Source organism: Acinonyx jubatus, chromosome B4, assembly GCF_027475565.1.
Source record: "Acinonyx jubatus isolate Ajub_Pintada_27869175 chromosome B4, VMU_Ajub_asm_v1.0, whole genome shotgun sequence".
NCBI lineage: Eukaryota > Metazoa > Chordata > Mammalia > Carnivora > Felidae > Acinonyx > Acinonyx jubatus.
The window spans coordinates 43,085,090-43,215,500 of NC_069387.1; the positions used below are offsets into that span (position 1 = coordinate 43,085,090).

A 130,411-nucleotide genomic window follows, 5' to 3' on the forward strand; every position below is an offset into this window, starting at 1 on the left:
ACTCATGAACTGCGAGATCAGGACCTAAGCCGAAGTCGGACGCTCAACCGACTCAGCCACTCAGGCGCCCTTGATTTTCTAATATCATTAAACTTTTCCCCATTTTTAAAAATCCGTTTCTCTTTAGATTCTACTAGCTAGGCTAGTTCCTCAAGTTTTTCCTCCACTCTTCATAGAATCTCCTTTCCTGAATTTATTATAACTTTAATTTCCAAGCATTCTTTCTTATTCTTTAAATGTCCTCTTTTCAGTTTGCTCTTCTTACTTATGTAATGAAAGTTTTTTGCCCTACTTCCCCCACCAAATATATTAATTATAAGAATATTTAGAATTTTTCTTGTTGTTTGCCATCAACTTTTACATGAATGGTATCTGATATGTGCTTGCTTTGGCCTCTTTATGTTTGTTTGTTTGTTTGTTTGTTTTGGAGGGGGGAGGGGCAGAGAGAGAAGAGAGAGAATCCCAATCAGGCTTCATGCCCAGCATGGACTCCCATGCAGGATTCAATTTCACAACTGTGAGATCACGATCTGAGCTGAAATCAAGAGTCAGGTGCTTACCGTACTGAGCCATCTAGCTGCCCCTTGTTCTCTGTTCTTTTAAGGGACTTTCCTAAATATCTAGTGTCCCATAAGTGCCTATTAATATGTGAGGGTGAGATACTAAATAAACACTAGAACATTATGTATCTGGAACCTGCGGACATCCTTATGGATGTTAAGGCAGAGACTGTTCATGTCTTCTTATTCTCAATAGGTCTTTTGTATTCGTCACTTTTCTCAGAGAGCAATTCTTCTTTAGGCTGAGTGAAATAACTCAGAAAGAGTAAGACAAATACGATAGGATCTCATTTCTGTGTGGAATCTTTAAAGGAACAACAGGAAGAAGAACTCATGGATATAGAGAAGAGATTGGTGGTTGCTTTAAGTGAAGGGTTAGAATGGGCGTAGTGGGTGAAGGTGGTCAAAAGATACAAACTTCCAGTTATGAAATAAATAAGTCCTGGCAATGTAATTTATATCCTAGTGACTAGAGTCAATAATCCTGTATTGTGTACTTGAAAGTTGCTAAGATAGTAGAGCTGAAAAATTCTCATCACAAGAAAAAAAAGCTTATCGCTACGTGTGGTAAGAGATGTCAACTAGACATTGCGATGATTTCACAGTATATACACATATCAAGTCATTATCTTGTACACCTAATGCTAATATAATGTTATCTGTCAATTATACCTCAATTAAAAAAACAAAGAAAAGAACAATTCTCTGGTTTTCAGCCTGGTTGTGTTAAGCCTGCATCTTAAGGATCTTGAAACTAATGAAAGAGTCTCTGATCTTATTATTCATAATTGCAGTTAATTTCTCTCTTTTTAATAAAATACCTCCTCCTTTAGCCTTTCCTAAAGACTCCCAACCTGAATTCAGATTTCTTTTTGGTTCAGTCATTCCAGGCAACAAACTTCCAATCTCCTGCAGATATATCAGATTGGAGTTTGGTTGTTCAAGGTGGAAAGGAGCTCAAAAGACTGAAACGTTTCTTATGTGTATTTTCAACTAATACTCCAGTTTTCCCCCTACGGTATTTGTTTTCTATTTCTGACCAACAAATTACCATAAACTTAGTGGTTTAAAATAATTTCACTTATTTATTATCTCATTTTGCTTATGCCAGGAGTCTAGGCATGGCTTAGGCGGGTCCTATGCTTCAACCTCTCACAAGGCTGCAATTCAAGTGTTGCTTGAGGCTGTGGTCTTATCTGAGGCTCAACTGTGGATCTACTTCCAACCTCTTGTGTTGGCAACATTCAGTTCCTTGTAGGCTGTCAGACTAGAACCTCCATTTCTCATTGACCATAGCTTTCAATTTCTCGCCACAAAGACTTTTGCAACATGGTATCTTGCTTTCTCAAAGCCAGCAATAAAAAGAGTCTCCTCCAGCAAGACAGGCATTAACAATCTTATGTAACATTATTATATTTCATGTATTTTTCCTTTATTTTATGGGTAGAAGCAAGTCATGGTTCCCACCCACACTTATGGAGAGGGGATCGCACAAGGGCACAAAGACCACAACAGAGAGATTGTGGGGCTATCCTACAGTCTGCCCACCACATCCAACTTTAGAGGTGCATAGTCTCTCTAATTTCATAGCATTCAGAGTTCTATGGCTTAAGTCACTTGACATATTCTAAAATGTATAAATATTTATCTTTTGTGTTCATTTCCTCCTAATTCTTTCCAGTCCATTATTTGTTTTTGAATGAATGTTGTTTTAATGGAGTTTTTGAACAAAGCAGAAACAAATACAGCTGTTCAATATTATGAATACACCTGAAAGTCCCCTACTGAATTTTTAAGTAACCTTTGTTCAGCAATTAAAAACAAAAATCCAAAAAAAACCCAAAAAAAAACAAAAACAACAAGAACAACAAAAATCCATGATATCTTAAGAATAACATAGACACATTACACTTAATGCTTCATTTAGTTTTATTAAAGGGCAAATAACTTACGATGTTAACTAATTAGGTTTGAATCCTATATGATATCTATATAATATTATAAATTTATATAAGTATAAATACAGACCTTAAATTATATATATATAGGTGGTATGCATATGCATATACACCAAAACATTTTCTATTCAGGGAAACATTGGGTTTATTTGTACTGATAGATGAATTTTCAAAAAATGGTATATAAAGTTTATAGTATTTGTATGAAATTTGCACAATTTTAAGGTAAACATATTCGCAGAAAGGGAGTAACCTAAATTTACATGAAACCTACAAAATTGATGATTTTATTAGCAAAGAGCTAACATTTATTAAGATTATTATATAATTCAGATATTAACTTACTTAAACCTCCCAGTATCACAAGAAATATAAGAGCTAGGTACTTTGACTATCCCTATTTACTGATGAGGCACACAAGGCAATTTACCCAAAGTACACAGAAATGTGAAACCAGGCTATTTGACATCAAAGCCTATACATTCAATAACTAAACTTAACTGCTTCTCTGAAACTAGAAGCTGAGATTGAATATGGTGTTCTCCCTATAAGAAGTCGATTTTCTAGTGAGTGAGACAAACCATTCACTAACAATTAATATATAAAGCAAAAGAATTCTGCCACAGAGTATGCACAAAGTTCTACTGCCACCTAGAAATACACCAGAAAGGAACTGACACTCACAAGCAGGGGTGAATTTTGAAAGAAAAGAACCTTTCATTTTCTTAGGAAACAAAGCTAATGAAGAAGTGCCCTAGTCACGCTGCAACGCACCATCAAATATTTTCAGGATATGCAGCCTTTTGTGTTAGGATGGTTTTCCCTGCCACTCCAGACTTTTTAAAACACTTCGTAAAAGCGGAATCACGCAATTTGGAGTCTTTTGTGTCCAGCTTCTTTGATCATCGGTTTTTTGGATACATATTTGTGTCGCTGCCGGTGTGATAAATACAGTGCTTTATGGTATAGATGCACCACAATGTATCTATTTTCCAGTCGAGGGACACCTGTGTTGTTTCCAGTTCAGGGCTAGTATGGATAAAACTGCTCTGAAATTTTTGTATCTTTCGTTGGATGCACATACACGTTTATTTGTGTCAGCAGATGAATGGAATTAATGGGTCATAAGGCATCCCATTGGTAGAGACTGCCAACCAAGATAGTAGCTGTCAGTTTAATCTCCCTCCACAAGTGCAGTGGGCGCTTGAACAACACAGGTGTTAGGGGGACAGACAACCCTACAGAGTTGAAAAATCTGTGTACAACTTTTGAACGCCCAGAAACGTAACTCCCAATATCTTACTCTTGACAGAAAGCCTTACCAATAACATAGACGATCAATTAACATATATTTTATGTGTTATATGTATTATATACTGTATTCTTTTTTTTGTCTATTTGGGAGAGAGAGAGAGAGAGTGTGTGTGTGTGTATGCGAGTGGAGGCAGAGTAGGAGAGAGGGCATCTCAAACAGGCCCCAAGTTCAGCATAGAGGCAGACGTGGGGCTCAATTCCACGACCCTGGGATCATACGCTGAGCCGAAATCAAGAGTCGGTCACTCAACTGACTGAGCTGCGCTGGCGCCTCTATACTGTATTCTTACAGTAAAGCAACACAGACCAGAAAATATTATTAAGAAAACCAAAAGGAAGGAAATACATTTATAATATTGTACTATACTTATTGACAAAAAATCTGTGTGTAAGTGGACCCACACAGTGGACACCCATGTTGTTTAGAGGTCAACTGTACATGAGTTCCAACTGATACAAATTCTCACTAATGCCTGGTAGTCTCTGTTTTTGATTCTTTTTCTAAAAAAAAATTGACATTGTAGTTGGTCTTACAATAACTCCTTTTAGTTTTAATTTCTATTCGATGACGATTTTGATAAGCGTATTTGCCATTTCAGTGTGTGTGTGTGTGTGTGTGTACGCGCGCGCAATGACCTTTCAAGTCTTTTTGCCCATTCAAAAATGTGCGTGTTTTTCCTTCTTGCTGATTTCTCGACTCTTCATCTACAAATCTTTCAGTCTTAGCTGAGGGAGTCTGTGTGCCTGTCGAGACGCATCTTCGACACTCGGGCAGGCAGGTTACAACTTTTCTCAGCCTTCCCTTCCTGTTTGTGCAGACTCTCAAGGTCAGTCAGAGGTGAAAGCTTAGCCCCCCACCCCCGCCCCTCCAGGCCATTCCTGGGCATGCGTCCGATCCTGGCCTCATGTGTATCACCTTTCAGGGTCCCAGGAATATGTTCAAAGCCCACTTCTCAAAGTCCGCTACAGGTGTTCAAAGCCCACATGCAGCAAAACAAGTATCAAAACTCTACTAATGAACAAAATTTTCGCTTGGATGTTTTGGTCAGCTTTTCATGCCCATTGTTATTATTGTTGCCACTGGAAGCAAAACAATTGCCACTGAAGTTCTGAACAAACACCTGCAGGAAATGGGGAAGGACTAGACGGTTTTGACGAACTCTCGTTTGAAGATGACTAGGCAAGCTTTCGCAGTAGGTGTAACCTTGAGGAAAAGGAGCTGTTTTGTCGGTAGGGGGCCCTAAGTGATTGTGGTTGCCATAAACTTTAACAGCAGTGACCCGTGACGTTCAGCGTGACACATTCTCAATGGCTATGTCCCAAAGTATCAGACGGCCTGGGTATGAATCCTCGATCTAAAATTTTAAGGCCTTGGACAAAGTACTCTCTATGTAACTCGGTTTCCTTATATACAAAATAAGACATTAATAACACCTAAGGCACGGGGCTGTTGGGAAGATTAAATGAATTAATTGTATGGTAAGCGTTTAGTCTCTGGCTGATAGAAGCACGATGTAATGTTGGTTATAATTATTGCTATGTTTTTATTATCCTTATTAATCATCATATCGTCATTTGATACAAACGTTCCTTACTTTTATATTTTTGGGTGCTTTGCATAATGCAGGGAGCGAGTATTGGCACATTTAGCAAAGTAGTAGGGTTTGAAGGCTGTACCACGTGGATGCAGCAAAATGTGACTCTTGGAGAAGCAGGCAACAGCAATTAAGGGTGAGAGGTATTAAGCAACAAGTAACTTTTTGAGCACTGAGTCTGAGAATTTCTCAGAAGATTTCTTAAAAGCAGGAGGAGACTTCCACTACTTTCGTTTGGTTATTCAAAAGAAACATGGTGATTTCCTCACTAGGTAATACCGATCCTTTCTCCACAAAGGAAAACGTGTCGAGCCAGCAAAATATTCTAAACATATTAACGGCATCAGTGAGATAGCAAATTAGTAAGTAACCCCAGGCAAGTCCAAAAGAAAGTTAAAACCCAGAAAGAAGAGCTGCCTTTCCTGTACAAGATTCTCAAAGACAGAATCAGAGCAGCAGAAGAGGGTTTGGGGCAGTCTAAGAGCTTGGGCAGGGGAAGGGAGATTGAAAAATCAGTATATCTGGTTGGTTCACCAGAAAGCTACACCCCAGGACAAGATTGTCTCGCCTGGATACCACGGACATTTTGAATCAGATTATTCTTTGTTGTCGGGAGCTGTTCAGGGCCTTGTGTAGTTTGGAAGCGTCTCTTACTTCTCCCTTCTAGAGGCCAGTATCAAGCTTTCCCCGGCATTGACTGCCCGCCATGTTGGACAACCAAAAGTACCTCTAAACACTGCGCTAGGAGTAAGGCTGAGGAAGAGTGGCTGGTCTTTGAAGGAGATGAAGGTCAACTTCAAACTTTTCAGTCACTAAAATTGAAGGGAAATGATGCCAGATTGCCAGTGTTGAGGAAGGAGAAATTTCCTTTTCTTCCCCACCCCCAGGGTTCTTCTAGCTAGTGAGGAATTAAATTGATATGAGATAGATTAACAGGAGGAAAAAAAAAGACACAAGTTTTATAACATGTCTGTGGAGACTCAGTTATGACATTGAGATGCAAAGAAATGACCAAGGCAGACAATGTTTACACATTTTAGAAAAGAGACAATAGGAATTGACTGGATAAAGAAAACATAGGGACACCTGGATAACTGGGTCAGTTAAGTGTCTAACTTTTGATTTCAGCTTGAGTCATGATCTCACCGTCATGGGATCCAGCCCCCTGATGGGCTCCATCCACACTGGGCATGGAGCCTGCTTGGGATTCTCTCTCTCTCTCTCTCTCTCTCTCTCTCTCTTGCTCACGTGCTCTCTCTCAAAAGAAGAAGAAGAAGAAAAAGAAGAAGAAGAAGAAGAAGAAGAAGAAGAAGAAGAAGAAAACAGGTGTTTGGGAGCTTTTTTTTTTAATATGAAATGTATTGTCAAATTGGTTTCCATACAACATCCAGTGTTCATCCCAACAGGTGCCCTCCTCAATGCCCATCACCCACCCTCCCCTACCTTCCACCCCCCATCAACCCTCAGTTTATTCTCAGTTTTTAAGAGTCTCTTATGGCTTGGCTCCCTCCCTCTCTCTTTTTTTCCTTCCCCTCCCCCATGGTCTTCTCTTAAGTTTCTCAGGATCCACATAAGAGTGAAAACATATGGTGTCTCTCTTTCTCTGTATGACTTATTTCACTTAGCGTAACACTCTCCAGTTCCATCCACGTTGCTACAAAAGGCCAGATTTCATTCTTTCTCATTGCCAAGTAGTATTCCATTGAGCTTGAATTAGTAGCTTTAATTCTATGTGGAATTTGGGCTGAGGTCATAGATTACAGTAAAAGAGTAATGAGAGGTTTTTTTCTACAAATTTCTCAACTTCAAAGTCTCTGTCTTTGGTGATAAGGAGGTCTTTTTCCTTCCTATTATGGGGAGGGCATTTTTTTCACATGGGGGATTTATTTCCTGCTTTCAGGGGGACAAGGGAGGGTCTGAGTGTCCTCGCGTTGGTTGTTTTCCAAATAGCTTCAATTGAAAACAATCAATATGCCATTGTGGCACATTTGGGATGGCCTGCCCTGGGCCCCTCCAGTTTCCAGCTTCCCTGGAAACTTCCACACTACAAGCTGATCTGGTGACTGTGGAGAGAGAAATGGAATTAGTAAATGCATGGTAAGAGATCTGCAGAGAGTAGAAAGAACATAGGTTAGAATGAAGTTGACAGGGGCGCCTGTCAGGAGCACCCACAGGAGCCTGGGTGACTCAGTCAATTAAGCATCACTCTTGATTTTGGCTCAGGTCATGATCCCAGGGTCATGGGAGGGAGTCCCATGTCTGGCTCCACACTGGGTATCGAACCTGCTTGAGATTCTCTTTCTGTCTCTCCCCTGCTTGTGCTCTCTCTCTCTCTCTTTCTCTCTCTCTCTGAAAAAAAAAAAAAAGACTGAGGATGAATAAACAGAAAAGAACAAATCAGAGCCCATTTCCCACATCTCATTAAGCCAGTCCAAGCTCCAGAAATAGATCAGGTCTATAGAATACCTGTACTTCTTTTGTCTGACAAAAAAATTTTAATTCTTTCTTTTAACAGATTTAAATTAGATATTATTTGTCCTGCTTTGTTTACAGAGAAGCAACATTTTTCACTGATGATGGCATAAGCTCCTCTTTGCACGACGGCATTGGAGTACCATAGAGGCTGAGCTGTTAACTTCTGAGTATTTATTTATTTTTTTTTAATATGAAATTTATTGTCAAATTGGTTTCCATACAACACCCAGTGCTCATCCCAACAGGTGCCCTCCTCAATGCCCATCACCCACTTTCCCCTAACTTCTGAGTATTTGTAAAGTTCACTTTGTGGTATTGAACTCTGGTTCCATGACCATGGAGAGACTTAGGATTGCTTTTCTGACTGATTATCTCCCAAATTTGACGAATGGGACCTTTAGTGCTGAATAGAATTTGGAATTGTGATATACTAATGGATTTTCTATGATTTCTTGAGGGACGCATTTATGTAGCACAATTTTAGGAACAAAGGAGCACAGGTTTGTAATTTGGCAGGCAGTTAGCTGGAGTGCTTACTCACAGAAAGGAACAGGTATCCAAGATCACATCGTCCTGACCACATAGTTAGGAACCCCATTTATGCTTTGTTGCTGCATAAGATAAGGAGATTTTTATGGACAAGATTAAGTTGAAATTTTGAAAGTCTGGGACATCTCATGACCTCTGCCACAGATAATGTTCACATCCACATGTCTCCATTTCTCCTGTGAGAGCAGAACAGGTTGAGAAACAGCCGACATAAGAAGCCTGTACTTACCAATCACAACATTATTTAAATAGGAGTAATGGGGTTCAGAACAAGTCTCTCCAAAATGTGCCACGTGGGCAAGCAGACTGTTGCAAGCTGAAGTCAATCAAGACCCAGCAGACTCAAGAATACCTTTACCTCTCCCTTAAACTATCTAAAAAATATTTAGATACGGGACCTGGCTCAGAAAGAGAGCCATTAACAAGAGATAACATTTTTACGTGAATGACTTATTTGCATGGCAGGTCAAATGTCTGTTTATCAAACATCTCTGTTCTTCTCTTTGGTCTGTGAATTATTCTTCTTCCCTTTGAAGCCCCAGGCCTTAGCTTAAGATGACATAGAAGTCTCCATTGTCCAGCTTGTCCTTGGGTCTTACATTTTTATGGGGTCCCTGCACATTTGCAATTAAATTAGTTTTTCTCCTGTTACTTTGTCTAACGTTAATTTGATTGCCAAGGAGGTTAGAAGGGTAGAAAGAAATTCTTTCTCCTCGTCCACAGTAAAAAACAGAAAACAACCCAAATATCAATCAATACTGCCTATTCATACAGGAAACAACATATAAGAATGAAAAGTAATTAACAACAGGTACACCTAACAGCGTGGATCAAACTCACCCATGTGATGTTGGCTATGAGTTTGAGCTTGAGATATACTGAGGGAAACTAGACACAGCGGAACACTTACCATTTCATTCCATTCATACAAAGGTCAAAAACAAACTGCAAACATCAATTTTAGAAGTTATGAAAACAGGTATCTCTGTATTTCTGGGGGAGGTGAAAGGGGTAGAGACGAAAAAAAGGCAAGAAAGTGTCATTTGGTGCTAGCAATGTTCTGCTTTTTGATTTGGGTAGAGTTTTCATGGATATTTGTTCTGTAAAAAATTGTTAAACCTACATTTATGTGTTGTACCCTTGTCTGTATGTTGGTTACAAGTTATTAAATATATTTCATTAATATTAATTAATACAGTATTGTGTTCATTGCAAGCTATTAAACACGTATAACATGTATAAAATAAGATATTAATATTCACTATAGTAGTATATTATATTATTAATATCACATTTATATAATATTCATTATATTAATATTGATAATTAGTCATATTATATAATAAGAAAAATGTGACTTTCAGGTTTCAAAAACTAGACATTTTGAAGTATGTTTTGGTAATATAGACTTTGGTAGTAGAGGCTTTAGCATATACAAAGTACTTTAGCATATTTGCACATATTACATAATAAATAAACATTAAAAAGTTTTTAAAAAGTGAGTTCTTTGGAGAAATGTCTATTTAAGTCTTTTGCCCATTTTTAAATCAGGTTATCACTATTATTATCTTTTTGCTATGAATTAAAAACAATTCTTTTATATTTTGCATATAACACTTTATCCAGATGTATGTTTTCCAAAGATTTTTTTCTCATTCAATAGGTTACCTTTTCAATTTTTTTTTAAGTTTATTTATTTTTGAGAGAGACAGACAGCATGAGTGGGGGAGGGGCAGAGAGAGAGGGAGAGGGAGAGAATCCCAAGCAGGCTCTGCACCATCCACACAGAGCCGACGTGGGGCTTGAACCCACGAACCGTGAGATCACGATCTGAGCCAAAACCGAGTCAGACGCTGAACCAACTGAGCCGCCCAGATTCCCCAGTTACGTTTTTATTCTGCCATTCCCTCTGCTCCGCAGAAGCTTTTAGTTTGATGTAATCCTACTTATCTATTTTTGCTTTTGCTGCCTGTGCTTTTGGTGTCATTCAAGAAATCATTGTGGAGACCCAAGTCAAGAAGACTTTCCCTTATTTTTTTTTCTGGGATTTATTTTCACGTCTTTAATCCATTTTGACTCAATTTTTATGTATGGTGACGTCAGGTAAGGATCCAATTTCGTTCTTGTAGATGTGGATATCCAGGTTTTTCAACACCATTTATTCAAAAGGCTATTCTTTCTCTACTGTGTTTTCTTGATACCCTTGTCAAAGATCAAATGACTCTATATGCATGCTTCCCCCCATCCCCCGGGCTCTCTAGTTCCACTGATCTCTATGTCAGTGTTTATGCCAGTACCATACTGTTTTGATTACTGTAGCTTTGTAATATATTTTATTATTTAAAAAAATTTTTTTTCTTAATGTTTTTATTTATTTTTGAGACAGAGAGAGACAGAGCATGAGCAGGGAAGGGGCAGAGAGAGGGGGAGACACAGAATCGGAAGCAGGCTCCAGGCTCTGAGCCATCAGCACAGAGCCCAATGCGGGGCTCAAACTCATAGACTGCGAGATCATGACCTGAGCCAAAGTTGGACGCTCAACTGACTGAGCCACCCAGGCGCCCTGTAATATATTTTAAAATGAGGACGTATGAAGCCTCTAGCTTTGTTCTTGCTCATGATTGCTTTGCCCATTTGGGGGTCTTTTGTGGTTCCATCTGAATTTTAGGATTGTTTTTTCTTCTATTTCTATACACTATATCTTTGGGATTTTGATAGGGGTTGCACTGAATTTGTAGATTGCTCTGAGTGATATGGCCTTTTAATAGTATTAACTCTTCTAATCCGTGGACACAGAATGTCTTTCCAGCTATTTGTATCTGCTCTAATTTCTTTTATTAATGTGTTCACCGTGTAAGTCATTCACTTTTTTGGTTAGGCTTATTTCTAAGATTTTTAAAATTCTTTTTGGAGCTATTGAAATGGGATTGTTAATTTCCTAGTGTTTGTTGTTGGCGTATAGAAATGCAAGTGATGTTGTATTTTGATTTTGTAACCTGCAACTCTACTGACTTTGTTAAAAGGTTAGATTTCATGCTGTGATTTTTTAAATGTTTATTTATTTATTTTGAGAGAGAGAGAGAGAGAGGGGGGAAAAATGAGTGGGGAGAGGGGCATAGAGGGAGCAAGGAAGAATCCTGAGCAGTCTCTGTGCTCTCAGCGCAGAGCCTGATGCGGAGCTCAAACCCATGAACAGGGAGATCATGACCTGAGCCGAAACCAAGAGTCAGAGGCTTAACCAACTGAGCCATCCAGACGCCCCTCATGTTGTGAGTTTGAAACACAAACAAGCAAACAAAATCCAAGAGAACAACTTTGGGAGGTGATGGATATGTTTATCACCTGGATTGTGGTGATGGTAACATGAGCATATATGTACATGTGACCAAAGTCACCAAATTGTACATATTAATTATGTGCCATTTTCTTGCATACGAATCATACCTCAAATAAATCTAGAAAACAAAACAAACTAAAACAAAGCTACACATTAGGTAGTGTTATTTGTGGTGTAGATCATCTCCTTGGTCTGCACTGTGGGGCAGAAACTAGATGCAATGTCTTTATAATGAAATACGTAAAGCTGATTATACTACCCACGACACTTAAACTGTGTTTAAACTGCGTTTAAAAAGAAAAACAAACCTGCAGTTTCTCTCCCGTTAAATACATCTTCTGAGCCAAGAAACAACACAACAAAACAAAAGTGCAGTGACTTTGCCCCGCCACTAGGTGACACTGCACCATGCCGTGCCCATAAGAGTGGGGGAACTTGAGTTAAATTAGGATAGAGGAGATTCTTGAAGCAACCTTATTATTATTTTTTTTTCTTTATTGAGGTATAGTTGAGGGATGCCTGGGTGGTTCAGCCAGTTGAGCGTCCAACTTAAGCTCAGGTCATGATCTCCCGGTTCGTGGGTTCGAGCCCCACGTCGGGCTCTGCACTGACAGCACAGAGTCTGCTTGGGAGTTTCTGTTTCCCTCTCTCTCTCTGCCCCTCCCCGACTTGTTCTCTCTCTCTCTCTCCCTCTTTCTCTCTCTCAAAAACTAATACTAAAAAAAGTATAGTTGACACAGTGTTGCATTAGTTTCAGGTGTACAACAGGGTTATTTCACAAGTCGATCCATTATGCTAGGGTCGTCACAAGTGTAGCTACCATCTGTCACCATACAGGGCTATTGTAGTATCATTGACTATAGTCCCTGTGCTTGCTTTGCCTTTCATGCCCAGACTTATCCATTCCATAACTGGAAGCCTGTATCTCCCACGCTCCTTCACCCATTTTCCTCATCCCCTCATTCCCATCCCCTCTGGCAACTATTAGTTTATTCTCTGTATTTATGGGACTGTTTCAAAACAAACTCATTTTTTAAAAATATTTATTTTTGAGAGAGAGAGAGAGGAGGAGGAGGGATAGAGACGGGGTGGGGGGAGAGGACCCAAAGGGGGCTCTGCGCTGACAACAGGAGCCTGATGCAAGGCTCAAACTCAGGAACCACGAAATTATGACCTGAGCCGGATGCTCAGCCAACGAAGCCATCCAGGCACCGCAAACAAACTCATTATTAAATTTTTTTTAATGTTTATGTATTTTTGACAGAAAGAGAGAGAAAGAGAGAGAAGGAGAGAAAGGCAGAGCCCAAGGGGGGAAAGGGCAGAGAGCGAGGGAGGCACAGAATACGCAGCAGGCTCCAGGCTCCGAGCAGTCAGCACAGAGTTCAACATGGGGCTTGAACTCGTGAACGGTGAGATCATGACTTGAGCCGAAGTTGGATGCTTAACCGACTGAGCCACTCAGGTGCCCCCAAATTCATTTTTAATATTGGTAATTGGTCACTAGGAAATAGAGTCATACTTCAAATAGTAAAATTGCTACTTTAATGGTACTACATTAAGGCTTATTAACATAAATTTCTCTTACAGAATATCTTGAAACTCTGAAGAAACAAAGAAGAAAACAAATGTTATCTATACTCCTATTACTCAGGGAAAACCATTGTCTTCACCTTTGTAGTTTTCTCTCTTTAAGATATAGAAACACAAAATGTGTGTATTTCTATTTAACATTTAACAGGATAAAATTTTACTGGATATATATTTTACCTGGCTTAACAATAATACTTTGCACATTCCCCCATATACCTAAACATTCTTTTTTATTATTATTTTTCATTGTTGTCATATTATTTCATCATGTAGTAGAATCATATTTACTTAACTAAATCTTTAATTCTGGACCATTAAGTGGTTTCTAATTTATCATTATTAAAAATAGCTCTTTGATAAACATTTTGTGGTTATACCTTGAACACCAGAGATTATTCCTTTAAAGTCTTCTCTCTTCCCCCCCAAAACGGTCACATCAAAAGAAACATGGAATCTTTTTAGGGTTTTTGATAAGTGTTTTAAAAACTGCATTCCAAAGGTTAAACTATACCAATGTGTATGATCATCAGCAATCTTTCCAATCATATATATTCCAACATTTTCTCTAGAATTTTATTAGCATAGATTTTCATGTGTTAAAATCTAGTCAAATTTATGAAAACTGAGAGCAAGCTTAGAAAGATCATTTCTATATTAGAATTATAAAAATGTTGAATCAGTTCAATACTGACTATTGGATCCAGCATTTCAATGGCATTCTATCATTTTCAAAGTAGTTGTCATTTTATTGAGTCCCTATATTTATGTGAAATAAACAGGTGAACTGTTATTCCTTTTTCCAGAGGAGGGAATTGAAATTGTGTTGCAAACGCCAAATAAAACACAGATAATTGGTAGGTACCTTCAGCACGCATTAACATAATTATCCAAGGTGAATATAGCCTGCAAATTCAACATTTTAAAAATTACGTAAAAGCTTGAACACGGGAGCAAATCGAGTATATATATCAGCTCAGGTCATGACCTCGCGGTCCTTGAGTTCAAGCCCCAAGTTGGGGTCTGTGTTGACAGCTCGGAGCCTGGAGCCCGCTTCAGATTCTGTGTCTCCCTCTCTCTCTGCCCCTCCCCTGCTCATGCTCTGTCTCTCTCCGTCTCAAAAATAAATAAATAAATAAATAAATAAATACATACATACATATTAAAAATTAAAAAAAATGCTATAGAAATAAACATATTATGTAGAAATGCTGCTCTATGTCAATACTGGACCTTTAATGACATAGAGTTCCCATTTATAACAATCATCATTCAAAGTTAATACATCCTGGGGGTTCACTTTGAGGCAGGGACTCTTCTAAGTTCGTTTCCATGTATTAACTAATTTAATTTCTACCCAATTGTAAGTAAGTTTCTGACTAGTGCTAACTAAAACAGCTGGACAACTGGTGACGGTGCAGGGCGGAGGCGAAACAGTCAATACTTGTCCTGTGCTTTGGCCTTTAGCTACACTTTCCGCCAACACATTTCATAACACATAAATCACAAGACATTGTTTTCTTTTCTTTTCTTTTTTAACTTTTTTTTAACTTAACTTTTTTTTTTTTTTTTTTTTTTTTTGAGACAGAGAGAGACAGAGCATGAACGGGGGAGGGGCAGAGAGAGAGGGAGACACAGAATCGGAAGCAGGCTCCAGGCTCTGAGCCATCAGCCCAGAGCCCGACGCGGGGCTCGAACTCACCAACCGTGAGATTGTGACCTGAGCTGAAGTCTGACGATTAACCGACTGAGCCACCCAGGCGCCCCAAGACATTGTTTTCTAAGGTGACTCAAGAGTGCTTTGTTATTATTAACGATAGGATATTAGAGTTTGAAAGCCATTTGTTTTATTTTGCAGCTGTGGGAACTGAAGGACACTGAAATTAAGGAACCTCTATTTTTTTTTTATCACTATAGGCAGTATCTGGAACCCACATTTCTTTTCAATATGGCATTCTAGTGATAACAGTTTAGAGATATCAGAATGGCATTCAGAGAAGCCTTCAGAGAAGAACATGATGAAATACATTGCAGCTTTCGGAGAAGCATATTGTGGAACGCATTCATCAAACAATTTTGAAGCTAACAGAATTTTTCTTGACTCGAGTATCTCGTAGAGATTAACATAGCGCCTTGTTTCTACTTTATGGATTATTTTGTGTAAATGACTAAAATACAGAGCATCAGTTATGAGGGCCAATTATACTTTTATTGGAGAGAAGATGAGCTTTATTTATTTAAAAATTTTTTTTAATGTTTATTTTTGAGAGAGAGAGAGAGAGAGACAGAGCATGAACAGAGGAGGGGCAGAGAGAGAGAGAGGGAGACACAGAATCAGAAGCAGGCTCCAGGCTCTGAGCTGTCAGCACGGGGCCTGAGAGAAGATGAGCTTTATAGATAGGCCCTTGCAAAATAACTCTAGATGTCTCCTAATTTCTCTATGTCTCTTTAGTATGAGGGTGATGAATAATAACAGAAAGGAAGAAAATAACAGAGTCAAAAATTTAAATGACTTACATTCCTCTCAAGTCAATTTGAATGTTCACTGCACATCTGCTCTACAGAAAAATAAATAGAGCCCTTTTGGAAGCACATATGAAAACAATTCAAAAAGTACAAACTGGGGGCGCGTGGGTGGCTTAGTCGGTTGAGCATCTGACTCCGGCTCAGGTCATGATCTCGCGCTCTGTGAGTTCGAGCCCACGTCGGGCTCTGTGCTGACAGCTCAGAGCCTGGAGCCTGCTTCGGATTCCGTGTCTCCCTCTCTCTCTCTACCCGTCCCCGGCTCACGCTCTGTCTCTCTCTGTCTTAAAAATAAATGTTAAAAAAAATTCCAAAAACCAAAAGTACAAACTGTGCTATAAAGCTAAGTTTTTACTGTAGATAAGTTTAAAAAATGTTCTAGTGTTCTGTTTTCTGATACTATGACATATATTAGTGCATTCTGAAGGAATGAACACTTCTTAGAAACCGTTTTGTTGATTCTACCTTTATTTTAACTTACACAAAATCAGCTTATAATGGCAGTGAATACAAAAGACAAAGAAACACTATTGCACTCAGAAAATACTTCATATGAAGCATTGCACATGGGAGAATTGATTAGGAAAGGTACAAATTTATAGTCAGATAAGACTTGACTATTCCACGTTTGAAGAATACAGACTTTTTCCCGATAGAAATTTCCCACATCACATATTGCACATTTTCCAACACTTTCATCTGCTTCGCAAATATCCGTTATGGTCTTTGCGTTTGTCTGTGTCTCTGTAAAATGCTACATGTAAGATTTTTAAGACAATGAAGTATGTACCATTGGAAAAGATGAGTTACGTAGAACTAAAAAAAAAAAAAAAACAAGAACAAAAACCAACAAACCATATAAATACATGGCTATCCCACTCTTTTGCCAGGAAGATGACAAAGTAACTTGGCAAACTTCTCTATAAAGAGAAAAATATTATGAAGCTTCGTTTCATAAGCATTTGTCCACTTAGAAATGTTCTCTGATTTTTTTTCAAAAAATGCATTTAGACTAAATGTCTGCACTACCGGTTAACATTTCTTATGTTGACATTTGGTTTTTAATACCACCAGTTAACATCTTCAAATAGTGCAAATATGAGGAGCACACTCAGTTTCGGCAGTCATCCAACAATAAATAATAACTCTAAGCCTAGTTATTTTACTATTTCTGAATTTTAAAATATAAAGTGCATCCATAAGGCTTAAAGTCATTCTCATTTTTGCGCATAATGAATGATCAGGCAACCTGTGCCTTTTTCAGCTCATGGCTGGATAACCTGGAATTTCTTTTCCTTTTTTTCCATAGTCTCATTTGGAAGAAGGTTTCCAAAATAATACGAAGGTTTTTTTTTTTTTCCCCCAAAGTCTTTATGGAAAATTTCTGGCCATAAAGCAGCATCCATCAACACAAATTTCCTCGAGTTCCAAGTCACCATAGTCAACAAGCAAATATGTTTCCTCATTATTTGAAGGGCTTACTACATATCCAGTATAAATTCTTTTCACATTCTGTGCTGATGACCCCTGTGCTATTCAGAAATGCACAGTTCTCAGATCCCGTAAGGTTGAACCTGGCAAACAATAAAGAAAGTCAGCATTATTTTCAGTTCATTATTTCCATTCAGTTACAGGAGAATGAACTTTGTGAGGGTGGTCTGTGATTTTTTTTTTTCGCTTGGTAGGACCTCATGAAGCATGTCAGCTGGTCAAACTGACCATAAACTAACTTGTAAAGACAGTAGATAGGGACTGGAAGGAAGACGATGTGGAGGGTAGAAACAGAGCAGAGAGTAAGAGTTCCATTCCTTCGGTTGGCATACCACCAGAGGAGTGATTCTTGGTTGTTTCTGAGTTAGGTTTATGGCCCCTAAAGCCCATCTGCATGTATAGTCCCATAGGACACATATGAAGAATTCCTTTTCTAGAGACTTAAATTTATTCTCCATATCAGTAATTATCATAAAACTATTTAGATAGCTAGAGATTTTTTCAATTCTGAGTTTTCAGATGAAAAGATTAACATTAAACATATAAAATGTCCTTTAAACTTTAAAATGTACATTAATTACAGGTAGTAAAATTAGGCAATATCTTTCATTCTGAGGCAAGTTTTCTCTTAGGTCCACAGAGGCTTCTAATTCGTGATTAGAAATATTGTTCTTTACCTCTGTGGTGATGAGAATTGGGAGAGGGTAAAAGGGAATTATTTTCTAAAAAAAAAAGAAAAAAGAAAAACTCCAGCTTATCAGGACAATATATATACGAGATTGGAAATGTTGGATTTTTTTTCTTTTTGTAGCATTGTAATTATTTCTGGAAAATTTCTGAGTCTGTTACCCACACTGAAATTTGCTGAGATAAACATACTAGAAGCATTTATTGTATGATTTCCAAGTAGATAAAAAGACAAAAGTGGCAATATTAAAACCGTTCTTTGAAGAATTTGAAAAAGTGTAAGCGTACAAAACAGACTGGTAAAGCTCTGCTCATAAAGGGCACAACCTTTGTATACAACAGTGATTTGAAAGGAAAATGGCTTCCCTGAGCTGCCATTCTGGGGAGGATGAAGAGACATCTTAAAACTTACCTGTTATTGAATACTTTGCCATCTGACCATTTCCATGTCCGGCCATCTTCATTTTTCAGCCCAATCCAATGTTCGGCTCTACCCACGTATCGTTTTAAAAAGTTCTTGAAGAAAGCACAAAGAAGGCATATGTTAAACAACCCCTCTGGTAAGTATGTAATAAATTCCATTTCTCAAAAGCTGTAATTCAAGGCACGATGGCTAAGCTGCTCACGTATTAGCTCTGTTTGGGACCAGCTCGTTTGAACTTTTGGCCATTGAAGCTAAATAATCGAATCAAATTTACAAGGTTAAACGGAACCCTGATTATGACCTCAGACTGATCTCATGCTTTTCTGTAACTAAATTTCCCTACAAGGGAGATAGGTACAATGTCTTCAAAGAAATCACAGATTTTCTCTATCGAAAAATAGCAAATATTTAGGAAATTGTTTTTGAATCTTACCATGTCCTCTTCAGAATCAACGAAGGCAAGAGTAGCCCTGTGTTCAGAGCAAAAGTTTTGTGCTGACTTCCAGTCCTTTGTTACAGTGGAAATAAAGTAGCATTTCCTCCGGTATGCAAGCCAATCATCTGAGCATGAAGAAACAGGGCTATTTGATGGCACTGGGTGTGCCATCACACCCAGTGAACATTGTCCTGGACAGTTGTATTGGCCAACTGTGAACAGGAAAATGGTTTGTTTTAGTAATAAAAGAAACTAGCTGACAATGACAAGGATGAGAGGCAAGAAGTGAATTCTGAGAAGAGCAAGAAGGCAGGTTCTCACTTTATCTAATTTCCTGTTGTGCCTAACTACCACTGTCAGGATGCAAGAAATAAGAGGGTGTCCCTTGGGCCATAATCTCCGAAAGTGGTACGAAAATAGAAAAATCCTGCCAGTAGTCTTTGGACTAAAAAGGGTAAAGGGCATTATAAATTCCAGTGCAGCCAACGAAACACTAAATTGGGAGATGGAGAGAATAATTTGTAGGGAAATAATTCAGAATACAGAAAGAACTATGGCTGGGGACGTTTCATAAAATTGTAAGATTTCATGTTTGTAAAAGGCAAATATGTCTTGGTATTGCTATGTTTTGAATACCATATCCCAATTAATTCTTTGGGAGCTTCTAGATATATATATATTTTTAATTATGCATAAGCACCCTTCTGTGGCCCTTGAGATAAAAAACAAAAGACTGGTCAATTCCTGATTAATCTATGGCTTAGATATTATTTTTTTCTATCAAAAATGAATGTGAAGCCCACATTTTCCCCCTAATTAAATGTCTATTTAGTTAGACTCTAAATCAGTCCCTTTCACTTCAGATTTAAAAATCTGCTCAAGTGTAATCTTCTCCCACAATAATTTTTAACTTCTTTTTTTTCCTTCCCTTCCCCCATCCCACAATAATTTTTAAGTCATAGACACCTTTAATACTTCTAAAGACGTTCTAGACAACTGAGAAAGCGTTGCATTGATTATCTAAAGAATATGGAATTATATTTGGGATGTTCAAAGAAATCAGCCATGTATAAAAAATGGGGGTGATTCTAAAAAAGAGAGAGAGAGAGACCATTTCTAGATTCCAAAGTATGAGAGTCCCCCCCTCTTTTTTTCCTTCATGTGAGACCATATCCTCCTCTGTGAGGGTTCTGGGGCTAGAGTTGGGCATGTTACACATTTCACTTTCTGTACAATGGCAGCTAACAATTCCTGACCCTCCCCTTGCCTAAAGGCTTTACTGTTAAGATTAAACCAAAGGCTTTTAGATTAAGTTCCATGCAAAAGCAAACAAATAAAACAAAAATGATGCTTTTAAAAAAAAATGGGGGTGATTCTAAATTAATCAGAATTTCAGATTAATTAGTGCCAGTAATCCCTGTTGATTTCAGCTGGACAGGAATGCTAACAGCAGAATGAATTCATGAAGTACAGACCCACCTGATAAAGCGATGAGAGCAATGATTAAACAAGTGATAAAGACCACATTCAATACAGCACATGGGATAGGAACTTGAAGGGACCCTTCATGCTGTGTTGCAAACTGAGGGCTGGCGGTGGTACCTGCAGGGAGAAAGTTCATGATGAATTCAGGTCAACTGTAGAAGAAAGGGACATTTGATATTCTCCTGAGGCATTTGCATTTCAATACCTCCTTATCTTCTTAGATGGAATTTATAAGTTAATTTCCCCCCAATTTTGAGTGACTTTGGACAGTTTATTTTTGGCTAGAAATGAACCGATCCAGGGATAATGATGAGATCATAAAATATCTGCCTAATATGTGCACTTAGTAGCTACAAAAATTCCAAGTTTATGATAATTTTATTGTTTGAATCACAAGAACATTTATTAAATATCTGATTACCCTAGGAGACATATAAAAAGGAGATCCTAAGCATAATCCCTTAACCTCTCTGTAGTTCCTGTTTAAGAAAGTTGACTTAAATGCAATAAATATGGATGATGAATAAAAAATATTGAATTGATATATAAATATCTACAACCACCATGACTGAAAATTAAAAAAAAAAAAGACTGGTGGTACTTTTTGGTGAAGTCAGTACATACGTGAAGCAATGGAAATTTTCATATATTACTGATGGGGGAGTAAAATGAAAAGATAATTTGGAAAACTGTTTTTCATACAATGAAATATATACCTATCCTCTGATTCAGAATTTCACTTGTACAAAACAAGAATGCTCATAGCAGCTTTATCCTTAACAGCCAAATCTTAGAAAGAATCCACATATCCATCAACAGGAATATGGATAAACAAGGTATGGCATATCTGAATTCTACTCAGCAGAAAACAAAACACAAAAACAAAAAAAAACCCCACAAAAACAAACAAACAAAAAAACCTCATCAATGCAATAAAATGTATTGGTCTCAAAAAATGTCGAGTGAAAAAAATGCAGCTACAACTATATACTATAGATTTCCATTTATATGACATTCAAGGCTATAAACTATAGATTTCTGTTTATATGACACTCAAGGATAGCTGAACGAAGTCAGACCAAGAAAGACAAACACCATATGATTTCACTTATAGGTGGAGTCTAAAAAACAAAGCAAGTGAAGGAACAAATAGAAAGCAGAATCGGACCCATAAATACAGAGAACCAAATGAAGATTGCCAGAGGGGAGGAGAATGGGGGTAAGGGCAAAATGGGTGAAGGAGAGTGGGAGATACAGGCTTCCAGCGATGGAATGGATAATTCACAGGAATGAAAGGCACAGCATAGGAAATATAATCCGTGGTAGTGTAAGAAAGAGCATGGTGTGACAGAGAGTCCTACATTATGGTGAGCATAGCAGAACATAAAGGGGTGTGGAATTACTATGTTGTACACCTGAAAATAATGTAACATTATGTGTTACCTATACTCAAAAAAAAAAAAGTTGAATTAAACTATGGTAACAGAAATCAGAAAAGTAATTGCTTTTATGTGTGTAGGAAAAGTAATTTGGCTGGAAAGAAACACAGGGGAACTTTCTAGGGTGAAATTTCAAATCTTGATTGGAGTTGTTATGGAACTCATTAAATGGCATACTTTTGATTTGTGCATCTGTGGCATGTAAATTATGCCTCAATTAAAATGATATTTGAGGGGCGCCTGGGTGGCGCAGTCGGTTAAGCATCCGACTTCAGCCAGGTCACGATCTCGCGGTCTGTGAGTTCGAGCCCCGCGTCAGGCTCTGGGCTGATGGCTCAGAGCCTGGAGCCTGTTTCCGATTCTGTGTCTCCCTCTCTCTCTGCCCCTCCCTCGTTCATGCTCTGTCTCTCTCTGTCCCAAAAAAAATAAATAAAAAAAAAACGTTGAAAAAAAAAATAAAATGATATTTGAGTGAAGAGCAAAATATTTGAATTTTTCAAGAGAAGTTAGTAGAGGAAACATAACAATATTATACAGCAAATGTTAGGTAGAAGTTGATTTTTTTCATGTACCTTCTGTATAAGGCTGAAACGAAGCAAAAATTTGATTTGATTTCACCAATAAGAAATAATTTTGTGGAATATAAACATGATGTGAATGATGATTCTTAGTTTAAAAAAAACTATAAGAATATCTGCTTTAGAATATAAATAAGTAATCAAGAACGGAGAGAAGAAGATTTTGTGACCAGTGATTGAATTTGATTTTTGCTAGGATGACCCCTCAGGGTTTCTAAAATTTGGCCTCACAAGAGATACGTAGCTCCCTATTAGGTTCTCAAAAACTGAAACGTAAAATGGCCACTTGAATGATACTAGAAATTACCATACAAAATAGCATCGAATGCAAACATATCATGTTTTTCTGTATGCTATGATTTCCATAATTAAAAGCATACTAAAAGAGGACATATCTTGAGATTCTTGTATTTCTTTTCCTAAAAAACATTTCTCCGAAGTGAAACTGAGCACAGAGGTGTGTTTTCTTTCATTGTTCACTGGTTATCAACATCAGCTTTTGCTTCTGGGGATTGTTCTTTCCCAGCATAGGTCTGCATTGGGGTTTTGCAAGAGAAGCTTTTACTTCACTCTTCTCTAGCTCTATTTCTCTCAGCTTCTCAAAGCAAATCTTCCTTTTTTTTTTTTTTTTAACCAGCATACAACTATCACCGGAAGCAGCCCTTGGTAGATAGGGTAGCAAGTTCAGAACTGTCTGTCTAGTTTCACTTCTCCCCATGTGAGAGTCAATCATGCTGTTTAGACTCAATGCAGCAAGAGCTGTGGTTCCTCAGCAAACACTAACTCATCCGCGTAGCTCCCGGACTCAGAGCCAGCCTCGCTCAGTCTATTGGCTTATCCACAGGCAAACGGTGGAGGTGATTCTTAGACTGTATGTTTCTCCATTAGTGAGGGCTATTGTTACTCACTGTTTGATTTATCACCTAGGCAACAAAACACTCCCCTTACAGGATACTTCCGCTCTGATTATGGGCCCTGTTCATTAATGAAGAAATTGAAGCTAAATGCACAATTAAATACCAAGTCATCCAAAGGTGATGCCCAATGATGGCTTATAGTAATAAAGCAACTACAAGGGCAGCATAAACTAAACACTCAATAGAAAATTGGAGAACTTGGGAAAAGTGGCAGATTCCTGAATTAGGTCCTTCGTTGTTCAACTATGATCTCTACTTACTGGGTGATTTTATTATTATATACGTTATTTCTTTTCAGCAGCTCAACTGGGCCATAACATTATGGTTACCTAGCTACCAGGAATCTTTGCGGCTTGCACTTCTTATGCACACTCGATTGCTTGTACTTAGTAAAAGATGGGTTCATCAAAAGCGATTGGTGTCTTCCTAACATAAACCAGTCTAGCAGACACAGGCTCAGAAAACAATCCCACTCTCCAGACCGTTCAGCTCTGCTGTTCATGTTATAACGCACCCCTTTATTACCAGGTAACTTTGCTTGAAAGTAAGTTTGGGGGGCACCTCATTAATTGGAGAGGAAGAAGGCTAAATTAAAAAAAAAAACAAACAAGCCTCACAGAAACACATTATAAGAAAAAAAAAAGGTAACATTCTGGTAACAGGAAAGAGAAGAAAAGTCTGTGGACAGAATAGGCAAAGAGGAGGGGAAAAAGTAAATAGCTAAGATAATCACATTTTGATGTATTTAGATGAAAAACAGAAGAAAGGAAGAACCATGTGTGACTCATGTCGAATCTGAAGCCAGTGATTAGAGGGTGAAGCAGAATGATGAAATAGAGGAAGAGTTCTATGAAGGGTGCAGAAGCAGAAGATTGCCCTTTCAAGAACTTTTCGTGACCTTCTCCTAAGAAACTACCACCGGGCCCGGTAAATGCGTCCGTCTATCCTCTCAAAGTTTGGAAACCTTCATTGCCAGCAACTGGAGGGTGCTGTCACGAGAATACAACGAAGCAAACAGCAAGCCTACAAAGACACAGGTGAAGACAACGGAGGATGTAATTGTTCATGTGGAAGGCCAAGAAAAGTTTTGTAAAGAGAGGCTGTGCTTCCTGAAGTGTCTACAGATGGATACGGAAAAAGGATGGGGAAGGCACTGGGCCAGTGAGCTTTCCAGGTGAATCTGAAGAACTGATAAGGCGTACATTGAAACAAAGGAACAGACCTTTGAAGGCCTTCTGCAATCCAACGTTGTGGTCTCCTCTCATGTTTCAGGTAGATAGAGAAATAATTACTTGTTCCCGTATTGTCCTTTTCCTGGACTGAAGCAAAATGTAACCAAGTTTCTCTAAAGACAAAGGCTCATTTTTTAAAGTACTGTAATATATAAGCTAGCTAGGCAGATGATAGATGATCGGTAGATAGACAGATAGATGTATGTGTGTGTGAGGGACAGAGAGGGAAAAGAAGTTTTGTTACAAGGATATAACAAATAAGGTCTGACTTACTTTGTGGTCCTCTCTCCGGATGCAAGGAGCTGTTCTCTGTTATGGAACAATCTTCAGAATTCATCTTTGCTCTGGTCAAGATTCCCTGGCTAATCCCAGGCCAAGCCAACTACAGCAAAAGTCTTCGCTAGACCTCTTGTCCTGTCTCTGAGTCTGTGAGGTATCTCAGCGTTTATATTCAGTTGTATTGTCTCCACCCCCTTCCTCTTGCCACCTATAAACCACTCGACTACATCACTTCTCTTTAATTTATGCTCCAGCGGCCCAGACAATTCACACCGTGTTGTGGTGGTGAGCTGCGGGTTTTCCCTGCTGTCTGAAATGTGCTTTCTCACAACTATAGGTGTAGCATGAAGCGACAAGCGGGATTTTTCCGGCATCTGAGACATCCTTCTTTAAGTTTGTAAAAAACACAGATAGTTTAGGAGACGGTGTATTTAAGTAAAGAGCGAACGGTTAAGGCTTCTTATCTTTGAGGTGGAAATAATTTGGAAAGTAATATTTCCCCTAGATTCGGATTCATTTAGTTAATGAACAACTAATATTTATTGAACATGCACTCTGACCCTGACACTGATTGGGGCTAGAGGGGTCATTGTTAAGTAAGAATTTTAAGATCTCTCTCCTCATGAATCTCTCTCCACTCTGGAAGAATTTTACTTAGGAAGCTACAAATCGGCTGTCAGAAGGGTATCATTCACGTCTTCCCTAGGGACTAGTTCTTCTACGTTACCATTTCGTACATGCTTGCTTTTAATTCAAGAAATAGAAACCTTGTGGTCTGGAACTTCCGATAGTCTAAAATTGTTTGTCTTAAATTACCTGTTTCATTTATCTCCTGTTAATTTTTTGCCACATTTTACTGTCATCTAGATTGCCCTTATTCCCCCTAGTATCTTATTCTTCTCTAATTTTCTCCTCTTTTACATGATTATTTTTCATGTATTTCTGAGGTGTCAGACATCTGGAGTATGATTGTCATAAATTTTAGGTATTTTATTTTTGAGAAGGAGAGAGAAAGCACGAGTGAGGGAGGGGCAGAGAGAGAGAGAGAGGGAAAGAGAGAGAATCTCAAGGAGGCTCTGTGCTGTCATCATGGACCCCGTGGTCCCCGAGATTATGACCTGAGCTGAAATCAAGAGTCAGAGGCTTAACCGATTGAGCTGCCCAGGCTCCCCGAGGAGTATGATTATTATAAAAAATATATTGCCATGGCATCTAATACCATCGAAGCTATTAAGATCGACACAAAATGAAGCCAGAATGTCTGTGCGTGGTGACTTAAAGAGGGGATCAGAATATCACTCTTGTTACCCATCTTGCTGCCACAATTTTTGTCATTAGTACCTCTTCTTTAAAGACAATCTGGTTTCAAAAGAAAGGCTTCGTGAAAGTATTATGCTTAGATGGGTTGGCAATTCTCATCGACTGTGGCTAAGTTAGGCCATTGTATTTATTTGTTAACCTAAGACATTAAGAGTTACGCGTTGGTCTTAAGGGTTCTCTTTGCTTCCACTCTCGGTCCATTTCCTGGTGTGTTTTCCACACGACAGCAAGAAGCGTTGTTTAAAATTAAGTCCTATCACTTAGTTGAGATGTTCATCTCCTCCCCACTCCTACCCGCAAAGCCTTCTTATCAAAATCAGCGTAAAAATCCAAAGACCTTCTTATAGTTGAGAAGGTCTCTGATCTAGCCCTTGGCTACCTCTCCTGCCATTTTCCCTATTAGTCACTGTCCTCTCCAACTGTAACCTCTGCTATACCACAAAAATGTCAAGCATACTCCCACTTCAGAATTTGTGCATTTTCTCTGAAAGGTTCTTCTTCCATCTGCTTGCATGTGTCTCTCTTCCTTTAACTCATTTCATTTATTATTCAACTGTGATCTGCCCAGAAAGGTCTTCAATGTGCTTTCTATATGTACAATAGAACCTCACGCTCTATGCCGCCGTATACCTTTATCTTTCTTTATATCACGTGGTGACAGCTGACATTATATCATTGTTTATCATCTACTTTCCTTTCTAGACTAAGTAAGCTGCTTGGGGGCAATAACTTTTTCTGGCTTACCCCCTCTGTGGCTCTAACACCTGACATGACAACTGGAACCTAGTATGTGCTTAGTACACAGAGTTGTTGAGTGCATGAATAAATAAATATGAACTAATGAAAGAATATGTATAAAAGCCATAAAAGTTCCACGGGCGCCTGAGTGGCTCAGTCGATTGAGCGTCCGACGCCAGCTCAGGTCACGATCCCACGGTTTGTGAGTTCCAGCCCCATATCGGGCTCGCTTGAGCTCTCTTTCTCTCAAAAGTAGAATACACATTAAAGAAATGCAAAAGTTCCAGAATACAGAGTGCCACTCAGGGAGGTGTGGGGGGTTGTAGACCACCACTGGGTAGCAAGGACACCCTTGAATATTACAGATGAGGGATGGAGGAGGCAAGTTGGGTATTTAAGGGAAACATCTGCTGCATTCACTAATTTCTTTGTGTTAAAACAACTTAGATCCTCTGTTTATTCTCCTAAAGTTGGGAGACCTGGGTTAATGTCCACACCTTGGCACTGACTATACACATTGTATCATGAAGAATGTATGGGGTCGAGGCAGTATAGGGAAAGCAAGAGGGACTTAATTCCTGTGAAACTCCTGGTCTGGGCCAAGGGTTGAAAGTTTCCATACTCTTAGAGACAAATACCTACTTCTGGGAAAGCAAACAAATGAGAGATAACAGCTGTTAGGGAGTAATGGTAGTCTGGGCAAAATTAGAAATAACAATTTAAAACCTGCTTGCACAAGGATTTCTATTTTTCGGGAGCCCTGAAAGGAGGTGGACCATGGAGAAAGTCAGCCTGTGATTGTCTCATGTCCGTTGAAAAGTAAAGACCACAAGATAATGACGGTAGGACTGAAGGATGCTTCCGCACTCCCAGCGCCTCACTCTTTGGAAGAGTACCTCTGTCTTTAAGCCTTGCACGCTGCCCCTTCGGGGAGCAGCATTCCTCTTTCTTGTTGGCTCCCTTGTATGCAAGCTATCTCTGATAAACTCCTGCTGTCTTCTTTCTCTTGAGTTCAGTGTTCATATCTATGACGTTCTTACTCAAGAACCTGGTCTTGGGGCTCGGGTGACGGGATAATATAACAGTTATAAATCTACAACAGTATTTGAACCCTTCTAAGTCTGTGGGGTATGATGGGGGGGGAGAAAGCAAATATTCTTACACACACTAATAATCCTTGCCATGTGTGTTTCCCACCTACAAAGCGATTTCTAGCAGTTCGTTGGGCAACCACAGAAATCCTGGTCCACTTTTACCACTTACTAACGTGCCTTTTCCCCTCTGATGACTCCCACGTAAGTGTGAAAATCAATTTTCTTAGTGGAACGCCGTTTTTGAAATTTGAATATTCCAGAAAAGTTAGGTTGGTTAGCATTATTTTTAAAAAGTACAGATTTTACAGTCAAATAATCATCTCCCGCGATTTTCTCTCCTACTCCCTATAGGTCAGTTATGGTGACCTTCTTTGTGTTCCTTGAGAAGAGCTAAACTTATTTTGGTTTTATGGAGTGTGTTCTTGCCCTTGTTCTCTCAGATTTTCCATGGTTAACACTTTCTTCTTGTTTATGTTACCTCACATGTCACCTTCTCAGCAAGACCTTCCCCAACCCCTTGTAGAGTTTACCTTCCATTGGCCACAATATTACCTCACTCTCTTCTTTTATAAAATCTTTTCTCAGGGGTGCCTGGGTGGCTCAGTCAGTTATAAGACTTCAGTTCAGGTCATGATCTCACAGTTCATGAGTTTGAGAGCCCCACATCAGGCTCTGTGTTGACAGCTCGGAGTCTGGAGCCTGCTTGGGATTCTGTGTCTCTCTCTGTCTCTCTGTCCTTCCCCCACTCAAGCTCTGGCTCTCTCAAAAATAACTAAAAACAGTTAAAAAGAAGAAGAATGGTATAAAATATATGCTCATCTGAAATTTTGTAGTTCATTTATATATATATATACATATATATATATATAAAACGAATACACATATAAATGAATAAATAAATAATGTAAATGTATATATATCTAGTTTTGAAAATTCACTGTTATTATTCATTTCCCTTTTTAGAAAATAGCATCTTTAAGAGCAGGGGCATGGTTGACTTTTTCAACAATGAATCTCTAGTATAAAACGGCACCTAGAACATAGAAAGAGTTCAAAATACTTATTGGGCAGACGCACGACAGAATGTGTGCGAATATCGGCTCAAGCATTTGCTAACTGCACGGCTTTGGGAAAGTGCACAACTCCACTGAGCTTTGGCTTTGTTATCTGTAGATTTAAAGTACTAACATCCAACTTACACGGTTTGGCGAGGAAAGAAAATTATAAACTAAAAACATCAGTGTTCTCGTATGGGGTTTGGGATATATTAGGCATTGAATGATGTATGAAGGAATCACTTTGATAGAAGTCCTAAAAGGGGAGAGTTTTTCATTTGCGGCAAGAGACAAAGCTGAGAAGTCGCAGCATTCTTGCTGATGGGATGCAACGTGGCTCTTGTCTGTCTAGGATACAGACAGGAAGCTGCCTTCTCTTACTTCCATCTCAGAAAGCGCTCATAATATGGAGATGCTTGCCTGTGTGCTCGAGGTTTCTTGCTTCTTCAGCTGTAGTCAAGTGAATGGATGCTATATGTATATATTTAGATACGCTTACATTTATAAACACATGCATATATATATGTGACATCTACTATAGATGTTATATTTATGTAACGCATCTATAAATAGGCCATTGGACAGAGAAAAGAAATGATAACCAGAGATCTTATTTTCAGAAAATAAATATCTGGGGGCACCTGGGTGGCTCAGTTGGTTACAAATAAATAAATAACTGAACTTAAGAAGGAAGAAAAAGATTATCTGTAAACCTTATAACCATGATCAAGACCTGTGTTATTTCTTTTCTGGAGTCATTTCACCTCTGTCTTTATGGGAGCAGCCCAAGTATTCTGTTGAATTCAGCACTTAGTATATAGGTGACAGCAGACGGCCTCTGCAAACATGAAAAACAGTCAGATTACTGAGAACGGATGTCATCAGTGGGCCTTCTAGGTTATTTACTGGACCTCCTGCTAGGCAAGTCCTTTATAATAACCTGAACTTCACTACAAAATTAATATTGTCCCACTAATCCTCCTCTGCTTCCACAGTCCTTGTTTTTTGAGTGTAAGAAATCTCCCTTAGATTTGAGGAAGCAATCAACCTAAATGTATGCAAAAGAGTGAAAGAACAGTGAATAGGGTTTGCCCTGAAGGTCTGGTTGACACTTGTCCTGATGTAATTATTAAAAGTGTGCCATCTCAGGGTGCCTGGGTGGCACAGCTGGTTGAGTGTTCACTCTTTTTTTTTTTTTAATTTTTTTTTAACGTGTATTTATTTTGAGACAGAGAGAGACAGAACATGAACGGGGGAGGGTCAGAGAGAGAGGGAGACACAGAATCCGAAACAGGCTCCAGGCTCTGAGCTGTCAGCACAGAGCCCGACGCGGGGCTCGAACTCAAGGACCGTGAGATCATGACCTGAGCCGAAGTCGGACGCTTAACCGACAAAGCCACCCAGGTGCCCCGAGTGTTCACTCTTGATTGAAGCTCAGGTCATGACCTCATGGTTCATGGGATCGAGTCCCCCACCAGGCTCTGTGCTGCCAGTGCGAAGCCTTCTTGGGATTCTCTCTCTCCCTCTGTCTCTGCCCCTACTCTGCTCTCTCTCTCTCTATCTCTCTGTGTGTGTCTCAAAATAAATAAATAAACATTTAAAAAGGCATGCCATTTCACTTGCAAGAGGGTCTTGCTAGACATAATAGATTACATGCTCATATTGCTAATCAGTATTTGGTAAATCCAAGAAAGGCACCTCTGTATGTGGCATTGCAGGAAAGAAGACAAAGCAAAGTGTAGAGGGTCAGGATGAAGTGTGGGAGAGATTCTGGGGTCAGGTTTTTCAGTTACCCCTTACTCATCTAAATATGGAAGCCAGCTTCCTGTGTGGTCAGCCCCGAGGGATTCAACTCTCTAAAGCAAAGCATCGCATAGGAAACTAAAGCAACCAAACTAGCACAACTAAACGTTGTTCAACCTCCTCGTAAAATACACGTAACGGTGTATCCAAAGCTTTCAACTCGCTCAGAGATGCTGTATGTCTTATTTCATACATAACACGTCGAAGGCAGAGATGGTCGTTAATATTTCATAGACTGGGGCTTAGAGAAAGGAGTGCCTGGGCAAAGTTGGAAGAAGCCACTCAGGACACCAAGAGTCAGAGCAGCAGAGCCTCTGTCGTGTTTGACCTTATATGAAGAATCCGGGGCAAGGTCCCCAACAGGAAATGAAGTAATGTGAGCTAGATGCAAAGTGATGCAGAGAAGACAGGATATACAGTCCTTATCAGACAGCAGCTCAGCAGGATGCTTTTGGTAGCACATGGTCACAGAGACCGCAAACTTCCGACCTAAGACAATTTCCGGAGACAGAGTGTTCATCCTTTTTCTTCCTTGTCTTCTTCTTCTTCTTCTTCTTCTTTTTTTTTTTTGTCTGAAACATTTTTTTTTTCTTTCAATGGATGAATTAGGTTTCTGAATGGCTTTTAATCTTCTCAGGAATCAAAAACTTCAGTTTTTACTGTTTGGTCTCAAATTCGTATAAATTACGCTAATTGGTAACATTTATTTTTAAGTCACAGATGTGTGTGTGCCTTCTGATTGCTTACTCTACAGTCAACGCAGGTAACCGTGAGTAAGTGGGGGAATTTCCCGTTCTAAACACTTTCCAACCTTCTGCTCTTCTCTTTGAGTTTACTCTTTGAACTTTCTACCTCTCTTCTCTGGTGGAATAACTCCTAAAAGCCAGAAATGAGTTGGTTTGGAAAGTATGAGCTGTTGTGTTTCTTCATCCTGACTTGAGAGAGTGAAGGTAAAATACGGAGTTCACGTATACATAAACCTGGACTATGAAAAATCTGACACTTTTTGAAAGGAAAAGATGTAAAAGAACTATAACAAAGATGAGATCTAGTGCTTCACCATCCCTCCGGACTTTACAGAAATTAATCCCAGGCTTCTTACATGTAGCAAACATTTAGGGGGAATATTCTCAAAGACGATGGTGTGGAAACACCAAATGTAACGTGTAGAAATTTTAGGCAGCCCAGGGCCTGAGTCACTGAGTGATTTAAAATGTATCCATTTGCCTTTGAATCTTGATAGATGCATAAGGAATTTGAACAGAACTGCTTATCCTTCCTCCTATGGCTCTATTTGCACGTACTTATGTACTGAGAGAAGAGCCTCCAGGTAGAAGACGCTCAGGGATTATTACATTCTTCTGCCCAATCAATTTGAAGTTTAAATGCATTAAAATATTTCTGAGGCACTTGGATGACTCCGTCCATCGAGCATCCAACTCTTGATTTCTGCTCCAGGCAAGATCCCAGGGTTGTGGGATCGGGCCCTGTGTTGGGCTCTAGGCCGAACATGGATCCTGCTTAAGATTCTCTCTCCCTTTCTCTCCTACTCTCTCTTTTTCTGCTCCTCTCCTCCACTTGTGCTCTCTCTCTCTCTCTCTCTCTATATATATATATATAAAGTAATTTTTTTTTAAAGTTGAAATATTTGTGATGAATTGGATTGGTCTTTACTGAGGCAACATCTTAGGAAAGGAAAATGGAGCCCCTAAAAGGGAATTTGCCAAGGGTAGGAGAAGTCAAGGCAGATGCAAAAAATCATAATAGTGTATTACAAATAATTTAAGGCCAGCCTAGTTGACAATTTAAGTAAAATGGACACCTCCCAGACAAACACCTCTTCCAAACTTGGAGCAAGAAGATATTTTTACCTTGGCATACTTCTGTAACTATTAAATAAATTCAATCCATAACTAAATACATCCTTTTGGGAAATAAATAAATCATGAAAACAAAACCAACAAAAACTCCATGCCCAGATAATTTTGTGTTCCAATTTACCAAACACATATGAAAGAAAGAAGTTACAAATTCTTCCAAAGAAGATAAAAAGATCAAATCAGGAAAACACTAATCAAAACCTGGCCAGTCAATCTTACTCATGAAGAGAGATGAATAATTTTAAAAAATAAGCTTAGAAAACTGAACTCAAGATATGTAAAAAATAATATACCACAAGAATATTGGTTTTATCCCAGGAAAACAATGCTAGTTTTTCATTCAAAAATCAATCAACTGAATTTACCATATTAACAAATCAAAAGGAAAAAAACTAACTCAAAAAATAGAAAATCAAGTATTTGAAAAATTTAACCACGGGACGCCTGGGTGGCTCCAGTCAGTTAAGCGTCCGACTTTGGCTCAGGTCATGATCTTGCAGTTTGCGAGTTCAAGCCCCACATCAGGGTCTGTGCTGACAGCTCAGAGCCTGGAGCCTGCTTCAGATTCTCTCTCTCTCTCTCTCTCTCTCTCTCTCTCTCTCTCACTCACTCTCTCTGCCCCTTCCCCTGTTTACACTTTGTCTCTCTCTTAAAAATAAATAAACATTAAAAATATATTTAAAAAAGGAAATTTTAACCATACATTTGTGATTGATGCCTATAATATACTAAGAATTATATGAGCTTCCTTAATGTATAGATTAGAGAGGAATGATACTTATAAATCTCATACTAAAGGATAAATAATTGAGAAGCCCTCCTGTGAAATCAGAAATGAGACATGATACAGTAATGCAGTAATAATAAATAAATATATATAACAAACGTAAAAATTGAAGAGTCAAACATTTTTAATTAGTTTTCTAAAATGTTGAGATAGCTTTAGATTCAAATGCAGTTGTAAGCTTTAACCAATTCATACCAATAGCAACATTTTGAAAAACTATAATATAATATCACAACCAAGACACCAAACGTAGTTGGACACCAAATGTAGTTAAGATATAGCACAAATCCATTACCTTATGATTTTTTTGTTTGTTTTTGGTTGTACTTTTGGAGGCAAATGCATTTCCTTCCTGCCTCTCCCTTATTTCTATCTGCCCTTGCCCTTGTCCATACGCCCTGGCAACCATTAACCTATTCTTTATCTCTATGTTTTTGTCATTCTAAGAATGTGATAGGAATGAAATCATATGGTACGTAACATTTGGGGGCCGGCCTTTTTTTTTTTTTTTTTTTGCTCCGCATAATTCTCTGTGAATTGATCCAAGTAGTTGCAAGCATCAATAGTTTCTTCTTTATTGCTAAATAGTATTTCATGGTATGGATGTACCACAGACTAACCATTCACTCTTTGAAAGACAGTTGATGTGTTTTCAGTTTGGGGACTGTTAGGAATAAAATTGTTGCTATGAACATTTGTGTATACAGCCTTGTATGAAGTTAAGGTTTCATTACTCTGGAATAAATGTCCAGAAATGCAATTAATGGATGGTTTGGTAGTTGCGTGTTGGCTTATTAAGAAACTCTCCAACTCTTTTACCGTGGCTGCACCATTTTATGTTCCCATTAGCACTGCGTTTTACATTTCCATTAGCCATACTGATAGGTATGCGATGACATCTCATTGTGACTTTAATTTGTATTTCCCTAATGGCTAAGGATGTTGAACATCTTTTCAAGTGCTTAGTTGTCACCTGTATGTCTTCTGCAATGAAATGTCTGTGTCTTTTGCCCAAACTCATTAGATTGTTTGAAACGTGTTTACAAATAGAGTAAAACCTTGGATTGCGAGTAGCTTGCTCTGCGAGTGTTCTGCAAGATGAGCAAACATTTCTAATAAATTTTAACTTGATAAACAAGCCATATCTTGCAACGTGAGTAGCACGGGATGCCGAATGTCACGTGCTCACAACCGAGCCACTGATTCTTCTCTCTCTCTCTCTCTCTCTCTCTCTCTCTCTCTTCAGGATTGTGGGTGATCCTCTCCCAGGCTTGGATGCTCAGTCAGGCTATGGTGTGTGCCAGAAATCAGTGATATTTCAGAACGTTGGAAGGTGACCCCAACCGGAACTCGTGTATTTTTTGTCACTTCAAAGCACCTATGGACAGTCCTTTGCTTTTCCATACAAGACTAAGCTTAGGAATGTTTTGTTTCATTCGAGGTCAGGCTGCCTGCAGATATAGACCCTTTCCTCTGCTGCCTTATTGCCAGGTACATTAAATACAGTATATGACAAGAGTTTATTAATACTGTACTGGGGTCAACATCCGTATAAGTTCATACAATGGCCCCCATACAGAAAAAGGTTGAAAAGAAAGGCAGTAAGAAAAAGGATATGATTATGGTGGAGGTTAAAAAGGATATCAGCAAGAAGTATGAATGAGGTACGCAAGTGGCCGAAATGGCAAGATTTCATAAGGAGTCTACGTCTGCATCTTGTCTGCACATGAGGAGGAGAAAAAGGCAGAAGACACCCTCACTTCAACTGACATTAGGGAGATGTGTCAAATGTGGGAAACAGTGCAAAATTTTGTAGACAAGCACCGCCTGAATAAAGATGTAGCAGTGCAAGTGATGAATCAGTTTAACGACAATGCAGCGTCACAGTTCCGCAAAATCCTCAAAAGGAGGCAAAAGCAAGTGTCGTTGAATAGGTTCTTGTTAAAGTTGCATGACAAGAAAAAAATTCCCTTGAGCCAATAGATAGCAGTGATTCTATGAGTGATAATGAAAATTGTCCCACACGGTAACCCTCCTCCCTTGTCACGAAGGCTCACACCAGCCACCAAGGTTTTCAAAGGTAAGTGCAGTTAACTTGTTTATTTTTCTTTATATTTTGTATTTCCTTTATTATTTTGTATTCTATTCCAGTCTCACAATCATTTTTACATAAATATTTTTGGGTTGTGGAATGGATCATCTGAGTTTCTACTATTTCTTACGGGGAAATCTGCTTTGATATACAAGCGCTTCAGGTTACAAGCACGTTTCTGGAGCCAATTATGCTCACAAACCAGTTTTAACACCCTTACTTCCACTCTGCAGTTTGCCTTTTCATATTCTTCATGGAGTCTTTTACAGAGCAAAAGTTTTAATTGCCATTTTTATTGAATGTGTATTATTTTTCTGATTTCAGTTTCATTAATTTTTAAATTAAAAAAAAATTTTTTTTAGAAAGAGAGAGAAGAGTGCAAGTGGGGAGAGGGGAAGAATAAGACAGAGTAGAAGGAGAGAGAGAGAAAGAGAGAGAGAGAGAGAGAGAGAGAGAGAGAATCCCAAGCAGGCTCCATGCTCAATGTGGAGTCCTATGTGGAGCTTGATTCTACAACCCTGGGACCATGACCTGAGCTGAAAGAACGAGTCAAATGGTCAACTGAATGAGCCACCCAGGCACCCCTCAATGTCATTAAATTTTAATCTTACATTTATTATGTCCTTCCTTCTGTTTGCTGTGGGTTTATGTTGCTCTTCTTTTTCTATTTCTTGAGATAGAAGTTTAGGTCATTGATTTTACTCTCTCTGTTTTATAATAAAAGCACTTAGTGCTATAAATCCCCCTCTTACCACTGCCTTAGCTGCATCCCACAGAGACAGATAGATTGTATTTATTCAGTCCAATATCTTTTCCCATTTTCTTTTTCTATTTGATCCAGGGATGATTTGGAAATATGTTGTTTCATTTATAAGTACCTGGAGGTTTTCTTATCTTTCCATTATCAGCTTCTAGTTTGATTCCATTGAGGTAAGAGCAAATTCTGTACTGTTTCCATACTTTTCAATTTACTGAAGTTTGTTTACTTGCCCAGGATATAGTGTACCTTGATATATGTTTATCAGGCTTTTGAAAAGGAAGTATATTCTGGTCTTGTTAGGTTAAGTATTATACAAGTGTCTATTAGGTCTTGTTGGTTGATGGGTGGTGTTGAGTGTTTCTATATTATCATTCACTATATGTTTAGTTATTCTACCAATTATTGAAAAAGAAGTGTTAATATCTTCTACTATGATTGCAGATATGCTTTTGTCTCCTTTCATGCCTGCAAATTTTGCTTCACGTATTTCACAGCTCTGTTTTTGTAACATTTATATTTAAGATTGCTATGTCTTCTTGGTAAATTACTTTTATCACTAACTTATTTCTGGCAATAATTTTTTCAACTCAGAAGGCTATTTTACCTGTTATTAAATAGCTGCCCTTGCTTTCTTTTTATTAACACTTTTCTTTTTCTCTCAACCTAGGTGTAACATTATAACTAAAAATAATTAGCTTTTCTCAGCATATTTGTGTCACAGTTTTTAAAAAAAAATTTTTTTAACATTTATTCATTTTTGAGAGTGAGAGAGACAGAGCATGAGCGGGAGAGGGGCAAAGAGACAGGGAGACACAGAATCTGAAAGAGGTTCCAGGCTCTGAACTGTCAGCACAGGGCCCGACGCGGGGCTTGAACTCACGGAGTGAGTCACGGAGTGCGAGATCATGACCTGAGCTGAAGATCAAGACCTGAGCTGGGTGACTGAACAACCCAGGTGCCCCATTTGTGTCATAGTTTTTAATCCACTCTGTCAATCTCTATTTTCTAAGTGTTTAGACCATATACATTTAGTGTAGTTGCTGATATGTTAGGGCTTTGTCACTTTATTTTTTGATATGTGTTTGTTCCCTGTTTTATGTTTCTCTGTTTTCTTTTTCTTGTCTTTTTGTAGATGACTTAAACATTCTTTTTAGAATTGCCTTTTGGTTTCTCTATAATATTTTTGAATGCATGTGTTTTTTAGTGATTTCTCAAAGTATTATATGCACAATTTACCACAATCTACTGGTGTTGATATACCAGTTTGAGTAAAGTGTAGAAAACGTACCTCCCTTTATTTCTCTTTGTCCTCCCCTAATCAAATATAATTTAAAAATATTCCCTCTAAATATATTTAGTACCACATCAACCAGCAAGTGATTTGGAAAACACAAGATGGGAAGTCAAGTCTATTGCATTTATCCATATTTTTTTCTTGTGTTCTTTCTTCCTGCCTTATGATCAAATGTTCCTTCTTGAAGTGTTACCTTTCTATTTAGAGAACTTCCTTTAACTATTATTCCTTTAATTCTTCTTTCCTTATTCTACTTATTTAGGATAGGTCTGTGGGTGACATATTCAAAGTTTACCTTTAACAGAGAATGTCTAGATTTCCCTTTCTGTCCTGAAGGATATTTTCATTAGGTATAGGATTCTGAATTTTCTGTCCTTTATTTCAGCACTTGGAAAATATAATGGTAGCCCTATATCCTGTCATTCAAGTTTTCTTCCTTATGGGTAGGGTTTTGTTTCTGTCTCATTGCTTTCAAAATCTGTTTTTGTATTAATTTTTAGAAATTTGACTATGATATGTCTTGCTGTGAATTTCTTTGTATTTGCCCTTTTTTAGGGTTTGCCCAGTTTCCTGGATATGAAAGTTTCTATCTTTTGCCAAATTTGAGATTTCAACCTTTAATTTTTAGAATACATTTTTAGCTCTACCCGTTTTCCTCTCCTTCTGGAACTCTAGTGATATGGATGCTACACCATTTGTTATGGCCCAACAGATCTCTAAAGCTTTCCCCCCTGCCCCTGGTCTATTTTCTCTCTGTTGTTCAGTTTAATTTCTCTTTTTCTGTCTTTAAGTTCACTGATTTTTTTTCCTCTGTCCTTTGCATTCTGCTGTTGATCCTATTTATTCATTTAAACAAAGCTTTTTTTTTTTGGTTATTGTAATATTGAGTTCTAAAATTTTCATTTACTTCTTCTTTATATCTTATTTACTGAGACATTCCATTTATTCATTTGTTTCAGATGTGTCCATAATCACTGGATGAAGATTTTGTACGGTGGTTACCTTAAATTTCTTGTCAGATAATTCTAGTACCTAACAACTTTAAGATTATTCTCTCTTATCATAGTGATTGTAGCTATTGTCTTTTCTCATGCAAAAATCAATAGGCAAAAATCTGTTGCATTTCTCTACACTGATAATGAATTATCAGAAAGAGAAATTAAGAAAACAATCCTATGTACAATCGTATCAAAAATAATGAAATACCTAAAGAATAAATATAACCGCAGAGGTAAAAAGCTTATATATTGAAAACTACAAGAAAAAAATCTGTACATTGAAAACTACTAAGCATTAATGAAAGAAATTAAAGAAATCTTGAATAAACGGAAAGATATTTTATAGCCATGGATCAGAAGAATTAATAACGTGAAAATGTCTTTACCACGTAAAGCAATCTACAGTTTCAATGCAATTCCTATCAAGTTACAGACGTTTTTCCCAGGAATAGAACAAACTATCCTAAAATATGTGTGAAACCACAAAAGACCTTGAATAGCCAAAGCAATCTTTAGAAAAACAACAAACAAGTTTTTGGCCACTTCATTTAAGTTGTTGACTTTGTTGGTTTATTATATGATTATATGCTTTTATTATCCTTTTAATGTTGACATAATAGGTAGTAATAGTTGTTTCCCTCAGGATACTGATGATTTCTGTTCTCTCTTCATTTCTCTCTCTCTCTGTTTTTTTTTTTTTTATTACTCTTATTAGTCTAACTAATTGCCCATCTTTAAAAAAATAAATAGGTCTTTATATTGTCAATTTTCTGTTTTCTGTTTTGCTGATTTGTACTTTTTATTATTTCCATATTTCTACACACTTAGAGTTAAATTTGCTTTTATTTTTCTAGCTCATTAAGGTAGTACTTTTGGTCATTGATTATAGAATTATTTTCTTCCTTTATAATCATACGCAAAGAAGAGACTGGCAAGCTGTGGCCTGTGGGCCAAATTCCGTCTCATACCTCGTTTAATAAATGAAGTTTTATTGAAATACTGTTATGCCCTCTTTTTACATATTATCTATGGCTGCTTTTGAGCTAGAAAGGCAAATCTGAATTTTTGTGACAAAGATTATATGTTCTTCAAAATTTAAAATATTTACTATCTGGCTTTTTATACCAAAAAGTTTGTGGATGTTTGATTTAAAATTAGAAATTTGCCTCTAAAAATTAATATTTATTTATTTATATTTTTTAAAGTTTATTTTGAGAGGGAGAGAGAGAATATGAGCAGGGGAGGGGCAGTGAGAGAGGAAGAGGAGAGAATTACAAACAAGCTCTGCAATTCCAGCACAGAGCCTAACATGGTCTCAAACTCATGAACTGTGAGATCATGACCTGAGCTGAAATCCAGAGCCAGAAATTTAACCAACTGAGCCACCCAGCTGCCCCACCTCTAAAAATTGCTTTAAATCCATCTCCCCAATTTTAATGAAAACTATTTTTTAACTGCTTTATGACGCAGAAGAAAGTTGTTAAATTTGCAAATATGGGTTTTTCACTTTGCAGGGGAGATACCGAGACTTGTTTATTGCCCAACATATGACATATCTTGGTGAATGTGCCATGTGCATTAAAAAATAATGAGTGTTCTGGGGTGCCTGGGTGTCTCAGTAGGTTGAACGCCCAGCTTCAGCTCAGGTCATCATCTCACCCCTGGAGAGTTCAAGCCCCGCGGAGAGTTCTGTGCTGACAGCTCAGAGCCTGGAGCCTGCTTCAGATTCTATGTCTCCCTGTGTCTCTGCTTCTCCCCCACTAGCACTCTGTGTGTGTGTCTCTCTCTCTCTCAAAAATAAATAAACATAGAAAGAAAGAAAGAAAGAAAGAAAGAAAGAAAGAAAGAAAAAAGAAAGAAGGAAGGAAAGAAAGAAAGAAAGAAAAGAAAGAAAGAAAGAAGAAAGAAAGAAAGAAAGAAAGAAAGAAAGAAAGAAAGAAAGAGTGTTCTGAAATTGTTAGATGCATGGTTCTATAATTATCAGATCAAGGTGGCTGATAGTTTTGTTCAAATCTCCAATGTTTTATTGATGTTTTGACTAGCTGTTCTATCAATTATTGATAGAAGGAAAGTTGAAATTATTTGTGAAGATTATTGAATTGTCTATGTTATTAAGCTCATTCATATTTAAAGTATGTAAACATGTTCTGCACATGCCAATTTCAGGGACCAGCCTGGGTATTTTATGATGCTTATACATAGATTATGAAAAAGCATTTTCTGGCTTTCTCCTTTCTGGGATTCTCTTCTTCTCCTCCTCCTCCTCCTCCTCCTCCTCCTTCTTCTTCTTCTTTCTTCTTCTTCTTCCTTCTCTCTCTCTCTCTCTCTCTCTCTCATAGCCACAGTTGTTTTGATTCCTTTCTGTGGCAATCATAAAAGTGGGCCTTTCAAATCTTCATCTTTAGTCATTTGATGACATCATATTTTCCCCTCTGAAATTTATCATCACATTTATACCAAAGCCACACTTCTCACAGGCTTCTCTCAGCCAATGAATGAGTTTAGAGAGATACTGAAAGACGTGCATTCCCTGGAGATGTGGAATTTCTCTGAGAGACAACTTTGCTTTGAAGAATTCTGGTCAGGGTTGACTTGCTGTTTCATTTTTGTTTTTGTTTTTTTGTGTTTTATTTTTTTGAACTATACTACAGTCTTTAGCTTTTTTCCACTCAACTTTCCTTCCTTCTTTTCTTTACATGGTAGAATATAATGACCCTACTGTCTTTCCCTGGATCTTTCCTGTTTGTCTTTACCTGCATTTTCCCTAACAAACCTATTACGTGTCTAGTTTTTCCTTAGAATTTGCTTCTACGAATTTGTTAGCCAAACTAACATACTTTCCCTGGATCTTCTAATCAGAAAAATTCTATAATTTCTATTAAGATTATCACCCATACCGGACAATCTGCTGCATGCCCGGAGACAAAACCATAATAACATTGAGAAACTCATCTTCATGTTAATATCTTCTCCAAGCTGTGATTTATTTCCACAGTATGATCGCCACTAATTACTCTAATAGATACTTAGCCTTTTTTTTTAAATTTAGTACAGTTCATATAATTTAATGAGCAAAAGTATGGGTCTGTATGTGTGGGAGGTGGATTGGGTAACACTAACATAATGGAAGCAGAAATGTCTAAATATTCAACCTATCACTTCTTAGACATTGAGATTCCTCTTTAGGATGGTTTTGTGTCTATTTACCCTTCATCTTTAATATCTCTGAACTTACATTCCAAGAAAAACAAAGGTGACTTTAGTTGTAAGAAACAACAAAAACTATGTGTCCATTGACTAAAACAATTAAGAATCAGTGTCTCCTGAAACAAGATAGTCAGAGGTAAGGTTTTGGTATTAAATACAATCATCTGGATGTATATAACAGGGAATTTGACCCAAGATGTCTTAAACATTATCTGGAGGTAGATTCAGAGAGGGTAATTTCAGTAGTTCAAGTATTAAGAGCAGTCTACCTGTTTTGGTATTTTTGTGGATTAGGTTGAATTATTTTCACTAATGGTCACAAGATGGCTGTATCTGTTCCAAGGATCACATACACACATAAAGGCAACCAGTGGAGAGGAGGAGTGTATATTCTATAATATGTGATCTTTTGCGTATGCTGTTGGATAAAGTGTGAGTGGCCTGTCAATGAGAGATTACAAGGATTTATAAGCATTTCTGTTTTCCTGTCTGATCAAATTCTCATACCACTCAGGTTGTTGTTAATACCACAGCCTTTGAAATAACCTTCTTTTCCACGTCTTCCTGTTTCACACTCTTCTTCCTGATTGGAGACACCTCACATTCTAGTTCTTAGCATATTTCCCCTTGAGCTATTTACACAGATACCGGAACCTTTAGTGATCTCAAAGTTCTAGACTAGATGCTATATGTGTCTGAGAAAGTTTACTTAGATAATCTGCCCAATTCCTCTTTATTAAGGGTTGTCACATCTGAATAATTATCAAGGTATTCTAGCTGTCCCTCGTTTATATTACTTACAATGGAAATAATTGTAACTATAATATAAGGTAGTTGCAAAAGTTTAATGAGTCACTATGTGTGAAACAGTTAAAATAGTGCATGACTGAAAGTTGGTAAACAAATGTTAGCTTTTACAGATCACTGGTTTTCATAACCCAATTGCTGGCAAAGAATTGATGTTACCATGACTATTGAGACCAATTGGGATTCATCTCCTCAGTTAAATGATTGTATTTACTGATCCTTGAAATGCCTTGGCCACATGGAAGAGAGTGAATGCCTGAACAGACTCTTAATTCATATTAGAAAAGTAACAGGGAGCAATTGCCTTCTGGGTAGAAAATCATTATGACCTGCAACAATTATTAAAAAAGATTTGCTAAAAAGAAATCTTTGTTAGTGATCTTCAGATTCAAGCTCTGGAACTTTATGTCCCTAGCTTACATTGATCTTAGTCTCCTAACAGGAAATTGAAAACCACAGCAGGTAACTTGAAAAAAAAAAGAATTAAGTGCTATTGTCCAACACCATAGAGGTTTTCTACGATATAGAATTTTAAGAAGTGCGTGGGGAGTAGCAAGATCAGATAAAAAGGAAACAAAATAGATCCGGTGCACATCAGTGGCAAAAACTTGAAATGAAGAGGCTAAACATATCTTGTGATGTGTGTGGTAAAATCCTGGGTTAGAAATCAAAAATAGATGCGATGTGAAGATTGACTGCTCATGATGTATAAACTTTGGGAAATAGTTCTATTCCAATAATTCATTTATTCATTCACTTATTTAACAAATATTTAATGGACAGCCACTCTATGCCCAACACCGACATAGGTACTGGAGCCACAGAACTGGACAAAACAACCATGATATCTGTGCTTTTAAGGAATGTGCAGTCTAGCAAGGACACCAGACCGTTAGCAATTTAGTCTTTTTTCTTTTCTCTTGGTCATTCTAGCTAAAGGTTTAACATTTTGTTGATCACAAAACAAAAACAAAAACAAAAACAAAAAAACACAAAAAAGCGACCAAATCTGTGGTATTACTGATTTTCTATACTGATTGTTTATTCTCTATTTTTCTCTCAAATTTTTTATTCCCTTGCCTCTTCTTATTTTAGGTTTAGTTTGCTCCTTTATTTCTAGTTTGTTAAGGTAGAAACCTAGGTGGTTGATTGGATTTCCTATTTTATTTAAAAAAAAAAATTTTTTTAACGTTTATTTATTTTTGAGACAGAGAGAGACAGAACATGAACAGGGAGGCGGGTCAGAGAGAGAGGGAGACACAGAATCTGAAACAGGCTCCAGGCTTTGAGCCATCAGCACAGAGCCTGAAGCGGGGCTTGAACTCATGAACCACGAGATCATGGCCTGTGCCGAAGTCGGACACTTAACCGACTGAGCCACCCAGGCGCCCCTGGATTTCCTATTTTAAATTATAGGCTATATGGCAATACATTTTCCTTTAGGAAATTCTTTCATTGCACCCTATAAGGGTTTTTTTTTTCCTTTTGATGTTGTATGTTTATTTTTGTACATATTACGGTATTTTCTAACGCATCACGTGGTTTCTTCTTTGACCCATTGTTATTTAGGAATGTGTTGTTTAGTTTATACGTATTTATGAATTTTCCAAATTTCCTTCTGTTATTAATTGCTAATTTCATCCCATTATGGTCAGACAACATACTTTATATGACTCTAGTCATTTTAAATCAATTAAGACTTGTCTTAATATGTTTTGACCTAACATATGGTCAATATGGAGAATATGTCCCCTTGAAAATAATTCTTGTCATTAAGTGAAACGTTCTATGGATGTTTGTTAAATCTAACTGGCTTATAGTGTTGTTTAAATCTTCCACCGTCTGGTTGTTATTCTGTTTAGTCTTATTTATTACAGAAATTGAGACACTGAAATCTCCAATTTTTGTCACTGAATTAATATTTTACTGAAACATAATTGACATACAATATGATATTAGTTTCAGGAATATATCATGATTTGATATTTGTAAATATTGCAAAATGATCACCACTATACATCTAGTTAACATTTATCACCACCACACAATTATTAGTTTTCTTATGATGAGAACATTTAAGATTCACTCTCTTAGCAACTTTCTTTTTTTTTTTTTAATTTTTTTTAACGTTTATTTATTTTTGAGACAGAGAAAGACACAGCATGAACGGGGGAGGGGCAGAGAGAGAGGGAGACACAGAATCGGAAGCAGGCTCCAGGCTCTGAGCCATCAGCCCAGAGCCCGACGCGGGGCTCGAACTCGCGGACCGCGAGATCGTGACCTGAGCTGAAGTCAGACGCTTAACTGACTGAGCCACCCAGGCGCCCCTCTTAGCAACTTTCAAATGCACAATATAGTACTATTAATTAATCCAGCTACATTTAACGTAATAATTGGTTTGTTAGGGTTTAGGTCTCCTATTTTGCTATTTGTTTTCTATGTGTCTCAGATCTTATCGTACCTCTGCTTTCCATCACTGTCTTCTTTTGCGTTAAACAGATGTTTTCTAGTGTGCAATTTAATTATTTTGATTCACTTTACTGTGCATTTTCCAAGTAATTCTCTTAGTGGTTGCCCTGGGGCTTATTATTCACATCCTGACTAATGACAATCCAGTTCCAGTTAATAAAAACTTACTTTCAATAGGATCCATAAACTTTCTCTTACATAGCTCTGGTCCCTGTCCCTCCCTTTGTAATATTGTCATACAAGTTACATCGTTATGCATTACACATCTGCACAAATTTACAAATTATACGTATATACAAATCTTTCGTTTCATGCAGTTGTCCTTTAAATCAGATAGGAGAAAATAGAATTATAATAAAAATATATTTATGCCCTGCCTTTTATATTTATCTATATAGTTACCTTTACCAATGGTCTTAATTTTTTTTCATGTGAATTCAAATTGCTATCTAGTGTTTTTCATTTTAGCCTGAAGGACTCTCTTCAGCATCCTTGTGTGGCAAGTCTGAAAGTAACCAATTCTCTTACTTTCTATTTATCCGGCAATGTCTTCCTCCTCTCCTTTATTTTTGAATGATAGTTTTTATGGATATCAAATTCTTGCTTGAAATTTCTTTTAGCACTTTGGATTTTGAATATGTCACACACTGTTTTTCTGGCCACGTGTTTTCTCTTCCTTTTTTATTTCTTTTTTAATTTTTTTAATGTTTATTCATTTTTGAGAGACAAAGAGAGACAGAGGGCGAGCAGGGGAGAGGCAGAGAGAGAGGGAAACACAGAATCTGAAGCAGGCTCCAGATTCTGAGCTGTCAGCACAGAGCCCGACATGGGGCTAGAACCCACGAACTGCAAGATCATGACCTGAGCCGAAGTCGGACACTTAACCGACTGAAGCACCCAGGCACCCCTGGCCTCCATGTTTTCTAGTGAGAAACCAGCTAATCAACATTCTTTTATTTCTTTAAATATGTTTGCTTTTGTCCTTTGAAAATATTTAAAACATCTGATCTAAAGTGTTTGCCCTTAATCTCTGCTTTCACAGAGCCTTAAGTTTAGTCAGATGGAAGAATTTAGGGTCTTCTCGGGTCTTTCTTGGGTGTCTTCACAACCCTACACATGTGTACAGAATTCTATGTTTTTAGCAATATGTTTGACCTTTCCAAGACCCTCTATACCCCAAATTTCACTCATAACTTTTTGTCAATCTTTCCTTTGCCCTAACTCTTACTGCCACCTCAGGCAGCAACAATGTTCAGCAACTGGGTTCAATGGTTTTTGACAAATGCCCCTGGAGAATATCTGGTTTCACTAAGCAAGCTCTGTTTGATGATTGCAAGTCAAATAAAGACATGCCCTATAGGCAGGAATTTCCAGAAAAATGCCTGATAGTTCAAAGAATGACTACCCTGAAAGTTTTCTTTTGAGGACTTCCAAATTCTTCCTGTCCCCTCTGGTTCCTGTTAGGCTACTATTTTCCCCAGCTATTGGAGTTGAAAGACTGTTGGTTTTCAAGATTACTGTGAGGCTGAGAAGAAAGAGATGGGAAAAGAACAAATCAAAACACCCCAAATATCGCTGTTCTTTATGAGATTCATCTATTTCCTTGAGTAAATTATTTTAGATTTTTGTCACTCTTTGGTTAATTCCCAGCATCTTGAAAACATTGGTATTGGTAACAAATTTTGTTATTGGTCTTGTTGATTTTGTGAGGGGATAGCTTTCTGTAGGTCTCAATGCCACCCTCCCTGCTGATATCTGGCCAGACAAATTAAACAAATAATTATGATAAAATATGCTTAGTATTTTGATAGGAAAAAATTTTAAAAAGCTATAGAAGCATATATTGGGGAATGTGCTTTAGTATCAATGTAGCTCTATGAAAAAATTAACATTAATATGAAAAGTAAAAAAAATGAGCAGAAAGCTTCCAGGTGAATAAGGCAGGAGAAAACCTTTGTATTATCATTATTAAAAAAAATTATTTATTTATTTTTGAGAGAGAAAACGTGTAAGTGGGGAGGAGCAGGGAGAGAGAGAGAGAGGGAGAGAAAATCGCAAGTATGCTCCACACTGTTAGTGCAGACCCCAATGTGGGACTCAAACCCACAAACCGTGAGATCATGACCTGAGCTGAAGTTGGACACTTAACTGACCAAGCCACCCAGGCATCCTAAAAACTTTTTAGATAGGGGCAGCTGGTACAAGTCTCATAGATGAGAGGAAGGATGGTCCAGTCAAGGAACTGACAAAAATTCAGGAAGCTGGATGAGAGCAGGACCCAAGAGTGAAGCAAGAAACAAAGAACCAAATAAATACTGCTAAATCTGGAATCATTCTAACCGTAGTGGGAAGTCTCTAACATGCTATAAACCGGTGACTGAGATCAGATATTCATTTTTAGAAGTATCATTCGGGCAGGCTAACTAATACAGTGTGGTTGGAGTGAGCTGTTACCATAGAGAGATTATTATATTCAAGACTAGTGCAGTGGCAGTAGAAATGAAGGAATGCCATGGAATTAAAGACCTGTTGATAAAAGTAGTCTGATAGATTGGATGAGAGAATTTAAGGAGAGAAGGTACAGAGTCAGAGTCAGGAGTCATCCCCATGTTTTGATTCACAGGGCAGTATTCCTTAAATAGAGTCGAGAATGAAGGTTCAACAAGGACTTTAATAGATATTTGGAAATAGACATCTTACTAAAGTCATACCTTTCTGTACTCACTCTAAATGTACATGGACTAAATGCTCCAAACAAAAATGATAATACGGTAGCAGAATTGATAAGAAAACAGGATTCATCTGTACACTACTTACAAGAGAGTCATTTTAGACCTAAAGACACCTGAAGATTGAAAGTAAGGGGATGGAGAAACACCTATCATGCTAGTGGTCATCCAAAGAAAGCTGGAGTAACCATACGTATATCAGACTAACTAGATTTTCAAACAAAGACTGTAACAAGAGATGAAGAAGGGCATTGTATCATAATTAAGAGGTCTATCCACCAAGAAGATCTAACAGTTGTAAATATTTATGCCCCCTAGGTGGAATACCCAAATATATAAATCAATTAATCGCAAACATAAAGAAACTCACTGATAATAATATCATTATAGTAGGGGACTTCAACACCCCCCTTGCAGCAAAGGACAGATCATCTAAGCAGAAAATCAACACGGAAACAAGGGCTTTGAAGGACACACTGGACCAGATGGACTTAACAGATATATTCAGAACATTTGATCTAAAGCAGCAGAATACACATTCTTCTCAAGTGCACATGGAATGTTCTCCATAACAGATCACATACTGGGTCAAAAATCAGCCCTCAACAAGTATAAAAAGATTGAGATAATATCTTGCACGCTTTCAGACCACAACACTATGAAACTCAAAATCAACCACGAGAAAAAATGTCGAAAGACCAGGAATACTTGGATATTAAAGAACATCCTACTAAAGAATGAATGGGTTAAGCAAGAAGTTAGGAAATTTAAAAGTACATAGAAAGCCAATGAAAATGAAAACACGACAGCCCAAAACCTCTGGGATATCACAAAGGTGGTCATAAGAGGGAAGTATATAGCAATCCAGGCCTTTCTAAAGAAAGAAGTAAGGTCTCAAATACACAACCTAACTTTACACCTAAAAGAGCTGGAAAAAGAACAGCAAAAAAAAGCTCAAAACTGGCAAAAGAAGGCAAATAATGAAGATTAGAGAAGAAATCAGTGATAGAGAAATAAAAAAAACCCAGTAGAACAGATCAATGAAACTAGGAGCTGGTTCTTTGAAAGAATTAATAAAATGGATAAACCGCTAGCCAGACTGATCAAAAAGTAGAAGGAAAGGACCCAGATAAATAAAACCATAAATGAAAGAGGAGATCACAACCAACACTGCAGAAGTACATACAAAAATAATAATATGAACAATGATATGCCAACAAATTGGGCAATCTGGAAGAAATGTACAAAATCCTAGAAACATATAAACTATCAAAATGGAAACAGGAAGTAATCGAAAATTTGAACAGACCCGTAACCAGTAAAGAAATTGAATCAGTAGTCACAAATCTCCCTAGAAACAAGAGTCCAGGGCTGGATGGCTTTCCAGGGGAATTCTACCAAACATTTATAGAAGAGTTAACACCTATTCTTTTGAGGCTGTTCCAAAAAATAGAAATGGAAGGAAAACTTCCAAACTCATTCTAAGAGTCCAGCATTACCTTGATTCCAAAACCAGACAAAAAAGGAGAAACCACTAAACCACTAAAAAGGAGAACTACAGACAGATTTCCCTGATGAACAGGGACACAAAATTTCTCTACAAGATACCAGCCAAGTGGATCCAACAATACATTAAAAGAATTATTCACCATGATCAAATGGGATTTATTCATGGGATGCAGAACTGGTTCAATATCTGCAAATCAAACAATGTGATACATCACATCGATAAAAGAAAGGGTAAGAATAGCATGATCCTCTCAATAGATGCAGAAAAAGCATTTGACAAAATACAGCGTTCGTTCCTGATAAAAACCCTCAAGAAAGTAGGGATAGAAGGACCATAACTTAACATCATAAAGGTTATATACAAAAGACCCACAGCTAATATCATCATTGGCGAAAACCTGAGAGCTTTCCCCCTAAAGTCAGGAACATGACAGGGATGTCCACTGTTATTCAACATAGTGTTGGAAGTCCTAGCCTCAGCAATCAGACAACAAAAAGAAGTAAAGTCATCCAAATTGGCAAGGAGGAAGTCAAACTTTCACTATTTGTGGACGACATGATACTCTACATGGAAAACCCAAAAGACTCCACCAAAACACCGCTAGAATTGTTACATGACTTCAGCAAAGTTGCAGGGTACAAAATCAATGTACAGAAGTTGGTTGCATTTCTATACATCAGTAATGAAGCAGCAGAAAGAGAAATCAAGGAATCGGTCCCATTTACAGTTGCACCAAAAACTATAAAATACTAGGAATAAACCTAACCAAAGAGGTGAAAAATCTATACACTGAAATCTACAGAAAGCTTGTGAAAGAAATTGAAGAAGACACAAAGAAATGGAAAAACATTCCATGCTCATGGGTTGGAAAAAAAAAATATTGTTAAAATGTTGATACTACCCAAAGTAATCTACATATTCAACGCAATCCCTATCAAAATAACACCAGAATTTTTCACAGAGCTAGAACAAACAATCCAAAAATTTGTATGGAACCACAAAACCCCCAAATAGCCAAATAATGTTGAAAAAGAAAACGAAAGCTGGAGGCATCACAATTCTGGACTTTAGGACATATTACAAAGCTGTAATCATCAAGACAGTATAGACAGTATGGTACTGACACAGAAACAGAGGCATAGAATAGATCAAGGGAACAGAAGAGAAAACCCAGAAACGGATCCACATACATATGGCTAACTAATCTTTGACAAAGCAGGAAAAAATATCCAGTTGAAAAAAGACATTGTCTTCAGCAAATGGTGTTGGGAGAAACTGGACAGCAACATGCAGAAGAATGAACCTGGGCTACTTTCTTACACCATACACAAAAATAAACTCAAAATGGATGAAAGACCTAAACATAATACAGGAAGCCATCAAAATCCTAGAGGAGAAAAGAGGCAACAACCTCTTTGACCTCAGCCATAGAAACTTCTTAGACATGTCTCCTGCGGCAATGGAAACAAAAACAAAAATGAACTACCGGGACCTCATCAAGATAAAATCTTCTGCACAGCAAAGGAAATGATCAGCAGAACTAAAAGGCAACAGAATGGGAGAAGATATTCACAAATGACATACGTGATAAAGGGTTAGTATCAAAAATCTATAAATAACTTAATCGAGCTGGTGTAATCACTCTGGAAAACAGTATGGAGGTTCCTCAGAAAATTGAAAATACAACTACCCTATGACCCAGCAATTGTGCTACTAGGTATTTATCCAAAGGATATAAAAATGCTAATTGAAAGGGGCACAGGCTCCCCAATGTTTATAGCAGCCCTATATTGACAATAGTCAAAGTATGGAAAGAGCCCAAATGTCCATCAACAGGTGAATAGATGAAGAAGAAGTCACACACACACACACACACACACACACACACACACACACACAGGAATATTACTCAGCCATGAAAAAGAATGAAATCTTGCCATTTGTAACAACATGGATGGAACTAGAGTGTATTACGCTAAGCGAAATAAGACAGAGAAAGACACATATGATTTAACTCATATATAGAATTTAAGAAACAAAACAAGAATGTATGGGAAAGGAAGCAAAAATAATATAAAAACAGAGAGGGAGACAAAAGGTAACAGACTCTTAAATACAGAAAACAAACTGAGGGTTGCTCATGGGGTGTTGGTGGGTGGGTGGGCTAAATGGTTGATGGGCGTGAAGGAGGACCCTTGTTGGGTTGAGCACTGAATATTATATGCAAGTGATGAATCACTGAATTGTACTCTTGACAATTATTATGACACTATATATGAAATCATTATTACACTATGTTTGCTAACTAACTTGGATTTTAATTAAAAAAAGAAAAGAAAAGAAAAGGAAAGGGCAAGGGCCTGTCTTCTCTAACTTCTGGTTTAGAAAGTGACTTTTCATCCGCAGTGAATGCAGTGGTGTATTTTCATTCTGGACTGAGGCACTCATTCCCTCCGCCGCCCAGGAGTTGGCAACTGAAGGCTTTAGCTGAACCTCTGTGGTATGACTTTCAGTCAAAGGGCCCCACCTTCTCAAAGTCATACCCTCTTTCAGGACCGACTGAAGTGAATGACTGGTTCATGTGAGACTACAGACACTTGGACCTCCCGCCTTATGCCGGGACAAATTGAAAGGGGCCTCTCGGCTCCAGAGTTCCCTGTGGTGCCCGCTAAAGCTTTTGTTGGGACTGAATCACAGTTCAAAGGTTTCCTCTGCCCAGACAGAGGTTTTGATTTTGAAACACCTCCCTAATTAACACCCTGCATGCACACCCCTATCTGAGAGTGTGGCTCTTGAGGAACATTACCTACAACACAATCAGAAGAAATAGCAGGAACATATCCTCGCAAAAAAGTAGAGTTTCATCCTTGATCTATTAATTTTTTGAATGATGCATGCAATCTTTACTCCTTAGGAGCTAGTACTACAAAGGAATGAGCAAATGTAGAATTTTTCTGCAGCCTCTATCTTGACAACAGCCACTTTTCCAACTCCCTCCTTGACTGTGACATTTTGGAGGGATAATTATAACGAATATTTTGGCTCTTCAGTAAACACATGGAAATGAATCTTTTGCATGAAACCTATCATATTTGCAGAAGCCACAAAAATTACTCCTACGAAAGGAAAGCGAAAATGGTTCTATTTACTGAGATCAGAGTGTGTAGGTTCATATTTCATCTTATCAGCAGTTGCATTTGCCCATTTTTAAGTAGTCACTTTAACCAGGGGAACGGTATACTCTGGCTGACAACCTCCTAAGACCATATTATGTGAGCCAAAGATTTTTACAAAGACACAGAAAGGAAGAGGCTATGAAGACATAATTTATCAGTATGACTATCATAGCTGAGACTATTTTCATTGACCACATGAGTGATTGATTAAAATGGTAGGTGTACCGAATTGAATGTGATTGAATGGTAACGTCAAGGAGCACCCAGTATCCACCAGTACAACAGAGCAGATCCAATATTAATTTAACGAATAAAATAGGAAGCATCTTTATTTGTCCAGGCTTTCAACTCCGAAGCACTAGTGTCCTAAGCTTCTCAATAAAAAACAGACAAGTAAGAACCGTAAGCGGAAAAGACGAGTGCCATGATTCCCGCCCTGGAGGTCTACAGTCTAATTTTAGATTATAAGCCTCATATAGAAATCATTTTACCTGTAAAAACGTAATTGTAAAATGATATAATTACACAATATGGTAAAAGGGAGAGATCTAATAATAAGCTTGCTAGGGAACCGCAGGATAAACTAGTTGTACATAATGGATTTAACAATCTTAGTTTCAATGTTGAAACAGTTTTTCAACCGGCCAGATTTTAGGAAAGCCTACCTTTCTCTTTTCATTAAAGTCTTAGAATTCATTTGCAGCTAAGTAAGGATGTAACGCCCCACATCTGTTTCCTTTACACGTTTCTTTTGATTTGACCACAAAAACTACGTAATTTATGGGAAGTCAATTTAACTTACTTACTTAGAAACAAGAAGTTACAAAATTTCAGGGGTATTTTTTAGGGGTACTGGAAGTTTATAACTTTATTTTGGGTTTAAGAAAAATAATTATTTAATTAAGTTCATGGTTTATGGCTTTTTTTTTTTTTTTGGAGGGAGAGAGAGAGGGTGTGAAAATAATTATTTAATTAAGGTCATAGTTTATAACTTATTTTTTGGGGGAGGGAGAGAGAGAGGGTGCGAGTGAATGAGGGGCAGAGAGAGAGAGAGAAGAGAGAAGTGGGGATCACCCAAAGCAGGGCTCATGCTCACCCAAGCTCACCCAATGTGGGACTCACACTCACCAATGGTGAGACCATGACCTGAGCTAAAGTCAGATGCTTAACAACTGAGCCACCCAGGTGCCCTGTTCTTACTAGTATAAGAGAACCCTGATACAAAATGTATGTCAAACTAGCAAATAACTGAATCAATTTTAAAGAAGATAAAAAATGAGAACATTACCAAAGAGTATACATATAGAACCCCATGTACCTTAAAATTCAGCGGAGTAAAAAATTTCAAGTGGACTGGGATTGCAAAATTCTTTTTGTGACAGCAGGATCGCCTGTGCATCATGTCAGTAGTGAAATCAGTGTCTCCTGTCATAGCTATGTGACTTGACTAATATCATGTGGCTACTCCTTTGCAATTAAATCCACTTTTCCGTTATACTATAGCCAAATAGCACCTGAATAGATCCATTTAGTTGAGGCATAGCGTAAAAACATGTTGAAATGTTTCATTGTGAAGAGATATACAATTCTGAACAAGTTTTTATCGCATTCCAACTTACACTGTATCTGTCAGCAAATGACCCTCATGTTGCCAAACCAATGACTGATTCTCTGTTCTTATCTGCTTAACCCATCGGCAGGTGATGACCTTGTAGATTTTCTCTTTCTCTTCCTTCCTCCCTTACCCATCTCTCTCTAGACTCTCCTTCTCCCCCCAACCCCATCTCTTTCTTCCTCTCCCTCATTTTCCTCTATTTGGCTTGCATAAAACTTTCCAAGTCACTGACAATCCCTTCTATTTCTTCTTCAGAACTTTTTCTACCTTCTTTCATTTTCTTATATCCACTCTCTACATCGACCTCTTAGGTGACCCCATCTAGCCCCTTGGCATTAATATTATCCATGGTCTTACAACCTATATTTTTTTAGCCATGATCTCTTTGCTACATTCCATACTTATCTATCAACTGTATATTCACCCTCTCTGCTTCAATGTCAGATAGACACCATGAACTTAAAATGTTCAAAACTAATCTTGAAATTTTGCCTTTCGTACCAAATTATTCTCTAGTTTTTCATAGCTCAATGGTATTTTCATCCTAGTAACGGAGCCTAAAAAATACTCAGTCATTCCTGTCTCTTTTCCTTTTCTTTTTTTAAAAACTAATTATTTATTTTGAGAGAGAGAGAGAGAGAGAGAGTGAACAAGAGGGAGCAAGTGAGGGGCGAGAAAGAGGGAGAGAGAGAATCCCAAGCAAGCTCCACACTGCCAGCACAGAGCCTGATACAGGGCTCGACCTCACAGACCATGAGATCATGACCTGAGCCTAAATCAGGAGCCAGATGCTTAACTGACTGAGCCACCGAGGCTCTCTGCTCCTCTTTTCTTTTTCGTAAACTCTACATTGAACCTATCTATGAGTTTTTGGGTCCTTCTTCCATACATACAGAATCCATCCGCAGTTCTGTCACTGCACTGTCACTCTGGCCTGTCACTGTAATAAGGTTTTAATTGGGATATTTCTGTTTCTGCCCTTGCAGAAATTGCAAAGCAATTCCTTATTTTTGTACCTTTTTTTATGCTCTATTTTTCTTCAGGGCACTTGCTCACCATCCGAATTGCTTTGAATTTTTTTTTTTTTTTTTTTACTTTATTTCATTCTTATTGCCACCTCCCGCCATTTGGATGTAAGCAGCATGACATTAACAGTTTTGTTATATCCACTGGAACGTTGACGGGCAGACGGTTGGCGTTCAAACAGTATTTGTTGAGTTAATGAATAAATCAATGTGTGTGTAGGGTAGGAAGCGACGAAGCGAGTCTATCGCAGTGGTCCTACTAGAAAAACCGTTCATAAAGGACTTCCTTGAATCGTGCGGGAGATTTCTTCCAGGCTTTGCATTTGGACTACAGGAGTGCCCAGGAAAGAATCAGGCACTTCTGAGGTAGTGTGCAGATACCAACGCCAAGAAATAATACGCAGAGCCTTATAACTTTGGGGCACCAAGAATTCTTTGGGTTGTACCCTGCTTTGAAAGGTACATGACATGGTAGTTCTCAAAAGCTTCATTTCCAATGGTTCATTTATATACCCAGCTTGAGCTTGCTGAAAAGTCTCCTGCTCTTCCCCTCCCCCCCCCGGCCCAGACAGATGGAATTGGTAGTATCTTGGGAGGGAGTCTAGCCTGAACAATCAAAATGTTTCTTAGAGTTTGTATCGTATTGATTGCTCTGGCATCGGTTAACCACCAAACATTTATCATGATTTAAATTTGCATTCTCAAGACTTTCCATGTCTTGTCCAAAAGAGAATCATGGAGAGTCACGGAACAGTGGTATATAGACCACGAGATACTGTGAAGATGAATCCATTGGACTTTACGTGGCTTTTAGGCAGATCTACCTGACCCAAACTGTTGTCTTCACATCCCATCTGATCATTCAAAAATTTAAAATTCAGCTGAAACCCAGATGGTGATTGTTTTTTAGTTTATGAAAACCTGACTCCACCGCTGTTAATCTTCCCATGTGAAATTTGTGTAAAAGTTCTTGGTTTCATATTGACTTTCTTGGGTGGTTTTTTTTTTTTTTTTAATTAGTCATATTTGTAACTATAATAAGTGGTTTTCTATGTGATCTGATTTGACAGTGGAGGATTTATGTAGATTGCTCTTTACCTAAGCCTGCATCGAAATTTCACACTCACTGGTGAGATTTCTTTTGTTAATTTCCTCCAATAAGTATTTCCATATATATAAGTAGTCCAGAATTATATCTCAATTCACTGGGTTAGTCCTAATTTTTATATCTTTTTAAACAAACAAACAAGCAAAGAATAGACTAACCCCAGGATACTGAATAAATTAAAACTAGACATAGGTTTGTTTAATTTTTTCACTGCTCCTTCGATCTCAGTTCAAAACAATATAAAACATTCAAATAGTATCTGGACTGGCTGGTTTCAGACCTCGGCTAATAAATTTTCTTTCTTCTTTTGCAAAAATGTTCCACCACACTTTTTGGGTTCGTGGAACTAAATGCTTCAGTTTACAATTAGGCCACTGTTTCAAAAAGCAGGGGGTGGGGAGTGGGTGGGGCAAGTAATCAGTCTTTTGACTATTATATCATGAGCAAAAGTCATCTACTGTAATGAGATGAGCTCTCATGCTAACTTCATTATTTAACTTGAGCTGTGTTAAAAGTTCATGTTCCATTGTTTTCTCGGTAGAATATGACACAGGAAGTCAACATCAGTTAGGACAATGACTTCTCAGAAAAATTTTTAAAATTATATATTTTTATTTATTGCAACTTTTGACATGTTACTTTTTAACAAGAGTTTACACAGATTTTAGTGTGTCTTACTTTGAACACATAATTCAGTAGTTCCATTTTTTAATCCTTATGGAAAGAAAGAATATTAATTAGTTTTACAGGATTGTTAGAGCCTCAGGGCCTGTTGAAGGGTATTTGACATAGAGTGTCCAAAGCAGGTTGGCATTGAGAGTATTTCATCTTGAACTTTTGTAAGTTGTTTCTACTCAGTATTCTCAAGAAGAAATACCTTTAGAAAGCAATAAAATTTGTTTATTTGTGGCATATATATTTCTCATGTAATAAATTTGAAAAAAAGAAACACTAATTTCATTACTGGTTACAGAGAAGTTGTCTTCATTAATGAAATTACCAATCAATAGCATAGATGTTTACTATTTTTCGATGTTACTATTCTCATAACTTGAAATGCATATTCAGATATCTCATGCAGTATTTACTAATACAGAAAACTCCTAAACTTAAATTACTTTAATTTTAATAATTTACGTTTTTGGTTGGGGAAGTTATTCCTAAAAAACTAAATTTTATTTATTTATTTTTTAAAATTTATTTATTTATTTATTTATTTATTTATTTATTTATTTATTTATTTTCAGAGAGACAAAGAGAGAGCATGAAGGAGAGGGAAAGAGAGAGAGGGAAAGAGAGAACCCCAAGCAGGCTCCGCACTGTCAGTGCAGAGCCCATGGGGGGCTCAAACCCACAAACCATGATATCATGATCTGAGCCAAAATTAGGAGTTGGAGGCTAGACCCCCGGAGCTACCCAGGTGCCTCCTAAAAACTGCATTTTAAAAGAATGATTGATGATCCAACAGTGCCGACTTGGTGGACCATGTGGCGGTCCTGAGAGCAACGACCAACAGATCAGTAGAGGTAATTATTAACTACTAAGCAAGCATCACTTGACTGATTGTTTTTTGTATGCCTTAAAAGTTAATTGGATGAATTCGGAAGCCACGAGGCAGTGAGTGAGCACACACTCATGATTCTGTGTTCTGAATGGTTGCCTAGGCGTTGAGATCCCCAGAGGAATGGCTAACTCTCCAAGAGGCTGCTCTCAGGCTTTCTTTTTCTGTATCCCCCAGGGATTCTCACTGGTCGCCCCCGTTCCGCTTGCCGACTGGTGCCCCCTAGTGGTTGTGTGAGGCTTTAAACAAGATCGGCTACTCTGGGAGCATGAGATCTGTGTGGAGAGCAGGTGCAGGCCTCTGGCGTCGGTCTTTTTGCAAACAGCCTCCTTCCCGCACGCCCCCCCTCCCCTGAACACCGTCACCAAATCCCACTTTCCCATCCAGTCGTTCGCCAAACAGTTATTAGGCACAAGCGAGTAGGCCCGTGACTGATGGCTGCTGGAAATACAAACATAAAAATTACGGACTTTTTCCTGTTTCACGTGTTTTATAAATTATTATGTCTGCAAAAAAAAAAAAAAAACCAAAACCGGAGAGATTAGCTCAGCATAAATTCTGTTACTGACCTTTGGTATTTACTTTCTCAATTATTGGTTATTACTCTTAATTATTGTACTTTTGAGACCTGGAACATTCTAGATATAGATATTAAATTGACGCCGAGCAAATGAATGAATGCATGTATGGTAGAAACTGTTTTAGAGAAAACAGCCTTTAATATTCAGAATACAGCTACCTGCTCCGGCTATTCAGAGTTTATTGACCAAGAGGAAAGACTTGGATATGCAAGCAAAAACAAGGAAAAGAGAACTTCACAATTTCTTTTCTTTTCTTTAAAATTTTTAATGTTTATTTTTGAAAGAGAGAGGGACAGACAGTGAGGGGGTGGGGGCAGAGAGAGAAGGGGACACAGAATCTGAAGGAGGCTCCAGGCTCTGAGCCATCAGCACAGAGCCGGACGCGGAGCTGGAACTCACAGACAGCAAGATTGTGACCCCAGCTGAAGCCGGGTGCTCAACCGACTGAGCCACCCAGGCGCATCTCATTTTCTAAAATATGTCTTCTTTTGATTTTATGTGAGTGCTCAATCAGATGGTTTCAATATATTTTTAAAAATAATTTGCACTTTTGTATGATGTAAAGTGTTTCAAAGATGATATCATCCATTGCATTTGATTGCATAATATCTACTGTTTCTGGACACATACAAGTACTACAGGGTCTTTCTTCATTTTGGAAGTCACTGTTTACATTAAAAAAAAAGGCCTGATTTAAGCAAGTATCTGGTTTGTAGAGCAGTGTGTTTGTGGCTGTGGAGGTCTCTGATGAAGGTTTAAGAGGGCGTAATATCAGTTGTATTACCTGTGACTGTAGGGAAAGCTAGTGTGGAGGGAAAGACCAAATCTGAGGCCTCTGAGTTCTAGCCTCAAATTATCACCATTTGTGGGCTATCTTGGGAAAATAACACAATCTCTCTTATATCCCTTTTCTTCATTTTCAAAATGAGGCAACAATCTAAGCTGACCCAAAAGTGTGATTGTAAATTCGAATGATATCATGCATATGGAACACATTTAAAAATCACTTCACATTAGGGGTGCCTGTGTGGTGCCATCAGGGTAAGCGTCCAACTCTCCATTTGGGCTCAGGTCACGATCTCACGGTTCCTGAGTTCGAGCCCCACGTCGGGCTCTGCACTGACGGTGCAGAACCTGCTTGGGATTCTCTCTCTCTCTCTCTCTCTCTCTCTCTCTCTCTCTCTCTCCCTCTAGTTCTACCCCTCCCCGCACCCCCCCCCACTGTCTCTGTAAAAATAAGCAAATGTAAAAAATCAGAAAATCTTTTTAAGTGTATTTATTTTGAGAAAGAGAGAGCACAAGTAGGGGAGGGGCAGAGAGAGAAGAAGAGAGAGAATCCCAAGCAGGCTCGATGCTGTCAGCACAGAGCCTGACAAGGGACTTGATCCCACAAACTGAGATCATGACCTCAGCTGAAATCAAGAGTCAGATACTCAACCAACTCTTGAGCCCTTAAGACACTTTTGCCGGTGATGTCCTTAGATAAATGCTATCAAGAAAGTAAAACAATAACGGAATTACTCGGGTTTGTATTGGCAAGGAAGATCTGGAGGAAATGATGCTTAAGGTGACATCTTGCTTATATTAATACAAATTAAATAGGCACATAGAATAAATATGGGTGCATCCATCAGTGGATACATGGACTTTTACAGTACAGTTAATGGATGTCTTTGAGTTCGATGGTAACAAAATCTTTGATTTGATTCCTGTAAAAGAAAAGGTCAGTAGGAAACCTTATGGCATAATGTGGTTCTCTGCATGAGTCACTTCCTTACAGAAGTATACACCAAGGTTTTGGAAATAAAGAAATAAAAGCTACAGGAAATCAGGAAGTAGCTTCTTCCTGCATATTTTAGCTGTGAAATACCGTACTAAGGTATTTAAGGAATTTTATAAATCAAAATGTTGTTTTATTATAGATTCTTTTGAATATTTAATGAAATAGTTCAGTTGAAAATAGTTCAATATTTTGCATTTGCATAGACTTTCTCATTCAAGTATCGCTAACATACAGGGTGTACTCATTTCAGGTGTACGATATAATGATGCAACCATCGGATACATTTTTCAGTGTTCGTCAAGATAAATGCACTCTTTTTAAAACATTTTTTTAAAACATTTATTCATTTTTGAGAGACAGAGAGAGACACAGAGCATGAGTGGGGAGAGAGGGAGACACAGAATCTGAAACAGGCTCCGGGCTCTGAGCTGTCAGCACAGAGCCCAACACGGGGCTTGAACTCACAGACTATGAGATCATGACCCGAGGTGAAGTTGGACACTTACCCAACTGAGCCACCCAGGCGCCCCATGATAAATGCACTCTTAATCTTGTTTATTTATTCCACCCGTTACCTCCCCTACCTCCCCTCCTTTTTTCACATATAGATACCCAGATGTACTACAATCATTTGTTAAAGTGTCAGTCCTTCCTCCACTGATCTACAGAGCCACCTTTGTTGTATGTTGTCTGTGTATCTGTGCACCTGTTTCTGGGATCTTTTTCTCTTTTGTTGGTCTGTCATCCTCACACAAATACTACATGGCTTTAATTCATATAGCTTTCCAGTAAATTTGATATCTGGTATGAAAAATAGATTGTTATAACTGTAAAATATTTTATGTAAACCTCTAGCCACAACCAAAACCAAATATGTATAGAAGTTAAACACACACAAAGAGAAAGAAATCAGAGCATACCAGTGCAAAAAATCAAAAAAACACGAAGGCAGACATCAGAGAAAAATACGGAGAAAAGAATAAGACTAACAGAAAAGAACAAAATGGCCACAGTAGGTCCTTCTTTATCAATAATTACTTTAAATGTAAATAATTAAACTCGCCAATAAAAAGTCATAGAGTACTTGAGTGGATAAATGGACAAAGCACAAGACCAATCTGTGTGCTTTCTAAAATAAACTCACTTTATTTATTTATTTATTTTTTAACCTTTATTTATTTTTGAGACAGAGAGAGACAGAGCATGAACGGGGGAGGGTCAGAGAGAGAGGGAGACACAGAATCCGAAACAGGCTCCAGGCTCTGAGCTGTCAGCACAGAGCCCGACGCGGGGCTTGAACTCACGAACCGCAAGATCATGACCTGAGCCGAAGTCGGACGCTTAACCCACTGAGCCACCCAGGTGCCCCTAAAATAAGCTCACTTTAGATTTAAGGACACACATAAACTGAAAGTAAAGAGTTAGAAAAAGATATTTCATGCAAGTGGTAAATAAAAGAGAGAAGGAGAGGGTATATATATATCAGATAAAATCGACTTTCAGTCAAAAACTCTCACAAGGTGGGGGCGCCTGGGTGGCTCAGTTGGTTGAGTGCCCAACTCTTGATTTCAGCTCAAGTCTTGATCCCAGGGTTGTGATATCAAGCCCTACATCAGGCTCTGTGCTGAGTGTGGAGCCTGCTTGAGATTCTCTTTGTCTCTCTCTCTGGGGTGTTTGGGTGGCTCAGTTGGTTAAGTGTCTGACTCTTGCTTTCGGCTCAGGTCATAATCCCAGGGTCATGGAATTGAGCCTTGGGTTGGGCTCCATGCTGGGCATAGACACTGCTTCAGTTTCTTGCTCTTGCTCTCGCTCTCGCTCTGTCTCTCTCTCCCTCTGCCCCCCTCCTCTAAAAAAACGAAAAATAAGACAAGAAACAACAAAAAAACCTCTCACAAGAGACCAAGAAGGACATTATCTAGAGATAAAAGGATCAATTAAGTGAGAATATATAACAATTATAAATATATATGCATTGGACATCAGAGCTCCTAAATATATAAAACAAACACTGGCAAACAGAAGGCAGAAACAGAACAACAAGGAAACAATAGTAGAGGACTTCGCTATCCCACCTTCAGCAACAGATTGAAACATTTAGACAGAGTAAATGTTTCTTTATTGATAAAGAAAACAACTAACTTGATTAAACCAAATGGACCTAACAGACACATACAGAGCAGAACACACATTCTTCTCAAGCACACATGGAACATTCTCTGGGACAGAGTACATGTTAGGTGACAAACAAGTCTTAAAACATTTAAGACTGACATCACGCTGTCTTTTCTGACCACAAAGGAATGAAATTACAAATCAATAGCAGAAGGGAAACCAGGAAATTCACAAATATGTAGGCATCAAACAAGGTCTCTGTAGGAGATAAAGCAAAATGTATCAGATAGTTTGGGAGCTGAGAACTTTAGGGCAACAGTGGGCAGAGTGAATTATTACAAATGTAGTTTGCTAAGTCTTAGTAAATAGTCATGGGTGTTATACGCATATGGAGACAAGTCATACCATAATGAGATCAGATTCTTGGTATATTTACACTAGTGGGTTTGAAAACTACTCACGATAAAGTATATGTGGTTTCCTTTGAGATATTTGACAAAATCTATCATAATACTAGTCTACATGAAAGCGGTTTTACTCAGATTAGTTGTCATTACTTGAGAGAGAGATCATTTGCTCTATGCCACAGGCATTGTCTTTGGTCCCATCCTCTGTCACATTTATGAATGCTTCAAGTCACATAAATAAATTTGTAGAGGGCACACAACTTGGATAGCTAATGCACTCAGTGACAGATTCATACATGCCAAGCATTCTTAAATTCAGCAAATGAAGAATCTGACACAATGAACGAAGCTTGTGTTAAAATCTAAACTGAAAAAGTAACACGGTGGGGAGAATTACCTTGATTTATAGAGGCTTACAAAAGCACTAGGGGAAGTTGAGTGACCTTATCAAAATAAGATAAGATAGTGTTCAAGTCATGGAGAAATCTTAGATAAAATCAATACACATTGTTATAGCTCAGACTACTTGGTGAGAACCAGGAATAGGGTGGCTGGGAAGAAATTTGGTGTTTTCAATTGTTCAAGTAAGTATCATGTGAAAAGGATGTTGCAATTGATTTAGTGGCCCCAAAAGGTGGAATGGGTACAAATGCTTAAAAAAAAGGATACTTCAGCAACAGATGATCTTCTTATCACTGGGGGCCTTGCCCAACCTGAGTGTACATCCCTTTATGGAGAATTTAGCTTGATTTAAAGTATCTAATTAGTAGGGCCAGTAGGTAAAATCTCCTAGTGTCCCTTGGTCATTATCAGTGTTTTTGTAGTATACTAAGATGGCTTTTTATTGCTGTTAGAACTCTTTGCGGTTACTTGGATTTAAAGTTAATTTTGAAAAGCTAGATTCAAAAAAAAATTGTTAAAGGCTGTATTTTTAGAGCTGTTTTAGGTTCACAGCAAAATCGAGAGACAATTGCGCAGATTTTCTATATCCTCCCGCCCCCACTCATGTGCAGCATCTGTCATTATCAATACCTGCCCCGATTGATTTGTTAAAACTGATGAACCTATGCGGGCACATCATTAGCAGCCAAGATGGGAGTTTACATGAGGGTTCACTCTTGCTTCTGTACATTCTATGGGTCTGGATAAATATATATGACCTGGATGCAATGGTATAGTGTTCGTTATACAGAGTAGTTTCACTGCCCTAAAAATCCTCTGTGTTCTGCCTATTAATCCTTCCCTCTACTCCTGCAATTGCTGATCTCATAGCGTGTCAATAGTTTCGCCTTTTCTAGAATGTCCTGGTGGAATCATATAGTGTACTAGTAGGCAGTCTTTTCAGATTGGCTTCTGTTATATAGTAATATGCATTTAGAGTTTCTCCATGCCCTTTCCTGGTTTGATACTTATTTCCTTATTTTACTGGATACTATTTCACAAGCTGCCCATACCACAGCTTATGCAGCCATTCATCTACTAAAGGACATCCTGGTTGCCTCGAAGCGTTAATGATTATAAATAAAGCTGCTATAGACATCTGCCTGCAGGCTTTTGTGTAGATACGTGTTTTTCCGTTCCTTTGAGTAAATGCCAAGGAACATTATTGCGGGGTTGTATGGTAAGAGCGTGATTAGTTTTGTAAGGAACTTTCAAACTGTTCCCCATAGTGGCTGTACCATTTTGCAATCCTATTAGCCATGTAGGAGAGTTTCTGTGGCTCCACAATTTGGCCAACATTTGGTGTTTCCAGTGTTCCGGATTTGAGCCATTCTAACAGGTGCGAACTGGCATCCCATTGTAATGACATTGTCTCCAGGACATATGATGTGGAGCTTTTCATATGCTTGCTAGCCGTCTGTATATTATCTTTAGTAAGGTCTTTGGCTCACTTTTTAATCAGGTTTTTGTTTCTTATTGTTGACCTTTAAGAGTTCTTTGTATCTTTTGGATAACAGCCCTTTATCAAATGTGAAGTGCAAATATTTTCTCCTATTCAATGGCTTGCCTTGTCATTCTTTTGACAAGGAGTCTTTGGTAGAGCCATTTTTAGTTTTAATGAATTCCAGTTTACCAATTATTTCTAAGACCTTTGCGGCAGCTTTAATAAATATTATAGTCATCCTATAATGTGACACTTTAGATTCTGTTACGTATTTCCATAATACCAAAAAAAAAACCCCTACATTTAAATATAAGCTTTGAATGTAAATAACAGAAATTACAGAAATTGTACATTCAGGTTAGCTTGGCGTGGCAAATCCTGAATCGTACAAATTTTCTAATATGCTAGATTCTAATTTAAGTTTAGAAAGCCAGTTATTACAGTAAATCAAAAACCCTTTGTGGAAGCAACAGAAACTTCTCAACTTGAGGTGGATTTGATTTATTTTATCATTACTACCCTAACTCTGAGAGAGGATTTGACAACAGGATTCTGGAACCTAGGAGCAACCTACATCCCGGATGATTTTATTTAAGCCACAAATGGAATTCTCTGGTCCTTTTATATCATTGAGGTCTGTTTCTCAGTCAGCAGACATCCACCACTCCGGGCACTGGAGACAATGTTTAGATTGTTATCCATTTCAGGTTTCTTTTCCTTTATTCTCTGTCAACCTAATTGTACAAAGTGTGCAGCTCATATAATGACCCAGGTTATCATTAGTGTAGGATCTAAGTTCTTGGTGGTATTTCTATTGTGTTGGCCCAGTATTTCATTTACCATGTCTATCAGGGGAAATTGTAATAAAACTTGATTTTATAAATCTCCTGGGTTCAAGGCATAGTTCTCCTAACCACCTTGTATAACAGTAACCTAACTGCAGTGATGCTGTTCTACGCTTTTTGTTTCAAGGGTTGAGAAGGCACAAATGCAAAAAAGGAAGTCTTAGCTTTTAATTCTTCAGGGCCTTGATCATGTTCCTTATTAGAACAGTCTTCCTGTGGGCATTAGAAGCTCTACACCCAACAAAAACAAGGTCTTGGGCTAAATAGGAGATAAGGATTAAGGAGCGCACTTGAGATGAGCACCGGGTATGAAAGTTTTCGATCACGATATTGTACACGTGAAACTAATATTACGCTATATGTTAACTAAGTGGAATTTAAGTAAAAACTTTTAAAAATGTAAAAAACATCCCCAAGATCTGGGGGAAAGGAAGGAATTTTCTTCATATGGGAGAAATAAGGTGTAATAATGGGAGGGGGGCACTTTGTGAACCCTAACTGCATGCTTTGATTCACAGACCTGTCTATTCTGTCTAGGGCACCAGCTGGTGTCACTAGTGTGCATTCAGGAAGTCATGTCAGCGTCCTGCCCAGCAGGTCACTTATAGATAAGTAACTTCTTCAGGCATGAATGGATTAGCAGACGTTCTTTTCTGCAAAATGCCAAATGCAAAATTGTGTGGAAAATCGTAACAACAAATGAGACATTCTGTAACTTTGTGAATGGCGATCCTCGCGGAAGCATTCCAGGTGCAGAGGTCAAATCTGCTCCTAAAATCCGTAAACATTCCTACAAACACAAAGCACTATCCAGTCCATGATGGAAGACGCTTAAGTAGAAGATCTGCCATCAGGTCATTAGCTGGTTTCCTTTGAACTTTGTGCTCTTTGGTCTTTGCCCTTGATAGGCTGGGCATTCAGCAGAGGTATTAAAAAAAATCGGCCATGAGAAGGGAAGAGGTTATTATCTGAGCATCTATAGCTTCCATCCCTGCTGTCCAGCTAATGTTACAGGTGTCCCTTTAGTAAGTTCCAGCATGTGTGAGGAAAGACGCTGATGGACATGCACTTTTTCCACCCAATTATTGATAAATAAACCAAAAGCTGAAGCCTCTAGGTAGAATACGTATAGCAGGACTATAACATGAATTTTTAGACAAAATAGTCCTACGGTAACTGTGAAAATATCAAGTAAAATTATCATTGAGTCACTAGTAAATTCAAAAGGACAATTGTACAGGTAGCATTAGCTCACCCCTCTCCACCTTCTGCATCTCATTCTTTGCCCCGGGACAGTGACCTGTGCAGACAACTTTGCCCCGTGGCTTCCACTTGCCTTTAGCCAATTGATTTGGGGGCAAGAAGGCAGAGGCATGAGATAGGAGTCAGGGTTAATGGCCCTGGGCCTCCTCTCGGAGACTAGGACTGACTGTACTCCAGCCAGGGGTGCCTGCTCTACCCAACTCACCTTCCTCTATCTTCTGCCTCACCAGTGAAGCCTTCCTGTGGAAAGTTCTAGGTTTCTGTTCTCGACTTGCTACAATTGCCAAAGATTTAGGAGTTGTGCACCAAAATTTTAAACTTCATCTCAACTTACAAAATGAACGTTTCCACAACTGTATTACTCTTTTTAGATTGGGCTTGAGGGGACTTTTTAGAGGGATAAGAAAGTTCCAAAAGTGCATTTGGGTGATGGTCGCACACATCTATTTATTTTCTAAAAGTCATCCAATCATGTAATTACATACCATGTTATGGTATGTAAATTAGACCTCACTGAAGCTAAGAGAAAAAAAAAATCTGAAATCTCTGTCCTGCCTCATGAATATTGTATATTCTGTTCAAATACCAGAAAAGGCCATGAAAAATATGGTTTCTTTCCTAAATTCTCCCCACATTTTTTTTTTTGGTATTTAAGATGTCTTTAGAATGTCAAAAGTTGCCAGTATTTTTTTCTTCAAATTATATTATTAAATTATTAACATGATTTATAATCAATCTTGTTTTAGGGTCAGGAAATTTAACTGTTAGGTAATTGCAAGCTATTATGTTAAATCAAATATCACTATATCAGGAAGTGTAATTGAAAATTCATGTATTGTAACTAAACCGAAAGGCACCTATGTATCATTTAACTCGACTTTGAAAGGGGTACAATTTCCATTTCCCTGACTTTATGGGATTATCAGGAAACATTTTTCAAAGAACCATATATGATATTAAATTCAATATGTGGTGGGCAGTTTAGAAATTATGTGTTATGTAGGTCATGAGAAATAAACTTAAAAAAAAAAAAAAGAAAACATTTCCTTTGAGGTTTTCACTGATAGATGAAACTGTGTACCCTTGTCTGTACCCTGAGTGAACAATTTGAGGACTAGCTCTGAATAGCAGCAGATTTATTATTTTCTTATTATATATCATACTTAGGAAAACAAAACGTACACATATACACAGATATATTCACCCACATCGAAGATGCAAGATGAAGAAAGATACATGACATTGAATTTACAATGGAAAAAAAGGAGTTCTATCGAAACATCCCAACTTAAATTTAAAGGTATGGTATTCCTTTTTTTCCCTAATTGGTATGGGTTAATATGAATAAGAATTCAATGTGGGTTAATCTGAATATGAATACGGACGGTAATTTCCAACATTGCAGTCTTTACTGTTCTTGGACTATTTTATTTTTTGGTGCTTTCCTCTCTCTGTTTGCCCCCATCTTGTCTTTCTGTCTCTCGCTCTCATTTATCAAGGTGAGGGCAACAATTGTTTTTAAAGTAAAATTTTGTGTCATATAGTTTCCTAAGGACATTCTCAGGACAAAATACACCCTTCCTTGTTATTAAGAAAAATTTGGGGTCATATAATTTCCTAAGGACATTCTCAGGAAAAAAAAATACACAAAATTATAAAATTGAGATGGATGTTTAGCTCCAATCATCCACCTCCTTCTCACTCATAAAAATGGCATCTTTAGTACTAGTTTTTAATTCAGCTTGTCAAAAACTTTGAGTGTATTTTTCACCAGGTGGATAATTTCAGTTTGGAAAATAGAGATACTGACTTGAAAGACTACAAAATGTAACAGCTCTTCTGTGCAAATTTTTTTTCACAGTTTGTAGATATCACTCTGAAACCAAAATGGGTTTTGGTGCAGAAAAGGAGCTCAGGTGGCTGCAAATAATGAATGTGCAACTCCTAGCTATTTAAGTGGCATCTGCTAATATTCATCCTTTACCAATAAATGCATCGTTCGCTAATAGTAAAGTTTGCTAATATTTAGTAAAGCTTGGGGTGTGACATACGTTTGAGTCTAATTGACAGGTTAAGTCCTGTCATGATACACAGGGCTTTTACTTAACTTTGTGATTATATATTTGTGTATTTTTTTCCTCGTATCTTGGTGGTAATGAAAATAAGACATTACATTTTTGCCACTATCTAAAGTTTCAGAGTCACTGTAGAAATAGAGTTACGAATAATATAGTTACTTAATATAGATTGAAATATTTTGCAGGTTTTTCTTTTCTTGCCCTCAGTGTATATTCCATGCACAGTCCCATTATGTTTTAAAATTGCTTGGGGGCGCCTGGGTGGCTCAGTCAGTTAAGCGTCCGACTTCGGCTCAGGTCATGATCTCACTGCTCGGCCCCTGAGTTCGAGCCCCGCATCGGGCTCTGTGAGGACAGCTCAGAGCCTGGAGCCTGCTTCAGATCCTGTGTCCCCTCTCTCTCTGCCCCACCCTCTGCTTGCACTCTGTCTCTCAAAAATGAATAAATGTTAAAAAAAAATTTCTTGAAATAATTCCTCTCCATGGTTAAGCCACTAACTTAATATCCAGTTAGGGCCCTTTACTTCATCTTCCATTTTATTTTTAGGGATCACCTTTTTTTCACCTTGACTTAGTTCTTTTTATAATTATGTATAAGTAGACACACTGTGCAATTGTAATAATATATATAATGCCTATTATACAATATAATTATAATTATTTTATAATTATTGAAAACATTTATATATTTTCAAAGTCAAAGCTAGCTAACAAGGTACTTCCAGAGATCTCCAACTCCCCAAAATCCAGATTCCATCTTTTGCTTTCATCCTGCTCTCTCCTCCCACATATTTCAATCCTACATACAGCCTAACATTTCTCTATTAAGTGGATGTGCCATAGTTTATTCCACTAGTTCCATTATTGACCATGTAAGATGTTTGCATTGCTTTTCTATTGTATTCCTATTATAAATAGCACTGCAATGCCTTGCACATATGTCTTTTCATGTTTTGCCAACATGTCACTGGGATGTATTCCCAGAAGAGAGATTGCTGGATACCAATGCAAATACTCATGTAATTTTGCTCGTTTTCCCCCAAATATCGCTCCACACGATGGTACCATTTTATGCCATGATGAATCTAATAGTGGCAAATATCTTTTTAAAATACTGACTTCAATGGGGCACCTGGATGGCTCAGTCGGTTAAGCGTCTGACTCTTGCTTTCGGCTCAGGTCATGATCTCATGGTTTGTGAGTTTCGGGCCCCACATTGGATTCCTTGCTGACAATGCAAAGCTTGCTTGGTATTCTCTCTCCCTCTCTCTCTGCCCCTCCCTCGTTTGCTCTCTCTCTCTCTCTCTCTCTCTCAAAAATATACAAATAAACAAAAAAATAAAATAAAATAAAATACTAATTTCAATTCTTTTGGTATACCCAGAAGTGGGATTGCTGAAAGGTTTGGTAGCTCTATTTTTCTTGTTTTGAAGGACTGTCATACTGTTTCCAATAGTGACTGCATCATTTTATATTCTCACCAACAGTGTGCAAGGGTTCAAAGTTCTCCACACCCTCACCAACACCTGTTATCTCTTTTTGATAGCCATTCTCACAGACGTGAAGTGATATCTCATTATGGTATTGTTTGCATTTACCCGATGATTAGTGATGTTGAAAGACTTTTCAGGTACTCGGCCATTTGTATGCCTTCTTTGGAAAACAGTCTATTCAGATCCTCTGCCCCTTTAAAAATAAGATTTTTTTTTTGCAATTGATTTGCATAAGTCGTATGAGTTCCTTATATATTTTAAATGTTGGCCCTTTATCAGATAAGGTATAGATTTGCAAATGTTTTGTCCCTCTAATTTTTTTTTTCTCTCGTTCCTTGTGTCTTCAATTTAGGTGGTTTATTTGAGAGCTTCCTTTAAAAAAATTTTTTTTACTGTTTCTTTATTTTTGAAAGAGAGAGAGAGAGAGAGAGACAGAGTGTAAGCGGGGTAGGGTCAGAGAAAGAGGGAGAGACAGAATCCGAAGCAGGTTCCAGGCTCTGAGCTGTCAGCACAGAGCCTGATGTGGGGCTGGAACCCATGAGCCGCGAGATCATGACCTGAGCTGAAGTCAGGATGAAGTCAGATGCTCAACCTACTGAGCCAACCAGGCACCCCAGATCTTTCTTTTTATCTCAATGTAGGTATTTATGGCTACAAACATCTCTCTTAGAAGTGCTTTTGCTGTGTCCCATAAGTTTTGTTGTGCTGTATTTTCATGTTTATTTGTCATAAGTTTTGTGCTGTATTTTCAAGTTTGTTTTTTAAAGATTTTTAAAAATTTCCCTTTTGATTTCTTCTTTGACTCATTATTTGTTCAAGAGTGTGTTACTTACTTAATTTGACATATTTGTAAATTTTCCAGTTATCCTGCTGTCTTGATTTCTAGCTTCATACCATTGTCACTGGAAAAAAATCCTTCATATGATTTCAATCTTCTTAAATTTGCCATGACTTGTTTCATAAACTATCATATGATCTATCCTGGAGAACGTTCTGTGTGCATTTCAGAAGAATGTGTATTCTTCTGTTATTGGATGGAATGTTCTGGGTATGTCTGTTAAGTGCATTTGGTCTAAAGTAATAATTCAAGTTCCACGTTCTTATAGTGATTTTTTGTTTGGATGGTCTATCCATTGTTGACTATGAGGTATTGAAGCCCTCTATTATTATTGCACTGTTGTCTATTTCTCCCTTTCACATCTGTTAATATTTGCTTAATGTATTTATCCACTTTGATGTTGGGTGCATATATATTTCTGATTATTGTATCCTCTTGATAAATTGACTCCTTTATCATTATATGATGATGACCTTCTTTGTCTCTTGGTACAGTTTTTGACTTAATGTCTATCTTGTAGCTACCTCTGCTTTCTTTTAGTCTCCATTTGCATAGAATATCTTTTTCTCTCCCTTCTTTTTGAGCCTATGTGCATCCTTAAGGAAGAAGTGAGTCTTTTGTACATAGCATGCAGTTGTATCCTGTTTTTTTTTTTTAATCTATCCAGCCACTCCATGTCTTTTGATTGGAGGAGTTAATCCCTTTATAATGAGAATAATTCTTTTTTTATTTTTTTTATCTTTGAGACGCTATTTATTTATTTTGTTTTTATTTTATTATTTTTTAATATGAAATTTATTGTCAAATTGGTCTCCATGCCACATGAGAAAGAATGAAATATGGCCTTTTGTAGCAACGTGGATGGAACTGGAGACTGTTATGCTAAGAATAATTCTTGATATGACAAGACTTACTAATGCCATCTTATTACCTGCTATTTAGCTGTTTTGTAATTCCTTTATTCTTTTCTCTTTTTGTTGCTGCCTTCCTTTGTGAGTTGGTTTTTCATAGCGGTATGCTTTGATTCCCTCTGTTTTTAGTGCATGTATCGAATAATGTGTAGGCTTTGCTTTGTGGTTACCATCCACTTCTGTAAAACATCTTATAGATATAACAGTCTATTTTACACTGATAACAACTTCAATCTCATACAAAAACTCTTCCTTTTTAATGCTTGCCTTTTACGTTTTCGATGTCACAATGTGCCTTTTGTAGTGTGTATTCAATAACAAATTATTGTTATCTATAGTTACTTTAAAGACTTTTTTCTCTTTTAACTTTTATATGAGAGTTAATTAATTTTTTCCAAACTTCTGTGGAAAACTTCCAGTGTTTCTCAATTAAATTCATTAGACAAACAAACAAACAAACAAACAAAAAACACCTGTTACTGGTGTGCATATTGAACAAGTATCCATCAATTCCTGCTTTATTTTCTAGCATAAAGTTGTTGGGTTTTATCAATTGCATTTTTTTACAACTATTGAGATGATCATACATTTCTTTCTAGCTCTGTTAATAAGACAAAATGAATTTCTTACTATTGAATAGCATTGGATTCCTAGTATAAATCTGCCATGGTCATTTTATGTTTGGGGGACAATAATATATTTAAGATTTTTGTATGGACACTTAGGAGTGATTGATTTTGGATTTTTTTTTTAAATTTTTTTTCAACGTTTATTTATTTTTGGGACAGAGAGAGACAGAGCATGAACGGGGGAGGGGCAGAGAGAGAGGGAGACACAGAATCGGAAACAGGCTCCAGGCTCTGAGCCATCAGCCCAGAGCCTGACGCGGGGCTCGAACTCGCGGACCGCGAGATCGTGACCTGGCTGAAGTCGGACGCTTAACCGACTGCGCCACCCAGGCGCCCCTGATTTTGGATTTTTAAAATTATTTTTATTTTTATTTTCTGATGTTAAAGTCTTGTAAGTTAAATTCTGTGCAGGAGAATTCTCTACAATTTCTGTACAGGAGAAAACACAAGATAGTGAAAATGTTACTTCCTCCAAAATCGTAAACCTTAATAGGGCTCAAATTCATACTGTGGAACTCTTTTCATGATGCTTAAGAGAAATAATTGAGCCTCAGTTTGAAAAGGCTTCTGCACCCTTTCTCCTAATGTTTTCTGATAATCATGTGTTTGATTTTTTTTAAATGAATAAATGACATTTTATTACATGTGTTGAATACTTTGAATTTTTTGATGATAACTTTTAACACATCAAAATATTAAAAAATAATCTGGGAAGTACAGGGAATCCATTAATTGAATGAATATAACATATCTTATTTTACTGTCTTGTGAATATTATGATAAGACCAAAGCTATGCACTATTTTTCTGACATACTGTTTTATATGGTTTATGACGCTCTTTCTCGACCAAGTTCAGCATCTTCAAATGTGGTTTTTTTTACTCCCACAGATTTAAAGGGTATTTGGAATATGAATTTCAGCATTTATAATTCAATTTATTGACTGAACAATAAGGATGATCATAGTTATGGGGAGTGGCTTCTTATCAATTATTGTGATACATTTGCAAAAATTATCTTTGATGACATAAAATGTTGTGCAAATATAGGTGTTCATTTATTCAACATAAAATAATTGCTCATATAATTCCACAAGCTAATGTCCGCCAACCTAAGTCCTTTTTAATGAGGCTGAGAAAAATAACAACGTATATAATTGAGGCGCTGGATGAGACTATTTACTTTCTGTATTATGACACCAGTTTGTTGATAACAGCCATCACTGAATGCACATCTTATCTTGAACCTAGCAGTATATGGAAAATAAAATGAGTATTTTCATACATATGAAAAAGAAAATAGTCGTCACTCTTAAAGAGTTTACCGTCTAAAGAGAAGCTGAAGCATCATTATTACATGAGTTAGAAAAGATTTTAGGATTTTTTTTTTAGATTAGAATAGCTGGTACCAGGAGTCGTATTTAGCTTTGGTTTGTGTTGCTTTCTTAGTAAATGAGATGGGTTGAATGACTTGTGAATATTATTACATTAAAGCAAATTTATTAATTAGAAAGTATCTGTGTGAATATAGATGTGTGTATTTGTAAGTGCACACGCACAAATGAGCGTGTGTATGCATGCGTGCTTGGGGAATTATGAGGTGTATACGTTAAAATTCTTTATCCCTCTGGTCAGTTATGTCAAATATTAGCAATTTCTTAAGATCTGATATAACATGCATCATAGCTCTAACCATGTAGTGTTACTATTACTGAATAAAATACATATTTATTTTTTTGTTTATTTAGGTTTTAAGCTTTTGATTGCCTGATATCATTTGAAATTCAAAACCAATATTATTTGCAATCCTCGTCTTACAGTTGCTTTCACGTCTTAGAAATTACTTTTCTAAGCTAATTCATTTGATTAATCCCTCAGATTCTTCTGTGATGTTGCCTTGGTCTAAAATCTTACTGGGGATATCTGGAACCATAAATGGTATTCTGGTTTTGACTTTGATTTCCCTGTGTTTACTGGGTAAGTTGAAAGATTTTAAATACAAGTATGGGAATGTTTACGTTCTTCTTACTACTCTTTTCATATTCATTCATTCACTTATTCATTTTGTCACGTTAACAAAGGCTTAATTAGAAGCTACTGTGTATAAAGCCATATAGCATTCCCCATCGTAATGTATTTAATCTGTAGTCAAATCAGGTGAGTATCTTGTTCTCAAGTGGCATACATTCTAATAGGAAGAAAACGTGTGTGTGTGTGTGTGTGTGAGAGAGAGAGAGAGAGAGAGAGGGAGGGATGTATTTGGAAACCGTGTTTTGGATTTCTTAGAACACTGTGAATAAAGAGAATTCCATTATTTTTCTTAAAAATATATGTTTTATCTAAGATTACATTTAGTTTATTTTTTTGTCCAACAAATATTTACTGAACAGCTACTATACCCCAAGCATTACCACAAATTTTCAACCCCCCCCCCCAAAAAAGGAATAATCAGGGTCAAGAATCTCTACTGAAAGAAATAGATTTTAAGTAAATAATTATGGTAGAATAGGCTAAACACAGTATCATAGGTTTCAGTAAGGCATTAAGAAAGCATGGAAAGAGGATGTAGGCTCTCTAGAGGAGGAATTTTGCTTTATTTCCTACTGTATCACCAGTTCTTAGGACAATGCCTGGCACAGAATAGATCCGCAGCAAATATGTATTCTAAAAACGAATTAATCGTGTCATCCTTGAAGTTATTTTTCATTAAATGAACATGAAAATAAGAAACTTCCCAGTTACCCCTTCAGATGTTTCTTGTTCCAATCATCAGAATCTTTCCAAAGAATTTGTCTCTGAAACATTGCACAGAAAAGATATTTACCCTATGTTAAAATAATCCTGTTTTTAAGTTTCTCAGGGAGTATTGCAAAAATGCCAAAAAGGAAATAATTCAAATCTCACCCAACACGATGACATTGGAAACCCAAAAATGAATAATGGCACAAGAGGAAATATAAGTAATAAGGACACAAGCCACTGTGGCTCACAAGCTACCGACCATACAGGTATCTCTCAAGGCTTTGGCTTATATTGAGTTTAATTGTTTTGGCTTTCAAAATTTGAAAAATCCTATTTAACAGGCATGCATACATATGCATATACATACATATATATGTATATATCTTTATGTACATATATATATTGATTATTCTTTTTCCAGTGGGAGGAAAGCTGTAAAAAAAGAGCAAAACAGTCTGTTCCCTTCAGGAACTTAAAATCAAATTGAAACACATAAATATGGAAAGTTAACTGCGATTATAAGGCAGTGTATAAATAAGCTGCCAATAACTATTTTTGTCTCTTATTTATTCTGTTTTGAAATTCAAAATGAATAAAAGTGATTATACACAACAAATTATCCATTATGATTTTGTGCTTAGAACTTGCAATCATGCAAAATTTTGGAAAACTGTCCCTTCTGCTTCCAATTATTTTCAGTTTAACTTTAGAACACTTACCTTTTTGAGCCTTCAACATTTACTTTATGGTTTATGTGAAAAATGTGTTGATTAATTTATTTTATAATTACTTGCCAAAGGGTTTTCTCCACTCCATTAGTTTGTGTTATTCTCTTGATCACATATGAAAATGTCATATATATTACGGTTTACTTATTGGTACTCTTTGCTTTTGGATTATGTATCTGTTTTACATGTATAAGTCTCAAAGTAATTAAGATACTGTAATTTTAACACATATTTTACACTCTGATTAGATGTTAAGAAAGCTTTGATAGGTAAACATGGAATCATATAGACACCATTAAACTTTTATTAAAGTCAGTCTAAATGCTGTATATCCAATTCTGAGATATTAATTTCCTATTACTTTTTTTTTAATTGAAGAAATACAAACATGAAGTTAACCATTTAAAATAATGCAATTCAATGGCATGAGGACATTTGAATGTGCAACGGCTAATCTATCTAGTTCCCAAACATTCTCATCACCCAGAAAAGAAATTCCTACTCCCGATAAAAAAATCCCCTACTCCTTCACCCCGGCCTTTAGCAACCACTAATCTGTCTTCTGTCTCTGTGGATTTACCTATTCTGCATTTTCATATATGGAATCATACAATATTTGACTTTTTGTGTCTTGCTTCTTTCACTTAGCATAATGTTTTCAAGGTTCATTCGTGTGACATCATGTATCAGCATTTTATTTCCTTTTATGACTAATATTCTGCTCTTTGTATATATCTAAAATTTGTTTAAGATGGCAATACCAAAGTGATCTATCAAAATTCCAATGCCCTTTTTTTTTTGTGGAAATGGACAAAGTGATCCTGAAATTCATATAAAGTTGCCAGAAATCCTGAATAGTAAAAACAATCTTGAAAAAGAAGAATAAATTTGGCAGATTCACATTTTCCAATGTCAAAACTGGGGATTTCCAATCCCCAATGGGGATGGAAAGATGAATCCTAGCTGCTTAATATTTACGGGGTTTCTTCTCATGGTGATGAAAATATTTTGGAATTAGATAGTAGCTGTATTTGCACATTGTGGACATGCTAAAAATTCATGCACGTTAAAGTGGTTAAAATGGTGGCTTTTATGTTACATGAATTTTACTTCAATAAAAAAAGGAGATTTGAGTGGCCATAAGTTTGAATAGATATACTGACCTGCCGTCATATTTACACATACAATTTATTTTCGTTCATTATTATGCCAAAGTCTTAGGTATTTACAATTTAAGACCTCAGTTTAATTTTAATTTAAGAAAATCGAGGAATATAAACTTGTAATTATATAGAGGTTGAAAAAACTAAATTCTCAATATTAGTTAATATCAAAAGGGAATCATTAAGGATTTATGCACATAAAGGAAGTAGAGAAGTCTTAAAGCTTTATTTGGTTAAATTATAAGAAAATGGTATAAATAATATTTAATCTCTCAAGTAGCATTAATGCAATATACAGCTTAAATGGTTCATGTTATTTTAGCAATTACATTAGATCTGGGCATGAAAAACATTCCCCTTTGTGTAAGTTTTGCTTCATCTTACTAAATTGATTTCTTAATTCCCAAGAATTATCATTTGTGTTTTGGACACCTTGTAAATCTGAACCCCTTGTTGTGAGTGATTTTATCATACAGCTCCACTCTTACTCATACAACATGTAAGTATTCAGTGTCCAGAGGTACATATGTAATTTAATTTTCTTTGTTTCCTTTGTGTCACTACAGGATTGTGCCCATCAGAATGGCTCAAATATCATAAAAAGTGTTATTGGTTCTCTAATGAGATGAAAAGTTGGAGTGACAGTTATAGGTATTGTTTGGGAAGAAAATCTCATCTACCAATCATTCAGGACCACATTGAAATGGTTAGTGGTTTAGGGCCAGGGTTATGGCGTTAGTTTCTGTGGAGTTAAAAATAGCCTACCTCAGGGCGCCGGGGTGACTCAGTCTTTAAACATCGGACTCTTGGTTTTAGCTTAGGTCATAACTTCACGGTTTTGTGGGTTCGAGGCCCACGCCCAGCTCTGCACTGTTAGTGCGGAGCCTGCGTGGGATTCTCTGTCTCCCTCTCTCTCTGACTCTACCCCACTCATGCTGTTTCTGTTCCTCTATAAATAAATAAAAAAGTAAATAAATAACTTAAAAAAATGACTTACGTCCTATTTCTTCCCACCCTTCCAGTCAGTTATCATTTACCTTGATTACTGAGTTTTTGGCACCTTCCTAAATTTTGTGCTCAAAGCCAGTGTCTTACTTGACTCATGCTAGCCCTGGACTGAATACTTGTATTCGATGTACAGGTAGTGTATACGTATATATATGTTTACAATAAATGTGCAATGTGTGTAAATAAGTTATGAATTGATTACTATCTGAATGCTCATGCAGGATACTAATTGTCCAATAAAATCCTAAATCGTTTTAATATGTCTGAAAACTATTAAAATATTCTGTTCACTTACTCATTCCTCACTTTTTAGGCTTTTATACAGAAAAACCTAAAACAATCAAACTACGTGTGGATTGGGCTCAACTTTACATCCCTGGAAAAGGCATGGACCTGGGTGGATGGTTCTCCATTAGATTCAAAGACGTGAGTCTTTTCAAAAAGACTATCTGATTTACTGTCTAGCATAGAACTTATCTTCATAAAGCACCTCTCGGTCCACCAAAATCAACTCTGAAATAGTTCTCGGCACTAAAACATTTGAAAGGATGAAAATCAGGTTAATGTTCCCTGGAGTAATGATGGATACTTTGGTTTTGTTTTCAAAGCAAAAAGACTAGAAAAGAATAATGGTTGTGCATTTATTGTTTAAAAACTACACCATATACAACAATGGAAAGAAGATTAGACCAAGGATGTGGGCACAAATGTACTCTCAGTTTTGTCACTTCTAAACAGACTCTCTGGGAACTTTCTGCGAAATCACAGACAGCAATATTAAGTAACAGACATACTGTAACTTTTAGTGAATCAAAGGATTTGAAAATGCCCTGAAATCTGAGTTACGTTTTGATTAAGGGAGGGAATTAGCTGAAAACGTAAATGGATGTCGTTAGCAGCGATGATTAACAATGTATTTATCATTTCTTCTACAGATTTGTCATAAAAGGACCAGCTAAAGAAAATAGCTGTGCTGCTACCAAAGAAAACAAAATTTACTCTGAAACTTGCAGCAGTGTTTTCAAATGGATTTGCCAATATTAGAATTTAAAAAAAAAATTAGTAGTGAACTAATCAATGATGAAAGCTTTTGCCTATTAGGTTCTAATATTAACCTTAAGGAGTGAGAATTTAAAACTGAAAACAACAAAATGTCTTCTCCATTTTCTCTCCATCGTCTACATTGGTCCTAATCTCAGAGTAACCCATGTAAATAATCCAAAATATGCCCTTCCTATTTTTTATGTGATAATATAATCCAATGTGAGTCCATGGATTTATACTCTGGACTTTTATTCATTTTTCATGTTATAACAAATGTGACCAAATTTATCTGCTTTTCTGTATTTTGCTTGTTTATGTGTAACGATATTCTGTGTTAATTTCATATCATTCTGAGTTTCATTGTAGTATGGATTTATATATTTTTTACTGCTTTGTTGAGCATTAACTTCATTCTCAGGTTTTTGCTACTGTAAGCTATGTTGCAATAAACATTCTGAATATCTTTTTATTTTATTTTAAAGTTTATTTATTTATTTTGAGAGGGTGGGGGCAGAGAGAGAGAGGGGAAAGAGAATTCCAAGCAGGCTCCACACTGTCAGCGCAGAGCCCAATGCAGGGCTTGAACTCAAAACCCTGAGATCATGACCTGAACAGAAATCAAGAGTCAGAGGCTTAAACAACTGAGCCACTCAGATGCCTGTGAATATTTTTTTTAAATGGTAGCCCTTTCATTTCTTTTTCTTTGATATAAACCTTAAACGTGGAAATTCTGACTAAAACATTAAATATGGTTTTTTTTTGCTTCAGATTTTATACAATTTTAATCTAAATTACAAACTGATAAGATTACAGGTACAGAGCAAAAACACTTTCCTGTTTCGTGAACCTCTTAAGAATTACTTGCCGGAATGATACATTTTATTATATTACAAAGAATTTTTTAATGTTTTATTTATTTTTGAGAGAGACAGAGAGACAGTGTGAGCAGGGGAGGGGCAAAGAGTGAGAAGGAGACACAGAATTCGAGGCAGGCTCCAGGCTCGGAGCTGTCAGCACAGAACCTGACGCGGGGCTCAAACCCACAAACAGTGAGATAGTGGCCTGAGCCAAAGTCCCACCCCCAGCTGACTGAACCACCCCGGTGAATTGCAAGTACATTGGATACTTTCGTATATATGTTCTACACACAAAAAATTTCCTACTTAATCACAAATTAAATGATCAAAATTCACACACCTCTAACATTGACCCAGCACTACCATCTAATTCTTGGACTCGCTTTAAGGTTTGCCAATTGTTTAAAAAAAAATGTCCTTTAGAGTAAAATATCTAGCTCAGAATCATTTTCTGCATATAGTTTGTACGTCTCTTTAGTCTCCTTCCATCTAGAAGAGTTCTTTGGACATCCTTATTATTCACAACCTTGATGTTTCTGGATACTATAGCAGGTTCTTCTCTTTTTAAAAATTTTTTTAATGTTTATTTATTTTTTAGAGACAGAGAGAGACAGAGCGCAAGTGGGGGAGGGGCAGAGAGAGAGACACACACAGAATCCGAAGCAGGCTCCAGGCTCTGAGCTGTCAGCACAGAGCTTTGGTGCGGGGCTCGACCCACGAACTGTGAGATCATGACCTGAGCCAAAGTCGAAGGCTTAACCCACTGAGCCACCCAGGCGCCCCTCTAGCTAGTCTGCAAAATGCTATTTAATTTGAATTTGTCTGATTATTCCTTGTGGTAGATTCAAATTCTGACTCGTTGGCAGAAACAGTGAGAAGTTCTCACTGCATCCTTTCAGAGTTATTTGTTCCCTTGTTGATGCTATTCACTTTGTGCACCCAGTTAAGGTGATGTCTACCGGACTTCGTGTAAAGTGACTCTTCTCCCTTTGTAATTAGTTAATATTTTGTGGAGAGTGACAAAGATGGCCTTAACATTCCCTTCAGCTTCACTAAACTTGACTTTGAGACAAGTTTGGTTCTTCCTATCTATGAGCCCCTGACCACCCCATTTTTAGACCATTTACTTCAAAAAAAAACTTGTAGTTGGAAATATTTCTCGGCTCTTTTGAAACGTAAATCTTTAAAAAAGCTTTTTAAGGTTTCACAACCCAGAAATGTCTTTCTTAGGGAAGGAAGAGTCATTCCTCTGAAGTGTAATCATCAGGAAAGAAATCTTGCCATTTGCAACAATGTGGGTGGGACCGGGGGTAATTATGCTAAGCGAAATAAGCCAGTCAGAGAAGGACAGATATCATATGATTTCACTCATATGTGGAATTTGAGAAAGTTGACAGATGAACATAGGGGAAGGGAAGGAAACATAAGGTAAACACAGGGAGGAAAACCGTAAGACACAAATACAGAGAACACACTGAGGGTTGATGGGGTGGGGTGGGGGGTGGGTTAAATGGGTGATGGGTATTAAGGAGGGTACTTGTGGGGATGAGCACTGAGTATCCTATGTAAGTGATGAATCACTAGGTTCTGATGTGGAAAACAAAGGCAGAAGGCAATGGCAGATAAAATTAAATTTCCTTATAGCCTGCAGCCCACTGATGATAACTTGAGGCTGGCAGAGTAAAACATTTCTCCAGGAACTCCCTACTGTCTTAATGTGAATGCTTTGCTGGAGAGGACAACAACCTTAGCTTGACAATAGCTAGGCCTCTAAGGATCCTGGGAGTCTTCTTTAACATATGAAAATCTCCCTGGAAACTTCCCCTGGACTTTACCTCCCCCAGCCCCATAGTATATAACCAGTCTCTCCTCATGGTCCAGGGGCAGCTCTTCCTGCCCATGGGTTCTGTGCTTTAATAAAATCATCTTGTGTGTGTGTGTGTGTGTGTGTGTGTGTGTGTGTATGCGCCAGAAATGTCTCAAGAATTCTTTCTTGGAGTTGGCTCTGGATTCCCCCCCACCATTCCAAAACCCCATCAGGTTCTACTCCTGGAGCCAAGACTACACTGAATGTTAACTAACTGGAGAATCAAATAAGTAAGTCAATCAATCAATCAATCAATCAATAAAATAGAAAATAAAATAAAATACAACAAAACAAAAAAAGAAAAGTAGCACCTCTATTTCTTAGATTCTGTGGGAAGGTAGGAGGCTGACTTCAGGGGGCACCTACCTCCAAGTTTTAAAACTATCGCCTATCACGAAGACCTGAAAAGGTTTAGTTTCCATCTGGGTACAGCTGTTTAGCAGACGCACATGGTGTAGGACCCCTCCTTCACCCCAGCTCTGCAAAACCCTGTGCGAAATAAGCCCGCTGACCCAATCAAAGGCAAGACGCAGAAACTCTAACACAAAGAAACAAGGTTTTCATCGACGTTCTCGCAAGAGCATGTGTGATGGAAAGGCACACTAGGGGGCAGTCACAGCGGACAATTTATCTCCTAGGGAGAAGTCCCGCCCCCGGTTCCTCATTGGCTGAGTACTACAGAGGTTACAGCCTTACTGGAAGTTGCCGGTGCCCATGTAAGGCAAAAGTTGTCTGATTGGAACAGATGTACATTCTTTGAGGCGACACAGAGACTTCAGTTCTTTAGCACCTGCTGGTTGCAAAGCCTGGGAAAATAGGTTGTAAACTTACTAACTGAGCAGCACAGGTTTCATTTCGTCTTTCTGAAATGAATCATCTCCCTTATTCCTCACAATCCTACTCTTTTTCTCAGTAGATTTTAGCTCAGGCTGAGTTCTGGCCTATCTCCCTGATCGCAATAACCCTCAATAAAGTCTTTTCCAGTGTTGATATTGTTGAGTGCAATCGTTGCTTTGGCGGGAAGGAGGTGCTTTTAGATTTTGTAAGTGCCCCATTCTTCATAAGAACTTCAATCTGTTCATTTTTGTATTTGTTTCTTGGTGGACTCTCATTTTCATGTTTTGTTCAATTTGTATTCTCTATCTTGGGGGTATTTCTTTGTCCAGACCTAGTCATAAAAGTTAGCTTTGAAGTGACATTTGTATCCTTGATCACCATGATGGTTTTCTGGTTTGCAGTGTTGTTTGTTTTATGATAATAACATCCACAGAATACCAGTAACCGTTCTTTTCCCCATGTTTGAACTGACCCTTATGTTCTAGTCTGATTCATAAACACTAATAAAATAATTAACCAAATAAAACGATATATTTTTTCTTTGTTCAAACAATTTTCTTTGTACCTTCTAAAATGTTACTTTATTTTCTGGGCCCTCATCTACAACTTGAGCTCTATGTGCAAGAGTTTTTCCCTATTTGGATTCCTATCCTATCCCTATTATTTAAAGCAATGTCTGATACACAGTAGATGCTCAATAAATATTGGTTGAATAACAATTGATAGGTACCGTGGAGAAAAGTTGCATGTCACTTATGAGGATATAACTTAGGGGGATCTGATGTTGTCCCTTAATTTAGCTAAAACATCTTTAAATGTGTGACAAATGAACTGGATCTAAGTGAATAGAAATGGGTAGAAGAAGAGGGAAGCTTCCATGAAGTCCCAGATAAAACACCAATAGGAAAAAAAAACCTTTTGGATTTATAAGCATGTTATACTTTTTAAAAATGCAAAGGTAGTGTTACTGGACCCAAGAAAGGATAAACAGGATGTGAAATATGATGGAAAATAAGAGGTGTCTTATATGTCACACATTTTCACTTTCATGTCAACAGCAATTGGAAGCCAATAAAAAGCTTGAGTTAGCAGAGTAACCAGGTCAGTTTCAAGATTTAGTACCATTACCCCGGCTACCATATGGGAAAAGGAAAATGAAGAAGTGTTCCAGTTATGAATTAATTTAGGTGACTGTTGGGCAACAGATGATGGGCTGGTATTAAAGCTTTGGAGATGCAGTGAATTGAAATATAAACATTAATAGGATTTATTATGAACAGTAAAAATTTAACTTTCTTGAAAGAGAGGTGTACTATTTTAAATTGTGCTTAGGTTTTGAGAATGTATTTCTTTCATTTACTCCTTCAACCATCACTTTACTTCAAGAATTTTCATCTCAGATTCACACCTTCTTCCCCCAGCAATACACACCCAGCAAACAGTTCTGCTCGTGGGTTACCTGCCAAGTATTTCTATTTATTCCTACTAAATTGACTACAAATGGTAGATGAGGAACAAAGCCAATGTTAAGGGTAAAACCAGGTTTCTGTTTTTATACACTTAGTTGGATGGTGTTTACATTTAGAGGACTGAGGAGAGCTATATTTTGAGGGAAAGATGATAAATTATAGACATATTCAGAGGCAAACCATAAGAGACTCTTAATGGAGAACAAACTGAGGGCTAATGGAGGGAGGTGTGTGGGGAATGGGCTACATGATGGGTATTAAGGAAGGCACTTGTTGTGATGAGCACTGGGTGTTGTAGGTAAGCGACGAATCACTAAATTCTGCTCCTGAAACCAATACTACACTAAATGTTAACTAACTAGAATTTAAATAAAAGGTTGAGGAAAAGAGATACAATTCAGATGTTAAAATGGAGTCCACGGTTAGATAATATGGAACTCAAAGAAAGTATCACTGTTGAATATGTAAATTTAGGATCCCTTAGAGTAGATGTTGATCCCTAATGTATAAAGGATCCCTTCTCCCAGGGAGGAGTAGGAAGAGAGAAGATGAAAAGCCTAAAACTATAGGAAGACTAATAAATCTGGCAGAGACAGAAATTGAAAACAGCAGAGAAATCAGGGGAACATGATGTCACAAAAATTCTTGGAAGACAGTATTTAAAGAAGGAATGAATAGAAAAGAAATGTTACATTCTGCTTGAGGGGACTTGTGACATGGTAACTGAAGCAGTTTCACTGGGTATGGAAATACAGATTGGCATGATTTGATGAGAACCGCTTTTGCAGAATGGTAGATAAAACCAAATGTGACCAGGCTGAGATGCTGGGAGGACATATTTTCTTTAATTTAAAGAAGTCTCCTGAAACAAGGAAGGGACACCCCAGCTTAGGTGTATATCTGAGAAAGATGGAACATAGAAATGGAGATAAGCTGATCTTGATAATACAAAGTATCAGATTGCTGGGCTGCCGTGACAAAGTGCCACAAATTGCGGGGCTTAAAACAAGAGAATTTTATTGTCTCACAGATGGGGAGACTAAAAGTCCAAGATCAAGGTGTCTACAGGGTCCATGCTCTCCCAGACTGCTCTAGAGGAGAATCCTCTCTTGCCACTTCTGGCTTCTCTTGGTAGCTGGTAATCCTTGGCATTCCCTGTGTTATAGATATATCACTTCAGTCACATGGCCACTTTTTCTCCATGTGTCTTCACATAATCTTCCTTTTGTGAGTGTTCATCACTAAATCCAAATTTTCACTTCTTATAAGGACACCAGTCTTAGAGAGATCTGGGCCCATCCTAATGATTTCATTTTGTATTACATTTTTCATGACTATTTACAAATGAGGTCACTTTCTGAGATGCTGAAGGTTAGGACTTCCACTTGGCGGTATAATTAAAGCCATAAGAGAGAGGAAGTAAAATTTTATTAAAACTACACATGACTAAAGTTTATAAATATTACTACTACCATATGGAATAGAATTCACTGTTTTTCATATTAAATATGTATAAATAACTATTAAATAATGGAACAAAATTATGATCTACAGCTGAAAAGAACTTGTGTGATTATTGACTGATAAATATTTGATCTTGTAAAGTCTGACGGATTCTGGGAATTTTGGGGTGGGTGGGGAGAGCTTCCATTTAAGCAAACAATTTGATTAAAATGTGTTACAGAATTCACGAGCCCACGAAAGGTATTATGACTTATCTATAAATCTTCAAAACAGGGGATAGAGGAGATTGATTATGCATTTGCTTATTGTCCAGTGAGTGTGGAAGCAGGTTTGTAATAGTGTCCACACATCACTTCTTCCCGTCCAGGTCCAAGGACCATCTCTGCCTTCTTTATTGCTAAGTGTGTCTTTCCTGGCTAGTTTCACTCCTCATGAGAAAAAGTTAGCAATGCTATTATTATTCACACTATCATGGCTCTTAAAAATGTCCTTTCAAACACATTTTTTTTTAATTTTTTTTTTCTTTCAACGTTTATTTATTTTTGGGACAGAGAGAGACAGAGCATGAACGGGGGAGGGGCAGAGAGAGAGGAAGACACAGAATCGGAAACAGGCTCCAGGCTCTGAGCCATCAGCCCAGAGCCTGACGCGGGGCTCGAACTCACGGACCGCGAGATCGTGACCTGGCTGAAGTCGGACGCTTAACCGACTGCGCCACCCAGGTGCCCCTCAAACACATTTTTAAACAAACAAACAAAAAATTGAAACAACATGCATCTGCTTGAGTTTGCACATGTCTAGCACTGTCTACTTCATTCTGATTACATCATCATGCCATATTCTTCATAAATATTCTTTTCCAGTGATTCTCTCAAAGGTTGGCACTGTGGTGCATTGACGATCACAAATGTGAATCTAATCTAAGATATGCATAAAATCTGGTCAATAATTTTTTAGATGTATTAAATTTGTCATTTGCAATTTTATACCGTAAAGGTAAAGCAACAATCTTCCAATCATGTCTTTGTTGATTTGTTGAAACCTTGATCCCTGCTTATCCAGAGAAAATTTTAGGGCAATCACATTCATGAATTTAGATATGAGATATTAAAAAATAAATATCAGAATAAATCAATTTAGAATAAATACCATATAGCATTATGACCGATTTAAATTTTATCTAGGAATACAGAGTAGTTATTTAATATTAGAGAACTAGTGTCATTAACCACGTTGCAAGATTAAGGAAGAACATCAAAATAAATGCAGGAAACAAAAAACAGAAGAAAATTCAAAGTCCCTTTCTATAAAAACTTTTTTTTTTTTTTTTTTTTTTTTTTAGGAAACAGGAAGAGAAAAGATCTGCCTTCACTTAAAAAAGTGCATTAAAAAAACACTGAGATAAAACACTGGTAATGTTGAAATGTTAGAAGCATTTTCCTTAACATGTGAAACACATCAAAAATGTTCACTGTCAATATTTTCCTGGAAGTCCTACACATTTTAATTAGACAAGAATTAAGTAACAGTTATAAGATAAGAAAAAATAAAAGTGCTGTCTTACAATATTTAAAAGAATCCACCAATTGTAGAAATTGGACGTTTTCAGAATGTATGTTGAACAGAAGAATAGCCAAAACAGTTACATTTCCATATATAAAGTAACTATTTTAAAAAGTAATAAAATCATACAATTGCAATAACATAAACATCAGATACATTCAATATGGGCACATATAATAAATAACATTCACGACTCATTAGAAAAATTACAGATCACTCAAGAAGACCAACACAATACAAAACATAAAAATAAATAGAAAAATAATACCATAAATACACACAACACTTCTCAAATTGACCTAGAGATCCTGTGAAATTACAAGATTCTTCTAAAATGTTACAGAAAAGCAAAGGTACAGGCCATGTGAAGAGTAGAAAAATAAGTTGAAGGAAATTATTTTAACAACTATCAAGATGTATTATCAGGCTAAAGCAGCAGAGTGTTGAAAATTAACTTATACAGGAGGAGAGAAAACCAGCTACAAAGATCATTGTACCTGTATTGTAATTCCACTATAAAAACCTGAATTTAGTGCATTTGCATCCTGCAAATCCATTTTCTGTCTGTGTAGCATCTAGCTGTTGCCGCACCATCGTTATCGAGGTAAGCACACTTTTCATTTCCTCTCACCGGAAACCTACGATAAAGGGGTTAAACACTATGTGTTAAAAATTCCTGTGACTTGGGGGCCCTTGGGTGGCTCAGTCTGCTGAGTGTCCAACCCTTGCTTTCGGCTCAGGTCATGATCCCAGGGTCGTGGGATCAAGCCCTGCATCTGGCTCTGCACTGAGCATAGAGCATAGAGTCTGCTTAAGATTCTCTCTCTCGGGGGCACCTGGGTGGCTCAGTCGGTTAAGCGTCCGACTTCCATTCAGGTCATGATCTTGCAGTTCATGGATTCGAGCCCATGTTGGGCCCTGTGCTGACAGCTCGGAGCCTGGAGCCTGCTTTGGATTCTGTGTCCCCCTCGCCCTCCAACCTCTTGCCCCACCCCCCCCCCCCACTCCCTGCTTCTCCCCCACCTGCACTCTCTCTCTCTCTCTCCTTCAAAATAAATAAACATTGGGAAAAAAAAGATTCTCTCTCTTCCCCCCCCATCTTCTCCCCCACTTGTGCTCTCTCTAAAATATAAATAAAAACAGTTTTTCTAAAAACTCCTATGATTTCTTCTTGCCCAATGACCCCTTTTTAAAAAATATCTGTCCAGAGTCCTAAAAAAAATGTGGTGTGGCACAGACTTCTCTTGCTAAGGGGAAGATATCTGTACCAAATTGGACCGTAACAGTCTCTCTTCCAAGAGTTTATACCTGTTAAACTGCCATTAACACAGTTCTACGTAATCAGTGGACCTATCAGTTTATATAAGCCAATAGTCCTTAAGCCAGGGGGATCTTGCCTTCTGTTCCCCAAACACACAGACACAAGTGACACTTGGCAGCATCTGGAGACACTTTGGGTTGTCAAAATAGAGGTTGGGGAGGAATTGCTTAATAAGTAGAAGCCAGAGACACTGCTCATATCCTCAAATGCACAGGACAGTACCCCCTCCCTGCAACAAAGAATTATTCAGTCCAAAATGTCCGTTGTGTTGCTGTTGGGAAATTCGAACATAAACTAAGTGGCTAAGTAGCTGGCAGTCACCGTGTGAGTTGTTACGCTAAGGTCACGTGTGCAGTAAATTTAGGTCTTTAGATCCAGCTTTCTATATTGCAAAATGGAAGATGTGAAGCCCAAATAAATTCAAGTTAAAATGAACAGTAAGTTGACCTTGAACTGTAAGAGATATCAGCAAACAGGGAGCATGAAGTTTGAAGAATAGGTACAATTTGGAGAAGATAGGTTAAAATCAGGCAAAAGATTTTTGGCTTTTTCTTGGTCTGTGTTTATGAATCTCAACATTCATATTTTCAAAAGAACCAGCTAAGACCTTTCCTCTTAGATCCTGATTTCCAACCTCCCTTATTGACTCTTTGAACTGATCTCAATACATGATACAATTTTCCCGATCCCATTTTTCCAACACATACCGAACTCTTGGGTTTTAGAGAAATATAGCTAATGCTGAGGCTCTACAGAGGGTTGTGCTATCTAAATTTAAATAATTCCCCAAAGAAAGAAACTCACCATATTTTAGACATGGTTCCATGTACCCATTGTAGTGTTTGATTTTCTGTTATCTCCAGCCCAATCCAGTGATCAGCAGTGCATTTGTATCGCTTAAGAAAATCCTTTAGAGACAAAATAAATTGTATATATTTTTTTAGTTTTTAGTACAAACTATTGTGCTCCTCTTGCTTTGCAGTTTATGGGGAGCAAGACAACAGATGTCACCAAAAAATAGCCATGGGATTTTGAAAAATGTATTTTACCCTCTGACCCTTAGGTTTCTTATCTGTAAACAAAGATGTGAGATAAATTTTCTTAAGATCCTTTTTTGATTCCAAATTTATAAATATTCAATATGGAAATCTATTCCTCCAGGATTTTAAAATTTTAAACTTCTGGAAGCCAGAGTTTGCAAGTGATTTCTCACATAGCCTTTCTTTAAAATATATATGTATTTATTTAAATTCAAGTTAGTTAACATACAGTGTAGTATTAGTTTCAGGGGTAGAACCCAGTGATTCATTACCTACATACAATACCCAGTGCTCATCTGAAGTGCCCTTCTTAATGCCCATCACCTGTTTTACCCATCCCCCTGACTCCCCACCCCCATCAACCCTCCGTTTGTTATTTGCATTTAAGAGTCTCTTATGGTTTACCTCCATGTTTTTATCTTATTTTTCCTTTCCTTATAAGGAAGATGTTGCACAGCCTTTCTAATCATCAGATATTTATTATAATGTTTTCCCACTTCCCAGTAATTACTAACACATTCATTCTAAAGTTACATTTTACTTCAAATTCTCTCCCAAAATGATCACATGTGCGTATGTGCACACACACACACACACACCCTTCGTATAGCCAATTCCTTTAGCCTTTAATTCTCAAATTTTTTTCTGCCAAAAATTTTTATTTTTTTAATTTAATGTTTATTTATTTTTGAGAGAGAGAGAGAGAGAGTGTGTGGGGGGGGGCAAGAGGAGAGAGAGAGGGAGACACAGAATCTGAAGCAAGCTTCAGGCTCTGAGCTGTCAGCACAGAACCCGATGTGGGGCTTGAACTCACAAACTGTGAGATCATGACCTGAGTTGAAGTTGGACACTTAACTGACTGAGCCACCCAGGTGCCCCCAAAATTTCTATTTCTGATGAGATCATTCGGTAAAAAAATATAATTTTACCCTATTTCTCCTTTTCTCCTTTTCTCCTTATTCAATGTTGAAATTTCTTGCTACCTTGGAGCATTTTTACCATAGAATTATATATAGAAGGTTATTGAATCTATCATGCCACTAAATATCTGGGAAACCATAACCTTGACATTGTATCACTCCATGTTTCAATTCTATGATAAATATAAGGGATACGGTTCACAACACTGTGGTCCATTCCCATCTATAACAGTGACACTAATAATCTTTGCATTTTAATATACCATTTTCTGCAGCATTTCATAAATTTATTTGAAAAAAAAATTCTCATTGAGCTAAGCTTTGGGTTTAAAAAAGAACCAGATTAATCAAACACTGCCCCTGGATTCATAGGGTTTCATTTATGTTGAAGAAATTTATGTAAATACAGAGTTAAAAAATATTTTCCTGGCTAAAGAGAAGATTATGGCTATAATAAAAACAAAGTGAAATTTTATTTTAAAAGAAAGAAGTATTTGAATCCTTATGGGGCACTTGCATATAGGATGTTATCTAAGAGGTGTATCTGGAAGAGAAGAATAGAATATTCCATAATAAATACAGAGGACAAGGAAGAAGAGGACAGTTCATATTTTAGGCTTTGGGAAAAGGTTGTTTAAAGGCAGAAAAAATGCAAGAAAGGATAACTGTATTGACCACCAACAGGATATATGTCATCACCTAATTGGGAAAATTGAGCGGCACCTGGGTTAAACTTCTAACTCTTGATTTTGGCTCAGGTCATGATCCTAGAGTTGTAGAATCGAGCCCAGTGATGAGCCCACGCTCAGCGTGGAGCCTGCTTGAGATTCTCTCTCTCCCTGTCCCTCTGCCTCTCCTCCAATGTGCACAAGTTGTCTCTCAACCAAAAAAAAAAAAAAAAAAAAAAAGAAAAAGGAAGAAAAAGAAAAGAAAAAGAAAAGAAAAGAGAACAACAAAAGAAGAAAACTGGATGAGTTTCGGTAGTTGTGGTCTTAGTGACAGGGAACAGGGAGGTGAGTGTCCTAAAACCTATCCATGAAAAATGTTAATTATTATTTGCTCACTAAAGGAATACCAATGTGGCCTCTTGTTAAAGATGCAAGACAACTCTACATTAGTGGAAATAAATATGAGCAATATTTCATGAAACAAGCTTCATCTCATTTTAACTAAAGAAAACATTTTGTAATTTAAGTAAGCATATATAATGTTCTAATTAAGCTGTTTTAAATAAACAGTCCTTTAAAATTCTTCCATAGATTATTTTTATCACTCCTTCACAGATTGCTTTACCTCATTTTGTTTGTCACTTAAATCTTGCCCAGATCGTGTAGTACATGGTAATGTACCAGGAAATTGTAGGATCAAAGTCTCTTTTCTTGATCCAAAAAGTGCAATGATTCTTATCAGATATGTTTAATGACTTCTCTTAAGTTCAAACCTAATATTTTGATATGCTTTTGACCCATGATATTCACTATTTTTTTTAGTCTGTGCTGACAAGATTCCTGTGAGTGAAGATTCTAAAAATATTTTGCCTGATATTTCTTTGTCCCTCAAAACTTTTACGAGCACTCGTTATTTTTCCACCTTGCTGCTGATTTAGACATTTTCCCCCCCGGAGGAACTGTAAAGGGAAATTTAAGAATTTCCCAGAACATTCATTGCAAAAGTCTTGCAAAATTCGGCAGTGAAACTACTGACTAAGGGTGCTCTTCCTATTAATTTAGGTCAGCATCTAACTTGTTGATTTGCTGTGTCTGCTCTTAATGTACCTAGTTTTTTTTTTTTATTCAGATTTCTCTACCTTTTGTTGCAAACAAAAGTTGAGTGTCTTCGCATTGATCTGTAAATTGCCCCAGTCTGGTTTGCACCCATTTGAATTTGAACCAATCTCAGGTAGAGGGCAGAAATATATTTTGTTCCCCACAGAAGTAAGAAAATTCTCTTAACAATTTTAAATGCCATGCTGTGCTGTTTTACATTGTAAACCCTTTTTAATTGTGCATTATTCAAGTTATATTTCTTCTTATATTGACCCTTAATTTTTTTTTTTTATTTGAGGATAGTTGGTATACATTGTTACATAGTTTCGGGAGTACAACGTAGTGACTCAATAAGTTTATACATTATGCGATACTCATGACAAGTGTAGCTATCGTCTGTCATCATACAAGGTTATTACAATATCATTGGCTATATTTCCTATGCTGTGCCTCCTATTCCCATGACTTATTCATGCCGTAGCTGGAAGTCTGGATCTCCCAGTCTCCTTCACCCATTTTGCCCAGCCCTCCCATCCTCCTCCCCTCTGGCAACCATCAGTTTGTTCTCATATTTCTAGGTCTGCTTCTGCTTTTTGTTTATTCATTTATTTATTTTTTTAAATGTTTATTTATTTATTTTGAGAGAGAGTCAGCATGAACATGGGAGAGGCAGAGAGACAGGGAGAGAGAGAATCCCAAACAGGCTCCATGCCATTAGTGCAGAGCCTCATGGGGGGCTCGATCCCACGAACTGTGAGATCATGACCTGAATTGAGATCAAGAGTCAGATGCTTAACTGACTGAACCACCCAGGTGCCCCCCCCATTTTTTTTTTTTAGATTCCACACATGAGTGAAATCATATCTTGACCATTCACTTTTTTTTTTAAGTTTATTCATTTATTTTGAGAGAGAGTGAGGAAGAACAGGGGAGGGGCAGAGAGAGAGGGAGAGAGAGAAGCTCAAGCAGGCTCCACACTGACAGTGCAGACAGAGTCCTTGGGGCTCGAACTCACCAACTGTGAGATCATGACCTGAGCCAAAATCAAGAGTCTGATACTTGACCCACTGAGCCACCCAGGCGCCCCTTGACCCCTTGGCTTTTAAAAAGACTAAACAGGAGTAAAAGCATTTGCTTATTGCATACATGATTCAGGGAAAGAGTGGATTTCACAAGTGCAGAAGTATGTAGTTTTGCAATCCTTTATTAAAATTCTTGGAGATTTCTTTCCCTCCTGGGATTTTTGCCATGTAAATCAGTATTTATTAAACAAAGATCCATAAAGCTTTTAATTTGTACCTGCCTTTGTGGTATAGCAAATGCAACAATTTCAGATAAAACACAGTGTGTGTTCACTGGAAGCCCGTGCTTCAATCTAAGAAAACTTTCCATCACATCTGCTGGTTGTGAGTGCTCCAACGAAAGCTACTAAGGGAACTCAGAGACAGACAGCAAAGCAAGACTGAGAAGTCAGAGGAAGGTTCCTCAAAGGGGGTAGCCTGGAGAATCCCATCCTTTGTGAAACAATTATGTGTTTGTGGAGTGTTGGCTTTTAAAAGGATCCCAGGGGCAACTGGGTAGGTCAGTTGGTGAAGTGTCGACTCTTGGTTTCGGCTCAGGTCATCATCTCGCGGTTCATGGGTTTGAGCCCCATGTCGGGCTCCGAGGTTGAAGCCTGCTTGGGATTCTCTCTCTCTCTCTCCCTCTCTTTCTGTCCTTACCCTGCTCATGCACTCTCTCTCTCTTTTTCTCAATAAATAAATAACTTAAAAACAATAAAAGGATTCCAAATTTTGTGAAGTTATTCTATTTATACTCCTTAAAATATAAACATAGCTGTCAACTCTATTGCTTGATGTTAAGTCTTAACACTATTCAAACCGAACATCAGCAGGTTTTCCAACTTCATCTCACATGGCATGTTCTAAACATCTTCTTCACAGACAGGCATGTGTGAAAAAAATTTACATTATCATATCATTTGAATGCCCCTTCTTAAGAAATTTTGTAAGAATGGTGCATTAAATTACCATTTCTTTTGTCGTGTCAATGATAGTTAGGTCTGCACCTCGAGTGATACAGTCATGTCTACTTGAATTCCAATCCCCTTCTTCTTTAGAGAAATAATAGCATTTTTTTTGGAAGCCAATCCAATCATCTGGGCAGAAATGATGAGTACGCGGACATTGTGTAGCTGGAAATGAGACAGACACATATATCAAAGACCAGATGAAACACTATGCCACCGTATTTTGAGATCAATTGGGGAAGACAAGGTCATGAGGTTAAAGGTCATGATCACGACCAGAATTGCACATCTATCACACAACAAGGTGAAAAACAAATGTCACGTTAGTTGAAAAGATAGCAGTTCAGGATTTGACAGGATGCTGATATTCCTTTCAACTCCTACCCCAGTAATGCATCAGCCTTCACGGGGCTACTAGTGTGAGTTTATCTGTGTTAAGTCACCTTTACCGTCTTGGGGCAAGTGAAATATAATGAAATCCTAGCATTATCTGGGGTAATAAAAATACTAATTTATATTAGACTGTTACAATGGAGGACACATGTTTTAACCTCTAAGGAAGCAATGAAAATAATAAAACAGAATACAAAATTAACACTATGTGTGTTGACTGCTTATTGTCAACTAGGTATCGCCATCACTCTATGGCTCTGAGTTAACCATTGAAAAGACTCTACATGAGATTTTGAAGGAGGAAGTAGGGCAGAGCCATTATTCTCAGAGACATAGGGCATAGGAACGTCCCAAGCCTTTTTTATTTTTTTGTAGTATTTTTTGCTTTATTTTATTATTTTTTTAAATATGAAATTTATTGTCAAGTTGGTTTCCATTCAACACCAGTGCTCATTCCAACGGGTCATCCCAAGCTTTTTAATGAGTTTGCCTTTGGTACTCTTGACAGTTATATGTATTTTTAGACTTTCCCCAAATCTCTAGGTTCTCCAAACACATTAATGCTTTAAGCCAAAGTCATCAGTAATTATTCCTCCTCCAGCTACACAGCTTTCCAGATCATCCCTCCCCAGCTCCTTCCACAGCCATGTTATCCCTAATTCTCATATTAAAGTCCTGTTCTAACATTTTCCGAGACTATTTTCTTGAAAGCACCCAGACTGAATCAGTTTTTGGTACCAAAAATGGGTCTAAAGGAACAAAACCTTAAGGATGAGTATTAATTGTCCATGTGATTCTCTTTAGAGGCATGGATTCAAACACCAGTTGTAAATGGGATGCTGATGATATATGAAGGTAAAACAATTAAATTATCACCTACAGTCACCTGATGCCAGGCACCTATAGAAGGTGAAAGCTTTAACACCTTTTTCTTTTTTTTTTTTAAATTTTAATTCCAGTTAGTTAACATACATTCGTTTCAGGTGTACAATATAGTAGTTGAATACTTCCATACATCCCCCTGTGCTCATCATGATACGTGCACTCCTTAACCCTTACCACCTATTTAACCCATCCCCCACCTCCCTCCCCTCTGATCACCATCAGTTTATTCTCTATAATTGTCTATTGCTTGGTTTCTCTCTCTCTCTCTGTCTCTCTCTCTCTCTCTCCCTCCCATTTCTTTCCCTTTTTTTGTTTTGTTTCTTAAACACAAGATCATGACCTGAGGTGAAGTCAGACGCTTAACTGACTGAGCTAACCAGGTGTCCCAAGAAAATAAATCTTTAGATTAAAATTGTCTAAAAATTAAGAACTTCCATTCATTGGAAGATATCATACAGAAAATAAACTTAAGCTTCATAGTTAAAGAATATTTTTACTGTACTTACAATATTGACATAGTAGAAGACATTTACAAAATATTTTTATCTACTATACTAAATAACACTATGAATCAAACAAAAACCAAGGAGGTAACTCAACAAAAATATGGACCAAGTACCTGAATATACCCATCGCAAAATACTGTGGCTAAGTGAGCAATAAATATGACAAGGAGTTTAACAGTATTGGTCATCAGGAAAATGTCGATTAAAGTCACAATAAAGTATCAACACACACTTATCAGAATGCCAAAAATGGGTAAAATTGGGAACAAAGTGTTGACCAGTATGTTAAAAAAAAACTGGCATTCTCTTACGCTTTGGGCTGGACTATCTACTATCTACGGAAATATTTGCTAAAACTGACCTATGCATATTCCATGGCTTAATAATTCTTCTCATAAGTATATCCCACACAATATCCACTAACCCCTAAAAGACTAAATGTGTAAAGATGTTCAAAGCAGCATCATTTGCAGTAGTCAAAATGTGGCCCAACCTGAATGTCCGTCAAAATAGAGTGATTGATATAGAGCATGAAATACTCTATAGCAAGGATCTGAAAAGTACAACCTGAAGCCAAAATCAGAGATGAAAAGGTTTTTACATTTTAAATTAGTCAACAGTAAAAAATAATAGAAAAATCAAAGCAATTAAAAGAGGGATAATATTTTGTGACATGTGAAAATTATACGATATTCAAATTTCCGTGTCTAATTTCAGTGAAACACAGACAAGCTCAATTGTCTGTGCGTCATGGGCAATGTTTTCATACCACAAATGCAGAATGGAGAACTTGCAATACCGATTGTATGGCTAACAAAACCAAATTTATTTACTCTCTGGTTCTTTGCATGAACATTTTTCCAACCCCATTCAATGAGTCAATGAACTTTTGCTACATGTTATATCACGAAAAAATCCTACAAACATGATGTGGAACAAAGGAAACAAGATGCAGAGAATACATAAAAATTGCATGATCTTATTCATAGAAAAATGCTTAAATGGGCAAAACCAACTTATGCAACAGAAATCAAGATAGTGATTGCCATTGGTATGGGAATGTTGGATGGAATGTGAGATTATTCGGGTGAACGATTTCGTCTTCATCATTTTTGTGTCTCCCAATGCTTTATGTAGGTCATGTAATTCATAACAATCCATTCATTGATACTCCTTACGGATCATGAATAATGGGAAAAGAGTGAGAATAATGAGAAAAGATCATGAATGAGGCAGAAAAGAAAATGATTGTTCAGTAGGAAGCCCTAAGAGAGAAAAAAATAAGTAAAGACATAAAAAAATGTAATTTACTCACCCATTAAACTAATTAGAAGAAGAAGAAAAAGGATGGTGCTGGATAATATTGTCACTAAAACGCACTTTAAACGAGTCATCTTATACTTGTCCTTAACACCTGAAAAAAGTTGTATTTAGAGACAGGTAAAAGAAATATGAAATTTGTATTCATAATCATAACTAACAAACTTCTTTAGACAATTTATTCTGATATTTCACAAGATGACACAAACATACTCTTTCTGCGTGTTATGTAGAAAACAACAACAACCTTGGTTTTTTTTGAAATGTCTTAGGATCGTTACATTCACTCCACGTGTTACCATGCCGTGGATTTTACTGCTATAGTCCAAGGAATCAAATAGGTAGAATTGTTTAGGGTAGAATTTCTTTAGGCCTGGAGCCACCCCCAGGGCCTTCAGTATCTTTCTTCTATGGTGCAATATCAGCACATCCTAACAGTCCTTAAATATTTCTAAGAAATTCTACTTTCTAACTAATGAAAACTTTGCTTTAAAGGATAGATAGTATGTCATACATGAAAGTTCATGAAGATTTGGAATTGAGCTTTCCGCTACAGACAAGCAAAGGGAACTTTGACAAGGCAGGTTGTTTTGTTTTGTTTTGTTTTGGTCTGATAGTTCCTCCTCTGCAAAGTCAGGAGAACAGAATAAATATTCAGTGAAGAATTGTTTTTCTTTTATGAGTGCCCATTTGGGGAAAAATGGCATATAGGTTTTTTGAAATAAAACACTTGTATCTTGTATTATTTTGTATGATTAGAAAGTATCTGCCCTTATTGTAAAGTTTTATTAAATTCTAAAAATTACAGGAGTTACTTTAATAGACGGGCATACTTATGGAGGGCGTTTATCGTTCCTATCTTTTCCACCTAGTGAAGAACTGTTCTGTTGTTGAATGAACTGTTTTTCCTTTGTGGATGAGTGAAAGATATTACATTTAAAGCACATATCAATTTATACTACGTGGAGATAACCAGCATCATCTTTTGGGTTAACATCCTTCTATCCATAGTTTCACATGTACAACATCTCCCACAAACACACAATTTTAAACGAGTGCCATCATCATGTACCCACTGTTTTATATTCTAATGTTTTCGGTTAACAACTGGTTCTTCTCATGTGTGGTTGACCATTAAGAATGGCCCCCCCCAGTGAATCATGTCCCCCTGTGCCCCCCATCACTTTGCCACATTTTGCTGCTCCTGTCATCAAAAGATATACAGTGTTTCCCAACCCTTGAATATGAATTGCCTAATGCTTTGTTTTAACCAAGACGGTGGTAGAAGAGAACTGAAATTTCAGAGCCCAGTGCTTATGGGACTTTAGAATTTCTACTTTCACTGTTCTGGAGCCCAGCATAACAGAGGGGACAGGAGACATTCCTACTGAATGTCTAAACCATAGAACCACAGGCAATACAAGGGTTGTCTTAAACCACGAAAATTTGGGGGTGGTTGTTCATTCAGAGCAATGGCTAAATTTATACGTAAGTAAAAGAATAATTTGACATTTATTTACTTTATGGGATTTTTTAAAGGTTTATTTGTTTTTGAGAGAGGGAGATGGCACAGGCAGGGGAGGGGCAGAGAGAGAGGGAGACAGAATCCCAAGCAGGCTCCAGGCTCTGAGCTGTCAGCACAGAGCCCAACACGGGGCTCGAACTCACAACCGGAGATCGTGACCTGGGCTGAAGTTAGACACTTAACTGAGCCACCCAGGCACCCCTTTTAACAGCATAATTTTAATGGCTGATAATACTTTCATGTAGTTATGCTGTTGAAAAAAATAAAAGTCTTCTGATGGGTATTTAGGCTGCCCCACCCTTTTCAGTTTTATGCAGAACTAGCATGAGCATAGTTTAAATATCTCACATACTTGTCTAATTACCTTAAGAAAAAAAATTCAACAATAAGCAAATTGGCGTATATCAATTAAATGTTCTTCCACAAGTACTGCAGTAATCTACACCATCATGAGTAACATATGAAGATATTGGTACTCATAGAAATTCATAATAAAGTATTTTTTTTAAGTACCGTGAGGAGGGAGAGGGACTGCAACAAAGAGAAAACTAGCATTGTTTCTGAGCCACCAAAGTGTTATTATTTCAACTCTGTGAGAAAGATAATGGGGAATTATGTCTAACTTCGTGGATTTCTGCCAAATTTCTGAAAAGTCTGGTCGTTAGCTGTGCATTTCTTCTGAGCATCCGCAATTTCAAAAGCTCTGCAGTCAGCAAGGACTGTAGTATCTACAATGCATCACTTTTGAACCAGCATTGTGTTTGGTTTTTTGTTCATTCTTTGCCAAATATTTAGTAATGGCCTACGATGTGCTAGTTTCCATAAATTTAATAGTCCACACGAGACATGCATAATCTCTGCCCTCCTAGAACTTATATTTGGTGAAACAGACCCAGGAAACTGATGAAACCGAATTTAAAAGTTGCAAGTTGCAACAAGTGTGGGAAGGCAATAAACGGGATGCTCTGATTGATAAAAGGGAAAATGACAGGGAAAGGTAGCCAGGAGCGCCATTCTGTGGAAATGACATTAGCACCTGGACAGAGAACATGAGCAGCGGCCATTTATGTGAAATAAACCAGAAATCGCCTTTTAAGCAAAGAGACTGCAAATGCCAGGGCCTTGAATCAGGAAAACTTGAAAAGAATGTGGCAAAGTAACCCATGTGATAGAGCCCGAAGTAGCAGAGGATTGCAACTAGGTAGAAGGAAAATGATGCTCAGCTTTGAAACCCCTGCGAAAGAGCTTGAGTTTCTTCAAAGTGTAACAGGAAGCCACTGAATTGTTTTAGGTAGGTGTTTGGCGTTGCCACCTTTATGTTTTTAAAGTTCCCTATGACTCGTGAGCCGAGAGACTATTTGGGGAGCTATAACTCTGACAAGTCAAGTTACGGTGATCTCTTAAACAGGGGTGGCAGCTGTGGAGATAGAAGCAAAAATAGAACCCTTGGAGGCCACTGGTATCCTTGATAGAGTGGTCTCAGAGTCATACAGAAGAATGTTAGACTGCTGGAAGTAAGGAAGTGAAATCAGCAGGTGGATTCCAAAAACTTGTGCTGTGGGAATTAGAGGAAGCGAAGAGGTAGGTAGTCAGAATGAGATGAGCGGTTATTGTAGGATTTAAAAAAAAAAAAAAAAAAAAAGATGCACCACTTAAAGTTTCCATGCATTTGGGGATGGTTAACATGGAAGGGATAGGTTGTCAACGCAGGCAGGAGGGAGAGGGAATAATTAAATTAAAAAGAAGAATTCTCAGGGTGCCTGGGTAGCTCGGCCAGTTAAGCGTCCGACTTCGGCTCAGGTCATGATCCCACCGTTCATGGGTCGGGGGTCTCGGCTGACAGCTCAGAGCCTGAAGCCTGCTTCAGGGTCTGTGTCTCCCTCTCTCTCCGCCTCTCCCCCACTCACACTGTCTCTCTGTCTCTCAAAAATAAACAAATAAACATAAAAAAAAATTCTCGCAGAGGGCAGAGGGGTGTGGTCTGAAGTACAAATGGAGAGATTTCTAGGTAAGAGAAATGACCCTACATCCAGTGCGGCAAAAGTCCAAAAGGGAAGAAACAAAACGCACGTCTGTCTTTTCAACCTTTTGGTTCTGCATATGCCGTAGTTCAGAACTTGAGTCCACGTTCTATCTAATGGGGTTGTGATCACCTTGCAAGTGCTACCTCATGAATTTCCCTGTTTCCCTATTAGTTTTCTTTAAGTGTCAGGTGTCAAGAAAAGAGGTCGTTTTCTCCTTTTTCTCTGTCATCAACTAAGTCAACATGTCACCATGCCATTCTGTTTGTCTGGGAATTGGCAGAGTGGACGAAAGAGCCTCAGGTTCAAAATCTTGATCAAAGGTTTCTGGCGTATAAATTTATTTTCTTACCTATTGTGGGCCTATTATCTCCTCATCCATTAAGTGACACTATCTTTCTTTCTGGCTTTAATTAAAGAATATATATGTTGATATGTTTTCAGAAGGTCAGGCTTATCGTAGTAAGTAGCTAAAAGAAAGCTTGTGGTATTTTTTTTTCTCATGTTATAGCTCTCCCATCTTTCCATATTTTATTTATCTTGTGGTGTGTGTGAAAACTATTTACCTCAATATTAAGTGGAATTTTTATTTAAAAAAAATTTTTTTTAACGTTTATTTATTTTTGAGACAGAGAGAGACAGAGCATGAACAGGGGAGGGGCAGAGAGAGAGGGAGACACAGAATCTGAAACAGGCTCCAGGCTCTGAGCCATCAGCCCAGAGCCCGACGCGGGGCTCGAACCCACGGACCGCGAGATCGTGACCTGAGCTGAAGTCGGACGCTTAACTGACCAAGCCACCCAGGTGCCCCTAAGTGGAATTTTTAAAACGTAACTTATTATTTTAAGTGGGTAGCCAGGCTCTTTGGAATCCTTACCTCCAGAATGATTGCCGGAAAAAACGCGAAGCTGCTTGAAATCAATGACCCTTCATTAAAAAAAAAAAAAAAAAAATCTAGCTTTTTAAGTGGCTGAATCCAAGAATCATGGAGGAGTTTTAAAAAGAGGAAATGCCTCTGAAGCCAACACAAAGAAAGAAGGGCACGTACCTCCTGATACTATTAGAAATGCTAATTTGCATTATGACACCAGAGTCCTTTCCAGGGCAGAGTTGGTAGACGATGTAACTTTGTGGTGCATGTGACAACGTCAGATCCCGTGGGCAGACCATATCAGCGTCAATAAAGATGTCGGCGCCATGAATGTGGTAAAGAAACAGTGTGGCTTTTGTTTTAGGCGTAGCACAGAATTAGCAGGACTAAAATCAAAAGGCTAACCACTGTTGGGATCTATCTGGTCACAAATAATCAGAGAAAAGGAGTGACTCAAGACTCTTGATGCTTCTATGTTGCCTTAAAGCTGGGAAACTTCACATAACCCTGGAAGTACCTCCCTCCCCCCTCCCCCCCCCCCCCCAACTTTCTCAATACCACCAATTGGCAAAGATTAAATGCCCTGCCAGCTCATCGGGATGGAGACTTGGAGTGGCATTTCGTTTGATGTAAGGCACTAATGAATTGGACATTTATTGCACTTCTGAATATGCAGGTACATATTTAAACATGCTACCTGTTTATTCTCTAATTAATCTATTCATTTCCTGAGCCTTAAAATCTAATTTTCTACGTTGAATTTAAATAGCTTTCATTTTAGAAGTTCCTTCTCTCTCAAATTATCCAAAAAACAAACAAAAAAACCCCTGAAAATGTTTCCTTCCTGCTATGAATTTAGTATTGAGAGATGAATTTCAAAGAAATTGCTCAGCCCTCATAGTCTGTTCAACAAAGGAATGTAAGAAACAGATAACATCCCAGGGTAACTCGGCAAAAACCTATTTAATTGATAAATGTAACTAAAATAGTTTTACACTCATCCTTATTGTAATCTAAACAGCTAAGGATTCCAATTACTTTCCCCATAGAAAAGTTTCACGGACTCAAGTAATTAGTTTCAGTTTCTGAGCCCGATCTTCAAGCTGTCTTCCGCAGCGCATATACTAAAATCATCTCTAATTTTCTCCAAGGAGAGATAAGAGGAAAGATATAGGGTGACCAATAAATGTAAAACCAAATAAAATTCCCTTTTCCCTAGTTGACAGCTATAGAAAAAAATCATAAATTACCAACAAGCGGAACGAGTAAAAGAAAAATGAAAAAATAAAATATTTAAAAATAAATTGTCTCAGGCACTAAATTTAACAAGGGCGTTTTGAAGTTCAAACTATGCATCTATATAGGTTAAATATAATATATATAATATTATGTAGTAAATTACAGAATATACATAATATTTTGTACATATACATAATACATAAAATATATGTAATATATAATATACATAATGTATAGATTATATATATTTATGTGCATATACATAATATACATAATATATAAAATTTATTTATACATAAAATGTGTAAATTCACACTGTTTGAGATGTAAGATAGAAATTAACACTGAGTGGATGAGTGGCTAGAAAGCTTTCTGTAAAACTTTTGGTTCCAATATTTTCATGTGATCAGCTAATATTTGATCCCATTGTCCCCAACCCTCTTTGATCTAACCTTAGACAAAATGATTACATTGTCAAAAAAAGAGGAATAAAGTATTTACGCATTCTACTATGAACTGCAGCACTTTAGATTTCTGCATAAACTAGTAGGTTGGAAGAAATTAAATGGCAAGTGTTCAAAACCCACCATCATCTCGAAACCATCCATTGTTGTATTTACTGCATTTTCGTTTCATTGCCTCTCTTCTTCACCTTTTTTATGACCCCTGTTGAAATAACTTTGAAAGCTTTTTCTGCTAGATTTAGACTTTAGATCTTACATATTCCAAACTTGCTATTTAGTGCATCCAAAGCTCCCAAGTGGTTTTCTAGTTCTTGTTTTTTTTAGGTACATTTTCTTTTCTTATCTTGTGTAAGGTTGCCAGAGACATCTTCAAGGATGTCCGAGCACTAGCAATTGTTTCAATGAGAGCGGGAGAGGAGGCTACTTTCTGCTCTTAAGCACCCCCAGAGTCCAATTTATCTTGACTCCACTCACTGTTAAAACACGAGAAAAATTGGCCAGACTTTTCCTATTGTGTCTGCATTCTGCATGTTGAATGTGGACATGGATCAAATTTAACATTTTCTCCAGTAGTGGTTTTATTAAATACTTAGTAAAAATGAAATGAAATCTTGAACAGGTTTAAGCTGTGGTTAATCCCTCGCCACTATCAGTTCAGATAAGATAAGTCGATCTCCCTTTAAGAAGTCAAAACAGTCCATGGCAAATCTGAATTTTGTCATCACAATTTTCATTTTATGGAGACGGTAGCCCAAAAAAGGATTTTTCTGCCTTGATGGGGAAAAAAGCAACAAAATCCACTTCATGCCTTTGAAGGCTTTGTTTAACACTGCATGTCAGAATTTTCATAAATAACCTTCGTTCTGAACAATTGTGAATGTCCTTACCTTGTTTCTTTTCGTCAGTTCCTTGATTGCTGCCAGCAGTCTGGGTAACTACAGGGGAGCTTTGTGTCATCCCATCCAAAACCTGTCTTCAAAGTTTTAAATTTAGTGTAAAAATGTTATTATTTGTCTATTTATTTTCCTTTTATAGCAGCTTCACACTACGGTTACTCTACTTTGGAAAAACAAAATGAAAGTTAACAGCTCATCTATGATTGAGTCAAACTGCTGTCTTCTCACCACAATATCTTCCTGTAAAATGAAAAAAAAAAAAAACAACCATTACTAGAGAAGGAGGAAGTTAACTAAACCGTAAAGAAGTAACAAACTCATAGATTCTGACTTTCTCAACAGGGGAGCCCCATCGAAACATTCGAACAAAAAAATATTCCAGAGGCTATTTTTCAATTGTTTCAAGAGCAGCACCTAACTAGCATCCTTCCAGGGCCATGGGAGATAAGAATATTAATTGATTAAAAGGCATGATTTAAGTCATTCTGTCTCGATGATCCTGTGTTTAGAAAGACTGTCTTAAAGGTGATGAAATTAAAGATAAGAAAGCTGTGTTTTAAATGGGTTACTGAAACGAGAACAAAAACTGTTTTCTCTCTCAGTGGCAATCATAGTCACAGGCACACCTACACCACCACCCCCCCCCCACACACACACAAACATACACACACTGAACAAAAGAAAAAGATGAAAATAAAGTTAAAAGGCGCTCAGAACGTTATCATCAAAATTGAAGATGGTAATGCTATTATGCTAGTATTAGGGTAGCACAAAACAGTTTCCTTCTCAAAACTGTCCTCAGCAGAAAATTTTCAAATGAGTTCATATTCTCTTTCAGTAAATGTGTTAACAAACTACAGAGAAATAGCTGACTTCCTACAAGCTGTTTCAGGATTAACACCACGTTCCTTCTGACAGGCACACTGTGAAGGGAAAAGGGATTGAGAACAGAGAGGAAGTAGAATACAAAGAAATGAAAAGGGGAAAAATGTGAAGAGAATAATCCTGTTTAACACAGGATTAAACTCTTCTGGATGGGCTTAAATATATAGCTCTGGTCCTGTCTATCAGCTCTCAAAACAAAATTATGCAAGATGAAATGCAGGTAACAAAAGGGCTCCTTCCATTTTGGGACAGAAAGAAGACTGAAAGTTTGGGGAGAATTGAACGTATTCTATCTTGTCACCAAAATATTCTACCCTTAGGACTATTAGAAATACATATAGAAGAGAATATAGGGACTGCACTCTGATGGCTGGTGAAATTTAGGTTTTGTTCCTGAAGAGCGACAGTCAAGATATAAAATTTGACTCAAAATATAAAATATTTGCAACACCATAAAATGTTTGCTGATGTACCTTTGCGGTTCATCCCAAGAACGAGGCAGCCACTAACCTACTATCAACAGAGATGAGTTTTGCTGGTTTTAGAATATTCTGTAAACAGAATCACACAGTGTGCACTTTTGTGAGTCTTGTAACTTTTGCACAGTATAATGTTTTTGAGTTTTATCAATATTATGGCAGACCAGCCGTTCATTCCTTTTCATTGTTGAGGAGAATTTCATTGTGTGAATATATAATAATTTGCTTATCCATTACTCCATATGGCTATTTCCACATTTTGACTATCATAAATAAAAGCAGCATAAATATTTCTGTTAGTCGTTTTGTGGACATTTATTTTTTAATATTTCAAGGAAATACCTTAAAAAATTTTGTTAATGTTAATTTATTTATTTTGATAGAGAGGGGGTGGAGGGGCAAAGAGAGAGGGAGAGACAGAGAGGAAGAGAGAGAATCCCAAGCAGGTTCTGTGCTGTCAGGCCAGAGCCCGATGTGGGGCTTGAACTCACAAAACCGTGAGATCATGATCCCAGGCAAGATCAGGAGTCAGATGCTTAACTGACTGAGCCACCCAGGTGCCCCTCAAGGAAATACCTTGTAGTGGAATTCCTAGGTCATATAGGAAATATATTTGTATCTCTCCCTCTTTTTTGTGATAAGAACACTCAACATGTCATCTGGGAGATGATGGATATGTCTATTTCCTTGATTGTGGTAATGGTATCATGGGTGTTTCCATAGGTCCAAACGCATCAAATTGTACACATTAAATACATATAGTTTTTTTGTATATAAATTATGCCTCAATAAAGCTGTTCTTAAAAATAAAATAGGTGGTTAATTTTATAAACGTATAATATCTTCCAAGGAGTTTGTACTATTCCCTCGATTAACGTACAACAGTTGCAGTGCTGTATATCAACAGCAAAAGTTGAGGTGGTTGGTCCGTCTTTTTCATTTTCATCATTCCAGTAGGTATGTGGTGATATCTAAATATAGTTTTAGTTTGCATATCTCTGAAGACCTGTTGAGCATTTTCCCATATGCTTAAGGCAATTAATATATATTTTTTTGGTGAATTCTCTATTCAAATATTTCGCCAGTATTACAGGATTATTTGCCTTCTTTTTAGTGAGGTGTAAGATATATATCTTATATCCATTATATCTTACAGCTCACTAAAAAGAAGGCAAATAATCCCATAAAATATATATAATGAGTTGTAAAATAGTATTTAAACAATATGGAAATAATTCCTTTGACACACACACACACACACACACACACACACACACACACAAATACTTTCCACCATTTGTAGTGTCTTTTCACAAAATCTTTCTCAAAAACCTTAAAAAAACTAGAACCCTGTAAATGTTGAGTTCTGTAGACCTTTGAAAGTGGCATATTCTCCATTGTTAAAGTCTAGAGTTTATCCTTGCTTAAATATGATTCTGGATCCTCTGTCATCAAAGAAAATACACACCCTCCTTATGAAGTTCCCTTCCTTCCCCTACTGACCGTAAGGCCGATAACTAAGATTAACTGTTACCCTTGATACTCAGGAGAAATTCAGACCTAACAATATGTAATGACAACCTAGAGAGTACACAATGGGGTTGGATTCCAAGGGTGCTAGACCAAGAGAGAAACACAAAGCTGGATGAGGGAGAGTTTATCAACAATGGGGTCCTCTCTCAGTCATAAAATTTAGTAAGTTGACAACATATTGTGAGACAGTGTTGAGAAACTGCTGAAATAATGCAAAGAAGATTGAAGAAAGTAACAGCTCATGCTAAGCAGAGTACAATGCCAGAATTGCTATGGGAGTTAGTTGAAGAGAAGATAAAAATACAACAGTACTTAGAGCAGTTGGCATTCCATAGTTGATATGCTCTGGATGGACAGAAAATCCACCAAATGCTCTATGGGATGGTATTATGGGCACCCTATTAAAGCGATAAGAATGTAAGAAGAACATAAGCATCAGGAAGAAGCTTACTGAAGCTTTCCTTCCCAGGCCAAGGATTACAATAGTAGATGTCTTCATAGAATTGGATTTATGGACAGCATTGAGACTGATAGGATCTTGGAGTCTTAAAGGTCAAATGGCATAGCTCAACTCTAAAACAAAGTTGTCACAATATTGTAATGAGGGTTGAGTTTGGAGTAGCATCTAGACTACTGACCAAGAGAAAGTTATAGATACGTTAAATGTTCCTGAGGCAAGACAGATTGATAGCTAAAAAGGATATTTTTACTTATGTGCTGGTCTTTAACCCGGTGCTACAGAGAAGAAAAAAAAAGATTGTATAATTCTGATTTCTGTGATGTAACACCAAAGTTGAAAAGAGATATGTAGTAGTTTATAAGTATATAGTATTTCTATTATATAGACATAGGAGACGTAAAAAACTTCATGTGTAGATAATGGTAAAATACAGTAAAAAAAAAAATAACCAGAAATGATTTATGCTAAGTATCTATTACCTTTTTTTAAATATAATTTATTTAATTTTAGGTTTAGATACCGTAATTTATTATTTTATCTTATCTTATTTTCTTTTCTTTCATTGAGAGAGTATGAGTGGGAGAAAGAGGAAGCGAGAGAGAGGATCTTTTAAAAGTTTTTTTAACTTAAAATTTTTTTTTATGTTTATTTAATGTTTATTTTTCAGAGAGAGAGAGAGAGAGAGACAGAGTGTGAGCAGGGGAGGAGCATAGAGAGATGGAAACACAAAATCCAAAGCAGGCTCCAGGCTCTGAGCTGTCAGCACAGAGCCCAATGCAGGACTGGAACCCACGAGCTGCAAAATCATGACCTGAGCCGAAATTGGATGCTTAACCGACTGAGCCACCCAGGCACCCCAAAAGACCTAGTGCAAATCCCGATTTGGGGCTCAATACCATGACCCTGGGATCATGACTTAAGCCAGAATCAGGAGTCAGATGCTCAGCCAACTGAGCCACCTAGACACCTGATAATGTAAGTTTTAATGACAACTATATTTAATGATTGGCTCACAAGATCCTGAAAATTTAGCAATCAGATCTTGCAAGCATACCACTGGGTTTTGCTCAACACCTACAATAAAAATAAATCAAAACTGGGTGATCACTAGGTTAAGGGGAACCATTCCCCCAAAGTTATAAACTATTACCTCGTCCTACTTCTGCTGAGTCAGTTTTCTGACTCAGGACCCAGTTTTTAGAGAAAAAGGCAAGTCCTCAGAGAGAAGACCCCTTCAATACCGTGGCTAGTATAAACCATATTGCTTCCCTCAATCCAATCCCAAAGGGATTTATTTATATTAGTCTTCTTGGGCTGCCATTTCAAAATACCACCAGCTCGGTGGTATTTCTAAATAATAGAAATTAATTTTCTCACAGTTTTGGGGTCTGGTGATCCAAGGTCAAACTACCAGAGAATTGATGTCCGATGAAACTTTACTTCCTAGCTTTCCGATGGCTGTATTTTCGCTGTTTCTTCATATTACCTTTTGTCTGCATGCATGCGTTGACAAACAGATCTCATTGGTGTCTCATCCCTTCTTATGAAAACACCAGTCATGGGGCACCTGTGTGACTTTCACTCAAGTCTTGATCTCACGGTTTGTGGGTTTGAGCCCCTCATCGGGGTCTGTGCTGACAGCCCAGAGCCTGGAGCCGGCTTCTGATTTTGTGTCTCCCTCTCTCTTGCCCTTCCCCTGCTCACACTCTGTCTCTCTGTGTCTAAAAAATGAATAAACATTAAAATATTTAAATAAATAAAAAATAAAAACACCGGTCATGTCAGATTAGGTCCCAACTCTTATGTCTTCATTTACCCCTAATGATCTCCTTAAAGGCCGTGTCTCCAAATATAGCACCTTGGGGGATTCAATATATGAATCTGGGGAGATAAAATTTAGTTCATAATATTCCATCCTCTGGCCCTTCAAACTGTGTATCTTTCTTGCATATTAAATACTTTTATCTCATCCCAGTAGCCTCAAGTATTAACCTATCCTGCATCAATTCCAAGTCTAAAGTCTTATCTAAATTATGTCTGGTGAACCTCCAAGTGTGATTCATGCTGAGACACAACAACCCTCTAGCTGTGAAACTGAAACAGGTACGTTGTATACTCACAAGATACAATGGTAGAACAAGCTTAGGATAGATATTCTTATTCCAAAAGAGAGAAATCAGAAAGAATAAAGGGGTGACAGGTCCCAAGCCAGTCTAAAACTTAGGAAAATTCCACCACTCTTAGGGCTCAAGGGTAATTCTCTTTGGCTGAATGCTCTGCTCTGTGGGCCCCCTGGGACAGCAGTGTCATCCCCAGGGTCCTAGGTGGTGGCCCTGCTTTCTCAGCTCTGGGGGGCAGTCTTGTCCCTGAGGCCCTGAGTAGGGGCCTCTGAAACTCAGGAGGTGGAGTCACACTCTGAAGTTGAGAAGGAAACAGCTTTGCCCCGCTGCCCCCCTTCCTCCTTTTGCTGTATCTTCTGGGCTTGCAGTCAGAGTGGTGGCCCTGATGATCCCTTATAGTCTTTAGGATTACCCCTCTCTTTTCTTCAAAGATAAAGTGTGTTCATAGTTGAATAGCTCTCCAGAACCCCAGCAGACTGTGAACTTTCTCTTATTTCATCCTGCCTCTTCGCTTAATAATGTCTTCATTAGTGACCAAACATGTTTCCTCCAAAGTGCTCATCATATTTTAGTTTTATATTCATGGACTCACTGATCCATCAATTCTACCCTTTACTCAGTCCACACCATCCACAGTGACTTCACGGCCTCATGAACTTTGAGTTTCCTGTTCCTTCTGCCTAGAGATTTATGTTCTCAAACAGCAATGAGGTTCATTGCATTCCTTTTTCAAGCATTTGCTTAATGTCACCTTCTCAGTGAAGTTGTTCATGATAATTCTATTTAAATTGCAAACTCAAGCTAACCCCACTTGCTACTCACAGAGGTAAGTCTTAATTCCAGCCAGGAACATGTACATATATATGGTGTGATTACATATTTACTTATTCATTTTGCTCATTGTGTGTCTCCTACAGTAACATGGAAGTTCCAAATCAAAAGTTTTTATCTGTTTCATTTATTGGTCTATCTCAGTGCCTAGGACAGCGCCTGGAACTCTATGTGTGTGTGTGCATGTGTGTGTGTGTGTATGTGTGTGTGTATATGTATGTGTATTCAAAAAGTCTTATTGAATGAATTAATATATGATGAGTGCACACACACACACACACACACATATAAATGATTATTAAGAAGTTAGTAACAAACAAGGGTAAAGGAATGAATAGTTTACCCAAATAATGAAAGAAGTATAGTCAATAAATGTATCCAAAGGTGTTTCAACACAAGAGATATCTGAGAAATGTAAAGTGGAATAATAAAACAGCTTATCAGACTAAAAAATGTGCCTTTAAGATTAAAGTGATGATTTGGTATGGGTGTGGGGAAACCCTCAATTTCAGTGGGAATATAGTTATAACATTTCTGGAGAGGATAAAGGCTTTCTTCTACTAACTAATTCATAAATGATGACACGAAGTTTGTAAAAGGTGTAAGTTTTCAACAACTTTTTTTTTGACAGAGAGAGACAGAGCACAAGCAGGAGTGGGGCAGAGAGAGAGGGGGACACAGGACCCAAAGCAGGCTCTGGGCTCTGAGCTGTCAGCACAGAGCCTGACGCTGGGCTTGAACTCATGCACCGCGAGCTCATGACCTGAGCCGAAGTCGGACGTTCAACCGACTGAGCCACCCAGGAGCCCCTCAGAAACTTATTTTTTACCATCTTTTCTTTGTCATCACATTGATTTGGTATAACATTTAGTATGGAATGGCTCTGTCTTTTGTTTTGCACGTGTCAACCAGAGGACAGGACCAAGGTAGACTAAATGTTACCATGAAATAGCGTATGCATTGACCAAGGTGGACGATGCACTAAAATGACACCTCTTAAGATGGGCAGTGATGAATTGGCTAGGGAAATGTGCAGGGGGTTAAACTGACAGGATGTTATGACTAACTGAGTAGAAAACGCTGGATAAATCTAAAGTTTGGGGTAAACATTATGATACAAATTTTAGATATGTTCAAATAGAGATCTCTCTCAATGAGACATCTCTGAGCTATATCAGCATTCAATCCCATTGACTCTTATTATAATCAGACTCGTTGTTAGAGAATTAGATATCAACAGAGCCTGAACAGAGAAGATAAAGGATTTTTTTATGAGGTAGGATCACACGACTAGCTAATTTGTATTGCCAAGAGCCTGAGAGCCTACATTAGAGTGAATTCTAAGAATGTCATTGCAATGGGATAAATAGATGAATTGACAGAGATGAATTTTTTTGACACCGAATTAGGATTTAATGTTTGCCTCATCATCTAAGAGGTGAATTAATGATTAGCTTGGCTGGCTACTAAAAACCCGGATATAGCTAATGACGCTTAAATATTGGAAATTCCAGAGCACAACATATAGGAAAGAATCTTAAGGCTCTGGGAAATTATTATGCTGAAATGAATCTAATCTGTGCAACCTACTCAACCACTTTTTAGTGATATTCCCCTGGAGGGCTCAGAGGGCATGCTTTGCAACAACACCTTAAGAACCCATTTGGTGATGGCCTGTTGTGACGACTGTTTTTGGAGACCAGAGATACAGTTGAAGATGCGACAGTGGAATCAGGTTTCTGATCACTGGTAATTAGCTGGTTTTAAAGGTGAGGTGTATTCAATTTCTGCAATAAGCCAGAGAGACTGACTGGTAATCAGGGTGTTGATTCACAGAGATCTGTGACAATGGATAGTTGATTTTGGGGTTGATTCCTAGAAATGGGGTTGGTGGGGAGGACTAAGTAGCTGCTTGATATGCTGAGAAGATGCTAGGAATAGTGGCCAGAATCTAAACTTAAATTTTCAGAGAGAGGACTCCCTGTCCTTTATCCAGTCCCCCACTTACATAGTTACTAGCAGAAGCTCTTTCCAGATCAGGAATCCCTCACTTGGGAAAAAGACAGACTGAGTCCCTTTGTTGGAGGACACTGTAACATGGCCACAGGTATCATTATGACATTTCTTCCCCCAAACCTAACCCAGCCCGAAAGAAAACCTCCAGCCATTATCTTGGATGATTACATTCTGCAAAAGTGGATTGCTCCCTTTAATTTACAAGCATAAACAACATAAGCACTTCTTTACTATCTAACCTAAGTATATATTAGCTGTCCTGATCTCTGCCATAAGATATCCCAGAGGGAACTAGATCGTCTTGATATATCTCGACATGATGTAGCTCAGAAATTATTGCCAAAATATATTTATTTCTTTGATGACATTATGCTAATTGTATCCAGTGAACAATAAGCAGTAAACATCCTATAACTTTAATACAGTATATGTTCACCAGCAAGAATCTGATCTAATTTGACCAATTTGACCCAGGGGACCCTAAATTTAGAAATGCACAGCCGTGTTCTATCATAAACTCAAAAGGGCTATATTGGAGTCTAGGTCTGAGCAGTTCTAAAAAGGTTCAGTAAACTGCATGAAGAGATGCATGCTTCAGACTCTCATGGTACATCTTGTATTAATTTTCTCTCTTCACTCCAACCATGTATCGGGCTTTGGGGTAGGGTCGGATGTGGTTTTGGAAAAGGTTCCATATGCTCGTATGTGGAGAAGTAAAAAGAAAATCTTTGTCAGTGGAAATGAAAAATATGCCAGCTAGAAATAGATGCCACACCACAGTCCATTCGGGGGGTGACTTTGAAAGACAAAAGTGAAGTTAAATCTTCACATTCAGTAGAGATTTGGGTGTTATATCCGGTTGCCCATCTGGCGGGAAAGATGAATACCTAGAGATATAAATCTAAACTGGCCCACTGTCAGAGATTCACAGGTTAGATGGCTGGTTGAGAACTCAAAAAGAACAAAATTGGGGCGCCTGGGTGGCGCAGTCGGTTAAGCGTCCGACTTCAGCCAGGTCACGATCTCGCGGTCCGTGAGTTCGAGCCCCGTGTCGGGCTCTGGGCTGATGGCTCAGAGCCTGGAGCCTGCTTCTGATTCTGTGTCTCCCTCTCTCTCTGCCCCTCCCCCACTCATGCTCTGTCTCTCTCTGTGCCAAAAATAAATAAACGTTGAAAAAAAACATTAAAAAAAAAAGAACAAAATTGGAAAATTAGGGATGAAGAAATTTGGGAGAGAAGAATATATAAGGATGATTCAAATGGGCACAAATTGTGAAGTTACTCATTCCCATGTAACTTCCAACAAGTGATATCCACAATTGAGGAGGACACTCTCAATAATCAGGAAGATAAAATGATATGTGCTGTGGGCATCTAGCAGTTTCTTTCTCCAGACACACTGACAGTTGATCAACGGACGAATATGGAGTGGCCACGCAGCCAAATAGCAGACAATTCATGAAATCAACATGGTCTTCTACTACCCAAGGATGGCCTGCAATTGATGAATGCCGAAGCTACGAAAGACAGAGGCTGAATCTGAGTCTCAGAGAAAATACCAATTCAGGGTGGGACAGGTGGCTAGCCTGGTGGCAGACTGATTACACTGACGCTTTATGATATTGAATGGGGCAACACTATGTCTGGTAAGGTAGACTCATACTCTACTAACGAATTTGCCTTGGGACCCACAGATCTTCTTCAGGGTTATCATCAACAGATGATAACCATCTCCGTTATAGTCACTCTACCATCGTTTCTGCACTGACCATCCCTTGAGAACCTCAGACCATTGTGGCCATACCTCGTTCAGGGACTCTGGACAATTATTTAGACTAATTGTTAGGACAACTGATTCAGAGCATGCCTGAGGTTACCTTTCCTCGTGCCCTCATTATGTACTCCTCACCTCCCAGCCTGTGAGTTACCAGTTGCCATGGAAGAGTGACATTTTCCTCCATGTGCATGCATGCACAGAGCACGAATGTGGTAAAGGTAGTACCATGCATGTAAACTTTGTACCAATGTAAGACTACAGCTATGGATAAGTTATCCTCCCTTGTTCTGCTTTCCACTCCTGAGACAAAGTCGTCTAAATGGCTTTTCTAAAGATGATCCTGAGATAAAAAATCACCCTTGATATCCATTAATGTGCCACTTCTATTTACTCCTTCTCTTGTCCTATCTCATTTCCCTTGCACTCATTCCTGTTGTCCTGTGTTGCACTTCTGCAAAACGCATTACATGCCTTTGACTCAGCATTTTTTTTTCTAGGTACCACACTTCTTAGAAAAAATGATAACTGAGTGGTTTCAAGAAGTGGATTTTCTAAATGGGATTTTGAAATTAAACTGTTAGGGTGAGGACAAGGAAGACTCCATTGAGGACTCAAAACAATAAGATATTTACTTGTCGTCAATTTCTGTGAGTGGCGTGGAAGATGAAGAGTTGGGATATATGAAAGTGTGGCCCGTGGTTGGTATGGAGGTAATGATAGGCATTGTGGTGAGGGCTGGCTAGTAGAAAACTTAGAAAAAGGAAATGAAAGCTTCTAGTCGCTAGCTGAAAATTGGATGAATTATACAAAATCTGCAGTGTCTCTAAGGCAGCTCTGATGAAAATTTTCCTGTTCTGGATCTTCAGGGTAGACTGTGATAAGAATTTGGCTCAAAATCCCATTGGAAAAGTCATGCATGCCTGTCAGTAAAAATTAGCCTTGAGTAGAAAAAATGAATATCGTGTTCCAGAGACCTGACATGGGACTATTAGGCCAGATGAGTCTGTGAATCTTGGATTCCAAAATTCCTCTGTGCCCTCAGAAACTATAACTTTTTAAAAAATCTGCTGCCAAAGAATAGTAGTCTTTCTACGACTGGAAACCATTTAATAATCTTATCTTTAGCAGGTACCTCGTAGGATGAGTCTTCTCCTTACTGCCAATGCCTCTAGATGATAACTTCCAGATGACAAAGAACATAATCTGAATAGGGAAGAATAGTATATGTTTTGACAGGTAATAATTTACATGATGAAAAAAATTATGGGGCCTGGCAGTAACTGGGATATTATGTATGGAGTCGTGTGGTGTAAGGAGGGAAGAAACATAGGGCTGTACAAGAGACGCTTAAATCATATTGATATGGGGGCCCTCATTCATAACTTGAAACTTTACATGCTCATTAGGGACATTTTTATCTGGTCCTAATAATCTTCTGGGTTGGCTATATGAAACTGGAACATATGGTGATCTGCCCTCAATGAGGTAGAAATGCCAGAGTTTGCGAAGCACACTTTTAAGAAAGCATTCTCAGGTACTAAATACAAAATTCTTAAACTTTACTAGTTACGGCATTAATCTTCTGGGAAGAAGAAAATTCAAGCCAACTTCATAAATAAATGAGAAAGAGAGAGAGATTGTAAGGGACTGGCCTACATGGTTAGGGAGGCTGAGAAGTCCCACGATCTGTAGTCTGCAAGCTAGATACTGAGAAGAGTCACTGGTGTAAATTACAATCTCAGGGCACATGCCTGAGAATCAGGAAAGCTAAGGATGTAAGTTTCAGTCCAAGGACAGGAAACTTGATGTTACAGCTCAAAGATGAGAGAGAGTGAATTCTCATTCCCTTAGCCCTTTTTATCAGCCCCTCAAGGCTCAGCCACCTTGGTAAAAGCAATCGGCTTCAGTCATCTACCCACTCAAATGCTAATCTTATCCAGAAACACCGTCACAGATGCATCCAGAAATCATGCTGATTATTTTGGGCAATGCATGGCCTGGTCAAGTTGGCACAAAATGAACTTATCAACAAGCCCATTTCTTGTCAACTTGGCTGGCACCCATACACATCTTCTTAAACCCTATATTTTTTTAAATAATTTTTTGACATTGATTTATTTTTGAGAGAGAGACAGAGTGAGAGCAGAGGAGGGGCAGAGAGAGGGAGACAAAGAAGCTGAAGCAGGCTCCAGGCTCTGAGCGGTCAGCACTGAGCCCGACACGGGCCTCAAACCCAAGAACTGTGAGATCATGACTTGAGCCGAAACCAATAGTCGGAGCTTAAGTGACTGAGCCACCCAGGGCCCCCTCCTTAAACCCCGCTTAACCTCCAAATAAAGACATTCACAAGGTCATAATTCTGTTTAACAGTACATAATTATCCTGTATACAACTGAAAATGTATTAACCCCTTTCTCAGAAAAAGAAAGAGCTTGAGTAAAGTTTACTCTTCTTCTTTTTTTTTTTTAATGTTTCTTTTAATTTTTATTATGTTTGAGGGAGAGAGAAAGACAGAACATGAGCCGGGGAGGAGCAGAGAGAGAGGGAGACACAGAATTCTAAATAGGCTCCAGGCTCTAAGCTGTCAGCACAGAGCCTGATGCAGGGCTCGAACCCACAAACTGTGAGATCATGACCTGAGCTGAAGTTGGACGCTTAACCGACCGAGCCACCCAGGTGCCCTGTAAAGTTTACTCTTCTAATTGATACATCATAACTTAAATATCATGGTGTGAAATTAATGGTACTTAAATACTATAATATAAAGTCAAAACATCTTATGTTACATGATAAATAAGAGAAGAAAGAAAATATATTTTAAGGAATTTAAGATATATAAGGTATCTTAAAGTATTTAAGATATATTTAAGATATTTTTAAAGGTATTTCTATTATCTATCTATCTATCTATCCATCTATCATCTGTCTATAAATGCATTTACACAAAATAAAAAGAAAGTATGACAGTCACAAACTTCATTTCTGTAAATGGTCATCTGGCCATAACTGGTGTTTCCTTCTACCCTTCTACTACCCATTTTGTATTCCCTTCTCATTTAGCAAGCACCTCAGCTGGTCATAAATTCTTTGCCTGGTGGAATAATTCAAGCCTTCATTCCTGAAGGGTCAGGACCATTAATAGGCCTACCTGGATTAGGTTATTATAGTTTTTCTTTGACCTTTCTCACAGGGCATGATAATACTAAAGGCTCACCTATCTTCCAAATATAATTTCCTTTACTTCCATTGTGGAGTAATAGCACAATTGCCTCCTGGTAGTCAGGTTCAATCCTTCTAGCCAGTTCAGTAACTTTCTTCCCTATTGATTCAGAGACATGAGAAGTCCGAGGTGGCAGTCTTAAATTTCAAGTCAATGAAATCATTGTGTCTCCTGATGGAATCATTCCTCCCTCTGGAACTAACACCTCGAGGCCAGCAGAGCATAATGTCATGGGAACCAGAAACAAAAATTTTGCTAATGGATTACGAGGTATAAAAGTGAGTGGTGCCACTCTGATTTCTACATCTTGATTCGTGAACCCATGATTACAACCCCTTATACTGAATGCTGATTCAGAGTATATCCAGCCTTCTGGAGAACGTTGTCCCAGCCCTGCAAGGTATTGTCCCTTACTAGTACTGTAACTAAATTTTCAAAAGGTCACCCACCATTCTATCAAGCCAGCTACTTCAGGATGGTGGGGAACATGGGAAGACCAGTGAACTTCCTAAACATGGGCTCACTGCTGCACTTCTTGGGCTCTGAGATAAGTTCCTTGATCAGGAGTCATACCATGATGGTGGATAAGGCAGTCTGTAGGTTTATGGATGGTAGTTTTGGCAGAAGCACTGCATACAGGGAGGTAAGTCTGAGACCAGACTGTGTATTCCAGTAGGAACAAAATACTGCCTCTTCTGTGATGGAAGCGGTCGAATATAACCAGTCAGCTGATCACATGGGGAATGGTGTTCTTTTGGGATTCAGTGTTGGTTTTTGCTGTCAGCAGATTGGGCATGCCCAGTGGTCGTGGCCAGGTTGGCCTCAGTGAGGGGAAGTTCATGTTCTAAGCCCATGCGTTGCCTCCAAATTTGCTAGCATGACACTTTACTCATGAGACCATTAGAAAATGACAGGAATTGCTAAGGAAAGAAGCCGACTGATACCCACAGAACAGATCTTTCTCCCTACCTGATTATTAAACACCTTTTCTGCTGAGGTCACCCTTTGGTGAACATTCATTTCAGATGCATTTCAAATACCTTCACATTTTTTTTTGCCCGTTTAGAAATATCTATCCTCACAGCTCTTCCCCAAATTGCTCTATCACTGGTTTTCTAATTATGTTCCTTGCGTGCCCCTGATTATCCAGCTAAACCACTGGATGCAGCCCATGTTTTGGCATACAATTGCACATCCGGTCATTTCTCCTTCCGAACAAAACGAGTCACCAGATGCACTGCTTCACATTCTGCCCCGTTGGGCGATATTCCTTTACTGCTGTCTTTGAGGGTAAAGAAAAAGGCTGTAGGGTGACATCTGTCCACTCTCAAGTGCCCTCCTGCATTTCATGAAGAACCATCTGTAAACCAGGCCCACGTCTTCTTTTCCTCTGTCAACCGATGTCAAGGAATTCCCCCCAGCAGGTCGTAGGCACCAGGTGGGAGAAATAATTAGAAATAACAGAATTGGGGACCATGAGCACTGGGGCTCCTTCTTCACGTAACTTATTTGTGCTTTCGGGGTTTGCTCAGCTCCAATCCAGTAAATACCACTGCCACCTGATGATAGAGTGCGGTCGTGCTTGCCCAAGTTTATGGGTTGGTGGCCCAGTATGCCAAGCGCTGTTTCTCAAAAGGAGAATTACTATGTGCTGAGGATGGCGGTGGTTTTCTCTAAAATACTAAGCGTCTGTGCTGTGAGTCACCTATATGGGCCTGCCAAACACTCCCAATGGCAGCCCCATCTGCCACTGCCACTTTAAGTGACAGAGGATCTGCTGAACCGTAAGGCCCAAGTGAGAAAGTGGCCTGTTGCAGAACCTTCCATTGTCCCCTGCCCCCCCCCCGGCCCCGCCCAAAACTACAGTAAATAGGGTAGAGTAACAATCCAAATGAAGAATATGTTGCCTCCAAAATCCAAAGAGGTTGGCTAGGAGCTGTGCTTCTCTCTAGATTGCGGGAAAAGTCGCGTGGGACTACTTATCTTTCACCTTATGAGAGATGTCTCAACACGTTCCACATCACTGGAACTCTAGAAATTTTAGCTTGGATTTTAGTCAAATTTATTTCCCACCCTCTGGCATGCAAATGTCTCACCAGTAAGTTGAGAGTAGCTGCTATTTCTTGCTCGCTGGGTCCATTTAACACAGTAGCATCAGTGTAATGGACCAGTGTGATATCCTGTGGAAGGTAAAGGTGATGAAAATCTCTGCAGACTGATACATGATATAATAGATACAACGCTGAGCTAGGCCAGGAAAGATGCCTTGCTGGCATTGCCGGCTGAAAACAAACTGCTTTTGATGGGTCTGTGGACAAATGTGGAGAAAAAGACATTTGATTGCTCAGGCGATGGACCCCTATCTGGTGCGTCAGTTGCAGGAGCCCTAGTGGTTGAGATTAGCGTGAACCATTGTCATTCTCCAAGGTCCGTCTATCTTCAGCACAGACCAAATAGGGTAGTTGAATGGGGATGTAGTGAGAATCATCACCCCTACATCTTTAAGTCCTTGGTGATGGCACTAATCTCTGCACCCCCTTGTCCTTGTCCTTTATTATTTTCCAAGGTAGAGGCAGTACTACTGGCTTCCCATTTGGCATTTCTCACCACAGAAACACCCATTACACAAATCATGGAACCAATGTGCCAGCAGTTGAGTGCATCTATTTCAGTAATGCCTTCTGGAGCTGGAGAAACAGCCACAGCCAAGGGTTCCGGGATCCACTGGGCCCACTGCGAGATGAACCTGAGCTAAAATTTCATGGATCGTTTGACCTCTGTAGGCTCCTGCTCTGACTGGTGGGCCACGATTATACATTAGGTGGCCTGAAATTAACGTCAGTTTAGAGGCAGAGTCCACTACTCTCTGAAAGTTCAGACTTTTTTACTGTCCCCCCATTTATAGTTACCCTGGCAAAAGACCATAAGTCTTTTTGGAGAAGGCTGGGAGAATAACTTAACACTGTCAATTCTGGGTGGTGGGGTTTTTGGTACTGGGGTTCTTTCTCAAGTGAACCTGACCTCCTCTTTATTCAAGGGGTCTGGGTCTGTACACTGGCTCACGTCTGGGGATTGATTGAAAGACTGTGACTCTGTTTTTATGATTGAGGTTGGGCTTGTGTTCACTTGACCTAGAGCTTTTCTACCTATATAGAACAAACAGGAATTTAATAAACTTCCTATATATTTCATTTCTAGGAATGCCATAATCAACTAGATACCACCATAGGTCTATTAGGGTCAGACTATTCTGGCTGCTGTCTGGACTCTGCTGTCCATTGCAGTAACCACACCCACCTTGCCTTTTGTGATTGCTGCCCCGGGGCCCCTGTCACTCAGGGATCAAAGTAGTCCCATTGCATTTACATTTCTCAATTCAGTGATATCACTTCTCACTGTAAAGTCTTGCCTACAGAAAAGATCAATTACAGAGCTCTTCAAGAGTGCTGGAGCTTACTTCACTAATTTAATTTGGTGAAGTTTTTCGCAGATTGGTGAGAGATATTTTTCCGTACCTTCCCAGGGTAGGTGAATAGGTCTTAAAAGGGCAAGGCAAGCTGACATTCCAATCTCTCTAGTACTTTGGGTTCCTTCTTGTACATTAATACAAGGCAGGTCCATCATTTCCAATGCTCACCTTTTGGTCCATGTTTCAGCCAACCAACCAACCTGTTAGAGTCTTTTCTAACTCCTCAAGCTGAAGCATTTGATGCATGATTTCTGCCAAATGAGCCCATGTCAGTGAATTTGGCCTGATCTAACTTTGTTTCTTTCACCGTTATCCCATATCCTTAGTTTCCACACATGTTCCCTAGATTTCTGCTTGTGTAAATCAGAAAACGCAAGTAGTTCTTTTGGAGTGTAATGCATCTCCCTCCTCATGGGCCACACTTTGTACCTCACCTTTAGGAGCCTATTGGGACTTGAGTCTAGTTATAGGTCTAGAAGCAAAAAACATGGTGGTGGTGGGTTTTGAAGAGAACCAATATTGTCTCACGTGCCAACTTCCTCATAAAAGGCTATTACCACTTCCTCAAGCAATGCAAGTTTAATCCCCTCAGACAGATGTGGAAAAGCCTATACCTTCGTTAGTGGCAAGGCTGATACCATTGTGGGTAGAGAAACCACTTCCATTGGTATTGTAGAGGCCACTCCAGTGGGGGTAGGGAAACTTTTTTAACTGGTAAGGAAGACTCATCAGAATTTAGAGGCTCAGTGTGAACCATTGTCATTCTCCAAGATCTGTCTATCTTCAGCACAGACCAAATAGGTTACCAGATTTACCAAGGTCTTCTCATATGTTCCCATTTCAACTAAGAAGATCTCATTCTTTCCCAGTCAATGCCCTCATTTTAGCAGTAGACACTCTGCAAGGCTGGGTGGTCAACTTGTGTTGTCCCTCATCCAGTCCCACCCAATAGATTTTGTATTTGGTTTTCAGTAATTTCAACTCTGCAGCTCCAGAAGCCAAGGATGTTCTTTAAGACACACATAGAAGCTTTCAGGTCATTCATGTGGAGCTTGAGCTGGGAATCTGAATCCCTGAGCTCATCCTTTCCTTTCATCACATTGAGTAACAACATTAGTAGCAGCCAGCCAATCTCATTATATTTGTTAGTTTTCCAAGAATATCTGTATCATATCATCAATGAAAGTATCATATATGCAAACACCTAGCTCCTGGTTTCTTATAAATAGTTGATTAGGAGTATCCATGGAGATATTTTGCATATCTCTATTGCCATGGATTATCAGTACTCTACTCTCTTTACTACTGAAAATAGAGTCATTAGTGTCTCATTCTAATCATGTAAAAGAACCAATCCCAGAAACTCCATTGGCTCATGCAATTATAGAATGTGAAAAGCCCTACAATCTGCAATTGGTGAGTTGAAGACCTCTACGGAAGATGACGGTGTATCTCCAGTCCTGATCTGAAGGCCCAGGAACCAGGAGAGCTGTTGATGTAAGTTCTAGCTCAAGGGGAGGAGAAGACTGATATCACAGCACAAAGACAAACTGGATATGGAGAGAGAAAATTCCTAACTTCCTCAGCCTTTTTAAACTATTTAATCCTTGAACAGATTTGATCAGGCTCATCCGTACTGGGGGGGTGGGGGGCAATCTGCTTTACTCGTTCTGCCAATTCAAATGCCAATTTATTGCAAAAATACCCTCACAGACACACCCAGAAAAAAATTTCACCAAATATCTGGGCGTCCCATGTCCCAGTGAAGATGACACACATAATTTATAATTATAGCTATTGAGAAACTTAGATCCAAGATCTTAGAAATAAGATCTGTTTACTCTATAACTCACTAGCCAAAGTTTCCTCAGGTGCAATTTTGCAAATTTTAAGCTAATTTTTCTGTTATTGTGGGTGTGTTCACGGAAAGTGAGCACGAAGGATCTGGATAATCTCAGACTCCATCAAATGGCCACTGGAAGACAAAGCCGATGCCATGCATGACACAGTCCCAAGATAGCTAACATCTGTTCCGACTCAGAGAGGTGGTAATGGGAACAAGGAAGGCTTAGATATAGATCTTAGTTCTGTAATGTAGAATTTGTGTGTGGGTGTATGTAAAATTACTTAAGTTGTCTGAACAACAGTTGATTTGCATGCAAAATAGAGTCGATGAAATCTTTGTAATATATAAAGGCCTTATTCTTGGGTTTCACCATCCCTTAAATGAGTCATCAAAGCACAGATATCTGATTTCGCAAGGGATAGTTCCATAACTTGTATAAGTGACAACTTTTGACTTGTTGCTAGGAATAGCACTGTCAAAAATTACTTATTTTGGAGGGAAAAGGAAAATAAGACACAGTAAGAAAAGGCAGATATTTGGGGCCAAAGGGAAACACTTCTAATTTTATACTATTTGGGAAGAATAGTAGCTAAACATCATGCCAAATAGGTGGAATTTTCACAGGAGAAAAAGAGTTGGAAAAATTCCTAGTGAAAGCGAAACTAGGCTGCAACGTAACAGAACTGTAAAAATATAGTAGCGAACGAAGGCTAAGTTTTGTCTGCATTTTCCAGACTTTCACGAATGTAATGCAAAGTCTGATAGAGAAAAATCTGAAAATGATGGACACAATAATTAATGTGTTTAGTGTTAAATGCCTTGAAATGGCTGTGCCTGGATCTGGTCAAGGGCAGCTACTCTTGGAGAGAAGGTGAATCCATGAATAGTATAGATGACGGTCCTTATGTGGGGTTGGGGGAAGAAAGCAGGGTCTTGAAATGAAAACACTGCGGAACACTACGGTGCTTATAGTTCACGCCACGCAACTTGTATTCGCTGAAAGAGCTAATAAGAGATGATAGGAAGCTGAATAAGTTTATCAAAGATTTGGCTGGCTGAAGAAAGGAAAACAGACGCTGGGTCCCCGAGGGGACGACACTGAATGCCTGAAGACTCATGGAGGTCATTGAAATATTGGAGGCCTGGGATGAGGGTACCTTGTACTATGATAAGGCTATCGAGATGGAGAGAAGTATATAGATTAGGGAAATATTTCAGGAGCAAAATCTGCGGGACTTGGTGCTTACTTGAACTAGGGCTGAAGGATGGAGTAACAACTTTTTTCACAGCTGGTTAGATAGCAGTGAAATATCGTGCCGTAGGAAACCCTGAATGAGTACCAGTTTGGGGGAGCGAATCATCATTCAATTTTAGAAATACTTGTTTTGAGCCACCGAGACTAAGAAATCAGTTGGATGTATTATATGTAGCGCAAAGGAAGTTTCAGTGGTAAGCTGAAAAATGGGTACTCATTTAGGCCATGGTTACGAATAAGAGTTTCTTGAGGAGGAAGTGGAATGAGGAGAGGAAATTATTTAGGATGGTGGGGAATTTAACAGTATATTGTCAATGAAAGAAAGATAAATCTGCCTCAAAAAAGAAGCTGTCAGAGAAGGTAAAAGAAATACCAGAAGAATGTAGTATCACAAAATTGAGAAGACTGTTTCAAACAGAAGGGATTTTCTCTTTCAAAAGTTTCATAATTCTGAGTTTCTGATAAGATAAGGGCTGAGGGGTGCCTGCGTGGCTCAGTCCGTTGAGAGTCCAACTCCTGATTTCAGCTCAGGTCATGATCCTAGGGTCGTGGGATAGAGCCCTGCCTTGGGCTCGACACTGAGCATGGAGACTGCTTAAGATTCTCTCTCTCTCTGCCCCTCTCTCCTTGCTCCCATGCTCAATCTCTGTCTCTCTCTCTTTCTTTCTCAAATTAAAAAAAAAGATAATATACGAGATATATGTAGTGCAATTAGCATCTGGGAAGTCATAGATGATTTAAATGAGTTGATTTTCTTTAAACTGGTGCCAGAAGGTTAGTGTGGGCTGATGCTGGAGGAGGATGAAATTTTCTTTATAATAAGTCCCCTGAAACAAGAGCAACTACATGTCAGGCTCGTATAGGGAAGAGCAGGAGGGGTAAATCGGCAGATCAGATGATCTTCGACAAGACCGGAGGATTCCAAAATGTAAACTGCTATGGTCATCTGCTGTAGAACCTAGGAAAAGCCAATGTTGCAGATGAAGCAGGAACACACAATGGACTGCTGGAGAATATCTTGCTCAGAGGAAGCCAGTCTTTTGGTTCTAGTCAGGCCTTCAAATGATTGGATGAGTTCCACCTTCCTCATAGAAGGCGATCTGCTTTCCTCAGAGTCTGCTGCTCTAAGCGCGGGTCTCATCCAAAACCACCTTCACAAAAACACTCAGAATGTTCGACCAAATACTTGGCCGCCCCGTAGCCCAGGAACACAGACACATAAAATTGACTACCACACTCACTGAGGGAAAAATCTGTTTGCGAGGAATTTGTCTGGAAATCATTTCTGACGTTATTGTATTCGTAGTAATTCGTGTTCCCAACAATTTGAGGCTGATTGATCTATTATTTTCCTGTTTTGCCTCACGCAAGCCCTCTTGTCTCCTCTACCTGCTTCTATTAGCATTTTATACGCTTCCAAATAGCAAAATGACCATTTAAACATTTTTTTTATTTAAAATTTTTTATTCTTAACTAGCTAGACGCTGTTCTTTCGTTTATTTGGTATGTACTTGGTTTATTTCATTTTTTTTCCTTTTACTAGACTATAAAGGACATGAGGGTAGGAAGCATATCTGTCTTGTTCACTTTTATGTTCCTACTACTTTGCAGACAAGTGACTGGTACAAGGTAAATGTAGGATAAATATCTGTTGAAAAAAATGAAATAAAATAGCCACGTTTACCTGGAGGACACAGAACTTCAGCCAGAAATTGACGTGGCTATCCATTTGTATTTTACCAACACATCCTGTGTGGTTTTCAACAGCCATGCCTGAGTAAAGTTTGAGTATTTTTGGACTTCCTTTCAGTTGTGTCTAGGAGAAATATCTAAGGCTAAGGCTATTCTCCATTGTCTTTATATTATTTTCTGAGTATTATCACATGAAAATATTTTAGGAGATGGAGAATGAAGATGGCTATATGGTCCTGGATTCCAAGAATCGTTTCAAATCCAGCTCTAAAGGTAGGAAGATTGCCTCCCCCCATTCAGACTGCAGCTTAAAATTGAATTATTCTCTTAGGAAGATTCTTATTTTTGAATATTTTAAAGAGTTAAAATTAACTATGTTCTTGGACTTAAAAACTGTCTAAGATAGGTTATTTAGACTCATGAAAGCCTGAAAAATAAAAAGGCAGTGTCTTTGTAACCATGGGGCCTAAATGCGAATAGAATAATGTATAATCCCCCCAATGTTATAGCATAACAAAAAGAAAGTGTAACTTTCAGGTAAAAGGTCAAAAATAGTATTTTTACAGAAATTATACGTCTTAAAAAATATAAGGTATTTGGAAGCTATTTGGGTATGGGATCTGTATGAAGATACATGATATATTGGCAAGGTAAAGATCCAGTGCTAATGATGGGGACGGTTCTATAGTGTTCTACAGCATAAAAAGCATTTTTATGTATACGTATTGTATTTTTTAATCTTCACAAAAGATCCATAAGATTGGCAGGATAGTCCATTGGAAATGAGAGAAGGGCAAAATGAAACTAACCCTCACTACTTAGGGCTGCTACATTTGGGCCAAGGTTTGCTTTTGCGTATCCTTGTTTTCAGATCTGTCTCAGGTTCTCTAGGTAAGTTTAAGAGATAACATATTGACGTCTAAGCGCAGTGTGTCTACGATGAATTTGTATAATGATCGTGTTGAAATAGCCATGATCCAAGCAGGGATGACATGGGCCAGGGATTTGGAATTACTGGTCACAACCACAGCTCTGCCATGTGGACTTCTAGTGAACATCTTTATGTACTATTCCAGTTTCCATCTCGCAAATTTAAGTTTTTTTTTTTTTTCAAAAACATGATACTTTTCTCATCATCTGAAGGCTTAGCGTCTTTCTCGTAGTTTCAATTTTGATGCAAATACTTCCTTTTTCACCAGTAACTCACTTTGATGTAGTAAAAAATAGGACCATTGGAGTCAAATTGACTAAATTGGACCCCAAAGCCCGAAGACTAAGTGGACCACCTTGCAGAAAATCTTTTGTCTTCTTAAATCCATAATTTTCACTTATAATAAAGCAGATCTATCTTGTGATTGCTTATGTGGGTGTTAAACCAAACTACTAGGTTTTTTTTTAATTTCTAATTCAATGGAATAAGTAATTCTTGGAATAAAATGAGTAAAAATATATGAAATCTGAGTATAAGTACATAAAATATGAAATAAACATACATTTAAATTATGAGTGAAAGAAGGATAGGGCTGAAAACATAAATGAGACCCGCAATCAAGTAAAAACTATGTCACATAAGCATGTTTATGCTTGTCATAAGTTTGTTTCTAAGCTTCTTTGTTTTGCTAAGAAAAACCTTGCTAATTATTCAGCTTGCATCAGAGTTACACCTATACTTAAGACATATGATTAATCTTGGTACTAAAAACAAAAAGAAAAGTTTCCCATCATAAAGCAGATACAAACAACACAACAGTGCTCTTACAGGAGCAAAAACAGGTTTCAGAGTGATTTCTTAGTATTACCCCACGTAGGCCAATGGCACCGAGTTGAGTGATTCCAGAATGGGCCAGGGCAATCCATGCAATGCACTCAGCTCTCTGTTCACCTGGCTTTATATAACATCTATATTTTGGCTTATATATATAAAAAAATCATGTTTTAATTTATAGCTATAGTATTTGGGAATGAGTTTAAAATTTCCCTTTCTAGCAAATATGGAACCAGTTAACTGCAGATCTGTATGCCTAGGACGGGTGTCTCTTATAAAATTGCAGAAATGTATTTTGAGTACTTTCAGCTCAGTAGAGGTCTTTTCACTTTTGCTTAAGTAGAATAAATACCCATAGGCTAAGGGAAAAAAAAAGAAACGTATTCTGGATTTATTCTGTAATACCGACAATTGTTTCATAAATTTCGGAAGTTTTACTGCATACAGGACATTCTGTATGTATTGTACATATAATCAGATGCACTAAGTCCATAAAAATGAAAGTAAAACGTACACGTATTACCCAGATCTGAGAAATAGCACTTTTCATTACGACTTAGAGGACAGATTATTTGTGAAATGTACAACCAAGGTTTTGGAACTAAGTGCTTGTTTCTTTATAAGCTGATGAAACTGGGAATAATTATCTGAATATCAGATTATTCGACTTTCTCTTTGGCCATCCGGATGCCAAATGGGCTAGAATGGCCAGTTTGAGATACTGTTCCAATGATATCTGCATGTAAAAGGATTTCGTTTGTGGAAAGAGTGTATTTATCTAACTTACTCAAAAGTGCTCAGACGTGGAAGACAATAGATAATACTGAAGGACAATAATAACAAATATCCCTGTTTAATGTCTTTGGATGCTCCCTGTTATCTCCTGTGTAAAGAGACCACTCCTCCCAACTCTGATCCAGCGGACTACTATGGCATAATTTCTATACGAGTACCTTTAATTAAAGATCTACGATGCTTTAGGTTGACACAGATTCTTGTCTGAAAAGTCAAGTCAGGAAAATACTACATAGCATATGTAAGAGTGAAATAGCATGAATATCACCAGTACCGTGATTGGTTCATAATAGAACTTCAGTACATGTTTTTTTTTTTTCCTTCTCTTATTTCTAACAGTGCATCATTAAAATAAATACTACATAAAAATAAACTTAAAAAATTTAAAAAAATAAAATAGGGCAGAAATAGACAAAAATCATGTTGTGATAAAAATTAAATACATATAACATATATACACTTGACAATAAAAAATCCAACAATAAAATTAATAAAAACAATTCCATTTATAACATTATAACATTATATATATTATATCTAGAATTATTTTATATAGAATTAATTATTCTATATGTAATATATTGATATTATATAATATATAATACTATATATAGGCAATATAAATATATATATAACACTCCACCTACAAATTGTGTATGATATTAACACATAATATATACAATTTAATAAATCATTTTTAAGTCATCAAAAACATTGCCAAATAATTAACAAAGCAAGACAATGACAATACAATCCAACACATTAAATAACGGTAACATCTGTTTGTGTCTGGACTATAAATATTTTTTAATTTCAAATTTTCAATTAATCATAATTTTAGTGCCATATCTGAAATGAACATAGATTATTTTTGTAATCAAAATAAACAGGAAAATATTTATAAAGTGAATAATCAAATGAACTCTAAAATTCACCAAAAAAACTCAATATTTCAGAATGTTCCCTGTATCCACCGTATTATTGTCTTATGCTAGTATGTAGCTGCATTGGGATCCTTATTATCATGATCACACTGATTTGCCTGAACTTTTGGGGTGAGTATGGAGTTTTTATTAACTTTTACACTTTGAGAACATAAATGTTGATTTTTAATTCTTCTATTTTTTTTAGTTTTTAAGTTTATTTATTTATTTTGAGAGAGAGAGCGAGAGAGAGAGAGAGAGAGAGCGCGTGTGCAAGCCAGGGAGGGGCAAAGGGAGAGAGAGAATCCCAAGCAGGCTCCCTGCACTCCTGCCATGGGGCTCAGTCTCAAGAACCCTGAGATCATGACCAGAGCCAAAGTCAAGAGTGGGACGCTTAACTGACTGAGCCACCCAAGTGCCCCGATTTTCAATTCTTCTTACTATCAAGATCAACACCACGTTGTAGCCCCAAATTGGTAAATTAAACTGACCAGCCATATATGTCATATTCGAAATTATTTCAAATTAAAAATTAAGAAAGTTAAATATAAAATTAGCCTCTGTTCGGCATCTTTTCTTATGAAGAGCAGTTACTAAAAAGTTAACTTATTTTATAAAAAAATTAGTGATGTATTTTTATAAAATGCTCATTGGTATTATTTTCAGAGATAATGATTGAATGTACTAATGT

The 130,411-nt window shown here is 37.8% G+C and overlaps 4 protein-coding genes and 1 long non-coding RNA gene across 7 annotated transcripts in view; 3 read left to right on the forward strand and 2 right to left on the reverse strand.

Annotated features, from left to right (window-relative positions):
• Positions 1-16,260: 16,260 nt before the first annotated feature.
• Positions 16,261-25,026, reverse strand: CD69 (CD69 molecule). The gene is made up of 5 exons (XM_015061693.3): positions 24,861-25,026; positions 20,416-20,538; positions 18,934-19,148; positions 18,489-18,592; positions 16,261-17,472 (listed from the first exon to the last, which is right to left on the reverse strand). Exons 1-5 carry the CDS (start codon positions 24,922-24,924, stop codon positions 17,364-17,366), a joined length of 615 nt encoding a protein of 204 aa, XP_014917179.1. The 5' UTR covers positions 24,925-25,026; the 3' UTR covers positions 16,261-17,363.
• A 1,036-nt stretch (positions 25,027-26,062) lies between these two features.
• On the forward strand, positions 26,063-35,627 carry LOC128316348 (uncharacterized). Its single transcript, XR_008300103.1, has 2 exons — positions 26,063-27,766; positions 34,790-35,627. It is a non-coding gene; the product is annotated as an uncharacterized LOC128316348 (long non-coding RNA).
• A 31,922-nt stretch (positions 35,628-67,549) lies between these two features.
• KLRF1 (killer cell lectin like receptor F1) lies at positions 67,550-79,869 on the forward strand. The gene is made up of 6 exons (XM_015061791.3): positions 67,550-68,070; positions 74,596-74,694; positions 75,570-75,725; positions 77,917-78,056; positions 78,672-78,784; positions 79,294-79,869. The coding sequence occupies exons 1-6, from the start codon at positions 67,986-67,988 to the stop codon at positions 79,400-79,402; spliced, it is 702 nt and encodes a 233-aa protein (XP_014917277.1). The 5' UTR covers positions 67,550-67,985; the 3' UTR covers positions 79,403-79,869.
• Positions 79,870-82,057: 2,188 nt separating this feature from the next.
• Positions 82,058-104,943, reverse strand: CLEC2B (C-type lectin domain family 2 member B). 3 transcript variants are annotated; one of them, XM_053225805.1, is made up of 6 exons: positions 104,647-104,943; positions 102,234-102,442; positions 97,635-97,733; positions 94,537-94,700; positions 89,585-89,688; positions 82,058-88,097 (listed from the first exon to the last, which is right to left on the reverse strand). In XM_053225805.1, the coding sequence occupies exons 3-6, from the start codon at positions 97,711-97,713 to the stop codon at positions 87,989-87,991; spliced, it is 456 nt and encodes a 151-aa protein (XP_053081780.1). In that variant the 5' UTR covers positions 97,714-97,733; positions 102,234-102,442; positions 104,647-104,943; the 3' UTR covers positions 82,058-87,988. The 3 variants fall into 3 exon arrangements, with proteins under 3 accessions (XP_053081780.1, XP_053081781.1, XP_014917278.2); XM_053225806.1 differs by lacking the exons at positions 102,234-102,442; positions 104,647-104,943 and adding an exon at positions 102,063-102,210; XM_015061792.3 differs by lacking the exon at positions 102,234-102,442 and having other exon boundaries at positions 82,060-88,097; positions 104,647-104,938.
• Positions 104,944-126,331: 21,388 nt separating this feature from the next.
• Positions 126,332-130,411, forward strand: part of KLRF2 (killer cell lectin like receptor F2) — a 17,094-nt gene continuing 13,014 nt past the window's right edge. The window contains exons 1-2 of the mRNA XM_015061767.3: positions 126,332-126,510; positions 129,754-129,852. Coding sequence (XP_014917253.2) covers positions 126,447-126,510; positions 129,754-129,852 — 163 coding nt within the window. The 5' untranslated portion in view covers positions 126,332-126,446. The remainder of the gene's footprint in view (positions 126,511-129,753; positions 129,853-130,411) is intronic.

What these genes read in the sequence shown, in the direction of transcription:
- CLEC2B (XM_015061792.3), bottom strand. Translation starts at nt 104,716, where the DNA reads ATGACACAAAGCTCCCCTGTAGTTACCCAGACTGCTGGCAGCAATCAA. An exon ending in AACTGACGAAAAGAAACAAG is followed by an intron (nt 97,734 to 104,646) that starts GTAAGGACATTC and finishes AACTTTTTTCAG; the next exon opens with GTGTTAAGGACAAGTATAAG. An exon ending in TCTTCTAATTAGTTTAATGG is followed by an intron (nt 94,701 to 97,634) that starts GTGAGTAAATTA and finishes TCTCATTTCCAG; the next exon opens with CTACACAATGTCCGCGTACT.
- CD69 (XM_015061693.3), bottom strand. Translation starts at nt 24,924, where the DNA reads ATGAATTCTGAAGATTGTTCCATAACAGAGAACAGCTCCTTGCATCCG. An exon ending in TCCGGAGAGAGGACCACAAA is followed by an intron (nt 20,539 to 24,860) that starts GTAAGTCAGACC and finishes TTCTCCCTGCAG; the next exon opens with GTACCACCGCCAGCCCTCAG. An exon ending in TGCTCTCATCGCTTTATCAG is followed by an intron (nt 19,149 to 20,415) that starts GTGGGTCTGTAC and finishes TCCTGTTCACAG; the next exon opens with TTGGCCAATACAACTGTCCA.
- KLRF1 (XM_015061791.3), top strand. Translation starts at nt 67,986, where the DNA reads ATGCAAGATGAAGAAAGATACATGACATTGAATTTACAATGGAAAAAA. An exon ending in ATCCCAACTTAAATTTAAAG is followed by an intron (nt 68,071 to 74,595) that starts GTATGGTATTCC and finishes TTAATCCCTCAG; the next exon opens with ATTCTTCTGTGATGTTGCCT. An exon ending in TCTCCATTAGATTCAAAGAC is followed by an intron (nt 78,785 to 79,293) that starts GTGAGTCTTTTC and finishes TTTCTTCTACAG; the next exon opens with ATTTGTCATAAAAGGACCAG.